This window comes from Notolepis coatsorum (genome assembly GCF_963971535.1).
Source record: "Notolepis coatsorum genome assembly, contig: SCAFFOLD_93, whole genome shotgun sequence".
NCBI classification, from domain to species: domain Eukaryota; kingdom Metazoa; phylum Chordata; class Actinopteri; order Aulopiformes; family Paralepididae; genus Notolepis; species Notolepis coatsorum.
The window spans coordinates 755,226-899,404 of record NW_028173116.1 but is presented as its reverse complement, the minus strand read 5'-3'; positions in this window follow the sequence as shown (position 1 = coordinate 899,404).

Genomic DNA, 144,179 nt, shown 5'->3' with positions numbered 1-144,179 from the left:
CCCTGCGTAACCAGAGATTGGACATTCAATGTTGATTTACCTACGAATACTCATTTGCCATACAAGTGCATTTCAAATCATAAATGTCATCAAGTGAACGTTGTATATACCCTTTGCTATATAAAATATTCGATTTGTACATTTGTGTGGACTTCGTTTCATCAGGTGGGAAAGTGTTCATCATATCTATATCATGTACTGGATGGCCAGAAGTTAAAGTACAAGAGGTAGTGGTTTAATAATACCATACTTATCAATACAGTCAGGGAATTGTACCCCTCAGTTACAATTGGTCCTTCGAGCCGGAGGGTAACTAGTGTAATATTAATATAGTGTTATTAATATTGAAATGGCCTATGATGAACACTCCACGAAACGGTTCTCCTAACGTAGAACGCCCGCAGCGCAGACGACAGCCACCTCAGTACTTAGAGGATTACGCTGTCAGTCAACTACCTAGCCTTCGACAAACGGTAAACGCGGTAAAAGTAGAAAGTAAAATTATGTCTGACCTTAACGACCAGGTTTCCCCGACCACAGAGGCCCTAGTGGGTTCTAATGTAACTGACCAAGCTCACGGTGGGGACCAGGAGGGAGCCGACATGCCTTTACCCCCCGCCAATACCGAAGAAGTAGTCCCCGACCAGCCCCGGGAGGAAGACAACCCTACAGAGAGAGAACTCTGCACGGAAGAAGAGGAGGAGAGCGCCGAGGAAATAGAGCTCCAGGACTCCCCAACGAGTACAGCCAGGAGCGGCTCACCTCTACAACCGTCTTCCCCCAGCGAAGCGGAGAGGATGCTATCACAGGCGTTCCTCGCCAGCCTGACAGCCTCTACCGAACGCGATCGACTTCAGGGTGAACGCGATCGACTTCAGGGTGAACGCGATCGACTTCGGGGTGAACGCGATCGACTCCGGGCACAGACGCTTAGCGAGCGCGAACAACTCCAAGCGCAACGACGGAGCGAAGAAGAGCGCAGACGCCTGGAGATGAGACGCCTTCAGACGGAAGAGAATATGGCAAGAGACCGGGCCGACGCCCAGCGCGCCGCTGCCGGTGCCCAAAGAGAAGCAGATCTCATCCAGCGCCAAATCGAGCGCGACAGACGCCAAACCGAGCGCGACAGACTACAAGCCGAGCGCGACAAGTTACGGGCGCGGCTAATGGAGCGGCTGATGATCCCCAGGGCAACACCCTCTCCCTCCGCCAGGGGTTCAAGGAACTCGTCGAGACAACAGTCAAGGGCAGCGCCTCCTAACCGAGCAAGCGACCCTGAACTTGACCAACAGACCAAGCCTATACCCCCCGCAGACCCCCTTCCCCGACCGGTCCACGTGGGGCCCAGACACAAGGAAGGAGCGGCATACACTGCGGAGAAGCTAAATAAACGACTACAGGATCTAGAGGACCTGATAGAAGAAGAAGAGGGAGAGGAGGAGAACCAAGCCCGACGACAGCACAGCACTCCACCGGACCAGGAGGTCCAGTACAGCCCAGGCTATACCCCCGCGGCGCTGCGCTACAGACCCCCGACTCTATTCACGGGTGAGCACGACGCACGACCAGCCCCGAGGAATAGCACCTGGACCAGCGGGCCATGGTACCCTGCCGGTACCAGCCCACAGAGAGGCGCAAGAGGAGACTCGCCTAGGAGGCCTCTCCCCCAACGCTCGCCGATGTATCAGCCATCCACGGCGTCATACATTGCCACACCGACCACCAGACGGAGTGTGTACAGAACACTCGCCAGACAATATGACCCGTTGGGATGTATTCTACCTTACACCACCAGGGCAAAGATGATTGTACGAGCACTATGGGACAAGGACCAGGGCTGGGACGACCCAATACCCGCACACCTTGCCTCAACATGGAGAGAGTGGGAGACGGAACTCCGCTCACTCCCAGGCGTCAATATACGTCGCAGCTACTTCCCATCCACGGTGAGGCCAGAGACATGCAAGATTGATCTACACGTCTTCAGCGACGCCTCCGAAGTAGCCTATGGATCGGTGGCCTACTTGCGTGCCCAAGAGAAGGGAGGAAAGATACACACTGCTTTCATCCTGGCTCGCTCAAGAATAGCCCCACGAAAGCAACAATCTATCCCGCGTCTAGAGCTCTGCGCAGCCCTAGCAGGAGCGCATCTAGCCACGTTAATCCAACGTGAACTCACCATTCCGGTGCACAGAACAATCTTGTGGTCAGATTCCACGACAGTACTCACATGGATCAAGTCTGATTCATGCAGATACAAAGTCTTCGTGGGAGTCAGAGTCACCGAGATTCAAGAGTTAACAGAAGCAGCGAGCTGGCGGTATGTGGACACCAAACACAACCCAGCTGACGTCATCACCCGGGGAATGTCCCTGGATGACCTCACCCGTCGCAACATCTACAGTGACGGACCAGAATTCCTCAAGCTCCCGGAAGAAGAGTGGCCTACGCCCACCCCACGGGAAGCAAGTAAAGAGGAGGCTGAGAACAAGAAACCTATGTTCTGTGGACTGAGCACAGTCGCCTCCACAGACCCCAACATAGATGACTGCATTACCCTACAGAGTGCGCAACTAAAGACATTCCTGTGGCACCACCCAGAGAGTCAGTCCACCACTGACATTTCAGCAGCTGACTACGAAGAAGCAGAACTTCTTCTACTACAACGAGCCCAGAGAGACTCGTTCCCCGATGAGCTAGACTGTCTACAGGGAGGAAAGCCCGTCCCATCAGACAGCAGACTGCTCCACCTGGCACCCGAGAGTGACGCCCATAATCTCATCAGAGTGGGTGGTCGCCTGCGGAGAGCCCCCGATCTACCGGATGACATTAAGTACCCGATAGTCTTGAACAGCCGACACAAGGTCACAGAGCTGATCATAAAGAAATACGACGAGGATGTACACCACGCAGGAGCAGAGAGAGTCTTCGCGGAGATCAGACGTCGCTATTGGATACTTCAAGGAATAGAAGCGGTGCGACGCTTCCAGCGAACCTGTCTAGACTGCCGAAAGTGGCGCGCGCAGCCCAGCATACCACGGATGGCTGACCTACCCCCCTGTCGCCTCCGACTCGGCGACAAGCCATTCCACTCCACAGGCATGGACTGTTTTGGCCCGTTGTATATAAAGAGAGGAAGAGGAACCGAGAAGCGGTGGGGTATTGTATTCAAATGCATGACCACCAGAGCGATACATATCGAACTCCTTCCGACCATGAGCACAGACTCATTCCTTATGGCCTTCCGAAGATTCACATCACGGAAAGGAAAACCGTCTACATTGTTGTCTGATCACGGGACAAACTTCAAAGGCGGAGAAAGAGAGCTGAGAGAGAGCTTCCAAGCTATGGGCCCAGAACTTAAGACCCACCTCGCTCCATCCCAGATTGACTTCCAGTTTAATCCCCCGAACGCACCCCACTTCGGTGGAACCTGGGAACGAGAAGTACGTTCTATAAAGACAGCCCTGTACGCCGTGCTTGGGGCCCAGACTGTGGCGGAGGAAGTCCTAATGACAGTCCTCACGGAGATTGAGGGAGTATTGAACTCCAAGCCCCTCGGCTACGTCTCCAGTGATATAGCAGATGTCGACCCAGTCACCCCCAACACACTCTTAATGGGGCGGCTGGACCCCGCGCTACCCCAGACAATGTACAGGCCTGAAGAAGCGAACGGCCGAAGAATGTGGAGGTACAGTCAAGTACTAGCTGACAAGTTTTGGAGCAGCTTCCTACTCCACTACCTACCGTCTCTACAGACCCGCCAGAAGTGGGTAAAGGAGAGAGACAATTTGACAGAAGGAACAGTCGTCATGATTATCAACCAGTCACTACCCAGAGCTATGTGGCCGGCTGGCCGCGTAAGCAAAGTGATCACCGGTGCCGATGGCAAGGTCCGAGCAGCTGAAGTGCTCGTCCAAGGGCGAACTTACACACGACCCGTGGCGAGGCTAATAGAACTGCCCAGACTCCCAGACACTATCGATGATGACCATGACCCCATGACTGTGAGTTGACTGACCCTTACAGCGGACCTTGAGTGGTAGACAGTGCGGTTAATCTGTCTCTGCTTAGCTAATTAGGTGGGACTAATTAGGGGGCGGCTGTTGTGAAGGATCAGATTAAACCGAATATATATATTTATTTATGGATATATATTTAATAGTATTTGTATATCGTTTGATATCCCCTGTATATTCCTTGTACAATATGCACTGAATATCCCTTTAGTCTACTAAACAGCCCATAATAGTTTCATTCTACCATTGGACGAGAACCTGGCGCCAGCAGCCATGCCCCTTGGTTCAAGTTCAATCGTGCCGACCAACATGTCGTGGCAAGCCCGGTTCCGCGTAGGAATACGTCTGGCGAAATACGAATGGTACTATTTGTTCACAGCGCATATATATATGGCGCAAGTAAAGTAGAACTTTCTTTTAGTCCATTAGTTCTTTACCCTCCAACCTAGTAACAGACGCAAAGCCTCACCCACGACGCACGTGTGGTGCAGTAAGGCCTACTTGGCCTCAGAATAGGCATTGAGATATCGTGTGGATTAATAGTTGAATTGTCATAGTTTGGCACTATACCGTCGAGTTGGACGTATATCTATTAAGCTAATAATAGTCTATTATGTATGGTGCATCGTTCGGTTAGAGTTATAAAGTGAGCAGTACCCCCATCGTTCCTGACGTTATCTGGAGTCTTAACCAGGCTGGGCAGACCACGTGTGGTGCTTGCATCCGAGGAGCTCCGGGCCAGGACGAGTGGACCTGTACATTGGATTACTTTACCCGGACGACGGCGAGCCTTCCACGGCTTGGATTATCTACATGCTTTGGGTGCTTTGATTATTCCATGGATAACGGCCAACACTGCTGAGTGTTGGAACTACCCCCCGGAGAGGAGTCAAGGTGAGACGGCGCTCTACCCCGAGTGAGGTCGCCTCACGTCTCTTCATCTGTGGACCGGCAGCTACTGTATATTTGCTCCCTGCGTAACCAGAGATTGGACATTCAATGTTGATTTACCTACGAATACTCATTTGCCATACAAGTGCATTTCAAATCATAAATGTCATCAAGTGAACGTTGTATATACCCTTTGCTATATAAAATATTCGATTTGTACATTTGTGTGGACTTCGTTTCATCAGGTGGGAAAGTGTTCATCATATCTATATCATGTACTGGATGGCCAGAAGTTAAAGTACAAGAGGTAGTGGTTTAATAATACCATACTTATCAATACAGTCAGGGAATTGTACCCCTCAGTTACACACACTATTACACTATTACACTATTACACACTATTACACTATTACACACTATTGCACTATTACACTATTACACACTATTACACTATTACACTATTACACACTATTACACTATTACACTATTACACACTATTACACTATTACACACTATTACACTATTACACTATTACACTATTACACTATTACACACTATTACACTATTACACACTATTACACTATTACACTATTACACACTATTACACTATTACACACTATTACACTATTACACTATTACACTATTACACACTATTACACAAAATTACACTATTACACTATTACACTATTACACACTATTACACTATTACACTATTACACACTATTACACTATTACACACTATTACACTATTACACTATTACACACTATTACACTATTACACACTATTACACACTATTACACTATTACACTATTACACTAGCACACTATTACACTATTACACACTATTACACTATTACACACTATTACACTATTACACTATTACACACTATTACACTATTACACACTATTACACACTATTACACTATTACACTATTACACTAGCACACTATTACACTTTTACACACTATTACACACTATTACACACTATTACACACTATTGCACTAGCACACTAGCACACTATTACACTTTTACACACTATTACACACTATTACACTATTACACTATTACACACTATTACACTATTACACTATTACACACTATTACAATATTACACACTATTACACTATTACACACTATTACACTATTACACACTATCACACTATTACACTATTACACACTATTACACTATTACACACTATTACTACTATTACACTATTACACTTTTACACACTATTACACTATTACACACTATTACACTATTACACACTATTTGGGGTACTTTGGGGTATTTTGGGGTATTTTCTGGTACTTTGGGGTATACTTTGGGGTATTTTGGGGTACTTTGGGGTATTTTCTGGTATTTTCTGGTACTTTGGGGTATACTTTGGGGTATTTTAGGGTATTTTGGGGTAGTTTCTGGTATTTTGGGGTATACTTTGGGGTATTTTGGGGTAGTTTCTGGTATTCTCTGGTATTTTCTTGTATTTTGGGGTATTTTGGGGTAGTTTCTGGTATTTTGGGGTATACTTTGGGGTATTTTGGGGTAGTTTCTGGTAGTTTCTGGTATTTTCTGGTATTTTGGGGTAGTTTCTGGTATTTTGGGGTATACTTTGGGGTATTTTGGGGTAGTTTCTGGTATTTTCTGGTATTTTGGGGTATTTTGGGGTAGTTTCTGGTATTTTGGGGTATACTTTGGGGTATTTTGGGGTAGTTTCTGGTATTTTGGGGTATACTTTGGGGTATTTTGGGGTAGTTTCTGGTATTTTCTGGTATTTTCTGGTACTTTGGGGTGATTAGTATGACCCCTCTAGGGCAGCTATATGCATTCAAACTAAAGATGAATTTACATTTTGAATGCGTGTTACAAAAATAAACCCACATGCATTGATTATGTAAAGTTGAGTGTTTATTTCAGAGAATGTTTGGCTTGTGCAAACATTTGCAGTAATTAATTCCTGTCTGGCGAGGTGAACCGTCAGAGGACAGTATCAAGGAGAGTATATAAAAGACTATTTTGGCAGAGAGCCAGGAAATTACCTGCACGCAGGCACTGCTCTTGGCTTTTACACTGTATTTTTATTGCTCACGCAATGATATTTTATGTCCGAGGCATAAATTATTGGCTGCATGGCTGCACTGTTTACATTGTCCCAGAGGATCGGTCCTGTAGACAACAGCTGTTGACAATATCATCCATTATCACAGGTTTTCTTTCTTTCTTTCTTCTCATCACCAGTGGGACTAATGTGATGATGTTCTGAAAGGACCACAATGGAAATAAGTCTGAGACTTTATTGTGCTATTCTTGACAACTTTAACTGTGAGGTAATTGTCTGCTTGCTTTATTTACATTTACATTTACTAATTTACATGTAGCTGATGCTTTTCTCCAAAGCGACTTACAAGTTCTGTACTTGAGTGCTACAGTCTTGAGTACATAGTAGTATAGACATATTAGCATAGTCATATAGGCAAGGTAGATTCCTTAGTAGCAAAGTGCATAATCGTAAAACACGATGGTTAGTAGTTGTTTTTTAAATTTCAGATATTGATTGAAGAAGTGTGTTATTAGTCGAGGGCGAAGAAATGGGCAGGTTTCGGCTGGACCGAGAATAGCCTGCTTTGTTTTCTTTATTGTTAAATAAACAAAACTAAAGTAGTCGATCAAGACCCGTTTTTCTTCTTCCACATATTTTTCTTCTTCCACATATTATTCTTCGTCTCTTGGATTTATTGTTGTCAAGGTTACAACAACCTCTGTCACTGTAGTTACTGTCACCGCGTTACATCATTATTAGAATGTTCGGTTCTCAAAATTCTATCTCCCAAGACCATACACTTGAAGGGTTAAAAGCAACGGCGACAAAATATTGAAAACACTGGTGAATCCATGCGAAATTCTGCATACAAGAAGAAACACTTGAACTGTCTGTCATCACTCTGAATGGGGGGTGGGGTGGGGGTTGAGGGTACTTTTAAAAATAGACCTAAGTTAAATCTGTATGCCAGAGGTGAAAAGTAACTAATTACAAGTACAGTTACTGCAGGCCTAATAGAGTAGTTTATTAAGTAGCACAGCGTATTTGAGTTCCTTTAAACGCCTGTACTTGTACTTATACTCCAGTCATTTGGGGGGGTACTAGAGTACACCCTAAACAAAAATGGTGCTAAACAGTACCCAAAAGTGATAATTTGTCTCATAATCATAGGTGAACCTCTTTTGGTGCTATATGGCACCTATATTTAAAGATTCAGATTCAGATAATTTTTTATTCTCACAGCTTTTTAAAATGTGCACTCTGGTTGGATGGCACACTTGTTTTCATTGTACACTTGTGCTGTTGTACATTCTAATCTAATCTAAAAGACGCTTGTTCTTCCCAGCTCCTCAACTGTAGTAGATTTGTAAACATATGTTGTGTATATTCTATACGAACTGTAACTATAAGCTATAACTATTTGACTTGATTTGAATATCTACCTCAGCTCCAAGAGAGACAGAAGTGGACACGTGTGTCACGCAACTTCGCTGAGGGAGACGTCGTCCTGATCATCGACGACTCTGCACCCCGCAGCTCCTGGGTCCTGACCAGGGTCATCGAGGCGGTTCCTGACCAGGGTCATCGAGGCGGTTCCTGACCAGGGTCATCGAGGCGGTTCCTGACCAGGGTCATCGAGGTGGTTCCTGACCAGGGTCATCGAGGCGGTTCCTGACCAGGGTCATCGAGGCGGTTCCTGACCAGGGTCATCGAGGTGGTTCCTGACCAGGGTCATCGAGGTGGTTCCTGACCAGGGTCATCGAGGCGGTTCCTGACCAGGGTCATCGAGGTGGTTCCTGACCAGGGTCATCGAGGCGGTTCCTGACCAGGGTCATCGAGGCGGTTCCTGACCAGGGTCATCGAGGCGGTTCCTGACCAGGGTCATCGAGGTGGTTCCTGACCAGGGTCATCGAGGCGGTTCCTGACCAGGGTCATCGAGGTGGTTCCTGACCAGGGTCATCGAGGCGGTTCCTGACCAGCACGGGCTCGTGCGCCGGGTCCGTGTCAAGACGAAGATGACCACTTTAGATAGACCTATCACTAAGGTCTGTCTTCTCCAAGAAGCTGCATGAGGCGGTGGTAAAGACCGTCCTCCTACGGTGTGCCATGTACTAGGGACCTCTGGCACCAGGTATTGGTTATCCAGCAGCAGAGACACTTATCAGTTAAAATAGTGTTTGGTTTAGCTCCTTGTTTTTTAGTTGTTAGTAATTGTCTCTAGATTAGAAGTACAATTAGGGGCCGGTGTAGAGGAGCCAAAGCTATATATTTAGGTTATTGTATTTATATGAATGTTTATATGTTTATTAATATTTTTATAACCTTACATTGAAACAGCATTAGGAATATTGATTGGATTTAGATAAAGTCATTGAACCGTCTTATTTGTCATAATAGAACATTCTAGAACATTTGTGATGTCACAGTATGATGTCATAATCAAACATTCTAGAACATTTGTGATGTCACAGTATGATGTCATAATCAAACATTCTAGAACATTCGTGATGTCACAGTATGATGTCATAACCAAACATTCTAGAACATTTGTGTATCTATATATATGGAAAATAAGCAAACTGACCCAATTTCATGACATAATCATCAACCAGCCACCGTTGTAGACACATACACACATTATGTATACCAGAAATGTTTGAAAATCCAATAAATAAAAATAATGTACCGTTTGATATGAATGCAAGACAACAAACGTGTAATTCTTTCTCCTTTCTTTATGATAAATGTGTATAAATTCCACGACGTGACATTGATGTACACCATCAACACGCCGGCGTGCTGCTAGCACACCTCCAGCAGGCTCTCGGTCCAGAGGGACAGGACTAGGTTGACTTTGTCCCCGTCGGAGGGCAACTCTAGCCGGGCCACTGGGAGGCGCTCTGCCCCCTGGAGCTGTCGAAGGGCCTGGAGGTGGGAGAGAGGGAAGTGCAGGCCCTGGGGAAGGGAGAGAGAGACAGAGACAGAGGGAGTGAGAAAGAAAGAAGGAGAGGGCATGAAAAAGAGAGAGGATGAAACTTAGTGGTACTGTTTTACATGTTACCACCGGGTTTAGAACTGCAATAATAGCAGCACTTATGAAACTGCGGCCTGTGTTGTGATGCGAGTCAGCAGCTTACGTGAGAAATGTGCTGCTCCCTTTCTTCCTCTTCATCATCATCACCCCCTCCCATCATGTGACTCTCCCTTCGGTTCCTCAAAGAATGTAACACAAAGACCACCAACACTCTAGCCTCATCCTAAAGTCCAAAGCACACGGTGGGCGATTTTTGCCAGGCGACCGACAGAATTGTATCGCGTCCATTGTTATGAATGAGACAACTCACACGGCAGGAGACTTTCGAGTGACGATCGCGGAGCAACTTCTGTCGCCGGGCTAAATATCGCCTCAATCCTATTTTTTGAGGCGACGGCAGGCGACACAGCAAGGACAATGAGCAAATAACACGACTTCTACTGGTGTATCATTTGTACACCATTAATTTATCAATACATTCATTGATCAATAACCTACGTATTATTACCATGCTACTTATGTTAATTATTATTAACAGGAACAATTTAAACTATTTAGTTAGTTGGAGAACTTAAGGTTTAGTGGCCGCTTGTCATTAACTAATGAATTGACAATGCGCCACGATGCACCTACACTACTTAGATGTTTTTATACTCGGGTAACAAAAGAAGTTGTGGATGTTGACAAAGTTTAATGTCCAGGCTGCAACTGATGTACCGTAATTCCTCTAATAGTAACCCCGGCTTGTATTTGTTTCAACTGTAGCGGGTACCAGGCTTGTATTAGGAGGAGGCCTGTATAAGAGGGAGGCCTATATTTAAAATTTTCAAACGGATCATAATGAATAAATCAACATTTTGTGTCAGTTTGAACCCAGTAAAATGTACTGGGTTCATTTATTGAAACCAAGTACTGTATGAAATAGTAAACAGTGCAATTACAGGTGGTCACTGGTCATTTCAACGTTTTCAAAGTGAAATCAAGTAACTAGCTCAGTATGCAGCTCAGTATATTAGTAACCCGGCTTGTATTAGGAGGCCGGCTTATAATTGCTTAGCTCAAGAGCGCACCCGGCCATTAATAGAGACCCGGCTTGTATTTGAGACCCGGTTACTATTAGAGGAATTACGGTAGTTTGTTCGGTGCCTAGTGAACGTATTGTGGTGCAGTAATGTCAGGAAGAATGAGGAGAGGTTGTATTCGTATATATGGTGGTTTAATTCCCGCTCAATATGGGTTTTACAGGTTAATACTTCCCTCGTAATGCACAACACAACTACCTGCTAATACGCTCGCTTCACGACAACCTAACGTCCGGTCCCATATCTCCCGGTGGGAATATGCATACATGCATACAGATCTATACCAGGGTAACGTTATGATACATACATTTTTTGTTTTGTGCATTTCATTTAGACATGATCTTTTATGTGAAGTAATAGCCTAATATGGTCTGTCCCAAATAGTGTTGTCTAAACGCACGTTACCCAACAGATATAGTTCAGTGGTCGCAGGGCTGTACGTTAACTTTTTTTTGCACATAGCACTGGTGCTACAGAGGTTGATAGTTTTGTAGCACAGGCCAAAATCTTGTAGCACAAGTATAAAACGTGTTATATTTGTAACAGTCACAAATGTGCCTATTGTATTTGTGTTATTTAGTTGCAGTGCCATGTTTGGCTGTCATTTAGTATATCGCCATGTGTTATTATTACTATGATACTCTCATATGCTATTTTCAATTAATATCATAAACAACATAAGGAATATTAGCATAATTTTGAGTAGACTGAAGGAATGAGTCAGCGTTAATAGTTTTAAATGCAAATAATTTATTGAAACATAGAAGTGGGGTCGGTTGGGACACACACACACACACACACAATGGGGGACCCTGATGTGGACGGGACGGGCGTCTTTCTCGGGTCTGCATCCCCTTAACAATTGTGTGTGTTGAGCCGTGCTGTGCTGTGCCCATTCTGCGGTCTGTTGAATGAAGTTTTCATTCATTCATTCACACACACTGTTTCAACTCACCACCCCTGCATCATATTGTAGTCTAGTCTGTCTTCAAACTTCCACTCCTCTCGAAACTTGTTTATTTGAATATCAACATTATCTGTCCATCCTCAGTTTACTATAATATACTCCTGTCCTGACTAGTGACTTCATCATCTTTCCAAACGCACGCACGCACACACACACAGGGAAGGGGAGAGAGTGCCCCCCCCCCATTTCCCTTTCCACACTGTGTCTGCTGGCTCTGCCTCTGATCAGGATTAGCTTGTTAGCTTTCTAACGTTGTAGTGATTGTAATGGTACATAAACGTTAATTTCGGGCGATGTGCGCATAAAAAAATGGCGACGGTGCAAAGCATGTAGATGCATTTGACCCGTTGCGAGAGAAAAAAAACCACCACGGACTTATTTCGGGACGCGTAGGCGCACTGCTGTGTTAACGCAGCAACCGACCAACGCGCTGCTCTGCTTGCAGAAGGCGCACGGATAGGGCGGATATGACTCGTCGAGTTGTCACAAGAGTTTTTTCAAAATAAGATTATCATATGCACCTGAACGTTGCTAGCTTTCGGAGCCTAGCTGGAGCTGCGCGTGGGCAGAAATGAGACCCGCTACAGGATTTTCAAAATAAGAGTATCTATATGAACCGAATCCCTATCGCACCAGTGCTACTGAAGTAAATCCATCCATCGCACAGACCGCTGTTGCTGTAGCACGTGCGATATATATCTCGCACTGTACAGGCCTGGGTCGGCAATAGGCGGCTCGCAGGCTGAAATAGGCCCGCCAGCAATAATATCTGCCCGTCAGATTATTTTGAGAATATGATTTGTGAGGAAGACTCGCTTTATTGTATCGGAATCGGGAGACTTAGGTAAAGTTAGGAAGATATTCACAGATTCGAATTTCCGCGGTCAATAATGTTTTTGGGACGCGGGGGACGCCTCTTTCCTGTCGTGGTGGGGTGGACGGTGAGCTACAGCCTTGTTTTCACCTAAACGAGGCGAGCCGGCCTCGGAGCTGTACAATTAATAATAAAATAGTATTGATCTGTGTGTGCAGTCGCGGCCTTGGGGCGGGTGCGCAGCCGGGGACCGTCTGGGGGGTGCGGCACCGAGGGGAGACGCTACAGGGAGATTCAATAACTTCACTGTCATACAGTGTATAGTGTCACCAAAATCACTGCACACATAATCAGTGGTATCCTATTATATTATAGTGTTATACTACAACACTTAGATTTGGAAAAAATGCTTTTTCATAATTCTGGGGATTTTGTATAGGAAAAAACATTAAATATCTTAAATACCAAACTCACTAAACCTGCATTTGTCAACCAAGGTGCCTTGCCTAACGTTTTGCTGTGGAACGGTGAGTGTCCACAACAGCTAGCTAGCTGTTCTACTTGAATACTGAATGTTAATATCAGACCATATTGTATGACAGTGAAGTTGTTGGGTCTTTTTGTGGTGTCTCTTTTCGGTGTTGCACTTTTTGGACGGTCCCTGGCTGCGCACTTGCCTCGGGGCCGACTGCACATAGAGATCAATATTGTTGGTTGTACAGCTCCGAGGACGGCTCGTTTGGGTGGAAGTGGGGTTGTAGCTCGTTGTCTACCTTGCTGCGGTGGGAAAGCGGTGTCCTTTGCGTTTTAAAAAACATTTCGCTTAAAGAACCCTGATGAAGTTTGAATCCCAAAAACAGGCTTCGGGGACAGCCTTACCAAACACATTATTTATATTATTCAAATGACACTCAAACATGTTCCGTTGTGATGTCACAGTATGATGTCATAATAGAACGTTCTAGAACATTTATGATGTCACAGTATGATGTCATAATAGAACATTCTAGAACATTTGTGATGTCACAATCAAACATTCTAGAACATTTGTGATGTCACAGTATAATGCATAATACAACATTCTAGAACATTTGGGATGTCACAGTATGATGTCATAAGCAAACATTCTAGAACATTTGTGTTCTATATATATTCAACAATTCTCTCAGGGCAGTAATACGCCACGATGCGTCTACACTGCCGGAAATTCAAATAAGAAGAAGAAGATCTCATTGTGCATCTTGAGACAGGATAGATAGACTGTCTATCCTACAACACAGACTGAAACCTGCATTTCTCAACCAAGGTGCCTTGCCTACCGTTTTGCTGTGGAAAGGTGAGTGTCCACAACAGCTAGCTATGAATGAATGGGGGCTTTGTTTGGCGGATCGCAGAGTGGGTGCAATGCAGTGCGGCTGAATACACACAATTTTTTTTGATCCACTTTTTCTCCCATTTTTTCTATATTTTTCTCCCATCCCAATTTCGTAACATCCAATTCAACCCTCCCCTGTCACCTGCTTCTTGCCTCCCACAAGCCGGCTGCAATGTGGACTAAGTCATACATAGCACAAGTCCCCTCCGGTACTTGAGGTAACAGCAGTCGCATCTTTTCACCTGCGCAGCTCGATCTCTCAGTGGCGAGGAGTAACGCGTGGGAGGCTCACGCTGCCCCCGACACTTCCTGATTCTACTGCGCAGGCGCACCAACCGACCTGTAGGAGTCGCTGTCCACAACGCCCGATCCCCACCCATCAGTTTCCCACCCGCTAATACGGCCAATGTGTATTAGTACGGACGACCAGCTAAACTGAAAGCAAATGTGGAGCGCTGGGCTCGAACAGGCGAGCCCAGCGTCTCCAGATTTCGTGGTGAGCGCCTTGCCCACTACGCCACGTAGCCGCCCAATGCACACAATTGTTAGGGGGATGCGGACCGGAGAGGGACGTTTGTCTTGTTTGCATCAGGGTCCCCCATTTTCAATTCAGTGACATTTATGACATACATGACATTTATGGCATAGGTACATACACAGGTATATAGTAGTTACATTTGTGACATATGATATGCAAATATACAGTAGTTACCCATAGATCCTAACAGAATATATACATATGATATTGTGTGTATTGAGCTGTACTGTATTGTACCCATTCTGCAATCCGTTAATACAATTTTCAATCAATCAATCGTTAGCACACAGCTAATACCGGCCATTTCCGGACTTTTTAGAAATATGTTTTATAGTGAAAAGCATTACTAAAACGTCCAGACAAACCTCACGGGAGCATTACAGTCTATCATACAAATGCTATAAGGTGGCTAAAACAGCGCTAGCTTTAGTTAGCCAGCCATAGCAAAAATTACCGTGGCTGGGGGAGGGGACCTCGTGTTGGTGCCCAGTCAGACAGCCCTCGCTCTGGGGAAACAATCCAGCGTCTGTGTGATTTACAAACAGGCTTTTCAGAAGTAAAACCATGTTGCAACATGACCAAAAACGTTGCAAAAACATCACGGAAGCACTATAGACTGTCATACAAATGTAAAAATGTTACCAACAATTATGTAGACAGTGTACTTACGTGACGTCGTCGTTTGAAACTGTGTGAAAATAAATGCTCTCTAACCACTGGTGGTCCCGTAGGAGAAAAAAAAAAGGGCTAGAGGGAGTCATGTCAGCAGACTCAGCACTATGTCAAAACATGTGCAAATATCCTATTTGTGGCTGGTGCAAAGCCCTAAATAAACAATGATAATTGTATTTAAAATAAAATTGTATTTGTACAATTGTAATTTAGGACTGGAGCCAGTGTTGAATGCGCAGGCCATGCACCACACGCCCATCGACCACGTGTGGGATCCCTGCTGGCCTTGGTTGCCCTCAGCTAGCGGGGATCTGAGCGTACGATACGGTCTCTGATCCACTGCGGCCCGTGAGCCGCTCGGATCAGCCGCCTATGCACGTCCACATAGGCGACTGCCTTGCTATACGTCTCAAGACATGACCTGGCAAACGACACTCGCTCCTAATGACATGAAAATGTCGGTGCAGTATTTATACCACGGCTGCAGCTTTGCGTGTTCACTCATGATTGCCCCAATTTTTTTTTCAAAATCCCAGAAAGACGTTTCTAGTGAGATAAATGATGGGGAGAACATTATCAACACAATAATATATATATATAGTGCTGGAGTGTACACTAGTCGCTAGGAATGAGGAATGTACAGAACCAGCAGCTGAAAGTTGCATGCTGGGTAAACGGCGTGTCACGATGACGTGTGCAGATTCTATCATTTTCACAAACAATAACGAATATAACTAAACTTACCCTGCACCGTTTGAGTAGAGGCTATTGCACCGTTTTGTTTGTTTTGTAATGCGTACCGCCACCACAAGATGGCCGTCCACTTAAATTCATTCAGACCGTGCCGGATACACCCGGAAGTGGTCTGACCACGAGGACCGCACCAGCCACCCAGTGGCTGAATTAGAGTATTGCGACATACTTTATTACTATAATCATAATAATTCTTATTATATTGAAACATAGCAGATGCTAGGAGTTTAATCCGAAAGAGAGCTTGTTGTAATCCAATTTCATTCAGCTGCACCACGAAGAGTGCCGCGAGACACAGCAGCTGAGTCAACAGCGCCCCCCCCCCCCCCCCCCAAACGTCTCCGCCTCTGCCAGACTGACCGGCTCCTACTGCCACATGGGCAACATACATAGGACAATGGCGCCACCGTGTGTAAAGACCTGGTGACTGCTCCCTCTTTCTCCATGAAATGGATTTTTAACATTTTATCGAAAATTATATTAATCATTGCAGATTAAAAACAGCGTTTAACGTGGGAGTCAATGCCAAGAAATAAACAACTAGGGACGTTTTTTCCTCTAATGTTGGTAAAAAAAATTTAGAGGCATTGATTGATTGATTGAACATTTTATTAACAATTGCAGAATGGGTACAATACTACGGAAGCCCTATGCGGCCGTACATTCATACATTTTATTTACTCCGTTTTCCCGTGATAACGAGTTAATTTAATTTGTTTTCTCGTGATAATTTTCTCGTTAAAAGTGTTTTCTCGTGATAACGACTTATTATCTCATTATCACGGGAAAACTGAGTCCGTTTTCTCGTGATAATGGATTAATTTATTTCAGGGGGGGTACATGACATTCATACAGGCATACACAGTACTGTTACATTTGTGACATACAAGATATGCAAATATACAGTACTGTTAAACAGAGACCCTAACAGAAAATATACATACGATGGGGAGGAAACTGTACATGGAAAGGGTGGGAGGGGTTTGGACATACAGGGACCAGTTTTGAGTTGCAGCCTCCCGTAGCCAGGTGCTCTTTGAGAGCTCACTTTGATTGCACTTTGACGCACACTAATGTGTATATATATTATCTGTAACAGCAAGGCATAAAGCTATTTCAGCCTGTGTCAGGCCTTGATTGAAGAGATATGTGACGCGGTGATCAATATCCTCCTGCTTAGCCCCTTTCGTGACTGTGATGCACCGAGTGCATCATAGTCACGAACGGGCCAGGGCTGTACGCTAAGCTTTTTCACTAGGGGCACACTTGCCCCTAAATGAGAAATTTAGGGGCAAAGAATATTTTTTAGGGGCACATTTTTAAATAACTATTTTACCATTATACGTAGGGCTGGGCGATATGGCCTCTAAATGATATCGCGATATTTTTGGCCATATCACGATACACTATATATATCGCGATATTTTGACATTTCCTCTAAAGCACTTAAAAATGCTTGATTTAACCCTTTGATGCATACAGTCACGCCAATATGATGATTATAAGCATTATTAAACCATGAAGATGCTTTAAAAAATTATTTAATGAAAATGTACTAAGAGTAGTCTACTGACACACTAATAAAAAAAATTAGTTACATCCAAGACCATTTATATAAAAACTCTTGGGTGCCTTTTTTTTTTGCACAGTACTGTGTTTTCTATCCACTTTAGCCAAACACACATATATATATATATACACACACACTACTGTGAGAAAATAATAATCACACACAAAGGGATAATGGCTTATAGCAGACTTAATGATTTTAGAATATTTCAGATAATGAAATTAAATGTTTATATCATCAACTATCCAGTTAGTATTTATACTGTCTGTAACGTTTGGCTACTTTAAATCATTGAATGTAGAGAGAGAGCGAGAGAGGGGGCGAGAACGAACGAGAGAGCCAGCCCCCCCCCCCCCCCGGGTTTTGTTCTAGGTTCGAGTTTTGATCGTCTAAGCTGCCGTAGGTGATGACGTCACACTCGAATGTAAACAGGAAGAGTTTAACACACAGAGATGGAAAGTGGATGATATACAGAAACGAATAACCAATAAATATGAAGTTATGTTTATATTGTGATTGTATGACAAGAGGAGCAGAGAAGAAGGAGACAGAGACGATAGAAATGTGTTTTGAAGATGAGAAGAAGAAGAGGAGTGTAAACTTTCTCAAGTGTGGGCGAAGCAAGAAGTGTGGAGGGCAGTAATACGCCACGATGCGTCTACACTGCCGGAAATTCAAATAAGAAGAAGAAGAAGAAGAAGGTGCATCGGCCTAAGAAGAAGAAGTCTTCAGTGGAGAAAGAGTCAGAGTCAGTGAAGGGATTGATCGGCGAGGGTGACATGAAGGGGAGTGACATCAAGTGATGGGAATTGTTGAGCGTTGAGGAGTACTACTTGATCATGGCGAGAACTCAAAAGGAGCTCAGGGAGGGGAGGAACGACAGCGATAGGGGTGAGAATAGCCAGGGCAAAGGGAAGGAGTCGGGTGGTGACAGAATGGAGTATAGTGGGGAGGAGAGTGAGAAAGAAGGGTGGGAAAAGGTGGGGAAGAAGAGTAGGGAAAGTGAGGGAAAGGGGAGTAAGAGGAAGAAAGAGGAGGAGAGGAACGACAGCGATGGGGGTGAGAATAGCCAGGGCAACGGTAAGGGGTCGGGTGGTGACGATATGGAGTGTAGGGGGGAGGAGAGTGGGGGAGAAGGGTGGACGAAGTTGGAGAAGAAGAGTGAGGTAAGTGAGGGGAAGGGGAGTAAGAGGAAGAAAGTGAGGGAAGATAGCTCAAGTGGGTCAGAAGGCGAGGGTGGAGGAAATTATGTTGCAGAAGTGATTCATATAGTGGTTAGGCTTGAGGGGGAGGGGGGAGTGAGGAAATTAGGTATGTTCGAGTTGCCCAAACTCATTGACGAGAATGGACCTGTCTCAAAACCCTGCCCTCTTTTCTTGATCCTCCAATCACAGCTGTGATTGGAGGATCAAGAAAAGGGGCAGGGTTTGAGACAGGTCTATTAGGTGAGGTAAAGTACGCAAGAGTTTTGGGGGATGGGAATCTGGCCGTAGGGTGTGTTAGTGAGGAGCAGGTGGAGAGGGCTAGGAAGATGAGGAGCATTGGTGGGGTGGGTATAAGTAAGGTAGTGAGAGTAGGGGAGAAGAGGGAGGGGGGATGTAAGGGGGTGATAGCTGGGGTACCGGTCGAGGTTAGCGTAGAGCAGCTGGTGGAAGAGTTAAAGGAGGACGGGCGTAATGGCATAGTTAAGAGTGCAGAAAGGATGAAGAGGGGAGCAGATAGGATAGTGACGGAGACCGTAGTGATTAAGTTTGAGGGTGGGGTTGTTCCTAGTGAGGTGTTTGTAGGGTATGGGGTGTATGAATGAATGAATGAATGAATGAAAACTTTATTAACAGATTGCAGAATGGGTACAGTACAGTACAGCTCAATACATACAATTGTTAAGGGGATGCAGACCAGAGAAAGACTTTCGTCTTGTTTACATCAGGGTCCCCCATTTTCAATTCATCGTAACATATATGACATACATGACATACAGATAGACAGTACTGCTCCATCTATACATTATACCAGATTTGCAATTACAGTACTGTTTGTGATACAAAAAGAGTCCAGAAAGAAAAGAGTATATACATTAGGCGTGGAAACTGTACATTGGATTGGGTAGGTGGGGGTGGGGGGGGACTGTACATTGGAGGTGGTTGGGTGGGGGGGGGGGGGGGGTTGGGTAGGAGGGGTGGGTGGGGGACACTGTACAGCTGTACAAACAACACTGTACATTGGATTATTGACAAGACCATACTTGGTAATTTACTGTACATTGGAGGGGGTTGTGTTCGGACATTTACAGGGGCCAGTTTCGAGTTGCAGTCTCCCTTAGGTGTTTTTTGAGAGTGTTTTTGAAAGTGGGTAGTGATTCACATTCCTTTACAGCTTTGGGTAGGGCGTTCCACATTGATGTGGCATAATTGCGAAACGTGTTTAGTCCCTTGTTTGAGCCGAATCTGGGTTTAACATGATTTGTGGAGCTCCCTCTGGTGTTGTGATCGTGGTATTCACTGACCTTTGGGAAGTATTTTGTCATGTACATGGGTACCTTGGTCGTGTAGTGTATCTTGTAGACCAGGCCCATTGCAAGTTGCTGTACTCTGTCGTCTACTCTAAGCCATCCTAGGTTGTCAAAGTGGGCAGGGGTGAGGTGGGTTCTAGGAGTAAGGTCAAGCAGTAGTCTGACCAGTTTGTTTTGAGATGTTTGTAATTTTGTTTTTAGCGCCTTTGAGGTGCTTTGGTACCATGAGGTGCAAGCATAGTCGTAGTACCCTTGAATGAGTGCTCCTGCTAGAGTCTTCAGGGTATTCCTGTTTACCAGTGAGGAGATCCGGTACAAGAATCGAGTTCGTTGGTTGACTTTTTTTATTACATTGGATGCCATTTTGTCACAGGAAAGATTTGCCTCTAGGATGGAACCCAGGTAGGTAATATCTTCTTTCCTTGTGACAATATTGTCACCCACTGTAACTGAGAAGCCGTCGGTCTTGCGGTATAGGGTTAGGGAATTTGTTCAGAGTCCTCTTAGGTGTTATAGGTGCCAGGAGTTTGGCCATATAGCTATTACGTGTAGGAAGGGACAGAGGTGTGCTAGGTGTGGCGGGGAACATGACTATGGGAAGTGTGGAGAGGGAGTGAAGCTGAAGTGTTGTAGTTGTGGTGGGGAGCATAGTGTAGCATTTAGGGGTGTGAGGTGATGAAGAGGGAGGTCGTGGTTCAGAGAGTGAGAAGGGAGGGTAAGTTATCGTATGCAGAGGCGGCTAGGAGGGTAGGACAGGGAAGTCAAGATAGGGTGCAGGGGGTTGGAGAAGGGCATTTGGCAGAGAGGGTAGAGCAGGAGGATAGAGAGAGGGTATGGGAGGAGAAATTTGGTATTGTGGCCTTCGTGGCAGGGGTAGTTAATGTTACGGCAGAGATTAAGGGTAGAACAGATAGGGTAAAAATGATTGTTAGGATAGCGGTTCAACATTTGGGAATGGAAGGTCTGAAATGGGAGGAGGTGGATAGGGAATTGGATAAGGGGGTTGTGAGGGACCAAGCAGTCCAGAATAAGATCGCAGGGGGCAAGGAGTGTCTCGCAGAAGGGGGCTCAGTCAGGAAGTAGCAGCATTAGCTGCACTCCATTGGACAATGTAGGGGATGACGGATTCCAGTAGACTGCGGGAAATTCAAAAGAAGAAAGAAGAAGAAGAAGAAGAAGAAGAGTGAATGAATGAATGAAAACTTTATTTAACAGATTGCAGAATGGGTACATTACAGTACGGTACACACAATTGTTAAGGGGATGCAGACCTGAGAAAGACGTTTGTCTTGTTTCCATCAGGGTCCCCCATTTTCAATTCATATAGACATTTATGACATACACAACATACATGACATTTATGGCATAGGGACATATAGGTATTTAGTACTGATACATTTGTGACATAAACGGTATTCAAATATACAGTACTGTTACCCCTAGATCCTGACAGAGTATATACATATGATGGGGATGGGACTGTACATTAGGAGGGGGTGGGTGGGTGGGAGAGAAGTATACATACGGCGGGGAGGGAATATATACATGCGGTGGGGAGGAGACTGTCTATTAGGAGGTGGTGGGGGTTTTGGGCATTTACGGTGGCCAGTTTCGAATTGCAGCCTCCCGTAGGTGCTCTTTAAGAGCGGTTTTGAATGTGGGTAGGGATTCACATTCCTTTACAGCTTTGGGTAGGGCGTTCCACATTGATGTGGCATAATTGCGAAACGTGTTTAGTCCCTTGTTTGAGCCGAATCTGGGTTTAACGTGATTTGTTGAGCTTCCTCTGGTGTAGTGGTTGTGGTATTCACTGTTCAGTTGTAGTGTATCTTGTAGACCAGGCGTGGAGGTGGAATAGCCACATTCCACAAAAGAAGCATTGACACAAGCAATATTACCATCCCGGCTGCCTCCTCATTTGAACACCTTGCTTTTAAACTGTCTGGTCCCAAACCCCTAGTCACTGCAGTCATTTACCGGCCCCCCAAACCAAACCCAACCTTCCCCTCTGACCTGTCTGAATTCCTGACACAACTCTGTGCTATCTCTCCATCCATCCTTTTAATCGGTGATTTCAACATTCATGTTGATACTTTGGACTCCAAAACCTCCACAGAATTCCTGGACATTTTAAAAATTTTTAATCTCACCCAGCATGTTGATTTTCCCACTCATAAGAAAGGTCACACACTGGATCTGGTCTGCACATCTGGCATCTCCATCAGTAATCTCACCTGCTCCGACCTCACCATCTCTGATCATCTGGCTATCACCATGGACATTCTCATCCCTACTCCCCCAATCAAGCAGATGCGTTCCATAACATTCCGTAATCTCAAATCCATCCATCCCTCCTCTCTCTCCTCCCTACTGACTGACACCATCCCTGATGCCTCCCTCTTACAGCATGGCTCCCCTACAGACCTGGTCAACATCTACAACAACACTCTCTCCTCCTGTCTCAATCAGCTCGCCCCAATCAAAACCAAGTCTGTCTCCTTCATTCACTCCGCCCCCTGGTACACCGATCACCTACACCACCTTAAATCCAAGGGCCGCCAGCTCGAACGGCTATCTAATAAAACCGGTCTCACTGTCCATAAAGAGGCCTACAGACAACATCAACAGCTCTACAAAGACGCCCTCAACTCTGCACGCTCCTCCCACTACTCCGCTATCATACAGTCTGGCAGCAACAACCCCAGGACTCTGTTTTCCACCATCAACACACTTCTTAAACCCTCTGACACAATCTCCTGTTCCTTCACTGTCAGTAAATGTGTCTCCTATCTGTCACATCTCCAAACAAAAATTGACAAAATCCACACCCAACTAACAATTGCCTCCGCCAACACTATCTCCCCTCCGGATTCAACCCCCCCTCCACCGCCCAACCCCCCTTTTACATCCTTCACTGAAATCACAGCATCGGACCTATCCTCCATTCTCTCTACAATGAAAACTTCTACCTGCATCCTGGACCCTATCCCCTCCATCCTAGTCAAGGCTTGTCTCCCTGCCCTTTCTCCCCTAATCACCTCCATTGTAAACACCTCTCTGACCACTGGCCTATTTCCCCCCGCCCTCAAAATTGCTTCTGTCACCCCCCTACTAAAAAAACCCGGTCTCAACCCTGAAACCCTTGATAATTTCCGCCCCATTTCCCCCTTCCTCTCAAAAATAATTGAGCGAGCCATTGCCTCCCAATTAAAATCCTACCTCGACAACAATAACCTTTATGATACATTTCAATCCGGATTCCGCAACAAACATAGCACCGAAACTGCTCTTCTAAAGGTCACCAACGACATACTCCTCTCTGCCGACTCTGGTTCCCTCTCCATCCTCATTCTCCTAGACCTCAGCGCTGCTTTTGACACCATCAGTCACCCCATCCTCATCACTCGTCTCCAGTCCTCCGTTGGCATCTCCGGAATCCCCCTCACCTTGCTCCAATCATACCTCTCACACAGGCACCAATTAATCTCTATCAACAACTGCAAATCCCCCACTGCCCCCATCACTCATGGTGTCCCCCAAGGCTCAGTACTTGGTCCCCTGCTCTTCATCCTCTACATCCTTCCACTTGGTCTGATTCTCCACCAACATGGCCTGCGTTTTCACTGTTATGCAGACGACACTCAGCTCTACCTCTCCACCAAGACTATCACTCCAGCCACTCTCTCCACCCTCAGCACCTGCCTCACAGACATCAAAACATGGATGCAAAATAACTTTTTCAAATTAAACTGCAATAAATCAGAAATCATCATTATCGGTCCAAAATCCCTCACCAGCCACACCCAGGATTTCACCCTAAATATTGATGGTACCATTGTCACCCCCTCCACTCACGTCCGTAACCTTGGCATCATCCTGGACTCCACCCTTTCTTTCCTCCCCCATGTGAACCACATAACCAAATCTGCCTTCTATCACCTCCGGAACATTGCTCATCTTCGCCCCTCCCTATCACTCTCCGCTGCTGAAACACTGGTTCATGCATTCATATCATCAAGACTAGATTACTGCAACAGCATCCTCTACGGCTCACCAAACACTATTCTCAATAAACTCCAATATGTCCAAAACTCTGCTGCCCGCATGCTCACCTCCACCCGTCGCTCTGATCACATCACCCCTGTCCTCCACGACCTCCACTGGCTTCCAATCAAATACAGGATACATTTTAAAATACTACTCATCACATTTAAAGCCCTCAACAACCTTGCCCCTCCCTACCTGTCCGACCTCCTCCACCGTCACACGCCCACTCGTCGCCTTAGGTCTGCAGATGCCAACCTCCTAACACCTCCCATGACCAAGCTCCGGACCTGGGGCGACAGGGCCTTTGCTGCTGCTGCCCCCTCCCTCTGGAATGCCCTCCCCAGCCATATCCGTGATGCAAACACCCTGACATCTTTTAAATCAGCCCTCAAAACCCACCTTTTCAATCTTGCTTTTGACCTCTAATTCTGTCGGTTTTATTTTATTTTGTCATGTATTATTTTTGTTCTGTTTTGTTTTGTTCTGTTTTTTTGTTTTGCCATAGTTTGTCTCTCCTGCCCATGTGAAGCGTCTTTGAGCACCTAGAAAAGCGCTATATAAAATAGATGTATTATTATTATTATTATTATTATTGCAAGTTGCTGTACTCTGTCGTCTACTCTAAGCCATCCTAGGTTGTCAAAGTGGGCAGGAGTGAGGTGGGTTCTGGGGGTAAGGTCAAGTAGTAGTCTGACCAGTTTGTTTTGTGATGTTTGTAATCTTGTTTTAAGCGCCTTTGAGGTGCTTTGGTACCATGAGGTGCAAGCATAGTCGTAGTACCCTGGAATGAGTGCTCCTGCCAGAGTCTTCAGGGTATTCTTGTTTACCAGAGAGGAGATCCGGTACAAGAATCTAGTTTGTTGGTTGACTTTTTTTATTACATTGGATGCCATTTTGTCACAGGAAAGATTTGCCTCTAGGATGGAACCCAGGTAGGTAATTTCGTCTTTCCTTGTGACAATATTGTCACCCACTGTAACTGAGAAGCCGTCGGTCTTGCTGAGTTTGTTATTTGAACCGAAGAGAATGGACTCTGTTTTGCCCATGTGTAATGATAGTTTGTTATCAGCGAGCCATATGCAGATTTTGCCTAGTTCCGAGCTGAGGGCTTTTTCAACCTGCAACTTGTTCTTGTCAGAGACCAGCAGGGCTGAGTCGTCCGCAAACAGGAACAAGTTGCAGTCACAGGCTGATGACATGTCATTTGCATAAATTAGGAAGAGTAGCGGTCCTAGTATGCTTCCTTGTGGAACACCACAGCTCACTGGGAGGGGGGGGGGGGGTAGGGTACCGTTTACCTCCACCATCTGTTCTCTCCCCTCCAGGTAGGATTGTATCCAGCTCACTGATAGACTATCAAAACCAATTGCTTTTAGCTTGTCAATCAGAATGGAGTGATTGACAGTGTCGAAGGCCTTTTGTAGGTCCAGCATGACCATGCCGCAGTATTTGCCCGCGTCCACCTCTTGTTTGATGTGGTCGTTCAAATAGAGGAGGCATGTGTCAGTGGAGTGGGACGTTCTGAAGCCAGATTGGAATTCGTAGATTAGATTTTTTTCCGCCAGGTACTTTTCGACCTGTTCGTAGACTATTTTCTCCATGACTTTCGAGATGGAGGTAAGAATAGAAACAGGGCGGTAGTTGCCTGGGTCTAATTTGCTGCCCTTTTTGTGCAGAGGGGTCACTTTCGCAATTTTGAAGTCCTTGGGGACGTGTCCCTGTTTTATAGAGAGGTTTATTGTGTGTGTGATGACTGGGGTGATGGCGGCTGCTGAGTCTCTGAGGAATTTGGAGGGGATGTTGTCATGGCCAGTGGCCTTGTTAGGTTGGAGGGCGCTCAATTTTTTGAGTACCTCATCGGTTGTTACCATTTCAAGTTTGAAGTCGTCTTTGTGGACCCCTAGGTTTTTGTAGTATGCTACTATGTGTTCTACCCCATAATGCCCTGAGTGGGAGGGTAGTTTGTTTACCAGTGTTGTGGCTATGTTTGTGAAGAAGATGTTTAAGTAATTGGCTACATCCAGCTTGTCTGTGATGAGCCTGTTGTCCGTCTTTATGTTTATGTTTGAGAATCTGGCTTTAAGTTTTTTACTGCAGCCTAGTTGATTATTGAGTAATTTCCAAAGTTCGCAGGGTTTGTTTTTGTTTTCCTCAGTTTTGTCGTTGATGAAATTTCTTTTTGCGGTTTTGATCATGGTGTTTACGTCATTTCTTAGTCTGTTTCTTTGAATTTTTTGTTCAACCACGCGGGCTTGGAGTTCACTGTTTGAGCTTTTGGAAAGCTTTGTCTGACTTTTATGAAGTTCAGAGCATTTTTTGTCTCTGGTTTTCATAGCGGCCAGTATTTCAGTGTGCATCCATGGCTCAGCGCGATTTTTAACCCTGGTGGTTCTTAGGGGTGCCATGTTGTTGAGTATTGTTGTGAATTTGGTTTTGAATCCAAGCCATGTTTCTTCAACCTGTGTACCACTGAGTTCATCTGACCAGTCCAAGCTTCCCAGTTCTAGGTTAAAGGTCTCTCTAGAGTAAGTTTTGAGGTCTCTAGATGTGACTGTTTTGTGACAGCCGGCCTTCTGTTTTAGCTTTTTGCGGGTACAGAAAGAGCTCATCAAAAGAACTGCGGAGGGCAGTAATACGCCACAATGCGTCTACACTGCCGGAAATTCAAAAGAAGAAGAAGAAGAAGAGGTCAGTGTGCATCTTGAAACAGTGCTGAGCAGTACTGAACAGATAGACTAAACAACATAGATTGAAGCCTGCATTTCTAGACCCGGGTGCCGTGCCTACCGTTTTGCTGTGGAAAGAGCCGGCAAGTTGATTATGGCTTTCAGGTGAGGAGGAATTTTGTCATGTGTCGAGTCGGCGGTGATTTTGGAGACTGGGGAAATACAGTTTTCTTACCTTGTAGTAGTGACGTGAATATTTAGGAAAATTGTTTTAGGATCACTTCTGTAAAGAAAGACTTCGCTGTGGAAGAAAAATAAACCATTTGGATCTTTGTTTTACACCGGAGCTTCTGTGGACATTATTTTTCTTTATCAATGAACATACTACTCACGAGTAAGCAACTTTAACCAGTAGAGTGGAACGTCGGCCCTCATACTATATATAATACACAACGTATATTCTATCTATGCAAACTATACAATACAAGGTCATATGTTAGCAGCAGTGTGCGCGTGTGATGAGTTAAAGGTATAATGAGTAGGATTATCAAAATAAAACAATGTATAGACTCATACAAACATACTGTAATCCCTCTCAATCATCACTTAAGAGCGACTACCAGTATGCGTTGTCCTTATCTCCAGAGACCCTTCCCTCTGCCTGGATTGTCTTTCTTTCTATTTAGCTGTGCCTGGGACCTTGTCTGTCTGTTTACTGGGGGCTGACAGCTTGATTAGAAGTTATTTCAACTACTTTGGGGTAAGCGTTTGACAAATAAGTGGCCTGGCTTGAGTAAGTAAATCTGAGTAAGTGAAATCAAGTTACATGACATACTGTAACTGCAGCTATGGTTAACAGTTGGTTAATATAGTTATTTATGTTTACAATTTATATGCTTATTTTGTATAATAGTAATAATACACTCAATTGCTTTTCAATGTATTTCTTATTTGTTTTGTATAAGATATATATTAGTGGCGCACTGTTTTTTCTATTTTATTTGTGCAATTACCACATCTCACGAGAGTTGACACACCTGGTATCCGGTGACGTGTTTCTGCCTTCTCTCTCTGCGTTGGACCATGAACTTGAATGGTAATGGAATTACCTGGCGTTCTAATAAGTAAAGAACAATCCATCATGCCAACAAAACAAGACAATCTTCCAAGAAACTGACAGAAGACATACTACAGTAACGCATCGATGTTCTCATGTACTGGCACGCAGCCAATAAGGTATTGATTGATGGAGATAACAATTGTGGTGTATGTATAGTGACGTTCCAACCATTGGTAATGGACTTGAGAGCACCTACGGGAGGCTGCAATTCGAAACTGGCCACCGTAAATGCCCAAAACCCCCACCACCTCCTAATAAACAGTCTCCTCCCCACCGCATGTATATATTCCCTCCCCGCCGTATGTATATTTCCCTCCCACCCACCCACCCCCTCCTAATGTACAGTCCCCTCCCCATCATATGTATATACTCTGTCAGGATCTAGGGGTAACAGTACTGTATATTTGAATACCGCTTATGTCACAAATGTATCAGTACTAAATACCTATATGTCCCTATGCCATAAATGTCATGTATGTTGTGTATGTCATAAATGTCTATATGAATTGAAAATGGGGGACCCTGATGGAAACAAGACAAACGTCTTTCTCAGGTCTGCATCCCCTTAACAATTGTATGTATTGAGCCGTACTGTATTGTACCCATTCTGCAATCTGTTAAATAAACTTTTCATTCATTCATTCATTCATTCATGGTATCTTTTGTATGCATTTGTACTCATACAGATTGAGGATGTCACACATACCGTCGCCTGAAGTTCATTTCACTCTATATTAATTTGCCCGGCTGCGTTTATGCTTTCTACAACGCCATTCGGTTTCCGCGTTGCCGTTTTGCGCTCTGATTGGCCGAGCGCGCGCATGCGCATGAGCCGTGACAAGTCCTCTATCTAAACTCCGCTTAAGCTCCAGGAGAGAGGAGAGAGGCTGAAAAGCCGCAGTTCTTGTCCGACTGATGGGAGCCGAATCTCGGATCCGATTTTTCGGATGAATACCCCCAAAACATGGAGGTCCCGAACGCAATTTATACAAATGGAAGTATTGATTACGCCGTAACGAATCATTAAAAAAATATACCGTTAACTGGAATATGTTGTGTGTGCCTTTACACATATGTTGGATTATGTAATTGTAAACTAATAAAAAATCGCATCGCCAGCTTTGCGGCTGCGTTGCCGGTGTTGTGCCTAATTCCGACCGCCCGCCACATTCTGACCTACCCCCCTCGGGTGAACGAGCATACACCTGGCGTGGACGCGCATCCACCTCGTGAAAGCGCATACACTCTATATCAGCCTATCAGCTCAGTTTATCAGCCTGCGCAGCGATCGTGGAGGCGCATACACCTCGTGAACGTGCATACACTCTTATCAGCCTATATCAGCGCAGTTTATTATCAGCCTGCGCAGCGATCAGTTTGCCAGCCTGCGCGGTCTATTTACAGATTTCATTCACGGTTTTTGTGATACTAAATCCAGTGGAATGATTAGATTTGTCCCGATCCATAGATATGCAACATGGCTATAATAAGGTATTATATTCTCTAATATAATGTGAACATGCAAATGTTTCAATAGCCATGTGTAAGCATATACATGTGTGCGAATACACATTCCTTGTACTGTATGTGTTTATGAGATGTACAGTACGGCTCAATACATACAATTGTTTTTTTTTATCCACTTTTTCTCCATTTTCTATATTTTCTCCCATCCCAATTTCGTATCATCCAATTCAACCCTCCCCTGTCACGAACGCTGTTTCTTGCCTCCCACAAGCCGGCTGCAATGTGGACTAAGTCATACATAGCACAAGTCCCCTCCGGTACTTGAGGTAACAGCAGTCGCATCTTTTCACCTGCGCAGCTCGATCTCTCAGTGGCGAGGAGTAACGCGTGGGAGGCTCACGCTGCCCCCGACACTTCCTGATTCTACTGCACAGGCGCACCAACCGACCTGTAGGAGTCGCTGTCCACAACGCCCGATCCCCACCCATCAGTTTCCCACCCCCTAATACGGCCAATGTGTATTAGTATGAACGACCAGCTAAACTGAAAGCAATGTGGAGCGCTGGGCTCCAGCGTCTCCGCATTCGTGGCGAGCGCCTTGCCCACTACGCCACGTAGCCGCCCAATACATACAATTGTTAAGGGGATGCAGACCAGAGAAAGACGTTTGTCTTGTTTACATCAGGGTCCCCCATTTTCAATTCATAGTGACATTTATGACATACATGACATCATGACATTTATGGCATAGGGACATACATGACATACAGGTATATAGTACTGTGTGTGTGTGTGTGTGTGTATGTGTGTGTGTGTGTGTGTGTGTGTGTGTGTGTGTGTGTGTGTGTGTGTGTGTGTGTGTGTGTGTGTGTGTGTGTGTGTGTGTGTGTGTGTGTGTGTGCGTGCGTGCGTGCGTGCGTGCGTGCGTGCGTGCGTGCGTGCGTGCGTGCGTGCGTGCGTGCGTGCGTGCGTGCGTGCGTGTGTGTGTGTGTGTGTGGGGGGGGGGGGGGGGGGGGGGGGTCTGACTGGCCAGACCTGAATGACCTATGCGGCTGGTCCAACGTGGCCCTGGAGTGGGTGGGGCCGGACTCAGATGCTGTTAATGTTTCTGAGGAGATCATCTCTGACCCTACCATCTCTGTGAAGGCCACCATTGACATCTGTGGAACGTGGCAGGAACTACCACTTACCAATGCCCGTGGCCATCTCATGTCGGCACAACAACAACGCCAACGTCAACACTGGACTGAGCTTAAACTGCAAGGGAAGCTTGCCTGTCTCCCTGCCGCTAACCACTCTGTCTCACACAGTTTTTAAAAATGTAGCTATAGATGAGAGCATCATCATTTTTACTTTAAAAGCTAGGCTACAGGTTTTACCATCAATGCTCAACCTTTCCATCTGGTTCCCTGGCAGTCATAGCCCACACTGCATACACCATGGTCACGAACAGACAACAGAAACCATGTCTCACATGGCTGTCATGCATACAAAGGGCTCTACATTTGTAGGCATGATAGGATCGTGGATCTGATTGCAGACAGTGTCAGTTCCACACTCGGGTCACCTGCAAGATATAAGCATGTATAAGCACACCAGTGTGAAGCCATATATGCTCAATCTGTGTAGGGACAATTCATTGTTCTCTGATATTTCAGCAAACACCCCCGATGTTGTTATTGTTAATGAGAATAACAGAGAGGTTCTCATCCTAGAAGTTGGCTGCACGTTTGACTACAGTCTAGAACAGGGGTGGGCAATTATTTTTCCCAGGGGGCCGAATGAGCAACTGAAAATATGTTGGAGGGCCGGGCCAAAATTCCAAACTCAATTATGCATAATATACATTTTATTTCTATATAAAAAGGAGTAAATGGCTTTGTTTTGACCTCTGGTAAGACTGTATGTTATTATTTGGCAATTAAAATGTGAGGTTAGCTTTCAAAAATATCATTTATTCAAATAGAATTTATTTCCAAAATGATAAACAAAATGTGAAACATTAATAACAAAGGGCATTTTGAGTTTCATATACTATTGAAACAAGGATTTTCTTAGCTTTCTAAAGACATCACATCATCTTATAGCAAAAATAAACAAGACATGTCACTGAACTGTGTAAAGAAAAGTGTCCCAGTTTTGTAGCCTTTTTTACTTTACATGCCTATATTAAACATTTAATGTTTTCAGAACTGTGCAAAACAAAGGAAAAAAAATATCAAGTGTCCCATTTCACCTGTTATATTTCCACATTTGAGTGTTCTTCAGTTCTTTTTCTTTTTCATTCAGTGTGAGAAATCCAGTCTCTGTTGAGCTTTAACAAGTCCATCAAAGTCATGTTGCATGTCTGAGGTGGAGATGCAAAGCACAGCTGCCAGATGTTCATCAGTGAGAGAGGATCTGTACCTGGACTTGGTAAACGTCATGACTGAGAATATCTGTTCACATATGTAGGTGGATCCAAAGAGAACCAACATCTTCTGAGCATGTCTCCTCATGTTTGGAAAGTTCTCCTCCTTGAGAGCAGAGTAGAACTCTAGAAGTGATGCTGACTTAAAGTGCTCTTTCAGTAGTGAATCAGACTGCAGGTCAATGAGTTCAAGCTGAACAACTATCAACACTGCAGGTAAAGGGAGAGGAAACCAGCTGCATTTCATCCTCAACCTTTTTGAAATCTTGAAAACGCCTTGAAAATTCATCATGCAGTGCTCCCAACATGGATGAGTACCTGTGCCGGTGATCAGCTGATGGTTTGACTTCTTTCAGGGTTTTCATGTGTTTGAGATTGTTGCTGCCTAGTTGCCTTGAAATTAATTGCAACTTTGTCATGAAGGCTTTCACATGGCTATGCATTTCATGAGCAAAAATGCCCTTGCCCTGCAGTTGTGTGTTCAGTAGGGATGGGTACCGTTCAAATTTGAACCGATACGGTACCGGTACCTGTGAATCGATACCGGTACCCATGTATCGGTAATGTATCGATGTAAATGCTGAAATCTCACTCATGTATGTCATATGTCTTCCACATAAAAATGCTGGATGCAGAAATGGAGCAGATGAAGACATGAGAATATTAAAATGATTACTTTTTCATACGTTTTTTTAGCCCATTTCAGCAGATGACCTTAATTACATTATTTCTCATATGAAGGCGTCATCCAGACCCATATGTCATCCCTACCGGACTTCTAAAAGATGTTTTATGTGCAATTGGTCCATACCAATTAGTCTCCATTGTGAATACACACACACGCACGCACGCACGCACGCACGCACGCACGCACGCACGCACGCACGCACGCACACGCACACACACACACACACACACACACACACACACACACACACACACACACACACACACACACACACACACACACACACACACACACACACACACACACACACACACACACACACACACACATTTAGAATCTTTATTTATGTCCACATAAAGACAATGTTTAAAGGACACAAATATTATCAGTGCACTTGTACATTGTGGGTTATTCTGATACAGTTGTAACTTGTGCCCAAATTGACAATGGCAACCAAAGTTACACACACACACACACACGGATGATGAACCTGACAATCAACACACAGCTCATGGATACAGATAGCAGCGTCTTCTCCAAATTGCCCGGCTGCCAATAATTGCTGACACTGAGCAATATTTTGCTAATTGTTTGGCTCTTCTCTTCGGAAGACCGGCCAAGAAGACCTCTAACACCCAACTTATGGACATGACCCAGGCTTCCAAATATGAAGACTAAAAGTTTACAGTTGTAGCCGAGTTGTGATATGGTATGGTCTAACAGTTGATATTTTAACATTTTGGTTGTAAAGGCTTCCTCTAGACTGTAGTCAAACGTGCAGCCAACTTCTAGGATGAGAAGCTCTCTGTTATTCTCATTAACAACAACAACATCGGGGGTGTTTGCTGAAAGCTAAAAACAATTGGTTTTGATAGCTTATCAGTGAGCTGGATGCAATCCTACCTGGAGGGGAGAGAACAGATGGTAGAGGTAAACGGTACTCTATCCCCCCCCCCCTCACAGTGAGCTGTGGTGTTCCACAAGGAAGCATACTAGGACCGCTACTCTTCCTAATTTATGCAAATGACATGTCGTCAGCCTGTGACTGCAACTTGTTCCTGTTTGCGGACGACTCAGCCCTGCTGGTCTCTGACAAGAACAAGTTGCAGGTTGAAAAAACCCTCAGCACGGAACTAGGCAAAATCTGCATATGGCTCGCTGATAACAAACTATCATTACACATGGGCAAAACAGAGTCCATTCTCTTCGGTTCAAATAACAAACTCAGCAAGACCGACGGCTTCTCAGTTACAGTGGGTGACAATATTGTCACAAGGAAAGACGAAATTACCTACCTGGGTTCCATCCTAGAGGCAAATCTTTCCTGTGACAAAATGGCATCCAATGTAATAAAAAAAAGTCAACCAACGAACTAGATTCTTGTACCGGATCTCCTCTCTGGTAAACAAGAATACCCTGAAGACTCTGGCAGGAGCACTCATTCAAGGGTACTATGACTATGCGTGCACCTCATGGTACCAAAGCACCTCAAAGGCGCTTAAAACAAAATTACAAACATCACAAAACAAACTGGTCAGACTACTACTTGACCTGAACCCCAGAACCCACCTCACCCCTGCCCACTTTGACAACCTAGGATGGCTTAGAGTAGACGACAGAGTACAGCAACTTGCAATGGGCCTGGTCTACAAGATACACTATACGACCGGGGTGCCCATGTACATGTCAAAATACTTCCCAAAGGTCAGTGAATACCACAACCACTACACCAGAGGAAGCTCAACAAATCATGTTAAACCCAGATTCGGCTCAAACAAGGGACTAAACACGTTTCGCAATTATGCCACAACAATGTGGAACGCCCTACCCAAAGCTGTAAAGGAATGTGAATCCCTGCCCACATTCAAAACCGCTCTTAAAGAGCACCTACGGGAGGCTGCAATTCGAAACTGGCCACCGTAAATGCCCAAACCCCCCACCACCTCCTAATAGACAGTCTCCTCCCCACCGCATGTATATATTCCCTCCCCGCCGTATATGTATATTTCCCTCCCACCCACCCACCCCCTCCTAATGCACAGTCCCCTCCCCATCATATGTATATACTCTGTCAGGATCTAGGGGTAACAGTACTGTATATTTGAATACTGCTTATGTCACAAATGTATCAGTACTAAATACCTATATGTCCCTATGCCATAAATGTCATGTATGTTGTGTATGTCATAAATGTCTATATGAATTGAAAATGGGGGACCCTGATGGAAACAAGACAAACGTCTTTCTCAGGTCTGCATCCCCTTAACAATTGTATGTATTGAGCCGTACTGTATTGTACCCATTCTGCAATCTGTTAAATAAAGTTTTCATTCATTCATTCATTCATATCAGAGAACAATGAATTGTCCCTACACAGATTGAGCATATATGGCTTCACACTGGTGTGCTTATACATGCTTATATGTTGCAGGTGACCCGAGTGTGGAACTGACACTGTCTGCAATCAGATCCACGATCCTATCATGCCTACAAATGTAGAGCTCTTTGTATGCATGACAGCCATTGAGTATGTGAGACATGGTTTCTGTTGTCTGTTCGTGACCATGGTGTATGCAGTGTGGGCTATGACTGCCAGGGAACCAGATGGAAAGGTTGAGCATTGATGGTAAAACCTGTAGCCTAGCTTTTAAAGTGAAAATGATGATGCTCTCATCTATAGCTACATTTTAAAAAAACTGTGTGAGACAGAGTGGTCAGCGGCAGGGAGACAGGCAAGCTTCCCTTGCAGTTTAAGCTCAGTCCAGTGTTGACGTTGGCGTTGTTGTGCCGACATGAGATGGCCACGGGCATTGGCAAGTGGTAGTTCCTGCCACGTTCCACAGATGTCAATGGTGGCCTTCACAGAGATGGTAGGGTCAGAGATGATCTCCTCAGAAACATTAACAGCGTCTGAGTCCGGCCCCACCCACTCCAGGGCCACGTTGGACCAGCCGCATAGGTCATTCGGGTCTGGCCAGTCAGACCACACACACACACACACACACACACACACACACACACACACACACACACACACACACACACACACACACACACACACACACACACACACACACACACACACACACACACACACACACACACACACACACACACACACACACACACACACACACACACACACACACACACACACACACACACACACACACACACACACACACACACACACACACACACACACACACACACACACACACACACACACACACACACACACACACACACACACACACACACACACACACACACACACACACACACACACACACACACACACACACACACACACACACACACACACACACACACACACACACACACACACACACACACACACACACACACACACACACACACACACACACACACACACACACACACACACACACACACACACACACACACACACACACACACACACACACACACACACACACACACACACACACACACACACACACACACACACACACACACACACACACACACACACACACACACACACACACACACACACACACACACACACACACACACACACACACACACACACACACACACACACACACACACACACACACACACACACACACACACACACACACACACACACACACACACACACACACACACACACACACACACACACACACACACACACACACACACACACACACACACACACACACACACAGTACTATATACCTGTATGTCATGTATGTCCACTCCCTATGCCATAAATGTCATGATGTCATGTATGTTGTGTATGTCATAAATGTCACTATGAATTGAAAATGGGGGACCCTGATGTAAACAAGACAAACGTCTTTCTCTGGTCTGCATCCCCTTAACAATTGTATGTATTGAGCCGTACTGTACATCTCATAAACACATACAGTACAAGGAATGTGTATTTGCACGCATGTATATGCTTACACATGGCTATTGAAACATTTGCATGTTCACATTATATTAGAGAATATAGAATACCAGGCCTATAAATGACCTTATTTACCGCTGGAGAGCTAAATCCACTGTTGTCAACAGACGAGACGCGATATTTACTTCCTAGTTCCTGAGTTGGAGGAATGTCATTGGGAGAAATCAAGTCACTTGACGTTGTAACGTGTTTTGATTGGTTTTTAGCTTATCAAAACATAAATTTTCATAAAGATATGACCCAAAAACCGTTGCCAACAAACGGAAATGTGTTAATATAGTATATTATGTAGTTCATATTACAATATCATATACTCTCTAAAACCAGATCAATCATTTCACTAACGGAAGCCTCTAGCAAGGTACGGCCCATCGTCTAATAGGTATGCTGGAGCTCTCAGATGTATACAGGGAGACAAGTACGAAATGGCGTGAAATGCGCGTTACCGGCGTAGGGGGAAGAGGGCTGGCCGATCGCTGGCCAATCAGAGAAACACGGACGCACATTTACGTTGCCCAAAGTGTTCACGCAATCGGGCTGCGGGCTGCGTCTATGCTTTCTACAACGCCATTCGGTTTCCGCGTTGCCGTTTTGCGCTCTGATTGGCCGAGCGTGCGCATGCGCATGAGCCGCAACAAGCTCCTCTATCTAAACTCCGCTTAAGCACCAGGAGAGAGGAGAGAGGCTGAAAAGCCGCAGTTCTTGCCCGACTGATGGGAGCCGAATCTCGGATCCGATTTTTCTGATGAATACCCCCAAAACATGGAGGTCCCGAACGCAATTTATACAAATGGAAGTATTGATTACGCCGTAACGAATCATTAAAAAAAGATACCGTTAACTGGAATATGTTGTGTGTGCCTTTACACATATGTTGGATTATGTAATTGTAAACTAATAAAAAATCGCATCGCCGGCTTCGCGGCTGCGTTGCCGGTGTTGTGCCTAATTCCGACCGCCCGCCACATTCTGACCTACCCCCCTCGGGTGAACGCGCATACACCTGGCGTGGACGCGCATCCACCTCGTGAAAGCGCATACACTCTATCAGCCTATCAGCGCAGTTTATCAGCCTGCGCAGCGATCGTGGAGGCGCATACACCTCGTGAACGCGCATACACTCTATCAGCCTATATCAGCGCAGTTTATTATCAGCCTGCGCAGCGATCAGTTTGCCTGCACGGTCTATTTACAGATTTCATTCACGGTTTTTGTGATACTAAATCCAGTGGAATGATTAGATTTGTCCCGATCCATAGATATGCAACATGGCTGTAATAAGCTCTTAATTCATATACATTACTATTGAAATGCATTTTTATTTAAAGAGGAACTATTTTACTATTTCTTTCACTATTTACATTTACATTTAGTCATTTAGCTGACGCTTTTATCCAAAGCGACTTACAAGTTCTGTGCGACAAGACAGCAAGAAGGGTATAACTCTATCAGCTGAGTAACAATGTTCATCAAAGTGTTGCGTGTTACAGTGTAGGTTAGTTTATTAGGACAAGTGCATGACAGTATTTGGTCACTTTTACACAATTCCTGTGAGTTTATGGAACACCTCTGTAATTATAATTTTTTTTAATTCATTGTTTTGTATTTCTAATCAAGTCCTCAAAAACAGCATTTTTCTACCTCAAGATCTCGAGCCGTTTTGAGGCTGGGCTCCTAAACCACTGTGTGGCCTGGTGGCATCTGCCACATTATCATGCAGCTGAGTCTCTCTGACATCACAAATCATCACATTTTCAGATGACTCAGTTCAGTGAGGGTGAATATTGTGAGAGGAGAATTGGAAGAATGCGCCAATATGAGAATTAGAGACATAGATCATATTAATATAAGTCCACATAGCTAGGAAACAATGCTAAACACTGAAAAAGGCCATTTATAAGATAGTTCCCCTTTAACTTTACAGCATTATTCAAACGTGATAGGAAGTTATGAGTCATCAGCAGTTTATATGCAGTCCGTTTTGCCGTCAGATTATACATGGCAAATGGTGTAGCCAGCTCACACAGACTAACGTTACATTAGCATTGTAACTTTCTCAGATAGCAATCTAACATTACGTTAGTGGAAATCAAACAACTCTAACCCAATACTAATAAGTTGTTTCACATTCTTGCTGTGTGTTACACTATGAATGACGGTATAGCGGTCTGTGTTGTTGCCCGTGGCGTTAGAAGTTTGAGGTGACGTTGTCACAACCGTTACATATGTACAAAATATACTGTCTCATAAATATACTCTTCCAATATATAAATATACATATATTGTTTTAGATGCTGTTGTCACTATGAATTAAAAATGGGGGGCCCTGATGTAAACAAGACAAACGTCTTTCTCTGGTCTGCATCCCCTTAACAATTGTTTGATATGGCGGCTACGTGGCGTAGTGGGCAAGGCGCTCGCCACGAAATCTGGAGACGCTGGGCTTGCCTGTTCGAGCCCAGCGCTCAACATTTGCTTTCAGTTTAGCTGGTCGTCCGTACTAATACACATTGGCCGTATTAGGGGGTGGGAAACTGATGGGTGGGGATCGGGCGTTGTGGACAGCGACTCCTACAGGTCGGTTGGTGCACCTGCGCAGTAGAATCAGGAAGTGTCGGGGGCAGCGTGAGCCTCCCACGCGTTACTCCTCGCCACTGAGAGATCGAGCTGCGCAGGTGAAAAGATGCGACTGCTGTTACCTCAAGTACCGGAGGGGACTTGTGCTATGTATGACTTAGTCCACATTGCAGCCGGCTTGTGGGAGGCAAGAAACAGCGTTCGTGACAGGGGAGGGTTGAATTGGATGATACGAAATTGGGATGGGAGAAAATATAGAAAATGGGAGAAAAAGTGGATAAAAAAACAATTGTTTGATATTGGATGGTCCCTGTGCTGTTGTTTTTCGTGTACTACTGTCTATCTGTATGTCATGTATGTCATATATGTTATGATGAATTGAAAATGGGGGACCCTGATGTAAACAAGACAAAAGTCTTTCTCTGGTCTGCATCCCCTTAACAATTGTATGTATTGAGATGTACTGTACTGTACCCATTCTGCAATCTGTTAATAACATTTTCAATCAATCAATCAATCAACATTTATAACACAATAACAAGTGTGAAAATAACATGTTATTTATTTGAACAGTAACATGTTTGTGAAAAAAAATTAAAACTCCAGTGAAATCATCAGCAGATTAATTTCAATTTTGTCCATAAAACATATTTAACCCCCCAGAAAGCTTATAGAATGAGACGTGCTATTTCACCAAACTGTACACTTTGTTCTCTAAATACTACTGGTACTTTTACACAGGGGCGGAGCTATAGGCGCGGCTGGGGAGGCAGCTGCCTTAGGGCCCGCCCACCGTCTGGCGGGAGGGGGGGCCCGGGCCCCGGGCCCCCCCTCCGGCCCCGGGCCCAGGCCCGGGACTGAATGGAGTTGCCGTTCGCGTGTGGGACTGGATCGAACACAACTGGTGGTAACGGCAACTGGGACTGGTGCGTTTGTTTTGATTCTAGGCTCCTCCCGTTTTGCCAGTACTGTGGTACGAGTACGACTGATAGCGTGTGGTTTAGGAACAGGGCGTTTTGCACAAATCCAGCGCTCCCTTTCCTTGGCTGTGACGTAGCCACGTAAATCTCACAAGCAGCGCGGAGGTGATATTTTTCTCTGATGTCGCGTTCACGTTACGTGGGAAGAATCGGAAGAATCAGCTTCCGACTGGGAAAAACCATTCACGTCAGCCTCCTAGTTGTAATTCCTACTAGGACATATGGGATTTTTTATAGACCCCGATATCTCCCACTTCGCGTCACGAATTGCGGAAGTATGGATGTGGGTGTTTTGATCGAGTCAATGCGTGAAGGCTTCCTAGTTGTAGCAACGAGATGTCCTCTGGTTCTTCCGCTTCTTCCCACGTAACGTGAACGCGACATCAGAGAAAAATATCGCAAGCTATGTTCAACATAATAAGTCACCTGAAACATGAATGAATGAATGAATGAAAACTTTATTAACAGATTGCAGAATGGGTACAGTACAGTACAGCTCAATACATACAATTGTTAAGGGGATGCAGACCAGAGAAAGACTTTCGTCTTGTTTACATCAGGGTCCCCCACATCACCACCGCTACCATGGTGTATTAAAATCCGAAGACGCCGAGCAGCTAAAGGGGACATTTACCAGCACAAAGTGTGGATATATTATGATTTAACAAGTCTTATCTGTCCAGGACGATGACAACATTATTGCAGGTAAGCTAACTAGTACTACTAACGTTATCACGCTAGCTTGGATGCTAACTAACGTAATGTGAATGAATGAATGAATGAATGAAAACTTTATTTAACAGATTGCAGAATGGGTACAATACAGTACGGCTCGTTAAGGGGATGCAGACCAGAGAAAGACGTTTGTCTTGTTTACATCAGGGTCCCCCATTTTCAATTCATAGTGATCATAGAAAACATATACGTTACCACCTAGCCACAATCTATGGTATTTCTAGGTTACCACATGGGTGGCGCACGTGAACACTTTGTGAATTATGTGAGGGTGTATCATGATGATGGTAATTTGGCACTTAACGAACGTTACCTATCTCTTTGCCGTTTTGCATAGTGCACTGCATAGTACCAGAGATGACAAAAGTTATGTGGTAACATAGGTCGCATCACTGCCAGTAGTCGGCATATTACCCAATTCTGACTCTGGTATTAGTCAACTAACGTACTGTTAGCCAGCTACTGTAATAACGAAACTGAAATATCTAATGATGATAGTCAATCATAAAGACAGAAAACACTCTCATCACAGACAAGCTGGATCTGGCCAAATACCTAAACATGTCATGGTGAATGAATGAAAACTTTATTTAACAGATTGCAGAATGGGTACAATACAGTACAGCTCAATACATACAATTGTTAAGGGGATGCAGACCAGAGAAACACTTTCGTCTTGTTTACATCAGGGTCCCCCATTTTCAATTCATTATAACATAATGACATACAGATAGACAGTAGTGCTACATCTATACATGACATACCAGATTTGCAAATACAGTACTGTTTGTGATACGAAAAGAGTCCAGAAAAGAGAGTATATACATTTGACGTATTATTATTGTATTGTGATATGTTTTGTTTCATGTTGGATTTTTTTTTTTTTTTTTTTTTTTTTATAATACAATACATATCGGGGGGGGGGGGGGCCCGAGCTGTCAATCTCGCCTCGGGGCCCGTGGGGCATTCCAACCGCCACTGCTTTTACACATATGATGTGGGAATGCCCCACAGTCAAAAGTTTCTGGGAACAGATAACTAATTATCTTTCTAAAGTATTACAAAAACATATTCCCTGTTGTCCCAAATTACTGCTCCTTAATGATGATGATTCTTTAGCTTTAAGTATTGTTCAGGCTGGCAGGAAGTACTGCTGCAAAAAAAAATTGCTGCTGCGATGGCTAGCTCCACATTCTCTGCCCTTTAATCACTGGAAACAGTTATTAGCTGATGTTGTAACAATGGAGCTTTCTACAGCTAGATTAAATGGTGCAAATTATCAAACAATAGATAGCTGGAACCAACAATGTGCATTGTATGCCTGTACCTGTGCCTTTCTTCCAAAAATGAAAAAAAAAATAAAAATAAAAAAAATCCAGTGAAAACTTAGGATACAGTGTTCTGACAGTCCAAACACAGACACATGTCTGTACATGGTAGGTTGTTTGATTTGCACGTGCATCGCCCCTTCATGCATTGTGTTTTTTTGCAGGAGCAGTATACAAGTTCCAGGATTCCGACTGGGGCTGGAGGAAGTGACATCCAGTCAATCTCGAAGAAGTCTCCCTCTATCTTCCATCCATGGCTCATTGGTGGAGGTATGTCTGGCTGGCTCTGCAGGGACCTCCGGTATATGGCTGCCTGGTAGTTAGCCCGCTGAGTGTGTTTACGCAGGGCGTCCTGATTTGGTGGCAGACTGCGGTCAGTGCACTTCCCACTCTTGAACAGTTGACTTCTTGCATCATTGACATCCCTGCAGCCTTTCTGGTCATAGAGGTCACAGGTAAATGTCTCTGTGCCTTGATACAGCTCCTTTGGCAGTTTGAAAGCTGCTCCCAATGTTCTGAACGTTGCACAATTCTCTCTGTTGGACAGGAGCATTTTCACTGCCTTGACTTTTCCATTCCCGTAGAAAGCACTCACTGTATCACAGCCGGTGAAACAGTGGAGTCCGATTAGCGCAAAGACTTCATCACCAAGATGGCTGTGTATCCTCTGGACATGTATTGTGCGTTTGCTTGCCCCTTTCCCTGTGTGGAAGTACAGGTTTGTCCCTATTTCTTTGCAGGAAGCGATGGCTAGTATGAAAACATCTGTGTCTGGACTGCTGATCACCACATGGGAACTGTATTGAGAGGCATGAGCACAGTGAAGCAATAGTCGGGTGTCTGCTTCCTCCTGTATTGAGAACAGTGTTTGTAGTGGTAAAACCTCCACCCCTGTGCCACTGCTGTTGACTCTGATGACATGGCACTCAGACCCATGTCCAACTATCAACGTGATGTCTTGCATTACCTCTTTGCTGGATTTTGACCATGTCTCAAATAGAAACTGCTGTAGGTTTTCTTTGTTTTCGCCACAAGCTAAGAACTTGGACCATTGTTTTGGTGTTTTCTGGTCAGCTGAATATATTGTAGTCAGCTGACATCCTCTTGCTGCTCATCGGTTTCTCTCTGCGTTCTTTATGCTCAGTGTTTTGTACGTGTCGGGGACAAAATGCACCACTTTGGATTTACTTGCTTTGGCTGGGTTGATGAGGTTCAATAGTACGCTGTTTGCAAATCTTCCAAATGTATCCTGAGGTTTCATTGCCTGTATCAGAGCCATTGCATCACACACCCAGGTTGAGCCATCAGGGAGTTCAACTGTGGCGGGTGGATTTACTGATCCCTCGAGAAAGTGCATTAACTTGGCTTTATCAGTTTTCACCATAGAGCCATCCATGTTCGCTATGGCTGCAGGGAAGGGTCCCAGACTGTAGACTAACATTTCCCCGATGTCAATCTTCCTGACTGTTCCCACCACTATAAGCCTGGCGAAGAGGTCTCGGTCTGCTTTCAGGGCCATCTCCTTGCCTCTCACCTTGGTAACACTTGATGTTGCTGTGTCCTTGAAGGTTTTGAGTTTCATCTTTTTTACAGGAGCATGGAAGTCCACCTCATCTGTTAGGAGACGTTGTTTAAAGAAATCGCCAAATGCCTTCTCACCTCTCTCCTTTCCATTCAACAGATCATCAGAAACTGCTTCCGATGCCACCTGGCCTGATGTGATGTGGTAAAGGTTGTCTTTTTCCAGTGTGACATTGAATGGATTGATCATGCTTTGGATTGTGGACATTATGGTCAGAACATCTTTCTCGTCTCGTACCATTCTCGACTCCTCCAGCTCTGTTCTGTCTTGCCTGCAGGTTCTGCCCAGCCATGTCCTTCAGTTCCATGGTGATGGCTGCTCTCTCATGCTGGGTCAGTGTCCACCTGTGGACCGCACCTTTGTTGAGAGAGAAACCTGTAAGTCCACCTTTGGTTTTTGAGTCCCTGTTCGCTGTCTGTTCAATTGTCTGGTCACATGCAGTGCCTGCAAACCCGTAAGCCTGCTGTCTCTGTGCCACCCAGTCACCTGACTGTACCTATAAAATTAAATTAAAAACAACACCTTTAATGACTGATTTTGATATTAATAGGCAGAGAAATGACTAATCATTATTCAACTATACAGTTTTACATTGTCATTATTATTGTATTGTTGTATAGGCATTAGGCAGAGAAATGACTAATCATTATTCAACTATACAGTTTTACATTGTCATTATTATTGTCGAACTCTTTAGGAGAAAAGAGAGCCAAATGTATTTTATTGACTCAAAATTACATATATTATTTATCCAAAACAAATGGTACAATTTAAATGTCCCCTAAATGATAAAATATACTCCTTGCAACTATTTTCAAGGTAAACCAGAAATTAAATTAACTTTAAGGGTAAAAAGAGAATAATTTACATCAGGCATCTATGTGGGAAGCATGGGAGGGCTTGACTGGTTTTACCATCTGGCATATATGGGGGCAGCCCAGAGGACTTGCATTAAAACCCCAGCTCATTCTGTCCATGATTCAGTCAGTCATTGAGTCAGCTCATTGTGCTCAATGAGTTAAGCTGCAATCAAACCAGGAACGTGATGACCCAATGGTATGTTCACTTTTACATTCCCTGCTTGCTTAAATGTGCATGTGCCCTGCTTGCTTTATGATATGTGCTCTGCTTGCTCTGTTCATGTGCTTTGCTTGTGTTAGCATGTTAGCTCTGTTCATGTGCTTTGCTTGTGTTAGCATGTTAGCTCTGCTCAACATGAAATGTTTGTAGCATGTTAGCTCTGCTCAGCATGCTATGTTTGACATGCGGCCCCAGTGCACCCTGGGAAATGGTGTTTCTGTAGGCCTGTAATGTCTGGCATTACAACAGTTTTTTAATATATTGTTTGAACATTTTGATGCATGACATTCATGACATGGTTAAGTTTAAAGAACAATGTTGATTGGTGTAATAAATAAATAAGTAAATACTATATATATAATATAGGTTATATATGGTATGTTGTATATATATATATATATATATATATATATATATATATATATATATTAAAGGTTATATGTGGTATATATATATATATAAATAATAAATAAATAAATAAATAAATAATAAATAAATAGATAAATATATATATATATAATATAGGTTATATGGTATATATATATATATATATATAATAAGAATAATACAAAATGTCAAATGTATTGGTAAATGCTGAATGAATGTTCTTAATGAAAATGCATTTGGTAATTGTTTATTTGAATGAACTGATAATATAGGCTAAATGTATTAATGTTAACTATAATTTATGGTATTATTATAGCCTATGTATTTATGTTGATGTTGAAACATTTCCTTTCATACCCTTTCAGGTTTATAACCTGCTATTGTGACTGCTATTGTGACAACCAATTAAATGACAAACAAAGGTCAAAGAAGTCACAGAGTTATATCCATCCTTGATCACGTTGCCTGAGCCCTTCAAGTGGGGAAATTAAGAACAAACTTGACAGTTATAAACCAAGGCCCAAGCGTCCAGCTGAATCTGCCCCGAAGAGTGTTGCCCGGAAGAGGAGCGCCACGGAGGGAGGGAAAGGTCCAACAGGCCCCCTGCCAGTGTCGGAAAAACCTTGGACAGCTCTAAGAAAGGAGGATGGATTCAGCTGTGCTGGAATCCCTAAAGGGAAAGCGCGCGGTCGCGCAGACTGCCTTCAGTAAGAGGACCTACAGGATGGCTCTTACGATTCACCTGCTCAAGGAGAGGAATCTCATTGATGAGCTAAATGGCCTTGTTGTGGACTTTGGTAGGGTCAGCGACACAGGGACTGAATACGTCGATGCTCTCGAAGTGGAGGCAGAAGAAAACGACGATCCCAAGGTGATAGAGGAAGCCGAGAGCATAAAAGCGAAAACAACAAAGTGCTCAACCCGATATGAAGAAGTGCTTACACTCACTAAAGAAGCACTATGGTCCAGATTCGCTGAAGATGACATCAAAGTGGATGCAGAGAAAACGGAAAAGAAGTGGGCTGAATTAGAAGCGCTGGATTTGAAGGAGTTACTAGCGGAGGACTTTGATGTGCAGAGGGAGAGCTTGGGCGAGAAGATCCACAGGTTCGGGCAGAAAATGGCTACTTGGGAAGGTCTTGTCTCCAGCACCAAGACAAAGGAGCTTAAACAGCAAAAAGACAGGCTAAGAGACTTACAGAGTGACTGGGAGCGGAAATGGCGGCGGATGAACCTAAAGTCACGAAAGGGCTTTGCTTTGAGCCAGCATGAGGAGGAGGAAGAGGAAGAGAAGAGGGTAGAGGCTGAAGTGCCAGCCAATCCATATCTGCCTGGATCCAGTAAAGATGATCAACCTCTCTCTCTCAGTGAGCCTCCCGGTGTCAAGCAGAAAATTGCTGCAGGTCATGTAGACCTGCTCGGTCCATCGGGGCCACTTCCAAGAAGTTCTGGAGCCAGTATCCAGTCTCTGGCTGGGACCAGCGCTGCACCAAATGTCGCAGGCACACCGCTAGGGTACCCAAATGCTCCACAAGGCGTCCTTCCTTATATGCAACCCAGAGTCCAGTTTCCACTCGAGAGAGCACGCCTCCCCACATTTTCTGGGGACATGGTCGATTATTACCGGTGGAAGGCGGTGGGGGTTGGATACAAACCCGAAAAAGACGAGCTCTGTGTTCTGACATCGATAAACTTCTCAAAGAAGCGAGGGAAGATGAGAACAGGGCTGGATCTACGGGAGGAGATCAGGAGCAGCACACTTAACCCTCTCACCCGGCGCATGCTGTTAAGCCAGATTGCTGGTTTCTATGATCCCATCGGCCTTGCCTCACCTGAATCAGACTGGCCCATGAAGACCGCCAGCAAGATTCTGTTGATCAAATCAAAGGACTCCAGAGGAAAGCATTCTCTGCAGCGGTCACCAGAGACCAGTCCAAACAGCTGTCAGGCCAGAGCGACACGAAGTTGTGCGGAATTGTCGCCTGGACCAGACGAGCAGTGGAAACCTGGCTGGGTGGCAACGGCCAGGTTCCCGGAACAGCAAAGTGGGAGGCAGGCCCAATCTGCAAAAGAAAGAGCAGCAGCTTTTCAGGATTTGGCTCTCGTGGCCCAAGACTGTGTTGAGTTCTGTGACACTACTGTCACTTTCCTACTGGTCAGAGAAGCGCATGAAGAAAAGGCCAAGAATGGGACTGAATGGGAGTGGAAGTTCCACCCTGCAGATGCTCCCAATTGGAATGGGGCAGCAGAGGCTGCAGTGAAGCTTTTGAAAAGAGCGCTCACCAATCTCAGAGACGCAACAGAGGCGCTCACGTGGGTTGAACTTCAAACCCTGGTCTACCAAGCGGCCAACCTGACAAATCAACGCCCTATTGACGCTAGAGCCCAAAGCCAAGATGATGTAGTTGAGTATTTAACGCCTAACTCCCTCATCCTGGGCCGTGCCTCCGTTGTAGGTGATACAAGTGGACTCGACCTGTGCACCCATCCCTGGCGCCGACTGAGAGTGATTCAAATCGCGATGGACAGATTCTGGGCAAAATGGAGTGAGCTAGCTGGCCCAAATCTGTTTGTCCGCAACGAATGGCATCGGACAGAGCGGAACGTCAAGGTCGGGGATCTTGTCTGGATCGCCGACCAGAACGCGCTGAGAGGCCAGTTCCGTCTGGGAAGAATCTTGTCAGTATACCCAGACAGAAAAGGGATCGTCAGGGACGCTGATATCAAGACATGTGCCGGCCTCATCGTCTCCCCTGCAGGTCGACAGAAGAAGAGGAGCTCTCCACTGCCCAAGACCGTCATCAGGAGAGACGTAAGAAGATTGGTGGTCCTCCTCCCTGTGGAGGTCCAAACTTGTCTGCCCGAGCCGCCCTGATGCAGTTCCCTGCCCACACCCCTCGCCCAGTTCATCGCCCAAGCCCCTGGATCTGGTCACCATCCCTAACCCCCCCCCCCTCGGCTGGTTGGTGGACGCCATGCGCTACCACTATATCCCACACTCCGCACATACATGAAGACTAAGAGCATTCATACCCCATGCCCCATCGATCTTGGCACCACACACATCTGCCAAGAGACGTAGCTGACTTTGTACTATGCTTGCTCGTCTACACACACTCGTCATACAAGAAGACTAAGTGCATTCATACCCCATTCCCACATCGATCTTGGCACTAGACACACCTGCCAAGAGACGTAGCTGGCTTTGGACTATGCTTGCTCGTCCATACACACTCGTAAACCAAAAAGAAAAAAATATATATATAAAGAAGACATTAAAAAAAAAATAAAAAAAAAGGTGTCATTAAGAGGGGTCAATCTCTGATGTGAAGTAAGTTTCTGATCAAGCCAAGCGATCAGGAACTTAAGTGGGAGGTGTCGAACTCTTTAGGAGAAAAGAGAGCCAAATGTATTTTATTGACTCAAAATTACATATATTATTTATCCAAAACAAATGGTACAATTTAAATGTCCCCTAAATGATCAAATATACTCCTTGCAACTATTTTCAAGGTAAACCAGAAATTAAATTAACTTTAAGGGTAAAAAGAGAATAATTTACATCAGGCATCTATGTGGGCAGCATGGGAGGGCTTGACTGGTTTTACCATCTGGCATATATGGGGGCAGCCCAGAGGACTTGCATTAAAACCCCAGCTCATTCTGTCCATGATTCAGTCAGTCATTGAGTCAGCTCATTGTGCTCAATGAGTTAAGCTGCAATCAAACCAGGAACGTGATGACCCAATGGTATGTTCACTTTTACCTTCCCTGCTTGCTTAAATGTGCATGTGCCCTGCTTGCTTTATGATATGTGCTCTGCTTGCTCTGTTCATGTGCTTTGCTTGTGTTAGCATGTTAGCTCTGTTCATGTGCTTTGCTTGTGTTAGCATGTTAGCTCTGCTCAACATGAAATGTTTGTAGCATGTTAGCTCTGCTCAGCATGCTATGTTTGACATGCGGCCCCAGTGCACCCTGGGAAATGGTGTTTCTGTAGGCCTGTAATGTCTGGCATTACAACAGTTTTTGAATATATTGTTTGAACATTTTGATGCATGACATTCATGACATGGTTAAGTTTAAAGAACAATGTTGATTGGTGTAATAAATAAATAAGTAAATACTATATATATAATATAGGTTATATATGGTATGTTGTATATATATATATATATATATTAAAGGTTATATGTGGTATATATATATATATATATAAATAAATAATAAATAGATAAATAAATAAATAAATAAATAAATAGATAAATATATATAATATAGGTTATATGGTATATATATATATATTTATAGTAAGAATAATACAAAATGTCAAATGTATTGGTAAATGTTCTTAATGAAAATGCATTTGGTAATTGTTTATTTGAATGAACTGATAATATAGGCTAAATGTATTAATGTTAACTATAATTTATGGTATTATTATAGCCTATGTATTTATGTTGATGTTGAAACATTTCCTTTCATACCCTTTCAGGTTTATAACCTGCTATTGTGACTGCTATTGTGACAACCAATTAAATGACAAACAAAGGTCAAAGAAGTCACAGAGTTATATCCATCCTTGATCACGTTGCCTGAGCCCTTCAAGTGGGGAAATTAAGAACAAACTTGACAATTATTGTATTGTTGTATAGGCATTAGGCAGAGAAATGACTAATCATTATTCAACTATACAGTTTTACATTGTCATTATTATTGTATTGTTGTATAGGCAGGGTGCATGTTGTATAAGACCAGTACCTGTGTGTAGATTCTCGGATGAGTGTCCTGCAGAATGCTCATCTCCTGCCAGTAGGCTGACAGGTATCTGCTGTAGTTGATTCTGTCATAGGAGAAGAACCATGGCAGCATGATCCGGACGCTGGAAAGATGCAGACTCCAATCTGCCTCTCGTGTCGCTCTGATAAAGGATAGCAGATCCAACTCCAAAATAGGAATGTCTTACTCTCTTGTTCTTTGTTGAACCTGTCGTAGCCTTCAACGACTGCTGTGAACTCCTGGGATTCAACAATGACTCCAAAGTCGTCGGTAGAGAAAGCTCTCTGGAGATCAGTGGCAAATGTTAAAACGGCTTCCCGACAGTCTTGAGGTAGGCTCTCCAGGTATTCTTTCCATCGTAGCCTGTGTAGTGCCTCACATGTCAACTTGTGGCTCCGAATGCTTCTGTTGTATTGGTGACCTGATATAACTCCTCCAACAGATCCAGCAGCGATGACATCAGCCTCGATCAGGATGTCTTGTAAGCCAGCATCACCAAAACGCTTGCCAATACAGGACAGAAAAGCCATGCATGTGTGGAACTCACCCATTGGAATGGTAAGCCTCTCCTTGTATGTGTCCTTCCCCCACCATATCTCCTGAGCTTTAGCATAGATGGCTTGGTCAAAGACTAGGACTACCTCCTGAAGTTGTCATTTGTCAGCGATTTCTGTTGACCTCTTTAGGATGGTCTCTACCGTTCCCAGGTCTGTAGGACTTGCATCAATCACTGGGAGGTACCCAATGTTGGTTAGAGTTGGAATCTGACCTTCATGGAGGAATGTGTTGAAACCAGTCCATCCAGGTAGGACATTGTCATGGACTGCTGTCTTCATCAGGAAGTCGGCACTGTCTAGTGTCTGGGCTGCTCTCCTGGTTAGTATGTGGCTCTCTAGCTCTAGTGGGACTTCTTTCCCAAAAAGGGCTGGGCCTGTCCGCTTTCCTCTGTTGTACGTCTCAAGGAGAGCAGGGGGTGGATCGAGACTCCTCTTTCTTGTTCTCAGTACCTGAGTGTCAGGGTTAGTGGTGGGTTCATCACATGGAATTATTTTTTGAATGATTATGCCGTTGGTGTTGTGCGTTGTCCTCTTGCCAGACAGTGTTTCCTCTCCAAAATCATTGTTATCCCAAACCAGAGTTGCTTGCAGCTTTACGTTGATTTTTTGTGGGATGTAGGTGTCACCTCTTTGTATTTGTAGCTGTGCTAGAGCTGTGTCGTGTTCTAACACCTGTGAGCTGGCAGAACAGTGACCAAGCCCATTCAGGACACCAATCAGCTGAGCTGGTCCTGTCATGTGTCTAACAGCCATGCCTAATGCACAGTGTTTGGGCATGAGCCATCTCCCTTTCATAGTGAGGTTCATCACATCCTGGCCTACTGCCACTATCTTCGGAGTATCCTCTACACTAACTCTCACTCTTTCATTCTCAGTAGAGGGATCTGTTGTCACTCCTGTTGTCCAGGCGATGAAATTGAAGAGCGTATCTGGGATCATATTTGAGGCAGCTGACATCGTGAGTTGCTGTGCTGTTGGTGGCCATGTGAGTTTAGGGGTTGTTTAGCACTTCTGCAACGTGTCATCTGTCAGTGTCATGGCTGCATGGAACAGGAGTCTTGTTTTATGTGTGTCATCTTTTTCAGTTCTTGTGTCATCCTCATCTGATGATGATGATGATGATGATGATGATGATGTTGTTGCAGCAGTCTTGGCTACTTCAGAGTGGACTACTTCATGTGGTGTCAAATCCTCAACATAGACAAAGTCATGTCTTGACAGCTTCTGGAACTTCAGAAAAGGATAGGAGTTTTGGAGTCTCACTTTCAAGGAAGCAGATTTGTAAGAGGAGATGTCAATGCCATCTGTGTCAAGTACAGATTTCTTAAACAGGGCTGTTAACTTTGAGAGCTTGAGCACCTTCCGTTTCTTTAATAACCTCTCCTCCACCACTGTTTCACAGAAGTGCTTGTATCCTGTTTGATATTGGATGGTCCCTGTGCTGTTGTTTTTCTTGTACAGATATACTGTGTAATTTCTGTAACACCTGAAATGGTACTTTGCCTCTGCAGCTACCAGATCCACCCCACGTATATGGAGGAGCAGGTGCTCATCTTTGCGGGCCTCTGCTGCCTCACACAGCCTACCAGCTGTCAGTGTTTCACATGTTGTAAGACTCTCCTTGACCTTCTTCCGACTGTGACTTTCTGTGAAATATTTCTCACGTCTGCATATTACACATTGGACTGGAAGGAGATGTGGTTTGTCTTTGTTGGTGGTGGTAGTAGTTGTCGTTGAGCGGAGGAGTCTACTCTTTGGTGGTGGTGCTGTATCGTGTTCTGCTGTGTGTCCCTCTGCGTCTTCTACATTTTAAAGGGAAACAAAGTGTGTGTGTGTGGGGGCTGGGGGGGGGGCATAGATGGTTAATGTGATGAATAACGTTATCTATTGTAGTAACAATGCTCCAAAATGTATTGATTGTTTTTCTGTTTCCCCAGATGCTCAACCCTGGACCACACGACAGATATATTCTAGGCCTAATCCAACCCTAGCCTGAGGGTTCTATAGTAATCATGCAAGCTCAAAGATTGAGCTCTTGAGGTGACTGGCCCTGCTCTATATCCAGAACCATTATCAGAGTGGCAACTGCAGGACCTGTATTTCCCAAAACAATGAATATCATGATTGAATGGAGAGGCCATGGTAAACAGCACAGTGAATAAACAATGTGCAGTCCCCTTATATATATATTATTCTGGATAGAAGTGGGGCCAGGCTAATCTGCAGAGCTCAACTTTTGAACAAGGATGGTCATCCTCTCACATAAGCTGTCCGGGGACGACTCACACAGCTCTCTACTCTCTGGGCCCTGGACTGGACACCCCTCCACTGTACTAGTTACACATTACACACATACAAATGACAATAACACTATGTAACAACCATCAAATGCACTCACAGCACACACATCCACACGCACACACTCACTTTCAACTAACAACTCACTGCAGCACCCACTTTAGAACACCTAAACACACTTTATATTTATTGGCAAAGAATTTGCACTACAACCCATACCTCATTACACCTTACTGTAAATTGTACCTAAATTGTACCTCATCCCATTTCTGCATTGTACTGTATAGTATATTGTATTGTAACTCAGTTACTTTTCTACTCTGCATTGTACATTGTATGTATATATTGAACACTTGTCTACGTACTTGCCTTCTATTTTATACTTATCTATTTTTATCTAGCACAATCTCTGGAGCAAAACAGAAAGAAGCATTTTATATAAAAGTATTCTGTACTTCTGTATGACAACTAATAAAAAAACTTGAACATCAAAAAATCAACATTCTGTTCTCTATTCCAGGCTAGATCTGACCTTGACTCATGTTACAGGATTAATACACATTTTCTTACACCCATATTGCTAGTTTTCACCTGAAGGGCAAATTACAGGGCCAGTCCAGTAAATAAATACATTAATCATGTATCATATTTGAAATTTATTTGAAGGATAAACCCCTTGAGATATGCTATCTCGTTTTCGAGGGGGTCCTTAACATAGGATACAAAACATACAATACAATACATAACAAAACAAAAAACAAGACAACAAATTCACTTATACACTGACAGACTCTCTCCCAAGCTCACTCCCACAATTCACACTGATTCCTCCCAAGAGGATCACCAATATATATATATGTTCCCTTATAAAACACAAACAAAATTATAATTTGATCTGAAAACGACATTTAAGCCCTAACACAGTAAATCAATAACAAGTGCAAGTAGTCTGTAGATGAGTGAACAAAGATATCTTGAATAACCTGTAAGAGATCTGAGTGAACTAGGCAGTTTGTTCCAATCAGCTGGTGCTTTATATTTAAAGGCAAGTCGACCGATAGCTTTGATGGTTCGAGGTATACTAAAGAAAGGAAGATCCGTGTGTCTTAAATTATAAGTTGAACTATATGGTGTTAAGAACTGCTTTAGATAGGGGGGATAATTAAAGTAAATACATTTGTAAACAAAAAGCAACCAATGAAAATGTCTTCTGAATTGGGGAGAAAGCCAGTTTAACAACTCAAACATAAGGCAGTGATGGGTTCTATAAGGACACCTCAATATAAATCTGCAAACACTATTGTAAAGTGTCACAGCCAACTAAGTGACACTGGGTATGACATCCTGATCTTATATATGATTATGGGGAATGTCTGTAGATTCTTCCTGGACAATGGAATAGAAACACGTTATGTGTAAACACATTTTAAGTGCCACCAGTCAACGAGTGACACTTTGTATAATGACATCCTGTTCTCTCTGTCCCTTGTATGATTTAATAGGTTTATTGTATATATCTGTTTTAAATCTAGGCATATGTTACTGTAGGTGTCTAGATGTGATATGTATTCATATATATATATATATACATATATATGTGTATACGTATATATATGCATATACGCTTTGAACAAGTATCTAGGCCTGGGCTGGTAATGCCCAGTCAGAAAGGAGTGGAGAAGAGAGGGGCCACTATAGCCGTATAAACTATTTTTCACATGTAATAATTATGGAAACATATATACTGTTGGTATAAAGGTATATATATATAATGCTATATTAATTATATGTTTTATAATTCTCTGCTTAAAAAGAATGATATGCTTGGCGATGATACCTACAGAAGGTATCATAACCCTTGCCTGTCCTGCCTGCATTCTCTTACTGTTCTGCCTGTTTCTCTTACTGTTAGAGTGAGTCAGAACGAAAGAGGCCCCATGCAGTAAGGGAGTGACCGGCTGGAATGCAAGGCCAAGAACAGGGAGTCCTGAATCTATAGAGGGAAATCTTAAAAAACTATATAACAATTAAATGTTTAATGTGTACAGTAAAAGTTTTCATAAATGGCATGCTTATAATTAATAGGAATTAACTGTCATTAGAGAATAATACTAAAAGAATGATGGGTAAAAACTGCTTTCTGGAGGAGATCTTTTAGGAAGCTTGATAAGAAATCCTAGGGATGGCTTCGTGCCCGGTACCATGTCACGTGATCCCCACAGACAAAGCAGTTGTCTGTTCTGAAGGAATAAGGGACTTTCTGTTACTTAAAAACCACTAGGTAACGAGAAGTAACGTTAGTACCAAGAAGGAGGAGCTCATACGAATTACGTATTGTACTCTGGTTTGCTAAACAAAAGTGACAGCCTGTGACTTCACTGTGTTTAGACCAATCGGAAATATTGTAAGATGGATATAAAAGGGACGGTTGCCCTTTCAAGAGCCAGACTTTTTTGAGAGATGAGAAGAATGGTGCGAGACACTGGGCACAAGCCGTGCATGATGAGATGTTCTGAATTCTGCTTATTTTAAACTGAATTGGGTGCTTTCCACTTCAGTCTCTTCTTGTAACTAGCTTTTTCTAATTAAATTTACCTCTTTATAAATATGATTTGTATCCTTTCTTCTGACCAGACGACCGGGTAAGCATGAAATGTGTTTTGCCTTGTAACTTCACCCTATTGCGTTTTGATTAATGCAAAATAGAATAAGTGGCTTTATCCCTGCATTAAGGACTAAAGGTGGATTCTGTATAATGGGATTATCAAGTAAAGCCATATAGTGATAATACGTGTACTTAGGAGACATATGGTTATGTATTAATGCACAATAGAATAAGTGGCTTTATCCCTGCATTAAGGACTAAAGGTGGATTCTGTATAATGGGATTATCAAGTAAAGCCATATAGTGATAATACGTGTACTTAGGAGACATATGATTATGTATTAATGCAAAATAGAATAAGTGGCTTTATCCCTGCATTAAGGACTAAAGGTGGATTCTGTATAATGGGATTATCAAGTAAAGCCATATAGTGATAATACGTGTACTTAGGAGACATATGATTATGTATTAATGCAAAATAGAATAAGTGGCTTTATCCCTGCATTAAGGACTAAAGGTGGATTCTGTATAATGGGATTATCAAGTAAAGCCATATAGTGATAATACGTGTACTTAGGAGACATATGATTATGTATTAATGCAAAATAGAATAAGTGGCTTTATCCCTGCATTAAGGACTAAAGGTGGATTCTGTATAATGGAATTATCAAGTAAAGCCATATAGTGATAATACGTGTACTTAGGAGACATATGATTATGTATTAATGCAAAATAGAATAAGTGGCTTTATCCCTGCATTAAGGACTAAAGGTGGATTCTGTATAATGGGATTATCAAGTAAAGCCATACAGTGATAATACGTGTAACGGACCAGTGCAAATAAAATAAAAGATTCCGCAACTTCAATCACTCGACCTAAGGTCGATGACTGACGGGGGTCGGAACGGTGCATTCGCTGTCTCTTGTCGGTCAGTGGTAACAACAACATTTTGTAGACTCGGTTGGTTCTGCGTGTCAACCACTTCACAGGACGCTGTTTGAGGTCAAGATAGGCAGACCAATGAGTTATGAAGTTATCGATCTGACCTAAGAGCGAGCGTGGGCATTCAACATGGCGTCCCTGGGTGGGCATTTATACTAACCAAAATAGGTGCTAAACGGCCGAAGAAGACAGGACTACTGTCAAAAGCCTCTGGAGTAAAATTAAATTACAGATTTGGCAAAAATTAAAGTAGAAAGCTCTACTGGCGACTCGAGTGGAAGGCTGTACTCGGGGATATCACAAATGAATAGAAAGCTCTATCTTGGTGATTAAAGCAACGTTTACTCACAACTAAAGGGTAACATAATGTTTATAGAGCTCTGGGGGGAGTTACAAGTGCAACATAATTTCGTGCTTTGCCCACAGGAAGAGAACTGGCCCTACCCAAGGCGAGGGCTTCCTAGCCCAGAGACACTGTTTGTAAGGAGCGGAGTGTGGATGTGAAGCGAAGTCAAAACGACCGTTCACAGAAAAGCGAGGGCTTCCTAGCCCAGAGACACTGTTTGTAAGGAGCGGAGTGTGGATGTGAAGCAAAGTCAAAACGACCGTTCACAGAAAAGCGAGGGCTTCCTAGCCCAGAGACACTGTTTGTAAGGAGCGGAGTGTGGATGTGAAGCGAAGTCAAAACGACCGTTCACAGAAAAGCGAGGGCTTCCTAGCCCAGAGACACTGTTTGTAAGGAGCGGAGTGTGGATGTGAAGCGAAGTCAAAACGACCGTTCACAGAAAAGCGAGGGCTTCCTAGCCCAGAGACACTGTTTGTAAGGAGCGGAGTGTGGATGTGAAGCGAAGTCAAAACGACCGTTCACAGAAAAGCGAGGGCTTCCTAGCCCAGAGACACTGTTTGTAAGGAGCGGAGTGTGGATGTGAAGCGAAGTCAAAACGACCGTTCACAGAAAAGCGAGGGCTCCCTAGCCCAGAGACACTGTTTGTAAGGAGCGGAGTGTGGATGTGAAGCGAAGTCAAAACGACCGTTCACAGAAAAGCGAGGGCTCCCTAGCCCAGAGACACTGTTTGTAAGGAGCGGAGTGTGGATGTGAAGCGAAGTCAAAACGACCGTTCACAGAAAAGCGAGGGCTCCCTAGCCCAGAGACACTGTTTGTAAGGAGCGGAGTGTGGATGTGAAGCGAAGTCAAAACGACCGTTCACAGAAAAGCGAGGGCTACCTAGCCCAAAGCTACGTGACACGCAGCCAAGACGACCGTTCACTGAATGTTCCCTGGATGGCTACCTAGCCCGAGGCTACGTGACGCTAGCTAAAACGGCGTGTTCACTGGAACATGGGCTGACAAGCCAGGAGTGAACTGAATGCTAACTGGATGACAACCTCCAGCTCCAGGAGACGCTGAGGCAGCGGGAGCGGGAGCTCACGGCCCTGAAGGGGGCGCTGAAGGACGAGGTGGCCACGCACGACCGGGAGATCCGAGACCCTCAGGGAACAGTACAGCACCGACATGGAGAGGCTGAGGAGCAGCATGGAGCAGGTGTCCCAGTCTCAGGCAGGTATCGAGGCAGAGCGGCAGCGTGTGAACACCTCGGTGCGCTCCCTGCAGCAGCAGCTAGAGGACTGCAGGGACGAGAGTGCCCACTGGATGGAGCAGTTCCACACCACCAGAGACGAACTGCGAAGCACCAAACAGGAGCTGCTGCAGTCTCGTCTGGAGAAGGAGGAGTTTGAGGAGGAGCTGAAGGAGCTGCAGGAGCGAGATCACTCCCTGCAGTGCATAAGCCCAGGACCACGTGGTCACGAGGAGGGGAGGTAAGCGAGAGCAACCTATATATCTCCCCGTGGTGAACACTCAGGGGTGAGAGTGACATCTACAAGGTCTCACAGACAATCACCAAACATAACAGTCACTAACTACCCAGTCTGGACCGATAACTCTGATACACCATGGTCAATCCTCACCTTCACTGGACCGTCATTGACGAACTATGGTAGATGGGAAACAAGCATGGTAACGGCAGGAGGCTCTTACTACCGAAACCTGAGGAAACAGGTAATGGAAAAAAGGACCAAAAAGCCCCTGAAACCAGGCAAGGCAGTAATCACAGAGTGTGATTATGAGGTGTTTCACGCGGAGAAAATTGTCCATGTGACACTAAGTCAAGACCAATACAAGGAGATAGAGTCCTCACACATAAACTGGGACAGACTGGTGTCCCGTATAAAGGAACTACTGCAGAAAAGGGAAATCTATGCTGGCCACGGTACTAAGGACATGCCCTACCGACTAGCCATAAACCTGATGTGGGGCAGGTCTCGAGGATATGGCCAAAGAGGCATATGGTTGGGGAAAGCCGTAATCAGCGCGATCTCAAGCCTAAGGAGTGCAGGGCACACGGAGATCCGTCTCATGATGGAACCTAGGGACCATGAGTCAATAACCCTGGCCGTGGATAGAGCCGGGGAGGGTGAGGAAGACGAGGACGATGAGCCTGCATTGGTACCTCTCACTCCCCCTCCGAACCCTAAGGGATCGGGACCCGTACCCAGGAAAGAAAGGTCCAACTCCCAGAACTCCTCCCGAGCAGCGGAGAGAGGGAGATCATCCACACCCAGGAGACCGACAGTACCGTTCGAACCTGAAAAGGCGGAACCTGCGCGATCTCAGGCCAGGAGTATCCATAGACTTCTAGGCCGCCCCCCGGACTCAGGGGACGACCCAGCAAGTAGCGAACAGGAGTATACTGATCTAAATCAGGACTCAGGAATGGAGGGAGACCGGGATAGGTCGAGCTCCAGAGCATCCTCCAAGTCTTCATCTCGATCAAGATCTAGGGAGAGAGTTCGGTACCCGAGGGGCGGACCTCCTAGACCTCGAAACAAGAGAGCGAAACCGGTCAAACTGAGACCTATAGGCAAGGGGCCTACTCTGAAAGGCACCACCTTTCAGTCACCCTCAGGCTTGACCTGGAGCTCAGGATTGGAGGACGTCTCCGAAGAGAGTGAAGGAGACTTGGAAGGAAAGGAAACAGGGGATATTATGCCAGCATATCCCGTGAGATGGGGAACGGCTCAGGCCTTAGCCCGGTCACCCGTGGCAGAAAAAGTGTTGTCTCACCCTGGGGTAACAGAACCATACAAGCATGCACACTTACATGCAGGCTATGACATACTACGTGAACAGGTGTACAAGCTAGACAGGGCCATGGCTGAAATAGCCAGGAGAGAAAGAAACTGGTTGAACGAGGCCCCGTCCATAAGCCCAATCCGAGCCCTGAGACACAGCACAGAGGAACACCGACCGGAAGTGAGCCCTCACTCCATACTAGCCCAATCTCCCGGAGACATTTACCGACCGAGAGGAAAGAGTTCACATACAGGCAGGAGTCTGCGTGACAGCACCCAATATGGAGAAAGCAACAAAGCACAAGAATTGTTAAGCAAAACCCAAGTGCTCAACAAACTGGCCCCAGAAATGCTTCGAGGGGAGACCCAGGCTGCTTATATCCATAAGTGTGCTCAGATTTTCCATGGGTCACCTCTCTATGATGACCCGGAGGCCGCTCGCATTTTGAGACACCTCAAAGGACTGGAGGTCCCCGAAGGGGCTTCAATGGCCCAAATGATGGAAATGGAAGTAAGAATCCCCGGTCAAGATCCGGGGGAAAAAATGGTGGAGAAACTAATCCCACAGGTGCGAGACGGGAGCTTGTCTCTCACTGTTGCAGCAGAATCAGTCATACGTGGAACGCCTAGGCAAAGATCAGGCTTACTGCTTGAAAAGCTATTCATCGGTGTACCAGGTGGTAACCGTCTTGCAGCCAAATGCGCAGCATGGTCCCGAGACCAGTTACTGACGGAATGCATGCTGTATGACCAAGTCAAAATGCTTTCTCAACACAAATACTGTAAAGATGTCCGTCTTTTCTCTAAACCAGAGTAGAGAGGACGAAAGAATTTGTAATCTATTTCATGCAAAGGGGATTTCCTGACAGCTACCATCTGGTAGGTTAGCACCTGTACCAACCATATCAGCTGCGTGAGATGTACACTCACCAGCGCCTATGGATAAAAATTGAGACTCTGCAAACTCTCATCAAGCTTAGCACCTTGACGCGGGGGGACAGAGCGAGCATCAGGGTCTCTATATCCGACGGGCCTATCAGATTTGTGGGGACTCGGAAGCTTCAGCATACAGGACGCTGTGGTGCTTGGGCGGCCGAGTCACTGGTTTATAGGTCTGTCAAAACGGATTGGAGGTTCTGGGGCTTAGAACATTCGTGAGTTGGGCTTTATGCTAATTGAATAGGTATCAAAAGCCAAAAGAATATGAACTGAAATAACTGCGGTCAGGGGCCTCTGGAGTAAAATTTATTACAGATTTGAGTTAAAACCTTACTCAAGTGTGATCTTATCAGCAAGCAATCCTCTCCAACCAAGACTCCTCCTAAGTGCTCGAGATCTGGAACAATGAGTGACGTAGAGGTCTGCAAAGCGCAGCAGACAGCCTAAGAGGTAAAAAATCTATCAGGAACAAGAGAGGGTTCATAAGAAACCACTTGAAGTGGCGTTTTACTCGCGACTAATAGGGCTAGGGAGCCCTAAAGTCACTTGAACTTGAAGTAACTAAATGCTTACTTAAAGTCAGAACTTAAGTAGAAAAAAACTCTACTTTGTGAATAGCAGGCTGAAATAGCCATTGCAAATAGCAGGCTGAAATAGCCATTGCGAATAGCAGGCTGAAATAGCCATTGCGAATAGCAGGCTGAAATAGCCATTGCGAATAGCAGGCTGAAATAGCCATTGCGAATAGCAGGCTGAAATAGCCATTGCGAATAGCAGGCTGAAATAGCCATTGCGAATAGCAGGCTGAAATAGCCATTGCGAGCAGGCTGAAATAGCCATTGCGAATAGGAGCGAATAGCAGGCTAACTAGCCATTGCTAACAGGATGAGGCTACTCACATGATCAGACAGGTATATGATAACCTTGGACATGCCGGAAGTAGGAGGATGTTGGTATACCTGAGAACTAACAACATTCTCATACATAAAGCCAAACAAAGAGCGATAACAGTCCGAAAGGCCGGTGAACAATGTGCGCTGGTAAAGGTGCGCTGGTAAAGGGACAAAACCTGAACCAGTGCCGCATTCTTAGACAGGGGGGGGGGGTCCCCCGGAGTCAGCGGACGACGCAGCGAATGGCAAGAAGGAATATACTGACTCAGGTCAGAAATCGGAAATGGAGGAAGACCGGGATAGGTCAAGCTCCAGAGCATCCTCAAGGTCCTCATCTAGACCTCCCAGACCTCCCAGACCTCCCAGACCTCCTAGACCTCCCAGACCGGACAGAGAGACATCGGCCTGGACCCAGGTTACAGGGCGACGAGAGCCCTGAATGGACCTGAAAGAGAGAAAAGAAATGAGTCCTCTGTGGACTGTATCTGTGATGTCCTGCGAGGCCTACGGACAGGGTCACAAGACCAGGCCAACCACACTTCAATAGAGGACTGCTGCTACAATTCTCGGGGATCCGTGGGGGTCGCCCGAGAAGTGACAAATCAACCTACCTCAAACTATGGGAGAGATCCAAGAGGTCGGAGGGGGCGACCCCAAGATGACCAAGGTGACCAAGATGACCAAGATGACCAAGATGACCAAGATGACGAAGACGACAACAACCTGGGTGCATCGGCCGGGAACAACAGATGCAAGTCTTCCCGCCGGATACCAAGCAACAACGTGACCCCTATCCTGTCGAGCCGTCCAGCCAGGGAACAACAGATGCAAGTCTTCCCGCCGGCTACCAGGGTAACAAGGTACCAAGATGGCAGAGGGGGTGTGGAGAGTCACAGCCACGTGACCCCACAATCGCCATCTCGTCCCCCAGTACAGACGCTATTAAGACAATGGAAAATGACCGACCAGGATGACAGAGGGGGTGTAAAGTGTCACAGCCAACTAAGTGACACTGGGTATGACATCCTGATCTTATATATGATTATGGGGAATGTCTGTAGATTCTTCCTGGACAATGGAATAGAAACACGTTATGTGTAAACACATTTTAAGTGCCACCAGTCAACGAGTGACACTTTGTATAATGGCATCCTGTTCTCTCTGTCCCTTGTATGATTTAATAGGTTTATTGTATATATCTGTTTTAAATCTAGGCATATGTTACTGTAGGTGTCTAGATGTGATATGTATTCATATATATATATATATACATATATATGTGTATACGTATATATATGCATATACGCTTTGAACAAGTATCTAGGCCTGGGCTGGTAATGCCCAGTCAGAAAGGAGTGGAGAAGAGAGGGGCCACTATAGCCGTATAAACTATTTTTCACATGTAATAATTATGGAAACATATATACTGTTGGTATAAAGGTATATATATATAATGCTATATTAATTATATGTTTTATAATTCTCTGCTTAAAAAGAATGATATGCTTGGCGATGATACCTACAGAAGGTATCATAACCCTTGCCTGTCCTGCCTGCATTCTCTTACTGTTCTGCCTGTTTCTCTTACTGTTAGAGTGAGTCAGAACGAAAGAGGCCCCATGCAGTAAGGGAGTGACCGGCTGGAATGCAAGGCCAAGAACAGGGAGTCCTGAATCTATAGAGGGAAATCTTAAAAAACTATATAACAATTAAATGTTTAATGTGTACAGTAAAAGTTTTCATAAATGGCATGCTTATAATTAATAGGAATTAACTGTCATTAGAGAATAATACTAAAAGAATGATGGGTAAAAACTGCTTTCTGGAGGAGATCTTTTAGGAAGCTTGATAAGAAATCCTAGGGATGGCTTCGTGCCCGGTACCATGTCACGTGATCCCCACAGACAAAGCAGTTGTCTGTTCTGAAGGAATAAGGGACTTTCTGTTACTTAAAAACCACTAGGTAACGAGAAGTAACGTTAGTACCAAGAAGGAGGAGCTCATACGAATTACGTATTGTACTCTGGTTTGCTAAACAAAAGTGACAGCCTGTGACTTCACTGTGTTTAGACCAATCGGAAATATTGTAAGATGGATATAGAAGGGACGGTTGCCCTTTCAAGAGCCAGACTTTTTTGAGAGATGAGAAGAATGGTGCGAGACACTGGGCACAAGCCGTGCATGATGAGATGTTCTGAATTCTGCTTATTTTAAACTGAATTGGGTGCTTTCCACTTCAGTCTCTTCTTGTAACTAGCTTTTTCTAATTAAATTTACCTCTTTATAAATATGATTTGTATCCTTTCTTCTGACCAGACGACCGGGTAAGCATGAAATGTGTTTTGCCTTGTAACTTCACCCTATTGCGTTTTGATTAATGCAAAATAGAATAAGTGGCTTTATCCCTGCATTAAGGACTAAAGGTGGATTCTGTATAATGGGATTATCAAGTAAAGCCATATAGTGATAATACGTGTACTTAGGAGACATATGATTATGTATTAATGCACAATAGAATAAGTGGCTTTATCCCTGCATTAAGGACTAAAGGTGGATTCTGTATAATGGGATTATCAAGTAAAGCCATATAGTGATAATACGTGTACTTAGGAGACATATGATTATGTATTAATGCAAAATAGAATAAGTGGCTTTATCCCTGCATTAAGGACTAAAGGTGGATTCTGTATAATGGGATTATCAAGTAAAGCCATATAGTGATAATACGTGTACTTAGGAGACATATGATTATGTATTAATGCAAAATAGAATAAGTGGCTTTATCCCTGCATTAAGGACTAAAGGTGGATTCTGTATAATGGGATTATCAAGTAAAGCCATATAGTGATAATACGTGTACTTAGGAGACATATGATTATGTATTAATGCAAAATAGAATAAGTGGCTTTATCCCTGCATTAAGGACTAAAGGTGGATTCTGTATAATGGGATTATCAAGTAAAGCCATATAGTGATAATACGTGTACTTAGGAGACATATGATTATGTATTAATGCAAAATAGAATAAGTGGCTTTATCCCTGCATTAAGGACTAAAGGTGGATTCTGTATAATGGGATTATCAAGTAAAGCCATATAGTGATAATACGTGTACTTAGGAGACATATGATTATGTATTAATGCAAAATAGAATAAGTGGCTTTATCCCTGTATTAAGGACTAAAGGTGGATTCTGTATAATGGGATTATCAAGTAAAGCCATACAGTGATAATACGTGTAACGGACCAGTGCAAATAAAATAAAAGATTCCGCAACTTCAATCACTCGACCTAAGGTCGATGACTGACGGGGGTCGGAACGGTGCATTCGCTGTCTCTTGTCGGTCAGTGGTAACAACAACATTTTGTAGACTCGGTTGGTTCTGCGTGTCAACCACTTCACAGGACGCTGTTTGAGGTCAAGATAGGCAGACCAATGAGTTATGAAGTTATCGATCTGACCTAAGAGCGAGCGTGGGCATTCAACAACTATTATAAGTAACATTTAAAGGACGGAGATTTGTTAGTGTGGTGTTTTGATAGACTATGTCTGCGTAATCCATTATTGGAAGTACCAGCTGTATAATGATTCTTTTCCTAACCTGAAGAGAAAAACAGTTAATAGAACGATACAATATTCTCAGGCTACAATTTGTTTTCTTCATCACAGCATCAATATGTGACTTGAAGGTGAGTTGAGAATCAAGCCAAAGACCCAGATACTTATATTCATCGACATGTTTAAAATAAATTGCATTTTGGTACAAACCTTTTGTGATGTTTGTCAACTTTGCCTTCCTCTTGCGGGCTATGTTACGTATATTAGCAAATTGCATATAGCATTCTCTGTGGTAGCCTTTTTGACTCTGGGTTCGGGGGGGGGGGGGGGGGGCATTCCGGTGTTTATTGTGTCATACTGGGGAATAATATTAATATTATTATGTCCTAGGGCGGCTACGTGGCGTAGTGGGCAAGGCGCTCGCCACGAAATGCTGGAGACGCTGGGCTCGCCTGTTCGAGCCCAGCGCTCCACATTGCTTTCAGTTTAGCTGGTCGTCCGTACTAATACACATTGGCCGTATTAGGGGGTGGGAAACTGATGGGTGGGGATCGGGCGTTGTGGACAGCGACTCCTACAGGTCGGTTGGTGCGCCTGCGCAGTAGAATCAGGAAGTGTCGGGGGCAGCGTGAGCCTCCCACGCGTTACTCCTCGCCACAGAGATCGAGCTGCGCAGGTGAAAAGATGCGACTGCTGTTACCTCAAGTACCGGAGGGGACTTGTGCTATGTATGACTTAGTCCACATTGCAGCCGGCTTGTGGGAGGCAAGAAACAGCGTTCGTGACAGGGGAGGGTTGAATTGGATGATTACGAAATTGGGATGGGAGAAAAATATAGAAAAATGGGAGAAAAAGTGGATACAAAAAAAATATTATGTCCTATTGGGGACATAATTAAAAATTCTGAGCAATTCAATCTTTTTTTTTATGGAGAGGACCGTCTGACATTGATTGAAAATGGTTAACAGACTGCAGAATGGGTACAATACAGTACAGTTCAATACACACATTGTTAAGGGGATGCAGACCAGAGAAAGACTTTCGTGAGAGACCAACAAAGTGAGGTATGTAATACATTTCGAATCAAATTGTGGTTGGATAGATCTAACGTTAATATCACGTTAACCATCTAATGGCTAGCAAGCTCACCTGACGTCGGTATGGCTTAATACAGTGCGAAATACAATCTTATAGTAACAAAACAATACACAAGTTGAACATAGTTTTGAACGTTTTATTAGAATAGTATTTACTGTCTTTCAAATTGCAATGTATAATCCAGACATAGCTAGCGTTTCAGTCAGATCCATCCTCCATTGTTGACATGTTGGGGTCCTTAATTCCCGTTTCTGAATCCTTATTGGTTTATCAGCTAGAGGTGTCCAAAGATATGCATGAGCAAACATTTAATTTAAATGTAAGATTAAGAAGAACGATGACCACAAAACGGCTGCCCAACAAACGTATTTTGACTTAACATAATAACTAGATATCACACACAAAGAATTGTGTCCTCTCTCAACGCAGATCAATCAAGTTCACTTTAGACACACTCTGCCTGCCATCTATATGTACGCGAGCTAGGCGCAAGCCAGAGTAAACACAGTTTTCATTCAATCAATAATCAATAATAACATTAACGAGACTCTCGTGTCTATTCTGCTAACGTTACCTCTCATTGCTTTAACGTTACCTAGGCTCTCGTGTCTATCTGCTAACGTTAGCATTAAGCTAACAAGCTGTAACGGCACCAGTCTCACGTATATCTGCTAACGTTAGCATCGCGTATATCTGCTAACGTTAGCATTAGGTAATAACCGGTTTAAAATGGATGGTGATTACCTCACGTTGTGTCTATTCTACTAGCATTAACCATTAGTTACTAGTACAAACAATCAATAGCGAGTTATATTGATCACGCTATGTACGTTAGCCATGCTAAAACGCTAGCACAACATTACAACATTAGCACCTAACCTAACAACAACAACAAGCTTAACAAGTCAGCGATCACTAAACTCTCCGCTCGGTGGCAAATTGTGTTGATGTCGGTTTTGTTTCATCAATAAATGAGGCAGAATACACAGTGACTGTATCCTTTTTTGTTTATTGCACTTGCAAATGAAATCCTATGCGAGAGACATTAAAGATGGCGGCTTTCTGTTTTTCTGGAGAGCCTCCAACGCGTGACGCGTCTCTCTTCTGACCAATCAGTGGTCTGCAGTGTTTCACGTGACTCATGAGGGCATAAACGAGCGTAGGCCTGGGGATGCTTAATGGTTGGGGAAAGTCGACTTCCCTGGGAACTTCAAAGGCATCAATAAATCTTTGAATGTTCAAAGCTTATTCAAATGTTCAAAGCTTAAAGACCTTTCTTTTAAGAGATAAGAGATAAGGCAGGCGGCTAGGTGGTGCAGTGGGCAAGGCGCTCACCACCAATGCAGGAGACGCTGGGTTCGAGCCCAGCTCTCCGCATTGCTATCAGCTTGGCTGGTCGTTCATACTAATACAATTGGCAGTATTAGGGGGTGGGAAGCTGATGGGTGGGGATCGGGCGTTGTGGACAGCGACTCCTACAGGTCGGTTGGTGCGCCTGCGCAGTAGAATCAGGAAGTGTCGGAGACAGCGTGAGCCTCCCACGCGTTACTCCTCGCCACTGAGAGATCGAGCTGCGCAGGTGAAAAGATGCAACTGCTGTTACCTCAAGTACCGGAGGGGACTTGTGCTATGTATGACTTAGACCACATTGCAGTCGGCTTGTGGGAGGCAAGAAACAGCGTCCGTGACAGGGGAGGGTTGAATTGGACGATACGAAAATGGGATGGGAGAAAATATAGAAAATGGAGAAAAAGTGGATCAAAAAAAAAAAAGTATAAAATAAGTATAGCAAGTATAAAATACAAGTCAAGTACATGGACAAAAGTGTTCAGTATATACATATATACAATGTACAATAATAATAATAATAATAATAATAATGCAGGACCTGTTGCAGAGGTCTTTATTCGGCATGCAACGACACTCAATGTTTTTAGTGGTACACACAGCGGTTAGTTTAGCACACACACCGGAACATGCAGAGTAGAAGTAACTGAGTTACAATACAATATACTAATATACAATATACTATACAGTGCAAAGCAGAAATGGGATGAGGTACAATTTAGGTACAATTTACAGTAAGGGTTATTGAGCAAGGGATATTCCGTGTATATGTACAAAGAATATACAAGGGATATCAGACGATATACAAATATTATACAATATATCTCAAGTAATAAATATATATATTCGGTTTAATATGGGTTGTAGTGCAAATTCTTTACCAATAAATATAAAGTGTGTTTAGGTGTTCTAAAGTGTGTAGAGTGGGTGCTGCAGTGAGTTGTCTGTTTAAAGTGTGTGTGCATGTGGATACATTGGTATTGATACATTTTTTACGTTATTGTCATTTAGCATTCTGATGGCCTGAGGATAGAAGCTCCTTCTGAGTCTCTCTGTGCTTGCCTTGAGACTCCGGTATCGCTTGCCTGACCGCAGCAGTTCAAAGAGGCAGTTGTTTGGGTGGCTGGAGTCTTTGATAATTATCTTTACCTTACCCCTGCACCACTTGTTGTAAATGTCCTGGAGAGTGGGAAGCCCCCCTCCAATTGTGCGTTCGGCTGAACGGGCCACTCTCTGTAGTCTGCTCTGCTATGGTACTATGGGTTAAACTTTTTTTTTTTTTTGATCCACTTTTTCTCCCATTTTTTTCTATATTTTCTCCCATCCCAATTTCGTATCATCCAATTCAACCCTCCCCTGTCACGAACGCTGTTTCTTGCCTCCCACAAGCCGGCTGCAATGTGGACTAAGTCATACATAGCACAAGTCCCCTCCGGTACTTGAGGTAACAGCAGTCGCATCTTTTCACCTGCGCAGCTCGATCTATCAGTGTCGAGGAGTAACGCGTGGGAGGCTCACGCTGCCCCCGACACTTCCTGATTCTACTGCGCAGGCGCACCAACCGACTTGTAGGAGTCGCTTGTTCACAACGTTCGATCCCCACCCTTCAGTTTTCCCTCCCCGTAATACGGCCAATGTGTATTACTGCGGACGACCAGCCAAACTGAAAAACAATGTGGAGAGCTGGATTCGAACACGCGAATCCTAGCGTCTCCACACTGGTGGCGAGTGCCTTAGACCACTACACCACCTAGCCGCCCTACTATGGGTTAAACTTACTCTCTCCCTTAAAAGACACATAGACACGTTGCAAAGCAGTGAATTCACCTCTTGGTATAGTGGGCTGTGCTGTCGAACCGTGGTGCGGCAGACCATGGGTTCGAAACTCCCTCAGGGCATCAAAGTTTAAGGTGACGATGTCACTACCGTTATATATATATATATACTCTTGCTGCAGGAGTGAGTCAATAGCCTGTGTCATATCTGCGTTATTCTTCTGAGGGCCATGGTTAGATGAGTTATACAGCGCTTTTATTTAAGGTCAATAAAGAGTAGAAAATAGAACAAAATAGAGAATGTAAAATGGACCTAGTGACAGAGGACCATCATCATCACCATCATTGTTACAAAGGGTCAGATTAAACCGAATATATATATTTATTACTTGAGATATATTGTATAATATTTGTATATCGTCTGATATCCCTTGTATATTCTTTGTACATATACACGGAATATCCCTTTACCTAGGTACAAGCCAGACCATAATATTCGTTCTCCTATTGGACAGCGACCCCTAGGCGCCAACGACCATACCCCCAATGGCGAGTTCAAAGCCACCGCCAAGACATGTCTCAACATGTCCAGGTTTGCGCAGTAATACGAGACAGAACTGAGGTTGGCACTAGATAATTCACCTTACGTATAAATACGGCGCAGGTGGAAACAGCAGCACTTCGTTCAGTTCATTCAGTTCATCATTCGTTCAAAGTAACGTATCGTCTTATCCAAACGTTAAAGCCTTCACCACGAGTCAACGACCAAGTGAAGTGAGCAATCTTTGCGTCTAAATAGAGCACTTATAATATGTGCGAATAGGATAGTAAAAGTGTCAGAGTTTAGTGGAGTAACGTCAAGTTCGACCTAGTTAATGTGAAGTACCGTGCACAGGAGAATCTACACCGGCGAATGCAGAGCCTTTTCCGGCTGGATTATATTGCTTTTGGTACTGTGGCTGCTGGAGCAGAGAACCGTCTACCCCACTGCTGTGTGGGATCTACCCGTGAGGAGCATCACTCGAGCCCGTCTCTAGGAAGAGGCTGGCTGGCTTTCATCCATGCTGTCGCGCATACTGGATTATAGCTGCTGCTTTTGTCTGCCGATCAAGGGAGTAATGTACCGCCTCCCGTAGCTGGAGCTTCTTTATTCTTCGTTGATCCAGACTTTTGCTCCCGAACATTCCTCTGCCCTGCTGGCTTACAACCGGAGGGAACCCCCTTAGTATCTCCAGCGGACTACGAGTGTGCCTTATGTAATTCTTATGCTACAGGTGGTGTCAGTTATACCCATCTTAATATGCTCATGGACTTACGCTCTTGACCTACTTAAGTGTTCTTCGCCATATAAGCGCAATTCATAATTATCATTCTGTAACCTACCGTTGCTATAATAATAAATCCCTCCAAAGAGAACTTTAGTGTCATTGTCGTATTCTTGTGTGGGTGTTCACCAGATATACCGTGTACTGTATGGCCAGTAATTAAAGTACATAACTAAGTAGTGGTTTAATAATACCATACTCTCAATACAGTCAGGGAATTGTACCCCTCAGTTACAATTGGTCCTTCGAGCCGGATGGTATCAGTGTAATATCTAAATATAATATTGATATTAACCATGGCCAGCGGTGAACACTCCCCAAGCAGCTCTCCCGAGCTAGAACGCCCGCAGCGCAGACGTCAGCCACCTCCCTATCTAGAGGCATACGCTGTCAGTCTAATACCTAGCTTTATACAGACGTTAAATAGGGATAAAGCGGATAGTAAAAGCATGTCAAATCCTACCGACCAGACGACCCTGCCAGTAGAGACCCCAGTGGGTTATAACGAAACTGACCAAGCCCACGGGGGGGACCAGGGGGGACATGACATGACTATACCCCCAGACAACGTCAACGGGACAGTCCCCGGAGAGCTCCAGGATAAAGAAAGCGCTCCAGGGACAGAACCCGACCCACTACCAGAAGAGAAGTGCGCCCAGGAGACGGACCTCGAGGCGCGCCCAGAGAACAGATCTCCAACGAGCACTGCCAGAAGCCGATCACCTCCGTCGGTGTCTTCCCCCAGCGAAGCGGACAAGATGCTGGCGCAGGCATTCATCGCCACCCTGGCAGCCTCCACCGAACGCGATCGACTTCAGGGTGAACGCGATCGACTTCAAGCGCAACAGACGAGCGAGCGCGAACAAGCTGCAGACCAACGAGAGCGCCTTCACGCGCAACTCCAAGCGCAAGCCCTCAGTGAGCGCGAACACGCTGCAACCGAGCGAGAGCGCTTACAGGCGCAACAAAGGAGTGAAGATGACCGCATAAGACTGGAGACCAGACGCCTTCAGACGGAAGAGAACATTGAAAGAAGCCGCGCCGATGCACAGTGCGCCGCCGCCAATGCACAGCGCGACGCCGCCCATGCCAGCGCCAATGCACAGCGCGACGCCGCCAATGCCCAGCGCGAAGCAGTGCGCGACGCCGCCCATGCCCAGCGCGAGGCAGAGCGCGACCGGCTGCAGGCGCAGATGGTAGAACAATTGATTGCCATGGCGACACCCCCTCTCTCCGCACGGAGCTCCCGGAGATCATCACGACAAGGGTCTAGGGCACATTCCCCTACCCGACCAAGCGACCCGGGACCCGGCCAACAGGAGGATCCTGTCCACGTCTCCGAACCCCCTCCCCGACCGGTCCATACGAGACCCAGCAACCGGGAAGAACCGGCCTACGTCGCCGAGAGACTGACGAGAAGACTCCAGGACCTAGCAGAGGAAGAGGAAGAGGAAGAGGAGGCCCAGTACAGCCCCGACCAGCAGCAACGTACTCTGGACCAGGAGGCCCAGTACAGCCCCGACGTCAGCCCCGAGCCACGGCACTACAAACCCCCGACCCAACTCACGGGTGAGTTTGACGTACACTCAGCACCGAGGAACAGCACCTGGGTACCCGGCCCCTGGTACCCACCAAGTACCAACCCACGACAACACGTACGGGGAGACTCGCCCAGGAGGCCTCTTCCCCAACGCTCACCGATGTGCCAGCCATCCATGGCATCGTACCTTGGCACACCGACGTTCCCAGACTTTACGAGCGAGGATAGAGCACAGTACACGGAATTACGGATGTGCTTGGAGACTATGATGTCCGACGTCCCCGATGAGTCGTACAAATGTGCCATCCTCCTCAAGCATCTCAAGGTGCCCAGAGCGCATGATGTGGCGCTGGCATATTCCAACTCAAGCGCCCCATGCTCCGCGGCTCTAGTGGCCCTCGACCAGCGCTGTGGACGCATATGGGACTACGTGATACAGGAAATGGGAGATGTCGACCGCCTCCCCCCAGCCAGAGACAATAGAGCATTGGATGACCTCTCTATCAAGGTACAGTCCCTGGTAGGGATGCTGGGGTCCCAAAAGGAGAAAGGGATATATGAACTGTATGCTAACTCTAATGTAGAATGGATATTAGAGAAGCTCCCTCCAGCCCGCCAAGAGCGCTTTCGGCGGCAGAGAGACCACCGCGACCCCAACGGCCCAGAGGCATCCCTCCTAGACCTATCTGATTTCCTCGCCAGGGAAGTCAGCAGCCTACGACTGGACACGTTCGTGTGGAGTGGACCAAGCCCAAGACCAGGACCTTGGGGATCAAATGATGACCGCCGGTCGGTGACCGTTATGCACCAAGCCGAATCAGTGGCGCGGCACAAGAACCACAACACCCCCTCGACGAAAGAGGAGTGGAAGATTGAATGCCAGTGCTGTGAAGGGGAACATCGGCTGTATCAATGTGACACTTTCAAGAAGCTGACCACGGACGAGGTGAGTCAGTGGATCAAAGACCACCGCCGCTGCTTCCGCTGCGCACGCAGCCATATGGCAGCTGAGTGCCGTTTGAAGAAGAAGTGCAGCAGGTGCGGCGGCGCCCACTTGGAGGTCCTGCATGACATCAACAGGCGTCCGCCAGGACAACAAAGTGGGCCCGTCACCGTAATGTACCAGGCCGAGGCGGTGGCACCAGTACCGAAGATCCACCAGACCGCCCCCTGGTGTACCGACTGCTACAGCAGACACTGGGAGTCACGGTGCTACTCGGACAACCGCGAGTCGGCACCACTCCAGAAGATCCAAGGCAACCGACCAACAGGAGTGCTCCATATAGACCAGCATAGCGGGACCCCCCGAGTGCTCATCAAAGTGGTCAGAGTGCTCCTGAGCTACGAGGACAAGGTCCTGGACACTTACGCCGTCCTAGACGATGGGTCTGAAAAGACTCTCCTCCTCGCTTCCGCCGCAGCCCAGCTGGGTCTGCGGGGTGCCAAGGGAACAATGACAATGCGTACCATCGGAAGAGACCGGAGGACCATGGAGGGTGAGGGTGTCTCCTTCAAGATAGCAGCGGTGGACCAGCCCGAGAGGCAGTATGGTATTACCGGCGTCTTCACCAGCCACGACATGGGCCTGTCGCAGTGCACCTACCCCATCCCACACCTGATGGCGAAGTACGTGCACCTGCGCAGACTGCCTATGCCGCTTATCGACGGCGCCACACCGACCCTGCTCATGGGCTCCGACCACGCGGACCTCATTCTCCCAATTGAGGCGGCCCACATCGGACCCAAAGGATGCCCAGTCGCGGTTCAGACCCGACTGGGGTGGACGCTCCAGGGCCCCCTCTACGGACTTGACAGTAAACCCACGTCTACACGCTGCCTGCACACAAAGGTGAGCGACACCGGCCACTCTCTCGTACAGCCCGTTGAGAGGCTATTGACATTAGGCGAGAGGCCTGTGAGAGAACCGTGGGCACGTCCCCTCAGCTGCGCTCCAGACGTAGCTGACCTCGAACCCAGCACCCCAAGCGACTCCTTGATGGGGCGGCCGGAACCGGCCCCTCCTCAGACGGGGTACAGACCAAACAAGAGGAACAGACGGAGGATGTGGAGGCACAGCCAAGCACAGATCAACCAGTCTCAGGCCCGCTTCCTCCTAAGCCCCCCCTCCATCCCGTCCAGCCCGTCAGAAGCGGGTCAAGGACAGGGACAACTTAAAAGTGGACACAATCGTCATGATCATAGACCAGTCACTACCCCGAGCTGCGTGGCCGGCCGGCCGCGTAAGCAAAGTGATCACTGGTGCCGACGGAAAGGTCAGAGCGGCAGAAGTTCTCGTCCAGGGACGGACATACACCCGACCCGTGGCGAGGCTGATAGAGTTGCCAAGGCTACCTGACTCCCTTGATGACGACCATGACCCACTGACTTTGTGAATTGTCCTACTCCTCACAACGGACATTGAGTAGTGGACAAGACGGTTAATCTGTCTCTGCTTATCTAATTAGGTGCGGACTAATTAGGAGGCGGCTGTTACAAAGGGTCAGATTAAACCGAATATATATATTTATTACTTGAGATATATTGTATAATATTTGTATATCGTCTGATATCCCTTGTATATTCTTTGTACATATACACGGAATATCCCTTTACCTAGGTACAAGCCAGACCATAATATTCGTTCTCCTATTGGACAGCGACCCCTAGGCGCCAACGACCATACCCCCAATGGCGAGTTCAAAGCCACCGCCAAGACATGTCTCAACATGTCCAGGTTTGCGCAGTAATACGAGACAGAACTGAGGTTGGCACTAGATAATTCACCTTACGTATAAATACGGCGCAGGTCATAAACAGCAGCACTTCGTTCAGTTCATTCAGTTCATCATTCGTTCAAAGTAACGTATCGTCTTATCCAAACGTTAAAGCCTTCACCACGAGTCAACGACCAAGTGAAGTGAGCAATCTTTGCGTCTAAATAGAGCACTTATAATATGTGCGAATAGGATAGTAAAAGTGTCAGAGTTTAGTGGAGTAACGTCAAGTTCGACCTAGTTAATGTGAAGTAGTGTTGTCACGATACTGGAATTTCGACTTCGATACGATACCTTGAAAAGTATCGATACTTTCGATACTTTCAATACCAAAAAAAAAAAATTATAATAATTTTTTTTTTATTATAATATTTTTATTTTTATTTTTTTTAACAAATTTAGCTTTTGTTGCTGGTTGATTCTCCTCAGCTTCTCTCTGGTACTATACGAGAAGATAAATACACTTTTAAAACCCTTTGTTTATCTTTAGATCAGAGAGAGAGAGAGAGAAAGAGAGAGTGGCTGCTGGAGATTTTAGGTCTACTGAGCGCACCTTTCTAGTTATGACCAGAGAGCGAGCGAGCGAGAGAAGAGAGAGAGAGAGAGAGAGAGAGAGAGAGAGAGAGAGAGAGAGAGAGAGAGAGAGAGAGAGAGAGAGAGAGAGAGAGAGAGAGAGAGAGCGAGAGAGATTTCTCCGGAGCCATGCTCGGAGCATTTATTAACGTTACATTTTCAACAACATTGCGTTAATAAATGCTCCGAGCATAGCTCCGGAGAAATCTCTCTCTCTCTCTCTCTTCCTCCTCCCCCTCACAGCCGGGCAGCGCAGCCCTGTCTTCAGTTTGTAAACAACGCTATTATTAGCTAACGTTAGCTGTCGTTCCTCCGTTAGCTTAATGCTAGCTAGCTGGCCACCTATTACTTCATGGAAACGGAGTAACGTCAAGCCGAGCCCACTACACCAGTACACGCATGAACTCGACACAACTACCCCGTTTCCAACGAGGAGGCTGCAGCAGCTTGTGTCTGTTGCTCTGAGCGAGGAGGAGGAGGAGGCGGAAGGGCAAGGCTCTGGCAGCGCGTCTGTCTGTCAACAACTTGCGGGAGCAAGCCAGCTGGTACCGATACTGCAGAAAGTATCGGTACTTCGGGAAATGAGTATTGAAGCCGTTTTAAATATTCAGTATCGATATGTATCGATACTTCGATATTTTTGACAACACTAATGTGAAGTACCGTGCACAGGAGAATCTACACCGGCGAATGCAGAGCCTTTTCCGGCTGGATTATATTGCTTTTGGTACTGTGGCTGCTGGAGCAGAGAACCGTCTACCCCACTGCTGTGTGGGATCTACCCGTGAGGAGCATCACTCGAGCCCGTCTCTAGGAAGAGGCTGGCTGGCTTTCATCCATGCTGTCGCGCATACTGGATTATAGCTGCTGCTTTTGTCTGCCGATCAAGGGAGTAATGTACCGCCTCCCGTAGCTGGAGCTTCTTTATTCTTCGTTGATCCAGACTTTTGCTCCCGAACATTCCTCTGCCCTGCTGGCTTACAACCAGAGGGAACCCCCTTAGTATCTCCAGCTGACTACGAGTGTGCCTTATGTAATTCTTATGCTACAGGTGGTGTCAGTTATACCCATCTTAATATGCTCATGGACTTACGCTCTTGACCTACTTAAGTGTTCTTCGCCATATAAGCGCAATTCATAATTATCATTCTGTAACCTACCGTTGCTATAATAATAAATCCCTCCAAAGAGAACTTTAGTGTCATTGTCGTATTCTTGTGTGGGTGTTCACCAGATATACCGTGTACTGTATGGCCAGTAATTAAAGTACATAACTAAGTAGTGGTTTAATAATACCATACTCTCAATACAGTCAGGGAATTGTACCCCTCAGTTACAATCATCATCACCATCATCATCACCATCATCATCATCATCACCATCACCATCATTATCACCACCATCATCATCATTGTAACTGAGGGGTACAATTCCCTGACTGTATTAATAAGTATGGTATCATTAAACCACTACTGTCTTATGTACATTACTACTGGCCATACAGTACACAGGTATATCATGATGAACACCTCCACAATGACACGGTTCCACACAAATCTGGGTTATAATAATATTTATTAGCAGCAATGATAGTATATAACAATACTTTACGTAGGGTCGCGCTTATAAGGCGAAGAATGTGCGTGAGTAAATCAATATCGTAAGTCCATTATCATATTACGCAGGAGATAATGAATACCACCTGTATCTTAGGAATTATATCTATGGTACACTAGTAAGGCAGCGGGAGATACTAGTAGGGTCCCTCCGGTTGTAGGCCAGCAAGGGGAGAGGATTTGTCGGTAACGAAAGTCTGGATCAACGGGGACTCAATAAGCTCCTGCTACGGGAGGCGGTACATTACTCCCTTGATCAGCAGACGAAAGCAGCAGCTATTCTCCGGTATGCAGCTCCGCATTGAAGAAAGCTAGCCAGCCTCGGGCGTCCTAGAGGCGGGCTCGACGATGCTCCTCACAGGGTAAATCCCACACAATTGTGGGTGTAGACGATTCTCCGCTCCATCAGATACAGGACCAAAGCAAATATAATCCAGCCGAAAAGGGCTATGTAGTCGTCGGGTAGGTTATCCAGTGTACATGTCCGCACGGTCCTCGTCTAGGGCTCCTCGGGTGAAGGCGCCAGGTTAAGCTGCCCAGCCTGGATAAGCACACTAGCTGGTACGAGGAGACGTTGGTGATGCTGGTCACTGTAGAACGGTAGCCGCACGATACACTATACATAAATAGACTATTACTGAATTAATAGAATAGGTCGAACTCGACGGTACAGCGTTAAACTCTGATACTTCAGCTATCAATTCGCACGCGGTCTCAATGCTCTATTTGGGGCCAAACGGGCCCTACTTCACCGCACGTTGTATCGTGGGTGAGGCTTCACTTGGGTAACTCGAACTAGGTTAACTAACTTCTGTATTCACCTGCGCCGTATTTATACGTTAGGTGAACAAACTAGTACCAGCCTTATTCCTGTCTCGTATTCTTGCGCAGAGCCGTTCACGTCCAGGCATGTCTTTGACGGTGACTTTGAACTAGGCCTTGGGGGTATGGCAGTAGCGCCTAGGGGACCGCTGTCCAATAGGAGAACGAAATATTATGGTCTGTACTAGGTTAAAGGGATATTCCGTGTATACGCACAAAGAATACACAAGGGATATCAGACGATATACAAATACCATGCAATATATATCAATCAATAAATATATATATTCGGTTTAATCTGATCCTTCGTAACAATCATCATCATCATCATCATCACCATCATCATCATCACCATCATCATCACCATCATCACCATAATCATCACCATCATCACCACCATCATCATCATCATCACCATCATCATCATCATCATCATCATCATCATCATCACCATCATCATCACCATCATCATCATCATCATCATCATCATCATCATCATCAATTCAAGTCAAGAGTTTTATTTGTCACGGCATACAAGTATACAATGAAATGCGGGTGTTTTTGCCCGCAACGATGTGCATAATACAATAGTAATATATAATAGAATCCAATAGAACGACATTGTGCAATAATACAAGTAATCAAAGTAGGGCATATCGGTATATGTACATGAGTTATTTACAGAGCATGGTAGGACATGCTAGGTCCTGTGGTAGTGCAATACACTCTTAGCTACGGATGAGGCACTGGGTCTTTCTGTACATGCTATATTATACAATCTCAAGTTATACTATTCTTAAAGTGACCTTTCCTTTTGTAAAGTGACCATAAGTGTGAGCGTGTGCAGCATGAGTGTGTGTTTGCTCATGTTAAAGTGGCTGCCAGTGTGTGAGCGTGTACAGTGTGTGTGTTGTGTGTGTTCTCATGTGTGCTTGTGTGTGGAGAGTTCAGTGTTCAAGGCTCTGATGGCCTGGGGGAAGAAGCTGAGCCGAAGTCTCTCTGTCCTAGTAGCTGGTGTTCGCAGGCGTTTGCCTGACCGCAGCAGCATGAACAGGCTATTGTTGGGGTGGTGAGGGTCTTTCATTATCCTGCAGGCTCTGGATTTGCACCTCTTGTTGTATAGGACCTGCAGGGTTGGTAGTGCAATACCTGTGGTACGCTCGGCTGAGCGCACCACTCTCTGTAGGGCCTTCTTGTCCTGTGCCGTGCTGTTTCCATACCAGGCAGTGATGTTTCCAGTCAAGATGCTCTACAGCTCCTGAGTAGAAGGACTGGAGTATCTTCCCAGATACTCTGAACTTCCTTAACTGTCTCAGGTGGTAGAGGCGCTGCTTCGCCTTTTTTACGACTGAGTCTATGTGTGTTGTCCATGTCAGGTCCTCTGAGATGTGGACCCCCAGGTACTTGAAGCTGCTCACCCTGTCCACGGTAGCCCCGTTTATCATCAGTGGTGTGTGTGTCTCCTGCTGTCCTCTCCTATAATCAACGATCAGCTCCTTGGTTTTACCAATGTTCAGGAGCAGGCTGTTGTCCTGGCACCAGCGCGCCAGTACATCAACCTCCTCCCGGTAGGCCTTCTCGTCGTTGTCCGAGATCAGCCCCACCACCACTGTGTCATCTGCAAACTTCACTATGGAGTTGGAGCTGAACTTGGCCACACATCATCACCATCATTATCATCATGACCACCACCATCATCATCATCATCACCACCACCAGTCATAGATCACTATCTGGTCAACCTGTGGCGGTATGATGTTATACTGCCATCTTGTGGCCAAAGAGCATCACTTGCACAACAACGATTCCAGGCTGCATCTCATCTCTTGCAGGACCATATTTATATCAGCATGTTTTGACGCAGCTTGCCATCTGCCAAAGTAAGGCAAATCCAAAATCAGATAACTCGATAAAGCATACAACATGGCCACCATATTGTATTGGTATTGTTCATATTGAAGCTCAACTGATTTGTATCAGTCCTCTCCTCCAGAGGTGCCGTTTGTAAGCATAATATATGGATACATGAGGCTTGAGTGGGAAGTTTAGTTCATTTTACTTTATTATTATTAATTTATTTATTCATTGTATATTTACTCAAATCTTTTTTTACTACACCACTTTTTACAGGGCTCACAAATTGGTGCGCATACCACCTATGAATGCGGCAAACTCAAAGAATAAGAATTATAAAGAGGAAACTCGAGCTCAGGCAGTCGGCATGTGCTGATCCGGGTACTTTCCTAGCATCCAAACAAACTAGTGGCCAGAGGCGGTACTTTGTATGAATGAATGAATGAAAACTTTATTTAACAGATTGCAGAATGGGTACAATACAGTATGGCTCAATACACACAATTGTTAAGGGGATGCAGACCAGAGAAAGACTTTCGTCTTGTTTACATCAGGGTCCCCCATTTTTCAATTCATAGTGACATTTATGACATACACAACATACATGACATTTATGACATAGGGACATACATGACATACAGGTATTTAGTACTGTTACATTTGTGACATATACGGTATGCAAATATACAGTACTGTTACCCATAGATCCTGACAGAGTATATACATATGATGGGGAGGAGACTGTACATTAGGAGGGGGTGGGTGGGTGGGAGAGAAATATACATACGGTGGGGAGAGAATATATACATACAAGACGAAAGTCTTTCTCTGGTCTGCATCCCCTTAACAATTGTGTGTATTGAGCTGTACTGTACTGTACCCATTCTGCAATCTGTTTGCATGTATATTGCATATAGCCTTACATTATATTTTTACGGTCTCTTTCCTGGTTGTTAAGCAAGGTGAAATTAGTGGAGCTAAAGCCTGGTCTGGTTCAACAAAGTGTAGCATCCTGAATATTCTGCTATTTATTCAGAAGTGCTGACTTAACCTGTTACTTCCCCTGTGTGCACAAAGACGTGATAAACAGTGTTCCTTTTTGATATCTCGCCCGGACTAATGATGCGAGGTGCTCTTCTTCCTCCGGCTTCGATATGGACCATTAACGTGACATTGAAGCATCTTTATTCCTGCCTTGAGTGTCCTATAGTGGGACCAGTTTGCGGTCGCCAGCAGGGGGCAGTGGTGGCAGGCGGAGCGGAGGAGAAAGGAGCAGCGAGTGAGAGATGGTTACCTCGAGGGCGGAACAGAAGGAAGTCCTCTTCGACAGTGAACTCGAACGTGAGCGGACGTGTGCTCTTGCTCTCGAATGAATGAAATGAATGAATGAAAAATTTTATTAACAGATTGCAGAATGGGTACAGTGCAGTACAGCTCAATACATACAATTGTTAAGGGGATGCAGACCAGAGAAAGACTTTCGACTTGTTTACACCAGGGTCCCCCATTTCCAATTCATCGTAACATATATGACATACATGACATACAGATAGACAGTACTGCTACATCTATACATTTATGACATACCAGATTTGCAATTACAGTACTGTATTTGTGATACAAAAAGAGTCCAGAAAGAAAAGAGTATATACATTAGGCGTAGAAACTGTACATTGACTAAAGAGAAGAAGAAGAAGAGCCCCGTTGAAGAGCAACGGGAGATAACAAGTACTTTGCTATAACACGGGTTATCCTAGAAGTACAAGCGATAGAGAAGTGTGTGAATAAGCGAAACGGAAAGAAGAACCAACTTCAGTAAATAACGTGTTATCCTAGAAGTTGAAGCGGTATATTAGCTTGCTGCTAACGGCTATAGTGACTCTGAGTATACCACAAGGCGAGCGTCGCTGAAGACCGGTGGTGCATACAGCCACGTTGCGTTAGCAGTACAGGCGATAGCAGGAGGGTCCACCAAGACCCACAGTTTAGCTGTGTTTAAGGTAGCAAACAGTTTAGAGCGTGCCAGCTCAGTCAGCAGCCCCGCAGTAGACGTCTCGTCGACGCAGCCGAGGACACCTCTTCTTCCAGCAGAGGTCGCCACAACACAGCACGCTCCTCCAGTTCAGCCACTGCCCCTGCTGCCTACCCCAGCCCGCTGGCTGTGCTCGCGGGATCGCCCGGCGGCCATCTTGTCACCCGGACGAGGGGTGGTGAGAGTGGACCCGCCATCTTGGTTAAGTACAGCGGTACTTCGTGTGCCAAAACAATATTAATTTGAAGCGAACGCTAACAACCAGCGTCTAGGGGTACCCCAACCATTATAAGCCGGCTTTAGCTTAGGTCTTTTATTTGGTAACGTGGGCCCACATGTAGTTTATTTTTGTATTGTAATAACTTGGTGATGTTCTTGAATTCCCATTGAACTCCTTGATATGTGCCTGGGTATTCCCCTAATCAAAGCGGGGCTCTTGAATTAATGTACTGAGCACTAGGTGCCTATGTTGGGAATAGCGTTCCCCTATAATGTGAGTGAGAGCACCCGGTGCCTAATGTGATTATACTGCATATGAACCACATAAAGTTATAATCTGTAATTGCTACTTGACCCGGCTTTATATAAAGGAGACGTAGATGGGAGCACGGTGTGTGCGTCTACTTCTGAGCCCGTATTCTAACCTTGTTGACTGGGTAAATATATGACTATCAGAATTAATATTTAACCCTTCCCACCCTATTCGTTTCACATGGTTAAAGGTCTCTACAGGTTGTCAAGGAAGGGTACTGCTTTGGGGGAGCGCAATATCTTTAGTCAACTAACAGTCACCAGGTGTGGGAGGGCTAACGGAAGTACTGGGGGAAGTGAGAGTGTGTGGGGAGCTACTGCTGACCGCCCTGGAAGGCGAGGAGGACCAGAGTACCACCCCCCAGGTTAGTAAATCCTGGGCCCCATCCGCTCCTGCTGCACGCCCTCGAGTTCGACGTTCCGGGCCCAAAGACGGGGGTTCAGTTAGATTAGAATCTACTGCATCCCGCTACCAGGTGGCCGTGTACAACCACTCCCATAAAGCAGGGATAATCCACCCTGCTACAAAAGGAAATAAATTATGAAATAACAACAGACTGGCCGCAGGTGGTGCAGGGTTGATTGAGTAGGACACCATGACTCAACGAGGCCTTCTGATAGCAGGTGGTCCGTCCTGTTAAATGTGTGCTTCAGTGTTTTAGCCTGTATGAAACTATTATTGAGTGGTCATCATTTGTGAAATAGTTCAGCTTTTGCTCAATAATGCTTTGGAACAGGAGATTTTTGAAATATCAAGTCAAGATCAGTGGCGGCTGGTGAAAAATTTTCTAGGGGGGGCTGTGCCATATTCACTCAGTTTCAGTAACTACAGTATATAACCAGACCTGCAAACTGATAAGAGGTGAAAAAGGTGACATGTTTGTAAACCAAATCCCTGTAGGGCTGTGTGGGCGTCGTCCCCCAGAAGAACATCGTTGTGATTTTAACATGTAAACGAAGCACTCGGTAGAAAATAAAGGGAAAAGACAACCCGTATCCGGGTCCGACAGCACTACAATTACAGTTTCATATCATAATGTCATAACACAGAGGCTGAGACTCTCAGTCTTGTTGCTGCCGGTAGAACATCTCCGTATGAATTGGAAGAGCCGTCGCGTGTCGAGCTAACCCTTCCAGAAGCTTTGTGGTTCAGACTTGAACTTTCCAAAAATGTATCTCCATAAATCCATTTTGTTTGGATAGTATTTTTATTTTTTATACATTTCAACATTTGATTGCTGGATTCATTTTCATTTCATTCATTGTGTTCATCATTGTAGTCATCACGTCAGTCCCCGCTCCCTAACACACTGACTCTGCTTGGGGCGCTAAATGAATCGCCCTTTAGGCATCATATTTAAAGATGCTGATTGGCAAAATTTACGTTACTAGGTGCATTTATTTTGCTATGTAATTTTTCAATTGGCTGCGTTGCACTGACTGGGGCGATGTCTAGTGTCCCAGAAGAGAGGGGATGAACAGAAAGCACAATGATTTATATTGTATATATTACACGTTATTGTGCATGTTAAACACAAACATTTAAAATGAGTAATTATTATTTATTTAAAAAAGATTTTTAATATTTTTAGAGTCAAAATCTACTATTATAGAAAAATCCCAAACCACTTTCCACCAGGGGTTGGCGGTGCCCTAGCGCCCTCTATGGACCAACAACTGCCACTGGTCAAGATGATACGCTGACCAGTTTGCTCCGATGTCCGACTGTGGATGAGAAACACTGTTTTCTAGTTATGCAAAAACGTTTATATAAATGAACAGTTTATGAGTAATACAAACGTTTTGCATTGCGTGTAAACAATTTATATAGTTTCACGATGTAAAATTATTGTTTTTGCCGTTGGTCGCTTATTTCACACCATATTGAATACCATTGATCATAATTAATTTAATTTCAAACCTTTATTTTAACTAGAAAAAAGTTAAGATTGCCCTAATTTGCAGCGATGTCAGGTTTAAATGATGATCTTCATACCCAGGAGGAGATATTGTCTCTTTCTGCGTCCTGCCCTGCTCTACCTATAGGAGCCACCCCTCTAAACCACATGCAGTATTACCTACTGAGTCCTGTTACAAAGCTTACAGATGTCAAAGAATAGTTGGGAGGGGCGCAATCTTTCAAAACTTAAAAATGCATTGTTGCATCTATATTTAGCACATATTTGATTCAATAGAAAATAAAGAAATAATAAAATACAATTACCAGTAACCAGAAAATGGCAGGTGCTTTTTCTGGTTACATTTGAAAAAGAAACGCAACATTAATGAATACGTTCTGTATTCATCTATTTATGGCGTGATATCAATCTCGAACCGGTACCGGACTGCTCAGGCTTAACCTCTTTGCGGTCGGCGGACCGCAAATGACGTCACGTCATAAATCCATATCGACAGACTGTATGGAATAATGTTTTTCTTTCAAATGTAGCCAAGAGTAAAGACCCTAACCATGTCTAAACAGCAGTCATAGTGTATATTTTCAGCAATACGTTTGTTTACCAATAGGTTAGTGTTATTAGTGAACTATTCTTTTGGAAAATGTATTCATAAACGAGCGAATATACGCCATTTTGTTTACATTTACATTTAGTCATTTAGCTGACGCTTTTATCCAAAGCGACTTACAAGTTCTGTACGACAAGCCATCAGGAAGGGCACAACTCTATCAGCTGAGCAACAATGTTCATCAAAGTGTTGAGTGCTACAGTGTAGGTTAGTTTATTAGGACAAGTGCATGACAGTACGGTTAGTTAGATTTTTTTTTATTGTTTTTTTTTTTTTTTTTTTTATTATTCAGATAATGGTTGAAGAAGTGCGTCTTTAGTCGACGGCGAAAGATTGGACGTGATTCGGCTGTCCTAACTGGGGTGGGTAGTTCATTCCACCATTGTGGGGCAAGGACTGAGAATAGGCGACTTCTCTTTGATGACCCTCCCGGAGCTTGGATAGGAGTAGGTCTGAGGCGGCCAGAAGATGCAGAGCGTAGGGGTCTTGAGGGTGTGTAGTTAGAGACCATTGACCGGAGGTAGGCGGGAGCGGTTCCCTTTGCCGCACGGTATGCTAGGTCGAGGGCCTTGAAGCGGATTCGTGCAGCAATGGGGAGCCAGTGCAGGTCCCTAAGAAGTGGGGTGACATGGGCCGACTTCGGTAGGTTTGAGATCAGGCGGGCCGCTGCGTTCTGAATGAGTTGAAGAGGCTTAGTGGCAGTGGCCGGGAGGCCAGCGAGCAGTGCATTGCAGTAGTCGAGGCGGGAGATGACTGTTGATTGGACGAGGAGTTTGTAGTCATATGAGGAGAGGACACCCAGAGGTTTCGAATAGCGTTGGAATTCCTAAAAACTACACTACCCAGCTCAAGCCAGCTCCTGTCAATCAAATGATTTGTGGAATAACTTTTTTATTTATCTTATTATTCGGGATTATCTACCACAAAACTGAACTGTTATTGGCATAAATTAGAACGCAGTTAGTTTATCTACTAGTCTAGTATACCTTTCTGTGAACGTTTAACAAAAATCCACGTTGCAATCTGATGAAAAATGGTGGAGCAGTTTCCATTATAAAAAAGTAACTGTACTTACAGTAGATTTCATTCACGGTTAATGGATCATGCCTGGTGATACAAAATCCAGATTGAACTCTGCCATTGGAAAGAGATTTGGTCCATAGATGTGCGACTTGGCTATAATAAGGTCATTTATAGGCGTGATATTCTATATTCTATCATTTACTCAAGCCTAGTAACAGATAAAAATATATACATCCCCTGAGATCCATAGATGTCCCTAGATACCAAGAACATGCAAATGGACCTTGTAGAAGTGGAGCAATCTTCCATTTACTTAGGTATGTATTTTTAGGCGGATTTTCAGAAAATAGGGCTCTGGGCTTAAGACGTTAAGGGGTTAACTATTGTTCAATCCCAGTTATTAGCCTTGTACAAGACTACTGAGCAGCTCTCCGTTCAAAGGGTCCACTCTAGAGGACGGGATGTTGTGTTGTAAAAGCTTTAACCATGAGTATACTTTCAGTCAGGGAAATGTTCGTCTTAAGAGTTACCTTTGAGAACCTGTTAAAATGCACACTCTACCTAAACCTTTACGACCACCTTCCAGAAGTTTCAAGTTTCTTTAATAGTTGTCATACAGAAGTACAGAATACTTTTGTACAAAATGCTTCTTACTGTTGCGCTCCAGAGACTGTGCATGACAAGATAAGTATGAAATAAAAACATAGTAAAAATTAGAAGAAAAAAAAGAGGTCACAGTGTTCAGTTTAGACATATGTACAATGTTCGTAGACGTAGTTACCATACAATATACAATACTGTGCAGTGTACTAATATACAATACTATATAGTGCAAGGCATAAATGGACGAGGTGCAGTTTAGGTACAATTCACAGTAGGTGTACGAGTTGTAGTGCAAATCCTTTATCAATAAATATAAAGTGTAAGTGTGTTTGTGTGATCTAAAGTGTGGAGAGTGGGTGCTGCAGTGTGTTGTTTGTTTGAGTGAGTGTGTGTGTGCGTGTGGGTGTGTGTGCTGTGTGCATTTGATGGTTGTTGCATAGTGATTATTGTTCGTTTAGCGATTATTGTTCGTTTAGCAGCCTGATGGCCTGGGGATAGAAGCTCCTTCTGAGTCTTTCTGTGCTCGCCATAAGACTCCGGTATCGCTTGCCTGACGGCAGCAGTTCAAAGAGGCAGTTGTTCGGGTGGCTCGAGTCCTTAATAATTCTCTTAGCCTTCCCCTTGCACCGCTTGTTGTAAATGTTCTGGAGGGTGGGAAGCCCCCCTCTAATTGTGCGTTCGGCTGAACGTGTCACTCTTTGTAGTCTGCTACGGTCTTGTGCAGTGCTATTCCCAAACCAGGAGGTGATGTTGCCGGTCAGGATGCTCTCTATTGTACATGAGTAGAAGTTCCTAAGGATCTTCTGACTGACTTGGAACTTCCTTAGGCGCCTGAGGAAGTAGAGGCGTTGTCGTGCCTTCTTCACAACACTGTCAATGTGTGTGGTCCATGTCAAGTCCTCGGATATGTGGGCTCCGAGGTACTTGAAACTGTTCACTCTCTCAACTGGTGCCCCGTCGATGCTGAGGGGGCTGTAGTCCTTGACCCCCGACCTCCTGAAGTCCACAATCATCTCTTTTGTTTTGCTGACGTTCAGGGAGAGGCAGTTCTCCTGACACCACTGTGACAGGTTCTCTACCTCTTCCAGGTAGGCCCTTTCGTCGTTGGCAGAGATCAGGCCCACCACTACTGTGTCATCAGCAAATTTGATGATGGTGTTGTTGTTCCGCTGTGCTACGCAGTCATGTGTGTACAGGGAGTAGAGGAGGGGGCTCAGAACACAGCCCTGGGGGGCCCCTATGTTGAGCGTGATGGATGAGGAGGTGCAGTTGCCGGCTCTTACCACCTGGGGTCTGCCCGTCAGGAAGTCCAGGACCCACTGGCACAGGTCATAGTTCAAGCCCAGGTCCCTGAGCTTGGCTATGAGTTTGGAGGGGACTATGGTATTGAATGCTGAGCTGTAGTCGATGAACAGCATTCTCACATAGTTCCCCTTCCTCTTGTCCAGATGTGATGCTGCTGTGTGCAGCACATGGGCTATGGCGTCCTCCGTGGACCTGTTGGGGCGATATGCAAATTGCAGAGGGTCCAGGTTGATGGGGAGGGAGGAACAGATGTAGCCCTTCACTAGCTTCTCAAAGCACTTCATGGCTATGGAGGTGAGGGCTACAGGGCGGTAGTCGTTGAGGCAAGCGGGCGTAGATTTTTTGGGTACAGGGATGATGGTGGACTTCTTCAGACAGGTGGGGATGACGGCCTGTTCCAAGGACAGGTTGAAGATGTCAGTGAATACCGGGGCCAGTTGGTCGGCACAGACTTTTAGGACGCGGCCGGGGATGCCGTCCGGTCCTGCTGCCTTCCTGATATCCACTTTTTTAAAGATCCGTCTCACCTCATGCTCTGTTACCCTGAACACTGAGTCTCCATCAGCAGACCCCCCCCCCCCCATTGCCGTGGTTTGTAGGCTGGTGTTGTTATTCACAGCCTCAAACCTCGCATAGAAGGAGTTGAGATCATTTGCTAAGGAGATGTCACTGTTCAGTTTGAGGGGGGTTCCTTTGTAGTCTGTCATTGTTCTGAGGCCCTGCCACATGCCTCTAGAGTCAGCCTGTTCAAACTGAAGTTCAACTTTATCCCTGTAACGCCGTTTTGCCTCTATTACTGCTCTCCTGACGTTGTATCTTGCCATCTTGTGTTCTTCCATGTTGCCTGTCACCAGCCCGGTGTTGTATGCTGATGTGCGCACTTTCAGAGCCTCACGGACGGATTTGTCTACCCAGGGCTTTTGGTTTGGGTAGATATTAATTTTGGTGGTGGGGATTATTACTTCTACCTGAGTACAGACATAGTCAATCACCGTTTCGGTGTATTCGTTAATATTGGCTGTGTTATCACGGAGTACACTCCATTCTGTGCTTCCCAGCACTGCTTGGAGTGACTCTACTGACGTCACGGTCCAACGCTTAACCTCTCGCGAGACCACCGGCGTTCGCTTGAGACACTGTTTGTACTTAGGCAAAAGAAAAATTGCGACGTGATCGCTTTTACCGAATGGACTAAGAGCCTGTGACTTGTACCCATTCTTAAATTGCGAGTAAACATGGTCTAATATGTTCTCGCCTCTGGTGGGACAGGTCACATGCTGATAGAAATTCGGCAGCACCTTTTTAAGACGCGCGCTGTTGAAATCCCCCAAGACCAAAATGGCCGCGTCAACGTTAGCTGCCTGGAGTTTGTTTACCTCGTCGTGAAGTTTTGAAAGTGCGACCTCAGTGTTCGCGTGTGGTGGAATGTACACTCCGATGAGGATGATGGACGTTAACTCTCTTGGGAGGAAGAAGGGTCGACATTTTATCGTGATAAACTCCAGGTCTGGGGAGCCGTGGTTAGACATTTCCTTTGTGTTGCCTAAATCGCACCACTCCTTGTTTATCATGAAGGCGATGCCGCCTCCTTTCTTCTTTAGTGACTCTAATGCCGTCCGGTCTTTTCGTAGAACGAAGAAGTGGTCTGCCGGTTCTATTGCATGATTCGGGACATCTGGACTCAGCCAAGTTTCTGTGAAACAGAGGACGTTACAATCCCGAATGTCCCTCTGGAATTGGATCCTTGCTCTGATGTCGTCCAATTTGTTTCCTATCGATTGCACATTGGCCAACAATATGCTGGGCAATGTGGTTCTGTGTCGTTTGGACCTCAGTCTGTTCCGGACCCCGGCTCTCTTTCCTCGTCTTCGCGGCGGCTTTTTGTATTGTCCGTGGCCGGCATAACAAAGGATCTCGGCGGGCCATTTCTGCTGTTCAGCGATCCGATCCAGAGAGCAATCCAAACGGTAAGTTTTTCTTAATCCAATGTCAATGATTGACTGACGGTCATACACATATAATGCACCAACAGTTGGTGCAAATAAAACTCCTAATACTATAAAAATTAACAAAATAAAGCACAGTCTCGTCGGAGCGATCAGAAAGGCAGCCATCACAGCAGCGCCAGTTTCATAGAAAACCCCCTTCTCAGGGTAAGAGAGAGAATTTCCACACAATCTCTTTAAATCCAATGATGTATTTTTTATTCAAGCTTAATTATTTTTTCACATGGGGAAATAAGCCACAGTTCAAATTAATAAGAAAACAGAGAAAACAACTTAGTTCAAATTAAATAAGAAAATATAGTAAACAAATTAAAATCATAAAACTGTGACTGAGTATATAACCATTCTGGGGGAGTTTAGTAGACCGATCAGATCGACCTTACCTCCCCTTATCCTGCTCAGATGATGTATTCCACCAATAAGCCCGATGCCCAGTACAGGGAGTCTGACCGTGGGCCAATGCCCTCGGTCGAGCAGGGAGAGCGATGGACCAGAGGACAATTATAGCCTGGCACCAGCTAGGGACTCCGAGGGTTTACCTGGGTCGAGAGTGCCTCCCCGTGCCCACAATCCTGACTTGAAACAAGATGGGAAAGTAAGCTGTGAACGCACTCAGGTTCCTTCAGTATCACACTTCCCTTGTAGATACGGTTTTGTCTTTATTATAATCATGTTTTGTGTATGCTGATTATAATACATTTATAATCATGTTTCTGTGTATGTTGATTATAATAAATTTATTTCATTTCAGTCATACTTGACATTGATTATTAATATTCGCTCCCTTCATCGCCCTCTGGAGGCTACTTGTGTTTGTTGCATTTATTCTTCTTGGTACCTACTTTATATTCAGCACCAGTCCTTTCCAGTATATCTTCTGGAATCTCATAATCTGGGGCATGTATTTCCAGTATATCTTCTGGAATCTCGTCATTCTCCAGCCCTTCCTGGATCCCCAGGATCGGTGACGCTGAATCAATCATCTGGACCTGCTTTTCCTTCTGCTTGGTCTCCCTGGGCCTGCTCCATCTCCAGGATCCCCTCTTCCATCTCTCGTATCAGCATTTCCAACGCCGTCTCGCCCACTCTGTATCCTCTGGTGGTTCTTCGAATGGTATCAGGCTTACATCACACCAACCTTGAATGAGGTCCCACTTCTTCTCTGGAAGGGTTGGAAGGATTGGCCCTGATCAGGTCTGAGGAAGGAGTCCACAGTTCTCCTAGACCAATCACACTTTTCTCCATCTTATCTTATTCTGGGTTTCTTGTCAGCCATCCCTTGGTTGGGCTATAACTTGGGGCCAATGGTGGGCTGTAGTTTAGTAGGAAGGGTGAGTAGAGCTCCCATTTTACGGCTTCGGGCTGCACTCTAGGATCTGTGGGATGAAGATCCATCTCTAGAGTACTGTCCGATGATTCAGACAGCTCCTGTTCCGCCCCTCTTCTCTCTGAGTTGCGGGCCCAGTTCCACCTGGTCCTGGCCTTCTTGTACCTTTGTTCACTCACCTTGTTCGCTACTATAATAATAATAACTTTATTTGTATAGCACTTTTCATACAGAGGTTGCAGTTCAAAGTGCTTCACAACAGTAAAAAAATACAGGCATAAGCAAGCATAAAAAAGATAGACAGGTAGCAAGGTATGGTAAATCACAGTGTTTCACATTAGGATCTAGCATCCCAATAGGCTCTCTGCTTACAGTTTTCAGTAATACAAATAATAAAACTAGTTTAGAATGATTCAGTTTAAAAATAGTCTAAAAATTATAAAATAGAACGGACATACAACAGGGTATTTAACATACAACAGCAGTGCATCAGTAAGAAGTCTTAAAATTACAGTGCATACAGCATAGAACCGACACATGAATTTGATAGGCAGTGGATAAAAGTAGGCAGGGTAAGAATAGTGCAGGTAAGTACATAGGCAGTGGATAAAAGTAGGCAGGGTAAGAATAGTGCAGGTAAGTACCATTTGTGTCAGGATATCCCTGATGTTTCATTGAAATGCCTGAGCAAAGAGATAGGTTTTAAGCTGTCTTTTAAAGATGTCTAGCGAGATGGCTTCCCTGATGTTTTGGGGTAGTTTGTTCCACAGTTTTGGGGCATAGTTGATAAAGGCTGCATTACCGATCCTCTTGACTGTTTCTGGGAGCCTCTAGTAGTCCAGCAGCTGATGATCGCAGTGTTCTTGCTGGTTTGTAATTTATTAGAGTGTTGGTGATGTAGCTAGGTCCCTGTCCATTTAGAGCTTTGTATGTAAGGAGAAGGACCTTAAAGTCAATTCTAAATGTTACAGGAAGCCAGTGTAAAGCAGCTAAGACTGGACTAATGTGCGCTCTCCTTTTGGTTCTAGTTAGCAGTCGGGCTGCGGAGTTTTGGATAAGCTGAAGCCTCTCTGTGGTTTTCTTAGGGAGACCTGTGAAAAGTGCATTACAGTAGTCTAACCGGCTAGATATGAATGCATGAATTAGCTTCTCAGCATCGTTCTGATTAATAAATGGTCGTACTTTTGCTATATTTCTGAGATGGAAGAACGATGTTTTCGTTACTTTGCTAATATGAGAATTGAAGTTCAGTTCTGAATCTATGATAAGCCCGAGACTAGTGACCTCAGATTTGATCCAAGGGGTTAGTCTTCCCAGGTTCTTTATTAACGTTTCTTTCTTAGTTTTGGGGCCGATAATTAGAATTTCAGTTTTGTTCTCGTTTAGTTTCAGGAAGTTCTTACTCATCCATTTATTTATTGCCAGTAAGCAGTCTGTAATGGAGCTAATCGCTGTATCATTTGGTTCAGCAGATATGTACAGTTGTGTATCATCCGCATAGCTATGGAAATCTACATTATGTTCTCTGATGATATTACCCAGCGGTAACATGTAAAGGGAGAAGAGTAAAGGACATAAGCAACTCCCTTGTGCAACTCCATAGTTGTTGTCGTATATATCAGACATGTGCTCTCCTAGTCTAACATAGAATTTCCTCCCTCTGATGTATGTTTTGAACCAGCCTAGCACATGTTCTGAGAAACCGACAAGGTTTTCAAGATGACCGATTAGAATATCGTGATCGATTGTATCAAATGTTGCACTGAGATCTAGCAGGATAAGGATGGAGGTCTTATTCTCATCAGAGTTTAGCCTGAGGTCACTGATTATTTTGGTGAGGGCAGTTTCAGTGCTATGATATTTTCTGAATCCCGACTGAAATTCTTCTAAGATGTTTTCTTCAAGAAAAGAATTTATTTGAACTGAAACTATCTTTTCAAGTACTTTGCTAATGAATGGTAGGTTGGATATTGGACGATAATTTGCCATTTCATTACTATCCAAGTTAGTTTTTTTTAGTAATGGCTTTACAACTGCTGTTTTAAAGGCATCTGGGAAAATACCAGTTCTAAGGGAAGTGTTTATGATATCTAGCACAGGGCTTGAAACACTATTAAACACCCGTTTGAAGAAAGCTGTAGGTATAGGGTCAATGTCTAAGGTGGAGGAGTTACATTCTGAGACAGTTTTGCAGAGTACATCTAATGTGATGCATGTGAAACTTCTCATGGTTACATTGCACGGTTTGCTGCAATCAGCTTTATTTCCATCATGAGTAATGCTGGCCCTGATCAAGGTTATTTTGTTGTTAAAGAATAGTGCAAGTTCTTCACACTTAACCGCTGATGACTGAGGAGGTGTAGGGGCAATGTTGAGTAGTAGATTAATAGTGGAAAAAAGGATTCTGGAGTTTCCAGCGTTTTCTGTAATGATTTTAGAGAAGTAGTCTTTCCTTGCTAAGCGGATGGTTTTATTATAAGCAGTTAAAGCATCTTTGTATATATCACAGCATATGGTGTTTTTTTTTTCTCCATTTTCGCTCTGCTGCACGACATTTCCTTTTTTCTTTGTTGACCGCATTATAGTTCAGCCAGGGCGAGGCTCTGGTTTTTTTCTTTTTCATTTTTAGTGGGGCGACAGAATCTAATACAGATGACAGTGCATCATTGAGATTTTCTACCATTTCATTTAGAGAGCTGTCATGATTGTGTGGTTCATGTAGTCTGATAAGATTAATGAACTTTGATTCAGCCTTGTCGTTTAGGAGCCTCTTTTGAACTATGATTTCTTTTTTTGTTTTAGTAAGGGTTATTTGAGTATCAAAAAATATACAGTGATGGTCGGACACAGGTAATTCAGTTAGAGACATTTTTTACGCTTAGCCCAGTTGTTGTTATAACTAAGTCTAATGTATTTCCAAGCTTGTGGGTTGCATTTGTTATATGTTGTGTTAGATCAAAGCTATCCAGTAGATTTTCTAGCTCTATAGTTTTGGAGTCTGTTTTCTTATTAAAATGGATGTTCAAGTCTCCATTTAGGATCACCTTATCATATCCGGTAACACATAATGAGATCAGTTCAGAGAGCTCCTGTATAAATATTGGTGAGTGTCTGGGCGGTCGGTATATTGTGACGATAATGGTTGATTCTGTTTTGAGCTCAATGGCAAGATATTCCATCGACATGAACTCGCCTAGTTCCGTGATTCTAAACAAGAGTTTTGAGGAGAAAATAGCTGCAACTCCCCCCCCCCCTTCTATTTTTTCTGGGTATTTGATAAAAATTATAGTCTGGTGGAGAAGCCTCTATCATTATTGATGTAGCTATGTCATTATTGAGCCATGTCTCTACTAGGCAGATGCAATCCAAGTTATTTTCTTTAATCAGATCATTTAGTAAAAATGTTTTATTATTCAGTGATCTGACATTTAGGAGGGCTAATTTTATTTGTTGGACTTCTTTAGAGGAGGTCTGCTTTGGCTTGACCTTGATGGCTTTGAGGTTAATAGCAGGTGAACGCATTGATGGTGTATATCTTTTATAGGTTTTACCATGCCATTGGCTGGTTAAGATTACCGGTATGTTTTGAAAGATGGCATGGTGTTTGTACTATTCATTTAATACCCTTTTTGGTGCTAGCAGACTGTCCATCTCCTCTAGTGCGTTGTTGGGTCCCATATGCTGTTCAGCATGATGAGCTGATTTGATTAGCTCTCTCGGAGACATTTGATCAAGCGGGTTGCTGGTGGCCATGATGGCCTTGTCTGGGGACAGGACGCCTTGTGCTCGTGCTTGTATCATGAGTTTGATGCCCTTGGAAGTCACTAAGGCATGACGTAGGTTTGCTGCTAGAAGCCTCGAACCAAGGCGGTTTGGGAAGAATCCATTCCTCTGAAAGCGTTCAGGATTATTCCAGAACACATTAAAATTGTCAATGAAATTCAGTCCGTGTGTAAGACAGGCAGATTCTAACCATGAATTAAAATTTAGGAGTCGACTAAAGGCTTCTTGTCCTCTGCGATAGCATGCAATTGGTCCACTGATGGATACATCCTGATATTTGTCTAGTGTGTTCATTAAACAAGTGAAATCCTCTTTCAATGTCTCTGTGCCCGTTTTCCTTCGCAGGATGTCAAACGATCCAGAGTGAATGACAATTTTTGGTATGTCTGGCCCGATGAGTGTTGGAAGTCTTTCGGCCACCTCTTTCACAGATGTGTTGTCTAGACATATATTTTCTGTGTTTGCCATCTCCACATACCTTGTTGTGGAATCTCCAATCAGTATGCAGTCTGTTTTCTGTGTGAGGTTAGCATTTTTCTTTCCAACAGTTTTGGGGCAGTTTGTTTTTGGATTAGGCCTAGTCTGCCGGTTCTTACCACAGTCCTGTGGCCTTGGTGAAGCCTCGCTAGCTGTACCACTAGCCTTCTCAATAGCCGGCATGTTCAAGCTGGTCTCGTACCTTCGGTGTCGGCTACCGCGACGTTCTCCTCGGCGCATGGTAGTCTCTTCGCTGTTAGCCGTTAGCTCAGTCTGGGTCGTGTTTGCTAGCCGCGTCGCTCGTGGCTGTTTTCCTCGTCGTCTCATCGTTAGCGTGTGCTCCGATGTGCCGGCTGTTAGCTTCGCTAGCATTAGCGTGCCAGCTGTTTGCTTCGCTAGTGTTAGCGTGAGCTCCGGTATTCCTGCTATTAGCGTCGTTAGCGTGAGCGCCGTTCCGCCCGCTGTTTGCTTCGCTAGCGTCGTTAGCCACGCTTCTAAGTCTCTTTGCTTTGGGTGTTGATATGCGTGTTTCCGAGAGTAGGTTGAAACTATTTCCTGGCGGTACTGGGGGTGAGGTAATAGTCGTGTTCCTGTTTCATTTATTTCTCCTTTTATCCTTGACGGTGGTCCACTGCTTTGGTCTAGCTCCTTGCTTGTGCCAGGGACCGTCTTTTGGGTGGTGCTGTTCTGTAGCTAGCCTAGGCCAGGTCTCAATCATGGTATCGTTGGCTATATTTGTAGTAGCTTCAAAAATAGAGTCAATGAGTCGCTCATCCTGTTGGATTTGGTGCAGGACAGAAACTCGAGCCTCCAGCTCTACAATCATCTTACTCATCCTCAGGCAGCTAGTACATTCTGTGGGAGAGCCGAGTCCCGGCATCTTCCCTTATTTATTGTCTTTTCAGGTTAGGCTAAACTGAAGCTAAGCTAGGTACTTAGCTGGTAATGGTGGGTCTCGTTTTCTTTCAGCCGGGGTCTTTATGAAGTATTCTCGCCTTTCATAAATATCCTCGCCTTCAGCAGTGCCCGACATAGTCCTTTGTGTGTAGCTGATAAGACGGAGACTTCTTCATCTCGCTGGTCCTCCCACGGAGAGATCTCGCTACTCGTCCTTTCGGCGAAGTACTGCGGTCATAAATCTAAATAAATAAATTCACAGTTCTATCACCCTTGGTCTCTTGGGTGATGGTTGTTGGTCTGGAGACTCTGGGCTATCATACTGCTGGTACCACTCCAACGTCCCTGGCTGAGGGGGTCTCCTGGATTCAGCCATGCCATCACGTATTCTTCTGCTGAGTCATCCTAGAATCTTACCACCTTATTTACCGGACCTATAGGACCCGCTCTCTTACCCATTTCGGCTTTGGTCAGGTACAGATCCCCTGGTGAGGTCCAGTTTGTCCTGGCTGGGAAGGTTGGGATTCTTGATTCTTCAGGTCTCTTGAAAGTATGTTGAGTTTTTAAGCAGATTTCTACATGATTTTAGGGTTTGACACCTGAATGAATATACTGGAATATATTGGTGCTTCTTTACGTGGTAAGGCTTCTCTCATGTATGTATTCACTGATGTAAGTTTCTCTCCTGTATGAATGTGCTGGTGTGTCTTTAAATTGAATGATCAAATTACATGTTTCCCCCACTGTCTGTAACTCAATGGACGCCACGGTCTAGCCCATCTTTGTTCCTACTGTGCCAACGCTCTAAGAGATAGGGATGCATGGTGGTGTTTGCAGGGCTATGTCTATATTATAGCTATGGATACAATACTATGGCTCATTTTACATCAACTATCTCTATCGTTCAATATGTGAAAAAGAATAAATGTGTTCATGCATACGTTCGCATGTTATACCGTGGTGAATATAAGTATAGTTTCAGAGTGATCCTGGCTAATCCCAGAAAACGGCGCTATGGAGCAATACGTGAATTTCGTTTTTTGATGCTTTGATTGTCACCAACAGCATACGTTGTGGAGCACGTTACACATGGTCATTGCGATCGATGTGAAATCATGGTTGGATCAAAGCAGGATTGATGTCATATAGTCCTTACCTTCACTAGGAGGTACCCCAAAACGAATATTCCAATTGTCTGATCGCGATTCCCAGTATCAGTGTCCATCGTGTTGCCAACATAATCCACCACAACACATGCATCGGGGGCATTTGACGCGTCTCAATGTGATCGGGCGAACCGCTCATAGATATCTCGGGTTTTCGGGGGTCCTGGCACTCAACGCATGGCGAGATAACCCGGGATATCTCGGGTCTGGCGTCCAAAGAGTTAAGGCTTCTCTCTTATATGATTACGCTGGTGTGTCTTTAAGTTTCCAGACCGATTGAAGCTCTTCTCACACTGGTCACAGTTATAGGGCTTCTCTCCTGTATGAATGCGCTGGTGTGTCTTTAAGTCTCCAGAGTTACTGAAGCTCTTCTCACACTGGTCACAGTTATAGGGCTTCTCTCCTGTATGAATGCGCTGGTGTTTCTTTAAGTCTCCAGAGTTACTGAAGCTCTTCTCACACTGGTCACAGTTATAGGGCTTCTCTCCTGTATGAATGCGCTGGTGTTTCTTTAAGTTTCCAGAATGACTGAAGCTCTTCTCACACTGGTCACAGTTATAGGGCTTCTCTCCTGTATGAATGCGCTGGTGTTTCTTTAAGTCTCCAGAGTTACTGAAGCTCTTCTCACACTGGTCACAGTTATAGGGCTTCTCTCCTGTATGAATGCGCTGGTGTTTCTTTAAGGTGCCACATCTACTGAAGCTCTTCTCACACTGGTCACAGTTATAGGGCTTCTCTCCTGTATGAATGCGCTGGTGTTTCTTTAAGTCTCCAGCTTGACTGAAGCTCTTCTCACACTGGTCACAGTTATAGGGCTTCTCTCCTGTATGATTGCGCTGGTGTATCTTTAAGTGTCCAGACTTACTGAAGCTCTTCTCACACTGGTCACAGTTATAGGGCTTCTCTCCGGTATGAATACGCTGGTGTATTAGCAAAGTGGACTTTTTGATGAATCTCTTTCCACACTGGTCACAGTTATAGGGCTTCTCTCCAGTATGAATGCGCTGGTGTTCCTTTAAGTGTCCAGATTGTCTGAAGCTCTTCTCACACTGGTCACAGTTATAGGGCTTATCTCCTGTATGAATGCGCTGGTGTTTCTTTAAGGCTCCAGAGGTACTGAAGCTCTTCTCACACTGGTCACAGTTATAGGGCTTCTCTCCTGTATGAATGCTCTGGTGTGTCTTTAAGCATGTAGAGTTACTGAAGCTCTTCTCACACTGGTCACAGTTATAGGGCTTCTCTCCTGTATGAATGTGCTGGTGTATCTTTAAGGCTCCAGCGGTACTGAAGCTCTTCTCACACTGGTCACAGTAGTAGGGCTTCTCTCCGGTATGAATACGCTGGTGTATTAGCAAAGTGGACTTTTTGATGAATCTCTTTCCACACTGGTCACAGCAGTGAGGCCTTGACTCGTTCATATCTCTGCTTGTTGTTGGGGAGCAATGCAGCAATTGTACCTGGAGAAGAGAGAAGTACAACAATGAAGAGTTCAGATCTTGTGTGTTTTGCATTCGTTCAGTTTGTAATTCTCAAGTTCTAAAAATGTTTTATGCTCCAAATTTTATTGATGTGATCTAAAAGTGAATCTACTCCAGGGCTGTACACTGCGACGAGATCATCGCAAATTGCACCCTAATTTGGTCCATGCGAGTTTAAAATAATATCTGGGGGCAAGCTTGCGAGTACTGATTTCAACCCTTCATTCGCATTTCACTCCTAAATTAATCCATACAAATTGGATACAAAAGGCATGTATATTTATAATATTTTAACTTAAAACTAGGCAACTTTTGCGTATACAGTCATTATATTCCAAATAAAATAAGTCCTGAGTCGAGACTCCGTGCTGCTCCCAACGAATCCCAATAGTATGCAACTGCAGAGCCGCAGAGTAGGGGCGCTTTCAGGCCCGGTCACAGGCCCGCTCAACAGCGCCCCCCACCCAACGGCTGAATTGCCAATGGCTGAATTGGAGTATTGCACTGTGCAGGCACAGCGGCCCCGCTCTGCGGCTCTGCAGCTGCATGCTTCTCGCTAATAGTGTTGTCAAAAATATCGAAGTATCGATACATATCGATACTGAATATTTAAAACGGCTTCGATACTCATTTCCCGAAATACCGATACTTTCTGCAGTATCGGTACCAGCTGGCGAGTGTTCTACAGCAAGTTGTTGACGCGCTGTTCCGCCTGCTCCGAGTCCAGCCCTCCCCCTCACAGAGCCGTCTTCAGTTTGTATTTGTAAACAAGAGCTTTTAGCTGAAAATGATGGCAAATGCAGAGCCTCCGCAACTTGTGCTTGTGGATAAAGACGGTTTGAAGTAAACGACGAAGGACAAGCTAAAGCTTCCCCAATGCTATTTGCAAGCGGTGTTAGAGCAGTGCCAGCGCGGATCTCCATAAAGAAATTAAAGAGGTTCGTGACAGCTGCTCTTTCAACGTCACTGTGACTGAAGCATTAAACCATTAACTCTAGTTTAATACATGATACGTTGTCTACTGATGGCGCATAATATCAACAGCTGATTCGTTGTAACGTTACAGCTACCAGCTAACGTTAGCTACTGCTAGCAGTTAGCTCCCTTAGCTTAGCTGGCCACCGTTATAATTACTGCATGGAAACGGAGTAACGTTAACGTGTAAACGTTATGTCGAGGTCATACAATACTACAGTCGACATAAGGTTAACGTTACCCCGTTTCCATCAAGTGTTTAAATAGCAGCAATCTTGTTGAAAATGTAACGTTACTAAAATGCTCCGAGCATAGCCTCTGTCTCTCTCTCTATCTACCGCTACCTCTCTCTCTCTCTCTATCTACCGCTACCTCTCTCTCTCTCTCTCTCGCTTGCTCTCGTTATCTTTAAATAAAAATCGAAACTGTTACTAACTGTTCAGTTTGTGAGGTACATGCAACACAGATTACAGTGTTTACATCTGTCTGCTTGAGAAAATACCATGTTCTGCATTTGCAATAAAAATGATTGAAGTGAGATGAACAGTTATTTTTAAATGTGTGATCTAAAGATAAACAGGGTTTTAAAAGTGTTATATTTATCTTCTCTTATAGTACCAGACTCGAAGCTGAGGAGAATCAACCAGCAACAAAAGCTACATTTGTTTATAAAAAAAAATATATATATATATATATATATATATATATATATATATTTTATTTTTATTTTGGTATCGAAATGGTATCGAAGTATCGATACTTTTCAAGGTATCGTATCGAAGTCGAAATTCCAGTATCGTGACAACACTACTCGCTAAATCCAGCTTCCAGCTCCCGCTGCCCAGCCGTCGTTATCAGAACACTACACACATATCATAATGTTCACGGCAAACTGTAGTTGATCACCAGGTATGTTTTATTAACGTAGAATAATTCATATAAGAAAAACGTTAAAGATATATAAAGAAATCTCTTCCCTTTCTCCACTGGTTAAAAATGCCAGGAACTGAAATTGAAACTTGCTGTGCGCCGCAGTGATTATGAAATGACAATTGCGTGTTGACACGCCCACTGCGCGAAGCCTCCAAATAACTTTTTCCAGTTTGCACATATCTATTATCTATGACTAATTCTATCTATTTTTAGGGGCAAATGCAGTGAAATAGTCGCGCTGTGGTTACATGACGTCATTGCTATTTTAGAGCTGCTCTACCGGTTACAAGGTATAGTCAAAAGTGGATAGAAAACACAGTACTGTGTAAAAGTCTTAGGCACCCAAGAGTTTTTATATAAATTGTCTTAGATGTAAATACTTTTTTTTATTAGTGTCAGTAGACTACTCTTAGTACATTTTCATTAAATTATTTTTTAAAGCATCTTCATGGTTTAATAATGCAAACATATGTTGCAGGGACTTATTATAATCATCATATTGGCGTGACTGTATGCATCAAAGGGTTAAATCAAGCATTTTAAGTGCTTTAGCGGAAATGTCAAAATATCGCGATATCATTTAGAGGCCAAATCGCCCAGCCCTACTATAATGGTAAAATAGTTATTTAAAAATGTGCCCCTAAAAAATATTCTTTGCCCCTAAATTTCTCATTTCAGTGTGCCCCTAGTGAAAAAGCTTAGCGTACAGCCCTGTACTCCAAGGGCGGTTATTGAAAACTGACCAGCATTAATAAAATACTGAGATGAAACCCAACAGGCAGTTGACTGCAATATGACATTGTGGTTTTATCCGTCCTTGTAACAATATCATTGTTGTTCCTAGTTTGTGTTGTTCTGGGGAGCAAGTAAGAGTTTAAGAGTACACAGACCACCAGTACAGACAATTCAGTCTGAAATCATATATTCAATGGAATGGACATTATATTAGCAATATCAATTACATGTCAATTAATCCATGTATTGTTTAGCAAAAGAGTATTGATCATTTGTTTGTAATATGTTGATCAGATCAAGATCATGAATTAAGATCACATTTTGCCTGTTTCTTTCAACAGTCTTATAGTATCCAGCATATTGCCACCTATAACCTTTCAGTCTGCCCAGCACCAAGACAACTGTTGCAGCCTTGATGCTGCTCGTTAATCCTGTTGTGGCCTATGGCTGAAAGGAAAGGCAAAGGAGGAAAGACTTTATCTGTTGATTTGTTCACATCTGTCTGTCATAGTAGTTACATCTGTGCCCATACTAACCAAGTTATTTAGATCTTGTCGTGGAATATATTATCATGTCCTTATAGATCTGTGTTGAGATATCATGTTATACAGCGTGACTTTCAGTGTGACCAGCTTGACTGGTTAATGTGTGTATGTCTCTTTAAGAAGACTCCAACATCTCCCCAGCCATAACTTCTTTGTTGTTGCTTCCAGTGACTGAGAACCATTTTTGTTTACCTTCATCATCATATCTGATATTATGTTACGTCTGACAACTGTGTATTTAACATATGTCTGAACAGAACTCTGGGTCAGTCTATGGCCAGACGCTAATGTGTTAACATATTGTCTGACTGTTGTGAAGGGCCAGATTAAACCGAATATATATATTTATTTATATATATATATTTAATTGTATTTGTATATTCTCTAATATTCCCTGATATCCCTTGTATATTCCTTGTACAATATGCATTGAATATCCATTCTAGCCTACTGAACATCCCATAATAGTCTCCATTCTACTATTGGTCGAGACCTTGGTGCCAGGCTGCCATACCCCTCAGACCCAGTTCAAACGTACCGCTCCACATGTACGAACAAGTCCTAGTTCCGCGTAGGAATCTGGCTACCGCACCACTAATGGGACTATTTGTTCATAGTGCGTATATATACTGCGCTACTAAAGTAGGACTTTCTTTTCAGTCCAGTTTCTTACCCTCCAATAGAGTCACAGACGTAAAGCCTCCCCGCGACGCCACGTGTGGGAGTAAGGCCAAGTTCGCCTACCATCGGTATTGAGACATCGTGTATATTAATATTTGAATAGTCATATTTGGCACTATATCGTCGAGTTGGACGTAGTCTATTAAGCTAATAATAGTCTGTTAATATATAGTGCTTCGTGCGGTGAGAATACTACCGTAGTCAGTACCCCATCGTTTCGGGCAGAGAACTGGCTGCTTACCCAGGGTGGTTGACCCCATGTGAAGCTGCACCCGAGGAGCCCCAGAGCCGACGAGCGAGTGGACCTGTATACCGGATTATTCTACCGACGACAGCCCGCCTTCCCAGGCACGGATTATGCTTTGTATACTTTGATTATTCCATGGATAAAGACCCCCGACACTGCCGTGTGTTGGAACCCCCCCCCCCTGGAGAGGACGCAAGGTGAGGAGACGCTCTGCAAGACGAGGTCGCTTCACGTCTCTCCCCCGTGGACCGGAGAGAGCCGGCCCACAAAGAGTCCACCTGCTTTCATCTGTGGTCCAAGGATCGCCGGCGCATTGAACGGCACTACAGTGGGTTCACCTGGGATACCCTTGGCCGGACGAGGCAGCCGGATTCTACCCCCCCCCCCCCCTCCTACTCCTGTCGGCTTACAAGCGACCGGATTAACCCCCTCTAGTGTATCTAGTATATAATCATTAAAGTATCATTGCTGTTATTCCTTAACTATTCCAGGTCGTATATTTACCACCTGCGCCTTCAGAGATTGGACATTCTCTATTGATATACCGACGAATACTCTTTGCCATAAAAGTGCATACTATTTCAATTCATAAATGTAATTAAGTGATTAAGTGCTTGTTCTACACACCATCGCTGTGTAGAAATAAAGACCTGTTTCGACTTCGTACATTTGTGTTGGATCCGTTTCATCTACGTGAGAGTGTTTATGATAATATATTTATGCCGTGTACTGGGTGGCCGAATATTAAGTACAAAGGTAGTGGTAGTAAGTATCATATCTAGTAATACAGTCAGGGAATTGTACCCCTCAGTTACACTGACTATAAACTGTCCTTTCATTTGTGGCCACGGTGAAATAAACGTTCCTATTATTAATAATGACTCAGAATGATTTGTAAACGGTTCATCGTTTAGTCCTTTAATATTTCCCATTACAGATGGCGACGAGTGATGTTTATGGGATATTTTTTTAGCTCGTTTTATTAGATTTTAAAGCGATGGGTGTCGAGGTGGCTGCGGGACGGACTCTGCAGACAGGGTGAATCTTGGGATTCCAGGGAAGCGCTGCCCTGTCTCGACCTCCTCCGTGCACTGGGGGGGGGGGAGAGGACCGTCTGCGCCGTCCGTTTGGCTGTCACCTCCGGCTTGAACCTTGGGAACGCATGGGGAACATTCTGTGAGCTGTTGACATTCTGTTTAAAGCGTTTTTGTTTTTGAATCTATAAGTAGTTATTGTAACTGAGGGGTACAATTCCCTGACTGTATTGAGAGTATGGTATCATTAAACCACTACTTAGTTATGTACTTTAATTACTGGCCATACAGTACACGGTATATATGGTGAACACCCACACAAGAATACGGCTTAACAAAGAAAGTTATATTTAGAAGTATTTATTATCAGAGCAGCAACAATAGGTTACAATATTGAGAATTATGAATTGCGCTTATATGGCGAAGAACACTTAAGTAGGTCAAGAGCGTAAGTCCATGAGCATATTAAGATGGGTATAATTGACACCACCTGTAGCATAAGAATTACATAAGGCACACTCGTAGTCAGCTGGAGATACTAAGGGGGTTCCCTCCGGTTGTAAGCCAGCAGGGGAGAGGAATGGTCGGGAGCAAAGTCTGGATCAACGAGGAATAAAGAGACTCCAGATACAGGAGACAGTGCAATAATCCTTTGGTCCGTAGACAAAGCAACAGCTATACTCCGGTATGCAAAACAGCATGGATGAAAGCTAGCCAGCCTCTGTGGGTCCTAGAGGCGGGCTCGACGGTGCTCCTCACAGGGTAGATCCCACACAGCAGTGGGGTAGACGGTTCTCTGCTCCAGCAGCCACAGTACCAAAGCAATATAATCCAGCCGGAAAAGGCTCTGCATTCGTCGGTGTAGGTTCTCCGGTGTACATATCCAACGGTTCTCGTCTAGGACTCCTCGGATGGCGGCACGAGTTTAGGCCGTCCAGCCTGGATAAGTGCACTAGCTCGGTACGACGAACCGGTGGTAATGCTGGTCACTGTAGAACGGTAGCCGCACGATACACTATAAATAATAGACTATTACTTTACAATAGAATAAGTCGAACTCGACGATACAGCGTTAAACTCTGACACTTTAGCTATCAATTCACACGCGGTTCTCAAGGCTCTATTTAGGGGCAAAAAGGGCCCACTTCAAGGCACGTTGTATCGTGGTGAAGGCTTCAACGTTTTGGTCTAAGGTTTTAGGATAAGTGCTGCTGTATCCATCTGCGACGTATTTATACGTAAGGTGAATAATCTAGTGCCAACCGCAGTTCTGTCTCGTATTACTGCGCAAACCTGGACATGTTGAGACATGTCTTAGCGGTAGCTTTGAGCTTGCCATTGGGGGTATGGCCGTTGGCGCCTAGGGGTCGCTGTCCAATAGGAGAACGAATATTATGGTCTGGCCTGTACCTAGGTAAAGGGATATTCCGTGTATATGTACAAAGAATATACAAGGGATATCAGACGATATACAAATATTATACAATATATCTCAAGTAATAAATATATATATTCGGTTTAATCTGACCCTTTGTAACAGTTATGTTACAATTAGATTAGGGTGTCTAGATTGACCAGACAGCGGATGACACAGAGTGGTGCATTGTCGACGAGCAATCCGGGGGAGTACTATTTTCCCTCGCCTCAAAACCTCCGTGAAAAGGACAGGAGAGAGAGGACCCTTGTCTACCGACTGTCTTGTCAGCTCTGGCAGATTTTCCCGTGTGGATGCGTGCGGGAGTTTGATTTGGGCGGAGAGTTGTTGAGTTTCTGGGTCCAGATGGGGAATAACACTAAACATTTTTATTGTTTTTCTTTTTGTGTGTTACCCTCTCGTTTTCCTCTGAACACTTGGGATTTAAAGGTACATTCCGAAAGTAACTGCGAGAATTACATTTGTATCCAAAATAATAGGCGTGTGCAAAGTGTACTATGAGTATGTTGGAAATTACTGCAATAGTCATGCAATAGTCCAGAAATTATGGCGTGGGCTAGGTTTTTTTTTTTAAACTTTGACCAGTCAGCTGGTTCTTTTCGCGTTTATCGCTTTTTCTGGTCAAGTATGACCGACAGAAACAGGTTGAATTGGGTATAGATGGGGGGAAAGACACTGAGAAAATACGGCGAGTCCGGGAGTCGAACTCGTGTACCCCAGATCCGTGACGCGCACGGTTGTCCCCGACGCCGAAATAGCGTTCGAGGTACGCGGTGAGCTACTGGAGCTCCCCCCAGTGGGCTAGGTTTTAATATCTTTTAGGCACTGATCTGTTTTTATTTATTTTCTCTCACAAGGAGGCGGGAAGATGAACGTGCGTGAGACATTTTAAATTACTTAGGTCAGTCCCGAAATAAGAGCGTTTAATATCTGTTTAGACACTGATCTGTTTTTATTGATTTTTTTTCACAAGGAGGCGGGAAGATGACTGTGCGTGAGAAATGCCATAGAGAGAGGACAGTTTTTCTTGTGTGACTTAGTTTCTAAACACCTTATCTGGTCAAACTGCAGTTGTTTCTAGATGAAACTAAGATAAGGGCTTCTGTGCGTGTACGCTGCTATAGAGCTTTTTCCCCAAGTGATTAGAGGAAACTATTTTTTTGTTTACCGCATGTTTTATCTTTTTTGTTTTTGTCTGTTAAGAAAAAGGAAGCGTGTTAAAATGGAGGTTGTGGGCAACCTGACACTTTGTTTTATTTCTTTTTCCCCCCACGGCGGTGTGTTTGGGGCTTGCAGTGGACTCTGGCCTCGATGCTTTCCCGTGTGTGTGTTACCGGCCCTCCCGCCACGTCAACTGCCTCGCAGACGACCACCAACTCCGAAGCGAGGAGGTTGGCCTCGTATACCACCACCACCATCCGCTGGTGCTTGTTTTGTATGCGAAAAAGGCGCAATGGAGGGCAGAGTTGCAAGGCGGGACGGAGCCATCAGCGCATTTGACTGGACGGCACTGCGGGGAGGCATCGACCGGAGGACATGAGGATTGGCAGGCAGAGCAGAGTATATGACACACACACACACACATGTTTACATGCACGCACACTATGAAAGGGGATAAACAATTCGCTATTTTATCTGCATCGTTTGTATGTGATGACATTGGCATGGGTGAATTTACATCATTCTAGTATCTTGTTATTGAACTAAAGAGCTGGACTGTTTTTGCTCATCACATTGTACCAGCCACCAAAATACTCATCAATATTTCAGTGAGAGTCTATAGTGAGAGAGTCTATAGTGAGTCTATAGACTAAGAGAGGTCTATAGTGAGAGAGTCTATAGAGAGAGGTCTATAGAGAGAGGTCTATAGTGAGAGAGTCTATAGAGAGAGGTCTATAGAGAGAGGTCTATAGTGAGAGAGTCTATAGTGAGTCTATAGACTAAGAGAGGTCTATAGTGAGAGAGTCTATAGAGAGAGGTCTATAGAGAGAGGTCTATAGTGAGAGAGTCTATAGAGAGAGGTCTATAGAGAGAGGTCTATAGTGAGAGAGTCTACAGTGAGTCTATAGAGAGAGGTCTATAGTGAGAGGTCTATAGTGAGAGTCTATAGTGAGTCTATAGAGAGAGGTCTATAGAGAGAGGTCTATAGTGAGAGTCTATAGTGAGTCTATAGAGAGAGGTCTATAGTGAGAGTCTATAGAGAGAGGTCTATAGTGAGAGTCTATAGAGAGAGGTCTATAGTGAGAGGTCTATAGAGAGAGGTCTATAGTGAGAGAGTCTATAGTGAGAGGTCTATAGTGAGAGAGTCTATAGTGAGTCTATAGAGAGGTCTATAGTGAAAGTATATAGAGAGAGGTCTATAGTGAGAGAGTCTATAGTGAGAGTCTATAGAGAGGTCTATAGTGAGAGAGTCTATAGAGAGAGGTCTATAGTGAGAGGTCTATAGAGAGAGGTCTATAGTGAGAGAGTCTATAGTGAGAGAGTCTATAGTGAGAGAGTCTATAGTGAGTCTATAGAGAGGTCTATAGTGAGAGTCTATAGTGAGAGTCTATAGAGAGAGGTCTATAGTGAGAGAGTCTATAGAGAGAGGTCTATAGTGAGAGAGTCTATAGTGAGTCTATAGAGAGAGAGTCTATAGAGAGAGGTCTATAGTGAGAGTCTATAGAGAGAGGTCTATAGTGAGAGTCTATAGAGAGAGGTCTATAGTGAGAGAGAGTCTATAGAGAGAGAGTCTATAGAGAGCGGTCTATAGTGAGAGTCTATAGAGAGAGGTCTATAGTGAGAGTCTATAGTGAGAGGTCTATAGAGATAGGTCTATAGTGAGAGGTCTATAGTGAGAGGTCTATAGTGAGAGGTCTATAGAGAGAGGTCTATAGAGAGAGTCTATAGTGAGAGAGTCTATAGTGAGAGGTCTATAGAGAGAGGTCTATAGAGAGAGGTCTATAGTGAGAGGTCTATAGAGAGAGGTCTATAGTGAGAGAGGTCTATAGTGAGAGGTCTATAGAGAGAGGTCTATAGTGAGGTCTATAGAGAGAGGTCTATAGTGAGAGAGTCTATAGAGAGAGGTCTATAGAGAGAGGTCTATAGAGAGAGGTCTATAGAGAGAGAGTCTATAGAGAGAGGTCTATAGAGAGAGGTCTATAGAGAGAGAGGTCTATAGAGAGAGGTCTATAGTGAGAGAGTCTATAGAGAGAGGTCTATAGAGAGAGGTCTATAGTGAGAGAGTCTATAGAGAGAGGTCTATAGTGAGAGGTCTATAGTGAGAGAGTCTATAGAGAGAGGTCTATAGTGAGAGAGTCTATAGTGAGAGGTCTATAGAGAGAGGTCTATAGTGAGAGAGTCTATAGTGAGAGGTCTATAGTGAGAGGTCTATAGTGAGAGAGTCTATAGTGAGAGGTCTATAGTGAGAGAGTCTATAGTGAGAGGTCTATAGTGAGAGTCTATAGAGAGGTCTATAGTGAGAGGTCTATAGAGAGAGAGTCTATAGTGAGAGAGTCTATAGTGAGAGGTCTATAGTGAGAGGTCTATAGTGAGAGGTCTATAGTGAGAGGTCTATAGTGAGTCTATAGTGAGTCTATAGTGAGATGTCTATAGAGAGAGGTCTATAGAGAGAGGTCTATAGAGAGAGGTCTATAGAGAGAGGTCTATAGTGAGAGGTCTATAGAGAGAGGTCTATAGTGAGAGGTCTATAGAGAGAGGTCTATAGTGAGTCTATAGTGAGAGGTCTATAGTGAGAGAGTTTATAGTGAGAGGTCTATAGAGAGAGGTCTATAGTGAGAGGTCTATAGAGAGAGGTCTATAGTGAGAGGTCTATAGTGAGAGAGTTTATAGTGAGAGGTCTATAGTGAGAGAGTCTATAGTGAGTCTATAGAGAGAGGTCTATAGAGAGAGGTCTATAGTGAGAGAGTCTATAGTGAGAGGTCTATAGAGAGAGGTCTATAGTGAGAGGTCTATAGTGAGAGAGTTTATAGTGAGAGGTCTATAGTGAGAGAGTCTATAGTGAGTCTATAGAGAGAGGTCTATAGAGAGAGGTCTATAGTGAGAGAGTCTATAGTGAGAGGTCTATAGAGAGAGGTCTATAGTGAGAGAGGTCTATAGAGAGAGAGTCTATAGTGAGAGGTCTATAGAGAGAGAGTCTATAGTGAGAGAGGTCTATAGTGAGAGGTCTATAGTGAGAGGTCTATAGTGAGAGGTCTATAGTGAGAGGTCTATAGAGAGAGGTCTATAGAGAGAGGTCTATAGTGAGAGGTCTATAGAGAGAGAGTCTATAGTGAGAGAGGTCTATAGTGAGAGAGTCTATAGAGAGGTCTATAGTGAGAGAGTCTATAGAGAGGTCTATAGAGAGGTCTATAGTGAGAGTCTATAGTGAGAGGTCTATAGAGAGAGGTCTATAGTGAGAGAGTCTATAGAGAGGTCTATAGTGAGAGGTCTATAGAGAGAGGTCTATAGAGAGAGGTCTATAGTGAGAGAGTCTATAGAGAGGTCTATAGAGAGGTCTATAGTGAGAGAGTCTATAGAGAGAGGTCTATAGTGAGAGAGTCTATAGAGAGAGGTCTATAGTGAGAGAGTCTATAGAGAGGTCTATAGAGAGGTCTATAGTGAGAGTCTATAGTGAGAGAGTCTATAGAGAGGTCTATAGTGAGAGAGTCTATAGTGAGAGGTCTATAGAGAGAGAGTCTATAGTGAGAGGTCTATAGTGAGAGAGTCTATAGAGAGAGAGTCTATAGTGAGAGTCTATAGTGAGAGAGTCTATAGTGAGAGGTCTATAGTGAGAGGTCTATAGTGAGATGTCTATAGTGAGAGAGTCTATAGTGAGAGGTCTATAGTGAGAGGTCTATAGAGAGAGAGGTCTATAGTGAGAGGTCTATAGTGAGAGGTCTATAGTGAGATGTCTATAGTGAGAGAGTCTATAGTGAGAGAGTCTATAGTGAGAGAGTCTATAGTGAGAGGTCTATAGAGAGAGGTCTATAGTGAGAGGTCTATAGTGAGAGTCTATAGTGAGAGAGTCTATAGTGAGAGAGTCTATAGAGAGAGGTCTATAGTGAGAGTCTATAGTGAGAGGTCTATAGAGAGAGGTCTATAGAGAGAGGTCTATAGTGAGAGGTCTATAGAGAGAGGTCTATAGTGAGAGGTCTATAGAGAGAGAGTCTATAGTGAGAGAGGTCTATAGAGAGAGTCTATAGTGAGAGAGTCTATAGTGAGAGGTCTATAGTGAGAGTCTATAGAGAGGTCTATAGTGAGAGTCTATAGTGAGAGAGGTCTATAGAGAGAGGTCTATAGTGAGAGTCTATAGTGAGAGAGGTCTATAGAGAGAGGTCTATAGAGAGAGGTCTATAGTGAGAGAGGTCTATAGAGAGAGAGTCTATAGTGAGAGAGTCTATAGTGAGAGGTCTATAGTGAGAGTCTATAGTGAGAGGTCTATAGAGAGAGAGTCTATAGTGAGAGGTCTATAGTGAGAGGTCTATAGAGAGAGGTCTATAGTGAGAGGTCTATAGAGAGAGGTCTATAGTGAGAGGTCTATAGAGAGAGAGTCTATAGAGAGGTCTACAGTGAGAGGTCTATAGTGAGAGAGTCTATAGTGAGAGAGTCTATAGTGAGAGGTCTATAGAGAGAGGTCTATAGAGAGGTCTATAGTGAGAGGTCTATAGAGAGAGTCTATAGTGAGAGAGGTCTATAGAGAGAGGTCTATAGTGAGAGGTCTATAGTGAGAGAGTCTATAGTGAGAGGTCTATAGTGAGAGGTCTATAGAGAGAGGTCTATAGAGAGGTCTGTAGTGAGAGGTCTATAGAGAGAGTCTATAGAGAGAGGTCTATAGAGAGGTCTATAGAGAGGTCTATAGTGAGAGAGTCTATAGAGAGGTCTATAGTGAGAGAGTCTATAGAGAGAGGTCTATAGAGAGAGGTCTATAGAGAGATCTATAATGAGAGTCTATAGAGAGAGGTCTATAGAGAGAGTCTATAGAGAGGTCTATAGAGAGAGTCTATAGTGAGAGGTCTGTAGTGAGAGGTCTATAGTGAGAGAGTCTATAGTGAGAGGTCTATAGAGAGAGGTCTATAGAGAGGTCTATAGTGAGAGGTCTATAGAGAGAGAGTCTATAGAGAGGTCTATAGTGAGAGGTCTATAGTGAGAGAGTCTATAGTGAGAGGTCTATAGAGAGGTCTATAGAGAGGTCTATAGTGAGAGGTCTATAGAGAGTCTATAGTGAGAGAGGTCTATAGTGAGAGGTCTATAGAGAGAGGTCTATAGTGAGAGAGGTCTATAGTGAGAGGTCTATAGTGAGAGAGTCTATAGTGAGAGGTCTATAGAGAGAGGTCTATAGAGAGGTCTGTAGTGAGAGGTCTATAGAGAGTCTATAGAGAGAGGTCTATAGAGAGGTCTATAGAGAGGTCTATAGTGAGAGTCTATAGAGAGGTCTATAGTGAGAGTCTATAGAGAGAGGTCTATAGAGAGAGTCTATAGAGAGGTCTATAGAGAGAGTCTATAGTGAGAGGTCTGTAGTGAGAGGTCTATAGTGAGAGAGTCTATAGTGAGAGGTCTATAGAGAGAGGTCTATAGTGAGAGGTCTATAGAGAGAGGTCTATAGTGAGAGGTCTATAGTGAGAGGTCTATAGAGAGAGGTCTATAGTGAGAGAGTCTATAGTGAGAGAGGTCTATAGAGAGAGTCTATAGAGAGAGGTCTATAGTGAGAGAGTCTATAGAGAGAGGTCTATAGAGAGAGGTCTATAGTGTGATATTTAGGCTAATTACTTAATTGGACTAGTGTCTGTGACCTGAGGTTTGCAGCTAGTATTAGTATTAGTAGCCTGTTGGCTAGAATTTGTTTGTAGCCTAATTATTTGTATATACCAGGGTTTTTACATTGTAGAGTTCTGGCTATGAGGACAGGTTGTATCAGCCACCAAGTGAACCAACTTTGGGGATCCTTTGTCAATTCTGATATATACCTTTGTTGTTTAATTCGATTATTATTTGTTTAGATAGGATGAAAGCTGCACTGAGGTCTAAAAGCATAAGGACAGCACAGTCGCGGTTGTCGGTAGTGAGGAGCAGGTCATTGGTGACCTTAAGCAGGGCAGATTCTGTGGTTGGCTCTGAAACCTGACTGAAATGTGTCCAGGATGTTGTTCAAGTGCAGATAGGGAGACAGCTGGGAGAGAATAGCCTTTTCAAGGACCTTTGATAGGAATGGGAGCTTGGAGATTGGCCTGTAATTATTGAGCTGGGTGGAGTCTAGGTTGGGTTTTTTTTAGAAGGGGCTGGACCACTGCATGTTTGAAGCAGGTTGGAACGGTACCAGTGACTAGGGAGGTGTTAAGGCATAACAAAAAATATTGTTTGTTTCCTGTTGGTTGTCAGTTAAGGCCATGGGTAGGTAGGGAATTTATTTTATTTTATTCTTTCCCACGGCGACTATGGATAGGGAATTTCTTTATTTAATTAAAATGTTCACAACAACATGGCTGCATGTACTCTGCCAGCATGTTTAATATCCATAATACTATAGGTTTGACTAAGATTTCTATGAAACATTATTCAAAAAAATTAAAAAAGGATTTTTATTTTTTTAACTCATAAAATATATTGGGTCGCACCTAAATCGGCAGGGTCGGTCGGCAACCGGAAACAAACCATTATTTTTTTAGGCCTAATGATAGAGAGGATGCTGGGGCCAGTTGTGGGAAATACTTCTTTGAGAAGAACAGAGGGAACTATGTCAAGGGGGGAGGTGGTCGGTTTCATGGCTGAGACTATGTCTGCTCCTTTGCAGCACCACAAACATGGGAACTCTCTAACTCTTCCCCCCCCCCCCTCTCCCCCCCCCCCCCCGTCTCCTGGCGCTGACCAAGGTGATGGATGCCTCGGGGTCTTGGCCAAGCTTGTAGTGACTGCTCTACATGCACCTCCGAGGCCTTGGATCAGTTATTCACCGCCGTCTGTCCGTGGTCCTGTCAACTGATTAACAGACTGTTAACAGATTAACAGTCAACGCGGTTTCATTGCTGGGTTAAGTACTTCTATTCTATTCACATAATACGCTTACTTCATATATCTACTCCATTCACATATATGCCTACCACTTGTATCTATTGCTATGTCCGCCTACTACAATCTCATGAGCTGTCTAACGCCTGTCCCGTCTCCCTGTCTTCCTATGACTTGCTGTCCTGGAGTGTTGACCGGAGTGTTGGACGTCCCGTGACGAAGGCCGGGAGATTGCGACCCCCTCTGCGTGCCCCCCTGTCTCCGGAGGTCTCGTAGTGGTGACCGGAGTGCCGGATGTCCCGCGATGATGTCGGGGAGTTCGCGACCCTCTCTGCGCCACCCCCTATCTCCCTGTCTCCGGCTGTCCCTGAGCAACGACCGGAGTGTTGAATGTCCCGTGACTAAGACGGGGAGGACGTGACCCTCTTTGCGCCGCCCCTGTGCCTCAAATAGATCCGCTATCAACTCTATCTTTAATCTTTCAAAATGTTCAGTTGCTATCGCTATTAGCTCTATCTTTAATTTTTCAAAATGTACAGTTGCTATTGCATGCACTCATCTGTGTTTCACCACACACATGAGTGCATGCTTACCAACTGTCCGTCTGCAACACTACTATCACCAACATCTAAGAAGGGAGATCCCCCCTTGAACGGCCCTTCTAAGGTTTCTCTCCTCCACACTGCCTGTGGAGCTTTTTTCCCTATTGTTAGGTTTTAGTGAGTTTTTCCTTACCTTCGCGTGGGGTATGTCTGGGAGTGCTTGCATTCTTTCATTTATTTGCATTCATCTAAAAAATGTTTGGACCCTATGGTGTTCTTGTTCTGTTCTTGACTTATTGTTATGTTGTCTTCTTGACTTGTTTAAAGAAGACCTGTACGGCCCATGGGGACATTAACGTGTGTTGTCGGGCCCTATAAATAAATTTGATTTGATTTGATTTGACTATATCTGTGACAGTAGAGAGGGTGATGGGTTGAAAACAGGCCAAGGTGGATGAACAGGGCGGTGAAACATCTAAGCTACGTAGGTGGTGTGATGTTATTTCTGATTACCTCAATGTATGTCATATATGTTATGATGAATTGAAAATGGGGGACCCTGATGTAAACAAGACGAAAGTCTTTCTCTGGTCTGCATCCCCTTAACAATTGTGTGTATTGAGCCGTACTGTATTGTACCCATTCTGCAATCTGTTAATAAAATGTTCAATCAATCCATCAAAACAGAGCTAAGATAGCTAACGTTAGCTAAGCTAGTAGCAACAATTAGTAACTAATTACAACTTATGTACTTACTGATTCGATACTTTCTTTCGGATCCCGAAGACTTGGTACAGCTCCCTTCTTTAGCAACAGCCTGGAAATCTCCCCAGCATTATAAAGTCCTTCAATGTCGTCTTTGCAAAAATGTGCGGCGCACACCTGACTATGAGAAGGTACAGCAGTTGGGGGGTCTCCAGAAACCAACTTGGCCCGTTGCTTGCGGAGCACGATATCGTTAGGAAACGAGTGCAAGGACGTATTTGCTGCTTGGCAGCCAGGAACAGCACAACATATCTTGCCCGTTTTGCTCCATGTTTTTTCTTTCTTGTTTAATATTAGCATCTTTAAACCTGACTGAGGTTCCCCACTCTCCATCCAATCATCACTGTCATCAGTCTCAGAACAGTCTGAAGAGAGAAGCTGGTCATCTCTAGTTGGTTCTAAATCATCAGCTGGATCTAAGTTACTGGCTGGTTCTGATACTCCACAGTCCTCTCCACCAGGTTCTGTTTTCATCTGTCCAGTCGAGGTGCTGGGTAAAGAGTAAGCTTCTCTGTGTTTCTCGCTCTGGGTTTGAAGAGGCTGGAAGGACAGAGCGTTCTCTTGACCATCTTCACATTTCACTGGGTCTACTGTGATCTTGGAGAGCTCAGCTTCTTCCAGCCCTTGATGTGGTTCCTCTTTAATCTGTAGGAGCTCTGGGTCCTGGGTTTGGCTGAGCAGTGAGGACAGAGTATTCTCTCCATCATGTTCATATTTCACAGGGTGTGAGGTCATCTTGGAGCCATCAGCCTCCTCTAGATCTTGAAATAGTTCCTCTTCTTCCTCTTTCATCTGTAGGGACTCTGGGTCCTGGGTTTGGTTAAACCATGAGGACTGAGGTTTCTCTTCATCATGTTCACTCTTCACAGAGACAGGGTTGTATGTGAACTTGATGATATCAGCCTCCTCCAGACCTTGGAGCTGCTCTCCCTCCTGACTGCTCCAGAGTTCCTCCTGTTCCTCTTTCATCTGTAGGAGCTCTGGCTCCTCCTGGTCCAGACTGGGGCTCCTCTCCTGCTGCTCAGGGGGAACCTCCTCTTCACACACAGAGAGCTGTGGGGGGTCTGCAGGAGAGAATAATAATAATATGAATAACAAACATTAAGATGCAGTAGTGTTGTCAAAAATATCGATTCTGAATATTTAAAAGTTTCAATACTAATTTCCCGCAATATCGATACTTTCGCTCTCTCGCTCTCTCGCGCTCTCTCTCTCTCTCCCTCTGTCTCTCTCTCGGTCTCTCTCGGTCTCTCTCGCGCTCTCTCTCTCTGTCTCTCTCTCTGTCTCTCTCGGTCTCTCTCTGTCCCTCTCGGTCTCTCTCCCTCTGTCTCTCTCTCGGTCTCTCTCGGTCTCTCTCCGTCTCTCTCCGTCTCTCTCGGTCTCTCTCGCGCTCTCTCTCTCTCTGTCTCTCTCGGTCTCTCTCTGTCTGTCTCTCTCTCGGTCTCTCTCCATCTCTCTCCGTCTCTCTCTGTCTCTCTCGGTCTCTCTCGGTCTCTCTCGCGCTCTCTCTCTCTGTCTCTCTCGGTCTCTCTCTGTCTTTCTCGGTCTTTCTCACTAGCACTATCTCTCTCCCAGTATGTTCTGCAGGACTGCATCTAGATACTAGTTCTCCCAGCATGGTCTACCTGCTGGGCTGCAGCGAGATACTATTGTCTCAACCAATGAAATTTTGATTGATAGTCGATTCTGCCAATTACGTCACACACCGCTTGCACCCGCCTCTGCTGTTACCACCAATCGGCAAGCCGTATACATTTTTTACTTCGGCTTTTGTCCGCCATTGATTTTGAGTTGACGAGAGGTTTTCTAGAACAACACGGCGCGGCTGACGTTTAGCTTTTAGCGCCGCAGGATGACTTAAATGAGGCATAATGATTTTACTGCAACTAATGTTATAATAAAACAAAGCCTTTCTATACATGTGTCTGATTGAAAACGTTATTAACAGATTGCAGAATGGGTAAAACTCAGGGCTCTGTGAGCAACGGAAGGAACTGAGCTAGTATGAACGCTTGCTACGTTCGGGTAAATAATATGCTGATGTTATTGAACGTGTAACACTAACTATATAACGTTAATGCCACAAAACGAATGCCTTGTTAATCATAAGTAGTAACTTTGATGCAGTAGCTTGTGTGTGTGTGTGTGTGGGGGGGACTGGGGACGGCGTTGTGCAGGTCGCAAGTGAACTTTTTTTTGTCTTGACGCTACACAAATTGATGGATATTTATCGGCTACTGCCATCGGCACATTCGAGCTTATCGGCCGATAGGCCGATTGCAGTCAACAAGGCACTTATCGGCCGATACCGATACATCGGTGCACCCCTAGTTACGAATATATCCATACTTCCATTGTGGCCAGGACATCCAGTGAAATCGCTTCAGTGTCCTTTTGCAGAGGGAGGTTGCTACAAAGCATGCCATCTAACTACAAACTTCATATATGTGGCTCTACTCTGCTATAGAGCCACACTCCGTTATGCACAAGTTTACAGACATACATGAGATACAGATAGACAGTACTGCTACATCTATACATTTATGACATACCAGATTTACAAATACAGTACTGTTTTTGTAGGGTGATTATGGTTTATTTACATTGAGGTTCTGGGGTCACGTGGAGTGTGTTATAATAAATACCCCCCCTCCACCCCACCTACCAATCTCCTACCTACCAACCTCCTCCAATGTACAGTTTCTTTGTCAAATGTATATACTCTCTTTTTTAGACTCTTCTTGTATCACAAACAGTACTGTATTTGTAAATCTGGTATGTCATAAATGTATAGATGTAGCAGTACTGTCTATCTGTATGTCATGTATGTCATATATGTTATGATGCATTGAAAATGGGGGACCCTGATGTAAACAAGACAAAAGTCTTTCTCTGGTCTGCATCCCCTTAACAATTGTGTGTATTGAGCTGTACTGTACTGTACCCATTCTGCAATCTGTTAATACAATTTTCAATCAATCAAATAACAACCAGTAACTTCACTGTGCTTCTTAAACAAGATGTAGCAGTACTGTCTATCTGTATGTCATGTATGTCATATATGTCATATGTTATGATGCATTGAAAATGAGAGTTGTTCCGATACCAGTATCGGAAATGCCTCCGATACAGCCTAAAATGCTGGTATCGGTATCGGCGAGTACACGTAAAATCTATGCTCCGATGCCATATGATGTATACTCCTGCTGAAGTGAGCATTATAAAACAAACGTGTTTTTAATCGACCGTGAATTAAAGTGTCAATGCCGTTTGTCATTTTAACAGCAGATACTTTCTTAAATGCCATCGTCCCGACAGAGCGGTGTTGACGGGAGCTCTGATGTGTTCGCTTGCTGGTGTTATTAGCATTAGCTGAAGAGCTATCTGAAAAGCTAGTTTTAGCTTAACGTTACCTTGGCTAAAGTTGGAGCTATTCATAATCCAGCAATAATGGCTGCAGACCTGCAAGCAAAGTACAGCAAGTTGGCAAAGGAGTATTCCAAGGTAAATCACTTTTTCACCAGTAACGTTACATTGTCTTTCCATCTAGCTCACGCTAACTGGCTAACCTAAGTGTCGTCACTGATCGACCTCTCCCACACATGCACGCAATTACTGACATGTTGCGGACAGCCATACTGGTGACAATGTTTAGCTTTTAGTGCCTGAGGCGGAGTCTCAAAAGAGAATGTTGAATATTTATTGTGCATTAAAAATCACAACATAGACGTTACTACTAGTCAGAGCCTCTGCTACTAGCTAACTGAACCGGAGCAGACTGGCTACTGTGGATAGCAAGTGCAACAACGTATAACGTCCGTGCGGAACCAATGTCCCAACAACCTTTCCGTGGGTGAACTCATTGAGCATAATTGTCAATTAATGATACTAATACTAAGCTATACAATCACCTGTTGTTGATTAAATACCATTACTTTCTAGTTATTACTAAAAAAACATTATATATAAAACAGTATCTGTAACTGTAAAAAAAAATATATATAAAAAAAGTTTTATAATTTATATAATATTATTATTATAATTTTTTTAATGTATGCACTGGTATCGGATCAGTATCGGTATCGGCCGATACCCAAAGCTTACAGGGCTCGAAATTGCGACCGAATTTGTCGCATATGCAACCAAAATTGCATCTGTGAATGAATGAATGAATGAAAACTTTATTTAACAGATTGCAGAATGGGTACAATACAGTACGGCTCAATACATACAATTGTTAAGGGGATGCAGACCTGAGAAAGACGTTTGTCTTGTTTCCATCAGGGTCCCATTCAATTCATATAGACATTTATGACATACACAACATACATGACATTTATGGCATAGGGACATATAGGTATTTAGTACTGATACATTTGTGACATAAACGGTATTCAAATATACAGTACTGTTACCCCTAGATCCTGACAGAGTATATACATATGATGGGGAGGGGACTGTACATTAGGAGGGGGTGGGTGGGTGGGAGAGAAATATACATACGGTGGGGAGGGAATATATACATGCGGTGGGGAGGAGACTGTCTATTAGGAGGTGGTGGGGGTTTTGGGCATTTACGGTGGCCAGTTTCGAATTGCAGCCTCCCGTAGGTGCTCTTTAAGAGCGGTTTTGAATGTGGGCAGGGATTCACATTCCTTTACAGCTTTGGGTAGGGCGTTCCACATTGTTGTGGCATAATTGCGAAACGTGTTTAGTCCCTTGTTTGAGCCGAATCTGGGTTTAACATGATTTGTTGAGCTTCCTCTGGTGTTGTGGTATTCACTGACCTTTGGGAAGTATTTTGACATGTACATGGGCACCCCGGTCGTATAGTGTATCTTGTAGACCAGGCCCATTGCAAGTTGCTGTACTCTGTCGTCTACTCTAAGCCATCCTAGGTTGTCAAAGTGGGCAGGGGTGAGGTGGGTTCTGGGGTTCAGGTCAAGTAGTAGTCTGACCAGTTTGTTTTGTGATGTTTGTAATTTTGTTTTAAGCGCCTTTGAGGTGCTTTGGTACCATGAGGTGCACGCATAGTCATAGTACCCTTGAATGAGTGCTCCTGCCAGAGTCTTCAGGGTATTCTTGTTTACCAGAGAGGAGATCCGGTACAAGAATCTAGTTCGTTGGTTGACTTTTTTTTATTACATTGGATGCCATTTTGTCACAGGAAAGATTTGCCTCTAGGATGGAACCCAGGTAGGTAATTTCGTCTTTCCTTGTGACAATATTGTCACCCACTGTAACTGAGAAGCCGTCGGTCTTGCTGAGTTTGTTATTTGAACCGAAGAGAATGGACTCTGTTTTGCCCATGTGTAATGATAGTTTGTTATCAGCGAGCCATATGCAGATTTTGCCTAGTTCCGAGCTGAGGGATTTTTCAACCTGCAACTTGTTCTTGTCAGAGACCAGCAGGGCTGAGTCGTCCGCAAACAGGAACAAGTTGCAGTCACAGGCTGACGACATGTCATTTGCATAAATTAGGAAGAGTAGCGGTCCTAGTATGCTTCCTTGTGGAACACCACAGCTCACTGTGAGGGGGGGGGATAGAGTACCGTTTACCTCTACCATCTGTTCTCTCCCCTCCAGGTAGGATTGCATCCAGCTCACAGCTATCAAAACCAATTGCTTTTAGCTTGTCCATCAGAATGGAGTGATTGACAGTGTCGAAGGCCTTTTGTAGGTCCAGCATGACCATGCCGCAGTATTTGCCCGCGTCCACCTCTTGTTTGATGTGGTCGTTCAAATAGAGGAGGCATGTGTCAGTGGAGTGGGACGTTCTGAAGCCAGATTGGAATTCGTAGATTAGATTTTTTTCCGCCAGGTACTTTTCGACCTGTTCGTAGACTATTTTCTCCATGACTTTCGAGATGGAGGTAAGAATAGAAACAGGGCGGTAGTTGCCTGGGTCTAATTTGCTGCCCTTTTTGTGCAGAGGGGTCACTCTCGCAATTTTGAAGTCCTTGGGGACGTGCCCCTGTTTTATAGATAGGTTTATTATGTGTGTGATGACTGGGGTGATGGCGGCTGCTGCGTCTCTGAGGAATTTGGAGGGGATGTTGTCATGGCCAGTGGCCTTGTTAGGTTGGAGGGCGCTCAATTTTTTTAGTACCTCATCGGTTGTTACTATTTCAAGTTTGAAGTCGTCTTTGTGGACCCCTAGGTTTTTGTAGTATGCTACTATGTGTTCTACCCCATAATGCCCTGAGTGGGAGGGTAGTTTGTTTACCAGTGTTGTGGCTATGTTTGTGAAGAAGATGTTTAAGTAATTGGCTAGATCCAGCTCGTCTGTGATGAGCGTGTTGTCCGTCTTTATGTTTATGTTTGAGAATCTGGTTTTAAGTTTTTTACTGCAGCCTAGTTGATTATTGAGTAATTTCCAAAGTTTGCGGGGTTTGTTTTTGTTTTCCTCAGTTTTGTCGTTGATGAAATTTCTTTTTGCGGTTCTGATCATGGTGTTTACGTCATTTCTTAGTCTGTTTCTTTGAATTTTTTGTTCAACCACGTGGGCTTGGAGTTCACTGTTTGAGCTTTTGGAAAGCTTTGTCTGACTTTTATTAAGTTCAGAGCATTTTTTGTCTCTGGTTTTCATAGCGGCCAGTATTTCAGTGTGCATCCATGGCTCAGCGTGATTTTTAACCCTGGTGGTTCTTATGGGTGCCATGTTGTTGAGTATTGCTGTGAATTTGGTTTTGAATCCAAGCCATGTTTCTTCAACCTGTGCACCACTGAGTTCATCTGACCAGTCCAAGCTCCCCAGTTCTAGGTTAAAGGCCTCTCTAGAGTAAGTTTTGAGGTCTCTAGATGTGACTGTTTTGTGACAGCCGGCCTTCTGTTTTAGCTTTTTGCGTGCAACCTCAAAATATAATTGGGAGCATTCGTGCAAGTGCAAATAATTGTTCTGGTGCAACCTCCTCCTCAGGGGAGGAAATTAGGCCACTTTACTCGCCAAATGCGAGTATTTTTTACGTTTGGCGAGTGATTCATGAAGACCACTCGCCAGTCTGGCGAGTATACAAAAAAAAAAAATTCTGCAATCACTGACTGCACTGGCAAACGGTGCGCGTCTTCTGAGTGCTCGCTTTAGTTGACAGTGCCACGAGAGCACTGCACAAGACCACCCGCGGACATATAATGTTTAATAAAAGTTTGCGCAGTACTGGCCAACCCACGGACATATAATGATAAAAGTCCTGCGTTACTAGGCTAGCCATCAGGAGCACTCTCAAACGGATAACGTTAAACACAGCAGAAGATGGAAAACAGACAGACTGACCAACGGGGAACTGCATCCAACCCTAGTACAACCCTCGAGTATAAGTTACTAAGGACACATTTAAATCACAGAGGTGTAATGTTAGTCTACTGGAAATGTATACAGTGGTTAGCTTCTAGTTTTAGCGATAGCTGCTTGCTAGCTAACGTTAGCCCCGTGTGCTCAAAGCAGCCAGCTAGGTGTATCTGTTATGACTATAATGTTTCCAAAAAAGCACCGGACTACGACGTAAGGTTAGACATTTTATTTCATGCTCAAAAGCCCCTGGCTTGCACATCGCAGTCACGAAAGGGGCTAGCTAAGCTCAACCAGTGCACTGTGTACAACAGCACACCAACCCAACTGACGTTATCACAACACTTGACGGTACTGTCGTAAGACCACCGTGCTGTCTTAAAGGCACAGTGTGCCTACCCAGATGCATACACAACATTGACGAGGCTTGACAACCGAGGTTCAAAGTTAACTTGATTGATTGAAAACTTTATTAACAGATTGCAGAATGGGTACAATACAGTACGACATTTTCAATTCATCATAACATGACATACAGATAGACTACTGCTACATCTATATATTTCACATCTATCTATACACTTCACAACATACTTCGGTTTTTTTCTTTCACTGCCCAACCCAGTCCAACCCAGCATCTTTCACTGCCCAGTTCAGCCCAACCCAGTCCAGAATAGATACCTCTTTCATGTTAATATGTTTTATGCTAATATTGTGAAGAGTAGAGATTAATGTTTTATGCTAATACATATTTTAAAGAGTAGAGACACGGTGTGATTATTTTACTATGATTGAAAATCTATTTAGACGAAGACATACAAAGAAGTAATTATCACAATTAGCGATTTTTTTTGTCTGGTAAAAAATCTGTTTGGCTGGTAAAAAAAAATCAGATACTCGCCAGTTGGCTGGTAAGCCAAAAAGTTAGTTTCCTCCCCTGCTCCTCCTCCCCCTCTCCATTCGCTAGTTTGTCACTCAGTATGTGCCTTGTGAGTTGACAGTGACCCTTCTAACCAATCAAACGTGAGCTTGACGTTCTTACATTTAATGCTGATTTTAGATTGGTTAAGATTAGCCTTCAAGCCTCGCTGTCTTCTCTCATCCTACAGCAAGTTGTTGACGCACACACATTCACACACGCTGCTCCCAGTGCTCGCATTGCCCATGCCCCTCCCCCTCACAGACCGTCTAGTCCAGTGTTTCTCAACTGGTGGGTCGGGACCATTTTGAGTGGGTCGCGAATGTGTGTGTAAAAATGTGTTTTTTAACTACCTATCTTTGTGAAAGTGGCTTCTCAGCTCTGGTCCAGCTGAAGACAAAGCAGAGGAACAGATTGGACATTGAGCATGACCTCAGAGTTGCTTTGTCTACCATCACCCCAGACTTTGAGACTCCCATTAGTTCCCTGGGATGTTAAGGTAAGAAGTCTGCTAAGAAGGATAGATTATTTATTATTATTATTTTATTTCATTGTGTTTTTAGCCCTAGTTGCACTTTTGTTGCAACCCCAGTTATCCCATTAGTTCCCCCAAACTTACTGTAGAGAAGTCTGCTAAGAAGCATAATATTATTTATTATTATTATTTTATTTCATTAGTTATCCCATTAGTTCCCCCAAAACTTAGGTTTGTTATGTTAAGCTAAGAAGTCTGCTAAGAAACATATATTATTTAATTTCATTGGGTTTTTAGCCCTAGTTGCACTTTTGTTGCAATTTTTTGTGTTTATTTCATGTTTTTAACAGTGCATGAAAGATTGTGTATTACTGCAAAAAATAAATTGAAATAAATCATAGTGGTTAAAAAAAATTGGGTCGCGACTTAATGACTAAGGAAAATGTTGAGTCCTGAGGCTAGACCAGTTGAGAACCACACTCTAGTCAACATCTCTCATTCGCTCTGAAGAGAGCAGCTCCTCTTTCAACATCACTTAACAAAATAACTATTCACTTTAGTTTAATGCACAAGGCGTTGTTTAACGTTATGTAGCTGGCTAGCTACTGATAGGCGCTTGTGTCAACGGCTGATACCATCATATGCATTCGTTTTTGCAGCTGTTGGCTAGCTAGCTAGCTAACGTTAGCTACCTAGCAACTGTAGCTAGCTAATACTGACTACCTTTTAATTCGCAATGGAGTGGAGCTAACTAACTGTACAAATCGATGTGATTGGCTGAGACTGTATTTTGTACGGTTGGCTGCCTGGCTGTTGTGGATTCGGGTAGCCAGCTAGCTGGCTGGCAGTTCATAGTGCAGTAGTGTGTGTATCTATGTACATTGATGATAAAGAGGGGTTTCTCCCCTCCTAATGTACAGTCTCCTCCCCATCATATGTATATATTTTATGTTAGGATTTCTGGGTAACAGTAATGTGTAATGTCACAAATGTAACAGTACTATATACCTGTATACCATGTATGTCCCTATGTCATAAATGTCATGTATGTTGTGTATGTCATAAATGTCACTATGAAATGAAAATGGGGGACCCTGATGTAAACAAGACAAACGTCTTTCTCTGGTCTGCATCCCCTTAACAATTGTGTGTATTGAGCCGTACTGTATTGTACCCATTCTGCAATCTGTTAAATCTGTTAGAGGTTATGAAAAAGCTCAGTATGCTGCAGCCAACAAAAGCCACAGGCCATGACAATATTCCCACCAGATTTCTCAGAGACTCTGCTTCCATCATAGCTCCCATTGTAGCCCATATCACCAACCTCTCCATCAACCAGGGTCACATCCCGCAAGAACTCAAGCTTGCTAGGGTAACCCCTCTATTTAAAAAAGGAAACAAACTAGATCCAGGTAACTACCGCCCCGTTTCTATCCTTTGTTCCATATCAAAGGTAATTGAGAGGCTGGTATATGAGCAGATAGACAACTACCTGACTGAACATAGACTATTGTACCAGTTCCAATCAGGTTTCAGAAAATCACACTCCACTGACACCTGTTTACTGTACCTGACAGATTATATAAAACGGGAGATGGACAAGGGGGACTACTGTGGGAGTTGGACCTGCAAAAGGCGTTTGACACGGTCAACCATTCCATCCTACTAGAAAAATTGAGAGCGATAGGCTTTGATAGCAAGTCAGCCAAATGGGTCAAGTCCTACCTGGAGGGAAGAAAACAGGTGGTAGACATCAATGGCACCTTGTCCTCGTCCCTTCCAGTGACATGTGGGGTCCCCCAAGGAAGCATTTTGGGACCTCAACTGTTTTTAATATATATTAATGACATGAAATCGGCATGCGATTGCAACCTGTTCCTGTTTGCTGACGACTCGGCACTCCTGGTCTCAGACAGGGATAAGTCTAAAGTGGAAAGTGTCCTGAGCAGTGAAATGAAAAAAATCTGCTCCTGGCTCAGTGACAATAAATTGTCTCTACATCTGGGAAAAACAGAGGCCATACTCTTTGGGTCAAACGCCAACCTAAAGAAATCCCAGGGTTTTAAGATTAGAGTAGGTGAAAACATTATTGAGGATAAAGAGGAGGTCACCTACCTGGGCTTTATTTTAAATAACAAACTTTCTAACGAAAAAATGGCACAAAAAGTTATTACTAAGGTCAATCAAAAAACCAAATTTTTATTTAGAATTTCCTCGTTCATAAATAGGAACGCTCTGAGGACCCTAGCTGGAGCCCTCATCCAATGTCACTTTGACTATGCTTGCACTTCATGGTACAGCAACATATCAAAACAAATGAAGACAAAGCTCCAGACCTCCCAAAACAAACTAGTGAGACTCCTGCACAACCTTCACTTTAGGACTCACCTAACGCCAGCCCACTTTAGCAGGCTGGGATGGCTTAGGGTTGAAGAAAGAGTACACCAGCTTAAAATGCTACTGGTTTTTAAAGTACTAAAAGAAACGGTCCCCAAGTACCTAGTCAATTATTTTAATAAAGTAGGAGATGTCCACAAACACGCCACAAGAGGAAGCCCCACGGACCTGGTTCCGCCGAGAGTCAGGACATGCATGGGGAAAGATGCATTTTTTTACTCGGCTACGGTAATGTGGAATGCCCTGCCAACATTTATAAAACTCCTGAACTCCCCTCTCGGATTTAAATCCGCCCTAAAAACATGGCTCAGCAGCAACTCAAATTGGTCTTAAAATGTTTTTTTATCTCTTTTATCATAACTTGGCTTTTATTTCTTTTATCATGCGTTGCTTTTAAGGGTTTGCGGATTTTCTTTTAACATTAGTTAACTGTATGAGTTGTCAGGTTAGGTGTTTTTATAAAAAAAAAATTAGAATGCGTCCTGTCAGTGTACATGTCCATTTGTGTTTCTGTGCCTTTTTATGTTCCATGTATGGACCACAATGGAAACAAGCCTTGGCTTTATTGTGTTTTATCCATTTTTGACCTGCGTTATTGACACTGTTATTGTCTTGTCTTTTAAAATGTTTTTTTTGTCATACGATTTGTGTCAAAATAAAGTATTCAATTCAATTCAATTCAAAATAAAGTTTTCATTCATTCATTAATTAGCTGGCTGTTGTTGGCTGAAAGTTTGAGTTCTCATAGCCGTGAGTAATCGATCAATCGATTACTCAAGCCCACCCCTATAAGCTATACAAAAAGAAAGTTTAATGTGACTGATCTAGAATTGGAATATTCCACCCATAAATAGCTAATGTCAAATGGAAGTATTGTATATTCTGTACTTAGTTTGAAAGTGGTCAGACAGTTCCCTCTGTGTGTAATACAGACAGTCGTCACACATTCATAAATAACACTTACAGAAAAGCTTATTGTGCACTGTAATAAAAGATGTTTTGTTCAATGGGGGATTTTTTTATGTACAGAATACAGTGAAACCGTGGTATTTTTGCCCAAGGTTATCGTACCCTCAAAATGTCATACCGGCACATGCCTAGTCTACACTATAGGCTACACTACTAGGTCTACACTACATAGTTTAAGGCTACTTTCACTGTTTTACTGCATTACAGTACCGTTATATTGTCGTTTTTTTTATCAATACTAAATATATATTACATATATATTGTTGGTGCTCCTTACATTTTGATGGGTGCTCCTAAATGTTTGCTGGTGCTCCCAACTTTTTGAAGTTGGGAGCACCAGTGCTACCAAGTAAAAATGTTAATTTCGAGCCCTGGCTTAGGTATCGGAATCGGATCGGGAAGGAAAAAATGGTATCGGAACATCTCTATATTTAAGACAAGCCTTTTATCTACCAATAACCATAAGAGTTCCCTATGCATACTGTTTATGTTTGTTGTTATGGGGCAATGTAGGACTAGTCTGGCAGCTCTGTTCTGGGTCATTAGTAGTTTCCTCTGTGCACTGTCAGATGCAGAGGCCCAAACAGGTGAGCAGCAGTCCAGGTGGCTTAAAACTAATGACTTAACGACCTGTCCCAGAATATGTGCTGGAACATAAGGAAGGCATTTTCTTGCCATATAAATGCCATTACCCATTTTCTTAGCCACTGTGTCAATGTGCTCTACCCATGTCAGTCGACTATCTATTATGACTCCCAGTAATGTAACCGTATCAACCACACAGATTGATTGAATGAAAATGTTATCAACAGATTGCAGAATGGGTACAATACAGTACGGCTCAATACACACAATTGTTAAGGGGATGCAGACCAGAGAAAGACTTTCGTCTTTTTTACACCAGGGTCCCCCATTTTCAATTCATAATGATTGTAAGTAAGGGTGCAACTAACACCGTGCAATCCATTCTTTGTGGATCTATCCCTGAGACAGTTGTCTTTATGTAAGACATTAATCAGTATTTTCTTTTATTATCTTTTAAACTATGTTTTATGTGTAATTTGTTCTATGTATTGTCTTTTTTTATTTTTTTTATTTTTTAAACAACATACATAGACAACATTCATAGACAATACAATATCAACAGTACATAAATATAAAATAAAGACAAAAATGAGAAAATAAAAAGTGTGGCATGGGTCCTTCGGTCCATTCTATAATTGCATTATTTATTTACATTTCCATTTATTTCCTTGTATCCTTTTCAATCCTGTGATGTCGTTACTTCCCCTCCTATATTCTTCCCACTTTCCCCATTTCCATTCATACTTTTCTTCTTGCAGCCTCAGCAGATGTGTGATTCTCTCCATTTCCTGTATCCCCTCTACTATCTCTATCCATTGGTCTTTCATCTGCACTTCTACCTTGTACCACAGTTTAGTTAAAGCTTTTTTGGCTGCCACTATCAATATCTTAATCAAGTATTTGTCTTCCCCTTGGATTCCTTCTTGTGATAGATTCCCCAAATACAACACTTGGCCTCCCTGGGGTATTTCGTATCCTATTATTTAATTTATTGTCCCTCCTATCTCTTCCCAGTAGTACCTTATCTTCTGGCATCCCCAGAATATGTGTGTATGGTTCACCCCTTCCTGTCATGTATTGTCTTTTATATGGACCCTGAGTCCGTGATAAAATGTAGATTGATTGACATCCATGAGGTGTTTAGGAATGATAGAAATGAAGAACAAAATTACTTTAAGGAATGTAAATGAAGTGGTAAAATGATCACCTCTGGCGAGCTTGTCTGTGTCCAGCAGACCATCCTCGTTGCCGCGGGTGATGGGAAGCATGTGGACGTCTGGACAATCCATTAGGGGGTTCTCTTCTAGACGTCGACACAAAGATGCACAAAACAAATTCATCATGGTGGACGGAGTGGATTATTTGCCAAAAAACTAAAGGCTAAATTATAGCAGGTTAAGAGAAAAAGATACCTTCATGTCATAGTTCATAATGCACCGACAATAGCCTACATCTGCCAAACTTATTTTTGTCAAAGTGCTTGAATCTTCCAAGAGATTGTAACGCAAGCTTCGTAACAAAGACCTGTGTCAAGCTAGCGACAACAATATGACTTTCTATCAGAAACTTTCAAAATAAAAGCTGCAACATATGCATCTTTTCAGCTTTTTATACCATCGCTTGTAAAAGGTGTAAGACATTTTAAAACACAGCCTAGTGAGAGACAGAGAGACTGGTGCTGGAGGGGCCTCAGTCTGTAACTAACTGAGAGACTGGTGCTGGAGGGGCCTCAGTCTGTAACTAACAGAGACTGGTGCTGGAGGGGCCTCAGTCTGTAACTAACTGAGAGACTGGTGCTGGAGGGGCCTCAGTCTGTAACTAACTGAGAGACTGGTGCTGGAGGGCCCTCAGTCTGTAACTAACTGAGAGACTGGTGCTGGAGGGGCCTCAGTCTGTAACTAACTGAGAGACTGGTGCTGGAGGGGCCTCAGTCTGTAACTAACTGAGAGACTGGTGCTGGAGGGGCCTCAGTCTGTAACTAACTGAGAGACTGGTGCTGGAGGGGCCTCAGTCTGTAACTAACAGAGAGACTGGTGCTGGAGAAGTGGACAGGGACAGAGGTGAGGTGAGACAGAGGTGAGACAAACGTGAGGTGAGACAGAGGTGAGACAGGGTGAGACAGAGGTGACAGAGGGTGAAAACCTTTAAATTCCTTGGACCCCACCTGGGCTCACGACACCCAACAGAACAATCCCAGCAGCAACTGTACTTCCTAAGAAGGCTGAGAATATTTGGCATGCCACCCAAAATTCTCAGCAACTTCTATAGAAGTACGGATGAGAGTGTCCTTACCAGCTCAATCACGGTCTGGTGTGGAAACTGCACTGCTAAGGAGAGGAAGGCACTCCAGCGAGTGATTAAAACTGCTCAGTACATCTCTCGAGCAGCCTTCCCCTCACTTCAGGACATTACTCTACCAGGGCCACCAGGAGAGCCCATGACATCATTAAGGACAGCACACACCCCCAACACAGACTCTTCAACCTCCTGCCATCAGGCAGGCGCTACAGGAGTCTGAAATCCAGGACTACGAGACTGACAAACAGTTTCTACAGGCCTTTCCATCAGGCTTGTGAACAGCTCCCTCAGCTAGCTAAATGTCTGGATGTAACAGTACTGTTTATCTGTATGTCATGTATGTCATAAATGTTATGAATTGAAAATGGGCAAACAAGACGAAAGTCTTTCTCTGGTCTGCATCCCCTTAACAATTGTGTGTATTGAGCTGTACTGTACCCATTCTGCAATCTGTTAATACAGTTTTCAATCAATCAATCAAACTGTGAGGTCACAGCAGCAGTCAGGTCAGAGTGTCTGCCTGGCACAAAATAAAGAGGGGGGGGGGGGGGGCTAGCATTCACAAGCCTGATGGCCTGTGGGTAGAAACTGTTTGTGAATATAGATAAGTAAGGGATAATGTATAGCTACGAGGTCATTGTCGCAAAATAATTGACCGCCACGGAGTTTAGAATACCGAGGCGCCTCGCCGAGGTGTTCTAAACGTCAGTGAAGGTCAATTATTTTGCGACAATGACCGAGTATAGCTATACATTATCCCGCTTATTACATGGCTAACTTACTAACAATCAGGGAGCGAAATTAACTTTTTGACTCACCGGCCAGTGGCGGGTAGATGGGAAGAGTCTACCCGCCAAGCATATTTCTTACCTGCCAATTTTTTTTGCTTAAAAATATATATATATATATATTTTATATAAAAAAGAAAAATTTAAATAAAATATATATTATATAATCATATTTGTAGTTGTATTATCTGCGAGACATCGCCAACACGCAATAAGTCAAAATGCTTGCTATCTGCAAACAGCTCCACTGTCTATACTTGAGTAGCCTCCAGCTCCAGCAAGGATTCTCCGGCCCTGCAGCTAGACCCTATATTCAGCTAGACCCTACATTCAGCATGCAAGGATTCTCCGGCGATGCAGCTGGACCCTATTTATAACGTTACGGTTCTTTTGTCAAATCACATTCAACATGCCCTCAGCTAGAATACGCATTCAATCAATGTTATAAGACATTGATATCAGGAGCTATCTGTAGCTACTGCTAGCCCGGTAGAAAACGTTAAGACAATTTAGTTTACTGGGACAGATCGATCTAACGTGAGCTAGCTAAGCTAGCTAACGAGGGAACGGAGGTATTATGCACTCGAGTCGACTATTGCTGGAGCATTTGTTGATATCAGCAGCTATCAGTAGCTAGCCAGCTAGATACCGTTAGACAATGCCTCGTCATGTATTAAACTAAAAGTGAATAGTTGACTGGGTCATTGTTTAAACAGTAACGGTAGCTCATGGACAGGGGAGGAAATTAGGCCACTTTACTCGCCAAATGCGAGTATTTTTTACGTTTGGCGAGTAATTCATGAAGAGCACTCGCCAGTCTGGCGAGTACTTGTAATTACAAAACAAACAAAAAAATCATTCTGCAATCTGCTGATTCGCTCACTGGCACAAGCCGAACTCTGACTCCCCCCTTGATTCCTCCCATTTGCGCCTCAATCCAACCATAACCAATGAACATCATCGTTGTACAGATGCGCTCTAAGCTCCTCCAATGAACACTCATTTTCTAGAAGATGCCGCCCATCTAGGGGAAGTGGACAGATCACTGCGCGCGGACCTACAGACTCCTGCCACCGGCTTGACAACGTAGACAAACTTAGACAAAAACACATCAGTGGATGAAAATAATTGCATGTAGTGTCGTCGCTTTCGGATATCAGTGCGGTCTGACATGGGGGCGAACAATAGCATGCGACGCGTCTCCTTCGAGTCGGATGAGAATGACAAGTCAACCAGGCACCAGCATTAGCCGGCTAGCTACCTAGCATGTAACAAGCTACCATAACGCGCGTTCAACATAGTGGACTATACTGAGCGGCTTTGCTTAAATGCAGCCGAGTGACATTTTATTATTACCGGGTTTCCCCCCATATCACCACTCGCCCACATGCCCTTCACAACGGTGATGTTGTCATGATACTTGGCATTCAGAACACACCTGCTGAACCCCTAGCGTTGTCGATTCGGTTCCAATGTATTGTCATCTTACAGCACAAGTACAGTACAACCAGAATACATTTGGCATACAACCAGAGTGCAAATGTAACAAGTCAAGTTGTTTTATTTAGCTATTACATTACAGTGAAATGCTTGGTTCTTTCACTGCCCAACTCAGTCCAACCTAGACCAGTCCAACCTAGTCCAGTCCAGCCCAGCATCTTTCACTGCCTAGTTCAGCCCAACCCAGTCCAGAATAGTTCCCTCTTTCATGTTAATATGTGATATCCTAATATTTTGAAGAGTAGAGACAGTGTGATTAATACATGTTGTATGCTAATATTGTGAAGAGTAGAGACTGTTATTAATGTTTTATGCTAATAAATATTTTAAAGAGTAGAGACACGGTGTGATTTTTACTATGATTGAAAATCAATTTAGACAAAGACATACAAAGAAGTAATTATCACAATTAGCGATTTTTTTGGGCTGGTAAAAAATCAGTTTGTCTGGTAAAAAAAATCAGATACTCGCCAGTTGGCTGGTAAGCCAAAAAGTTAGTTTCCTCCCCTGCTCATGGAGGTCTGATATAGACTAGAGCAGACTGCCCGCATATCGCAATGGTGGCGTTTCAGGAAGTAAACAAGCCAAATGAGAGCTTCTGATTGGTCATTTGCTTTCTTTCTCATGAAACCAGTCACGTCACTCTACTGTGATTGGACCGTTGACTTGAGTGCAATGTAGGACTTGTAGTTTTTTAACGATCTCGCAGCGGAGAAAAAAAAGACGAGAGAGGCTATAATCTGTACTCGCACAATCAAAATAAGAGTATCGTTATGAACTACACGTCTACACGCCACACGGCGGGCAGCCCTCTAAGTGTCAAGCGCCAAAGGTAAAAACTGAGCGCCCCTGGCGGGCGGCGGGCTTTAGTTTCGGTCCCTGCTAACAATATACCTAATTCATTTTACACCATCGACAAGACGAGATCAAATGCAGACACAGTTGTTCTGTGGCTCAGTCAGCCCAAATAAAGTTATTATTATTAGTGTCTGATTGCACTGATGCAGTGTGTGTCAGTGGGCTTGATTGCTCCAGCTGCGAACAGCGTTCATTATTGCTCGGTCGCGATTGTGATTGGTCAATAGAGCTATTTACCCGTATCACCGGTCATTATTGCTCGGTTGCCCCTGGCAGCGGTGAATTATAGAGAAATAACTGACCGCTGCTAGGGGCAACCGAGCGCTATTGACCAATCACAATCAAGCATTTCGGCGAATGTGAAAACGCCATGTAATAAGATCATATATTCCTTTATTGATCCCCTTGGGGAAATCCAGGGCCTGTAAATAAGATTTTCATTGTACGGCAAACTGTCTGTGTAACTGTGCACATGACAATAAAACAATCTTGAATCTTGTTAATCCTGTTGTGGCCTATGGCTGAAAGGCAAAGGAGGAAAGACCTTTTCTGTGGATTTTTGCTTATGTTGATCTGATAAACATACTGCAAACAAATTATCAATAGGCTACTCTTGGGCTAAACAATACATCCATATTGTCAATTGTCACTTGTCAAAAAAAGGACAAGAAAAATAAAACACTATCAAACAGCAGCTTTCTATCACTATCAAACCGCATGTATATATTCTCTCCCAGCCGTATGTATATTTCTCTCCCACCCACCCACCCACCCCTAATGTACAGTCCCCTCCCCATCATATGTATATTTCTCTCCCACCCACCCACCCCCTCCTAATGTACAGTCTCCACCCCACCATATGTATATTTCTCTCCCACCCACCCCCTCCTAATGTACAGTCCCCTCCCCATCATATGTTTCAAGTTCAAGTTTCAAGTTTCTTTAATAGTTGTCATACAGAAGTACAGAATACTTTTGTACAAAATGCTTCTTACTGTTGCGCTCCAGAGACTGTGCATGACAAGATAAGTATGAAATAAAAACATAGTAAAAATTAGAAGTAAAAAAAGAGGTCACAGTGTTCAGTTTAGACATATGTACAATGTTCGTAGACGTAGTTACCATACAATATACAATACTGTGCAGTGTACTAATATACAATACTATATAGTGCAAGGCATAAATGGACGAGGTGCAGTTTAGGTACAATTCACAGTAGGTGTACGAGTTGTAGTGCAAATCCTTTATCAATAAATATAAAGTGTAAGTGTGTTTGTGTGATCTAAAGTGTGGAGAGTGGGTGCTGCAGTGTGTTGTTTGTTTGTTTGTTTGTATATGTATATACTATGTCAGGATCTATCAGTAACAGTACTGTATATTTGAATACCGTTTGTCACAAATGTATCAGTACTAAATACCTGTATGTCCCTATGCCATAAATGTCATGCATGTTGAGTATGTCATAAATGTCATGCTGAATTGAAAATGGGGGACCCTGATGTAAACAAGACGAAAGTCTTTCTCTGGTCTGCATCCCCTTAACAATTGTGTGTATTGAGCCGTACTTTGTACCCATTCTGCAATCTGTTAAATAAAGTTCTCATTCATTCATTCATCACTGATGTTTTACTTATTTTTTATCAATAAAGCTTCCGGTATCAGGAGAAATGTAATATTCTATTGTGAAGAGAATCACGTCGCTGCAGATGCTCGCAGTTAGTTGACCACGGAGACGGTAAAGTACGACACATGAAAACACAACATTTGGCATTTTTACAATGAAGCTGGATTGAACAACGTCGAGGAAAGAGCAAGAAGAGGAGAACAAGGTGAACATAATAATAACTTTATTTGTATAGTGTATATAATGTACTTACAGATGTCGTGGTGTCCACAGTGAGATCTGTTTCCACCAGAAGGAGGTTGGATCAGAGGTTTCAGTAGAAAGTCTTTCTTGGTGTCGAGTTCTGCAGAGCGACCTCACACAGTAAAAACACAAAGCGACTGTAGAGTCATCAGGGAGATCACGTGGAGTGTGTCGAGTCTCGTGTTGATGACGTAGATGATTACGTTGATAGGCTCGCGCGCCGTACCACGTGACTGAACAGGAAGCCGGCCTTGTTCAAGATGGGATAGGCGGACGCAGATCTGCGCAGGTTTGACTACTGCCTCGCCAAGCGCGTTGCATGACGGTTAGAATGTTGTCCGATTTGCTCTGAAAATCTGGCGAGGCGAGGCGCGGAACTCCCGCGGGAGCGAGCCGCGCGCAGCATTCAGAGCGAGGCTCCACAGTACCTCTCACGCCCCGAACTCACTGCTCACGAACGAATTTCACGTGCGGCTCCCTCGCGGGATCGCGCGCCCGGCCTGGCACACTGGACCTACGACTTGAGCGTGCGGAAGCGCACCGAGGAAGGCATATTTACATTGGGACAGCTGTAAATGCCTAGTCTATATGCGAAGTCAGTCATTTTAGAATGATGATCAGTGTGACTGTACTCCTGAAAGAGCAGCGTGTAGCCCCAGCAGCAGCAAGAGCTTATTATTATTATTATTATTATTATTATTATTATTATTATTATTATTATTATTATTATTATTATTATTATTATTATTATTATTATTATTATGCAACATTGTAATAGTTATAGGTATAAACAAACATACAGACAAACATTCAAGGCGTTTATTTGCAGATACAGACACAGCTGGTTGAACAACATCTATATCTGTGGTAATAATGCAGATATTCAATTGTATTTCTGTGACAATGCGCGTGGCGCGCCGCCTCAAATAGGATCGAGGCGAAAAAATAGCTTGCCGCTCGCGAGCCACTCGGGAGGCGCGCTCCCGCTCGCGGCCAGTGTGCCTACTATCGTCCGTTAACATGGGAGCGGAAGTGAAGAGGCAGCCGCCCGTCCGTCCGTCCGTGTTCGTTCGTGAGCAGTGAGTTCGGGCCGTCAGCCGGCTGCTCCCGGCTGGGAAGCGACTTGCTACGGTCGCGCAAAGCGCCTATTGGCTCAGAAAAGTTGTCAGTCACCAGCCATGTGACAGCCAGGGAGTTATGAGACGTTTGATTGATTGAAAACTTTATTATGTTATGCGTTATCAACTTATCATCATATCATCATGATAAACTTCAAGCTGTCAGACACACACACACAGACATACAGCAGTGTGTTGTGTGTGCGTGCGGCCAGGAGCGCGCAACAAGATGGTATACATTATGGTATATGAATAGTATATTCCACTGTAGCAGTATATGGTGTGCTGTACATTTGAATCTGATCTAATTTTGCACACGGCCATCGCATTATAATGAGCTGGACAGGTGTGTAATCATGTGTGTGTGGTGACGTGAAAGCGTATCTGCCGCGCGAGACTAGGCGAGAGGCTCTCGTGAAATCGGCAGTGTCCGCCCTCTTAACTCCTCCCCCGGCTTCACTCGGCTACTCTCGTCTACTAGTCGAGGCAAACCGAAATCCATCTTGAACAATTATGTTAGCAGGAGGCCTGTTGGAGAGACTCGCGCTCTGAACAAGAATACCCTGAGGACTCTGGCAGGAGCACTCATTCAAGGGTACTATGACTATGCGTGCACCTCATGGTACCAAAGCACCTCAAAGGCGCTTAAAACAAAATTACAAACATCACAAAACAAACTGGTCAGACTACTACTTGACCTGAACCCCAGAACCCACCTCACCCCTGCCCACTTTGCCAACCTAGGATGGCTTAGAGTAGACGACAGAGTACAGCAACTTGCAATGGGCCTGGTCTACAAGATACACTATACGACCGGGGTGCCCATGTACATGTCAAAATACTTCCCAAAGGTCAGTGAATACCACAACCACTACACCAGAGGAAGCTCAACAAATCATGTTAAACCCAGATTCGGCTCAAACAAGGGACTAAACACGTTTCGCAATTATGCCACAACAATGTGGAACGCCCTACCCAAAGCTGTAAAGGAATGTGAATCCCTGCCCACTTTCAAAACCGCCCTTAAAGAGCACCTACGGGAGGCTGCAATTCGAAACTGGCCACCGTAAATGCCCAAAACCCCCACCACCTCCTAATAGACAGTCTCCTCCCCACCGCATGTATATACTCCCTCCCCGCCGTATGTATATTCCCCTCCCACCCACCCACCCCCTCCTAATGTACAGTCCCCTCCCCATCATATGTATATACTCTGTCAGGATCTAGGGGTAACAGTACTGTATATTTGAATACCGCCTATGTCACAAATGTATCAGTACTAAATACCTATATGTCCCTATGCCATAAATGTCATGTATGTTATGTATGTCATAAATGTCTATATGAATTGAAAATGGGGGACCCTGATGGAAACAAGACAAACGTCTTTCTCAGGTCTGCATCCCCTTAACAATTGTATGTATTGAGCCGTACTGTATTGTACCCATTCTGCAATCTGTTAAATAAAGTTTTCATTCATTCATTCATTCATTCATTCATTCATTCATTCATTCATTCATTCAACATCACTAGCGCAGTGCTGCACATTCACCAGCAGGTGGCAGCATTGGATCATTGATCAGACTGGAAGCAAGTTTGAGTTTTGATTGATTGATTGAAAATTGTATTAACAGATTGCAGAATGGGTACAGTACAGTACAGCTCAATACATACAATTGTTAAGGGGATGCAGACCAGAGAAAGACTTTCGTCTTGTTTACATCAGGGTCCCCCATTTTCAATTCATCATAACATGACATACATGACATACAGATAGACAGTACTGCTACATCTATACATTTATGACATACCAGATTTGCAAATACAGTACTGTTTGTGATACAAAAATAGTCCAGAAAAGAGAGTATATACATTTGACATAGAAACTGTACATTGGAGGAGGTTGGGGGGGGAGGTTGGGTAGGAGGAGTGGGTGGGGGACACTGTACAACCGAACAAGCAAAACTGTACATTGGAATATTGACAAGACCATACTTGGTCATTTACTGTACATTGGGGGGGGGGGGGGGGGGGACATTTACAGGGGCCGGTTTAGAATTGCAGTCTCCCGTAGGTGTTTTTTTAGAGTGTTTTTGAAAGTGGGTAGTGATTCACATTCCTTTACAGCTTTGGGTAGGGCGTTCCACATTGATGTGGCATAATTGCGAAACGTGTTTAGTCCCTTGTTTGAGCCGAATCTGGGTTTAACATGATTTGTGGAGCTCCCTCTGGTGTTGTGATCGTGGTATTCACTGACCTTTGGGAAGTATTTTGACACGGGTCAAAACATGGGTACCTTGGTCGTGTAGTGTATCTTGTAGACCAGGCCCATTGCAAGTTGCTGTACTCTGTCGTCTACTCTAAGCCATCCTAGGTTGTCAAAGTGGGCAGGGGTGAGGTGGGTTCTAGGAGTAAGGTCAAGCAGTAGTCTGACCAGTTTGTTTTGAGATGTTTGAGAGTTTTCTCTCTTGTAGCAGTAGGCAGTATGTAGCGCAGTACCCACACACGCCACAAGGTGGCAATGTTGATTTATTTATCAGAACGAACACATGATTGATGATGAATGATTGATTGATTGATTGATTGATTGATTGAAAACGTTATTAACAGATTGATTGATTGATTGATTGATTGATTGATTGATTGAAAACGTTATTAACAGATTGCAGAATAGGTACAATACAGTAGTCTCAATACAAACAACTGCTAAGAGGATGCAGACCAGAAAAATACATCGTCTTGTTTACATCAGGGTCCTCCATTTTCAATTCATCAAGACATTGATGACATACACAACATACATCATTGTGTTTTCACTCGTTTTGAATTGAGTTGAGCATGGATTAAGGATATTTTTACTCAACTACTCCAGTTGTAGGTGCTGTACTGTGGTTTTTGGTAATTCCTAATACACTTGGGTGGTTTCTGAAATATAAAACGTCTTTTCTTTTATTATATGTGATTTTTACATAGCATTCTGTTTTCTTTTAATGATAGTGTGATCAGCTTGCTGATTCTTATTTAAAAAATGTTATGATGGTATGGTGTCTGTTTGACTATTTGGTTCTATTGTGACTTTCTCTGTTAAAAAAAACCTGCTAAGAGCTCAGATTATTTGCTAGTTTGAGAGGACACTGCACTAATTTTGTATTCAACAGTATACACTGTCTTTGACTCAAAGAAGGGGAGATGTCATGTGAATGAATGTACTGGAAGTACAATTGTGTGGGTGTCTCTAAGACCAGACCATATTAGGCGCTCATGCGCCGGAAGTAGTTAATTCCATGTATGCTACAAAAACAAAGCTCTGTGTGTGTCTACAAGAAGCTAGATAAACCACAACAACCTCTGGAGTTAAAGCAGGTCGTCAAGAGTGTTTATTATATCGGTCATAACTTGAACAACCACCTCCATCACAGCTGTCTTCATGTCTGTATCCACTGACCGCCTCCATCACAGCTGTCTTCACTATCCCTCCACTGACCACCTCCATCACAGCTGTCTTCATGTCTGTATCCACTGACCACCTCCATCACAGCTGTCTTCATGTCTGTATCCACTGACCACCTCCATCACAGCTGTCTTAATGTCTGTATCCACTGACCACCTCCATCACAGCTGTCTTCATGTCTGTATCCACTGACCACCTCCATCACAGCTGTCTTCATGTCTGTATCCACTGACCACCTCCATCACAGCTGTCTTCATGTCTGTATCCACTGACCGCCTCCATCACAGCTGTCTTCACTATCCCTCCACTGACCACCTCCATCACAGCTGTCTTCATGTCTGTATCCACTGACCACCTCCATCACAGCTGTCTTCATGTCTGTATCCACTGACCACCTCCATCACAGCTGTCTTAATGTCTGTATCCACTGACCACCTCCATCACAGCTGTCTTCATGTCTGTATCCACTGACCACCTCCATCACAGCTGTCTTCATGTCTGTATCCACTGACCACCTCCATCACAGCTGTCTTCATGTCTGTATCCACTGACCACCTCCATCACAGCTGTCTTCACTATCCCTCCACTGACCACCTCCATCACAGCTGTCTTCATGTCTGTATCCACTGACCACCTCCATCACAGCTGTCTTCATGTCTGTATCCACTGACCACCTCCATCACAGCTGTCTTCATGTCTGTATCCACTGACCACCTCCATCACAGCTGTCTTCATGTCTGTATCCACTGACCACCTCCATCACAGCTGTCTTCATGTCTGTATCCACTGACCACCTCCATTACAGCTGTCTTCATGTCTGTATCCACTGACCACCTCCATCACAGCTGTCTTCATGTCTGTATCCACTGACCACCTCCATCACAACTGTCTTCATGTCTGTATCCACTGACCACCTCCATTACAGCTGTCTTTATGTCTGTATCCACTGACCACCTCCATTACAGCTGTCTTCATGTCTGTATCCACTGACCACCTCCATCACAGCTGTCTTCATGTCTGTATCCACTGACCATCTCCATCACAGCTGTCTTCATGTCTGGATGGAGTGGTATGAGGTGGGTTCTAGGAGTAAGGCCAAGCAGTAGTCTGACCAGTTTGTTTTGTGATGTTTGTAGCCTTGTTTTAGGGCCTTTGAGGTGCTTTGGTACCATGAGGTGCAAGCATAGTCGTAGTACCCTTGAATGAGTGCTCCTGCCAGAGTCTTCAGGGTATTCTTGTTTACCAGAGAGGAGATCCGGTACAAGAATCGAGTTTGTTGGTTGATTTTTTTTATTACATTGGATGCCGTTTTGTCACAGGAAAGATTTGCCTCTAGGATGGAACCCAGGTAGGTAATTTCATCTTTCCTTGTGACAATATTGTCACCCACTGTAACAGAGAAGCCGTCGGTCATGCTGAGTTTGTTATTTTATCCAAAGAGAATGGACTCTGTTTTACCCAGGTGTAATGATAGTTTGTTATCAGCGAGTCAGTTGCAGATTCTGTTCAGAGCTGTCTTGTATTTTGTGCTTTTTATATTGTATTTGTATTTATATTTTATATTGTGTATATAGGTACTGACTGTATAGGACTGTGAAGCTCTGTATTCCCCCTGTAGAGGAGCCAAAGCTATATATTTAGATTATTGTATTATATGAATGTTTATATGTTTATTTTTATAACCTTACATTGAAACGGCATTAGGAATGTTGATTGGATTTAGATACAATTGAACCGTCTTATTTGTCATAATAGAACATTCTAGAACATTTGTGATATCACAGTAGGATGTCATAGCAAACGTTCTAGAACATTTGTGATGTCACCGTATGATGTCATGACCGAACATTCTAGAACGTTTGTGTATCTATATATATTCAGCAATTCTCGCTGCCAGTCAGGTGCAGCTTGAACCAGTGCTGAGCAGTACTGAACAGATAGACTAAACAACATAGATTTACGGCTTTCCAGTGTGGAGGAATTTTCATGTGTCGAGTCGGCGGTGAATTTGGAGACTGGGAAAATACAGTTTTCTTACCTTGTGAGTAGTGAATATTTAGGTAAATAGATTTTTCTTTATCAACGAACGTACTACCTGGGTTCCATCCTAGAGGCAAATCTTTCCTGTGACAAAATGGCATCCAATGTAATAAAAAAAGTCAACCAACGAACTAGATTCTTGTACCGGATCTCCTCTCTGGTAAACAAGAATACCCTGAAGACTCTGGCAGGAGCACTCATTCAAGGGTACTACGACTATGCGTGCACCTCATGGTACCAAAGCACCTCAAAGGCGCTTAAAACAAAATTACAAACATCACAAAACAAACTGGTCAGACTACTACTTGACCTTACCCCCAGAACCCACCTCACCCCTGCCCACTTTGACAACCTAGGTGAGTAGACGACAGAGTACAGCAACTTGCAATGGGCCTGGTCTACAAGATACACTATACGACTAAGGTACCCATGTACATGTCAAAATACTTCCCAAAGGTCAGTGAATACCACAACCACTACACCAGAGGAAGCTCAACAAATCATGTTAAACCCAGATTCGGCTCAAACAAGGGACTAAATACGTTTCGCAATTATGCCACATCAATGTGGAACGCCCTACCCAAAGCTGTAAAGGAATGTGAATCCCTACCCACATTCAAAACCAGTCTCTTAAAGAGCACCTACGGGAGGCTGCAATTCGAAACTGGCCACCGTAAATGCCCAAAACCCCCACCACCTCCTAATAGACAGTCTCCTCCCCACTGCATGTATATATTCCCTCCCCGCTGTATGTATATCTCTCTCCCACCCACCCCCTCCTAATGTACAGTCCCCTCCCCATCATATGTATATACTCTGTCAGGATCTAGGGGTAACAGTACTGTATATTTGAGTACTGTTTATGTCACAAATGTATCAGTACTAAATACCTGTATGTCCCTATGCCATAAATGTCATGTATGTTGTGTATGTCATAAATGTCTATATGAATTCAAAATGGGGGACCCTGATGGAAACAAGACAAACGTCTTTCTCAGGTCTGCATCCCCTTAACAATTGTGTGTATTGAGCCGTACTGTATTGTACCCATTCTGCAATCTGTTAAATAAAGTTTTCATTCATTCATTCATTCTACTCACGAGTAAGCAACTTTAACCAGTAGAGTGGAACATCGGCCCTCATACCCCCCATGCTGCTTTGACACCTGAATTTCCCCAAGGGGATTAATAAAGGATCATCTTATCTGTAATCAATAGGAATCCTGTACTTAGATGTGATTTTACATTTCATTTCTATTTTATTATAATATATTATTTTTCTTTATATGTTCTTATTTATCTTTGTGCATTCTCTTCCAACCATTGCTACAACATATTCACATCACAGGTTTATTATAAATCAATGGTCTATTCTATATAAATAATTATGTACAACAACCACATAGATAGAGATAGTAGCCCAATTTACAGGGACGATTCCGCCCTCTAGCGGCCAAACATAACCGGTCCACTGACGTCATCACGTATCAACCACGTGTCTTCTCACGCTCCGTGTGTCCGGAAGTGGCGACGTGTAGTGAAGTGAGCCGAGAGCTGCAACCCTAACCCTAACCCTTTGTACTTTGAGATGATATTATTCGCGTCTCTGTCTCTGAAGGAATGAATGAATGAATGAATGAATGAATGAATGAATGAATGAATGAATGAATGAAAACTTTATTAACAGATTGCAGAATGGGTACAGTACAGTACAGCTCAATACATATAATTGTTAAGGGGATGCAGACCAGAGAAAGACTTTCGTCTTGTTTACATCAGGGTCCCCCATTTTCAATTCATCGTAACATATATGACATACATGACATACAGATAGACAGTACTGCTACATCTATACATTTATGACATACCAGATTTGCAATTACAGTACTGTTTGTGATACAAAAAGAGTCCAGAAAGAAAAGAGTATATACATTAGGTGTAGAAACTGTACATTGGATTGGGTAGGTGGGGGTGGGGGGGGGACTGTACATTGGAGGTGGTTGGGGGGGGGGGGGGGGGGTTGGGTAGGAGTGGGGGGGGGGGGGGGGGGGGGTTGTGTAGGAGTGGGGGGGGGGTTGGGTAGGAGGGGTGGGTGGGGACTGTACATTGGAGGTGGTTGGGGGGGGGGGGGGGGGGTTGGGTAGGAGTGGGGGGGGGGGGGGGGTTGGGTAGGAGGGGTGGGTGGGGGACACTGTACAACTGTACAAACAACACTGTACATTGGATTATTGACAAGACCATACTTGGTAATTTACTGTACATTGGAGGGGGTTGTGTTCGGACATTTACAGGGGCCAGTTTCGAGTTGCAGTCTCCCTTAGGTGTTTTTTGAGAGTGTTTTTACAAGTGGGTAGTGATTCACATTCCTTTACAGCTTTGGGTAGGGCGTTCCACATTGATGTGGCATAATTGCGAAACGTGTTTAGTCCCTTGTTTGAGCCGAATCTGGGTTTAACATGATTTGTGGAGCTCCCTCTGGTGTTGTGATCGTGGTATTCACTGACCTTTGGGAAGTATTTAGTCATGTACATGGGTACCTTGGTCGTGTAGTGTATCTTGTAGCCCAGGCCCATTGCAAGTTGCTGTACTCTGTCGTCTACTCTAAGCCATCCTAGGTTGTCAAAGTGGGCAGGGGTGAGGTGGGTTCTAGGAGTAAGGTCAAGCAGTAGTCTGACCAGTTTGTTTTGAGATGTTTGTAATTTTGTTTTTAGCGCCTTTGAGGTGCTTTGGTACCATGAGGTGCAAGCATAGTCGTAGTACCCTTGAATGAGTGCTCCTGCTAGAGTCTTCAGGGTATTCTTGTTTACCAGTGAGGAGATCCGGTACAAGAAACGAGTTCGTTGGTTGACTTTTTTTATTACATTGGATGCCATTT